General features: G+C 42.7%; 3 protein-coding genes and 1 long non-coding RNA gene across 13 annotated transcripts; 2 read left to right on the plus strand and 2 right to left on the minus strand.

Moving 5' to 3' along the window:
- Positions 1-2,592: 2,592 nt before the first annotated feature.
- Tada1 (transcriptional adaptor 1) lies at positions 2,593-17,143 on the plus strand. 2 transcript variants are annotated; one of them, NM_001037980.2, is made up of 8 exons: positions 2,593-2,768; positions 5,517-5,608; positions 5,785-5,850; positions 10,599-10,696; positions 12,171-12,380; positions 13,542-13,693; positions 15,328-15,490; positions 16,080-16,548. In NM_001037980.2, exons 1-8 carry the CDS (start codon positions 2,695-2,697, stop codon positions 16,230-16,232), a joined length of 1,008 nt encoding a protein of 335 aa, NP_001033069.2. In that variant the 5' UTR covers positions 2,593-2,694; the 3' UTR covers positions 16,233-16,548. The 2 variants fall into 2 exon arrangements, with proteins under 2 accessions (NP_001033069.2, XP_038946842.1); XM_039090914.2 differs by lacking the exons at positions 2,593-2,768; positions 10,599-10,696 and having other exon boundaries at positions 16,080-17,143.
- Pogk (pogo transposable element derived with KRAB domain) lies at positions 17,132-33,048 on the minus strand. Of its 4 annotated transcripts, none has more exons than NM_001107194.2 (5): positions 32,949-33,048; positions 31,687-31,820; positions 26,827-26,953; positions 25,379-25,477; positions 17,132-23,598 (listed from the first exon to the last, which is right to left on the minus strand). In NM_001107194.2, the coding sequence occupies exons 1-5, from the start codon at positions 33,001-33,003 to the stop codon at positions 22,145-22,147; spliced, it is 1,869 nt and encodes a 622-aa protein (NP_001100664.2). In that variant the 5' UTR covers positions 33,004-33,048; the 3' UTR covers positions 17,132-22,144. The 4 variants fall into 4 exon arrangements, with proteins under 4 accessions (NP_001100664.2, XP_017454316.1, XP_017454317.1 ...); XM_017598827.3 differs by lacking the exon at positions 32,949-33,048 and adding an exon at positions 32,274-32,749 and having other exon boundaries at positions 18,406-23,598; XM_017598828.3 differs by lacking the exon at positions 32,949-33,048 and adding an exon at positions 32,409-32,652 and having other exon boundaries at positions 18,406-23,598.
- Positions 32,499-63,699, plus strand: LOC120096308 (uncharacterized). 6 transcript variants are annotated; one of them, XR_005492618.2, is made up of 6 exons: positions 33,136-33,293; positions 47,457-47,498; positions 48,627-48,694; positions 48,898-48,964; positions 62,722-62,897; positions 63,094-63,699. It is a non-coding gene; the product is annotated as an uncharacterized LOC120096308 (long non-coding RNA). The 6 variants fall into 6 exon arrangements; XR_005492617.2 differs by lacking the exons at positions 33,136-33,293; positions 47,457-47,498 and adding an exon at positions 32,499-32,631; XR_010057092.1 differs by lacking the exon at positions 47,457-47,498 and having other exon boundaries at positions 33,132-33,293.
- Positions 63,700-96,083: 32,384 nt separating this feature from the next.
- Positions 96,084-107,863, minus strand: Fmo13 (flavin-containing monooxygenase 13). The gene is made up of 8 exons (XM_008769727.3): positions 107,729-107,863; positions 107,190-107,372; positions 106,565-106,727; positions 104,001-104,143; positions 102,175-102,374; positions 99,670-100,019; positions 98,505-98,577; positions 96,084-96,447 (listed from the first exon to the last, which is right to left on the minus strand). The coding sequence occupies exons 1-8, from the start codon at positions 107,861-107,863 to the stop codon at positions 96,084-96,086; spliced, it is 1,611 nt and encodes a 536-aa protein (XP_008767949.1).
- Between the last annotated feature and the right edge of the window lie 36,316 nt (positions 107,864-144,179).

A 144,179-nucleotide genomic window follows, 5' to 3' on the forward strand; every position in this document is an offset into this window, starting at 1 on the left:
GCGAGCTCATTCAGCAGTAAATCTCAGAGGCTGAAAACATTCTAGGCCTAGATTAGAAGCTTCCGGGTTAGGCCTAGGTTAGCAGATGGAGGCAGTAAGCCTCAGAGACATTTTCATCAGGTGAATAAAAGTTACTTTTACAGTGTGGCCTAGCCTAAAATTAACTACTTACAAGAGTTACAGAAGTTAGGATGTGGCCTAGCCTAAGAGTCTGGTGTGTGTGTGTGTGTGTGTGTGTGTGTGTGTGTGTGTGTAATGTATTGTATATATTATATATATAGAATATATATATATATGTATATTCTACAAAGTGTGACACACAGTTACATCTTCAGGACACAAAGACACAGCATAAAAAAAGACATATATGCCACAGCTTCACTCATAGGAGGAATTTAAAATAATCAAATTCATAGTCAAAGGTTTACAGGGACTGGGAGAGGAGAAATGGGGAACTGATAAACATAGTTTCAGTCCAGCAAGATGGATACGTAGACTCTAGAGATCTTCTGTACACTGTTGTACACACAGTGGTGCACACTTAAAAATCTTGTTATGAACAGATCTCTTGTTGTATTCTTCCAAAAACAAAAGTGCCAAAGCAACCCCAAAACAAAACGATGCTGAGAAATCAGAAGAGATAAAACTTTTATAAATGCGTAAGTAAAATAGGTATAGAAATCAGGTGGTGAAATGGCTCGGTGGGTAGCGTCACCAAGCCAGATCACATGAGTTCAGTGGCTGGAGCTTACATGGCAGAAGGGCAGAACTGAGTCCTGCAAGTTGTTCTTTGACCTCACACATGGGCTCTGGCCCTCGAATCCCTACACACATACGCATGTGAACAAGTAAATAAATAATAGTAAATTAAAAGCTGCCATGAAAAACACACTTCGGTGTGAATATTCCTTTGTATTGTGCTGGCCTATGGAAATACATTGCAGAAGGCAGCCAGTAGTAAGAGTAATATTATCCGCCCCCAATCACGCACCCTAATAGAAGGAATGGGTACCTGCCATGCACGGTGGGGGGGGGGGGAAGTGGGCAGCCCAACCATTTCTGCAAGCTCATGGAAGGCTGCTGGGTTTAAATTGGGGCTGACTTTTGACTATTTGGAGGATTATTTTAAAAATTGGGAGGCACTTGACCGTAAGGAAAAGCCATTCATAAAGATTCCTGCCATCTGATCCCGTGATTCTCTTACAGGATTCTGTCCTAATTACAAACGAGGAGAATCTGCATAAAGATACTTCTTATACTATTTCTTTTAATACAGAAAAAACAGTTTAATAGTCAGGAAACAAGTCATTGCATACATCTTATCTGTGCAGCATTTAACATGCTCCACAGATGCTCATAGCCACCTGTAAACTCTAGAGCCCTCCTCTGGCATACACTCGCAAAGACATCTACCTAAACTTAAAATCTTTTTTTTTTTTTTTTTTTTTTCGGAGCTGGGGATCGAACCCAGGGCCTTGCGCTTCCTAGGCAAGCGCTCTACCACTGAGCTAAATCCCCAACCCCTAAACTTAAAATCTTAAAAAATATGCTGTCATTAAAAGTATGAATTTTAAGGCAAAATAAAACTCTAGTCTTTATAGAGTCCCAGGGCAACCGGGGCTACAAAGAGAACATGTTTCAAGAACAGAACATAAGCTGGGCATGGTGACACATGTCTTTAGTACCAGCACTCGGGAGGCAAAGCCAGGTGGGTCACTGAGTTCGAGGCCAGCCTGGTCTACACAGGGAGTTTCAAGACAGTCCGAGCTGTTACACAGAAAAACCCTGTCTCGAAGTGAAAGGGGGAGGGGAGACACAAGTAGGAAATTTTAAATTAGGCTTTAAAACGTTTTAAACTGAACATATCTATGGCTTCTAAGTGTAGCATTTATACATATGTGCATATTCGCGTGTGAATTTGAGCATGCATAGGTCAGAGGACAAGCTAGCCTGTGGGTCCTTCCATTTGAACTTGGTTTGAAATGGTTATCTTTGCGGTTTTTCCTCTGTGGGTCAGGCTAATTAGCCTCCGAGACTTCTCCTGTCACCTCCCCTAGGAGCTTTGCGTGTCCTGCTTGGGAATTATTTTATTTGCTCAGTAAATAGTGAATGTTCAGAACTTGAGTAACACAAGTCCTGCCTTCTGGGAACTTTCGTTTTCGTTGCAGGAGGCAGACAACGAGATAGACGGACAACTAAAAGTCACAATAGGTGGTGAGCGCTCCGCCAAAAATAAGGACAAGAGGATACATTGGCTATTGCTTGAACTCCGGGGCCTGAGCTCTTCCTTCTGGAAGAGCCGACCTGTCAATCAGGGTGGGGCGGGCTGGGCGGGGCCGGGAGGGTGGGGAGGGGCGGTCAAGGCTGCGCTCGGGACGCGGCCGCGGGCAGGCAAGCGGGCGTAGGTTGGGCACGCGCCCACTAGGTGAGGCGAGTCACGTGACCCGAGAGGCGGGAGTTGGCGAACGGAGTTTGGCTGGGTGCTTTCCCGACTGTGAGACGGGCGGGGCCGAGAACCAAACACACGCAACGTCTGCCGAGCGCCAGGGGGCGGGGCCGCCGAGTGGAGTCGAGTGGAGTCGAGTGGAGTCGAGCCTTCAGAGTCTGGGGCGCAGGCCTTCCGCCGAGTTGATCTTTCGGTTGCTGGTGACCGTGGGCCGCGCGGTCTACGGTCGGGCTGAGACGCGCGCTGCAATGGCGACCTTTGTGAGCGAGCTGGAGGCTGCCAAGAAGAACTTGAGCGAGGCGCTGGGGGACAACGTGAAACAGTAAGAGCCGCGGGGACCAGCCTCCGGGCCTGTCCGTGGGTGTGCCCCAACACCAGGGCTGCCTTAGTCCCTGTACTCTCTCACCTCCCTGAGGCCCCAGGCGTCTCGCGGCCGCCGCGGCTCCCGTGCGGCTCGGCTCCGCCGGGACTCGAGGCGCTGGGGGATTTCCGCCTGGGCGCCCCCGACACCGGTGATGCCCGCGTGGGGCGGGAGCAGCACTCCAGATGCCCGGGAAAGGGCGGAGCGGGGGCGCGCTGGGGCGCGCTGGGGCGGGGGCCCCGGAGGGCTTCCTGGAGGCGGAAGACTGGCGCTCAGGGGCCAGCTGGGTTGCATTTAAGAAGCGCTTTGAAAGCGGGTTCGGAAGGCACACAGACCCCAGGTGAGGTCGGTCGGTCACCCGCCCAACAACCACAGCATCCAAGGGGGCGGCAGCCTAGCTGCTCGTAGGACGCCTTTCCCAGCGTTCTGTACGGGTTATCCAGTCCTCAAAACTCTGAGATCGGTCCAGTCATTACTCCCATTTGATAGACTCCGACACCCAGAGATTACCTATTCCTCCAAAGCCAAGAATGGCTTCTGGTTCCCACCCGGTGATGCTTTACAGGGGTTACTTGTAAAATATCCTCGTTTCCCTGCCGGCCTGTCAGCAATGACTGGAACAGAGTGACAGCGGGTTAAGCTGTAGCCTACCGCAGTCATTGGTGCCTCGAACTTCAACTTTGGCAAACCCATAGTTCCTGGCACTGATGCAGAAAAGACTTTCAAGAGCAGTCAGTGAAAGCAGAGATGGGGTGTGTTAATAGAAAGGCTGTCAAAAAAGCATAGATGCGAGCTTCTCACCAGAGCTCCACTTTCAAAGGCTTTAAAAGATATTAATTATTATTATTTGTAGATTTTAAGCACCAAAGTTAAAAAGAGATGCCCAGGGAAAGGAAAAGACATACCCAGGTGTGGGTGTGGACTTCTCCAGGGAGGGTCACAAAATTATGTATTTTGGTGGCAGTCTTGTTACACCTAAGAATTTGGTACGTTTCTTTTTCTTTTCTTTCTCTTTTCGCTGATGAGGTGGACAGGCTTATAAAATATGATAAAGTAAAACCAGGAGCCATTAAAATTGCACAAGGGGTTTCTGTCCTGATGACCAGACAGTTGCCATCTTAGAGCCTGGAAGGGCGAAGGAGGCCTAAGGCAGATACTGTTAGTTGTGTTGGAATTTTCAGTTTTAACTGCTGAGAGACTGCAAGCCGAGTGGGGTGAGGGCCTCTTTTGCCTTTTTATGTTTGTCAGTTTTGATCGTCGGGCCTCAAGACCTTCACTCCAAGCTTCATGGGTGCCGAATAGTATCACAGAAGGACCATCTGAGATGCAAGGAGGAAAATACATTTAAAAATTATTTCAGTAGGTAAAAATGGCAGCCTCTGGCTTCATTAGAACAGTTGTATGCTTTTGTAATATTGTGTGGTAAGACTTACTTTAAAAGACATATCGGGAGACTTGTCTCTTTTTGCATGCACAGTGCTCACAGGGTTTTGGAAGTGAATTGTTACACATGGTGCTAAGTCTGCAGGCCGTGGCTTGTGAGGGCCGAGGCTGTGACTCTGGCTAGACACTGCCTTCCAGACTCAAGTGGCAAGCTTAGGGCTGACAGAAGTCTTTGCATTCCCTCTTCCACTTGCAAAGGCCAAAGGTCACTGTGGTGTTTGTTTAAAGATGGGCACTGGCTGATTCTAAATTTTATGGATGTGTCATGTGAACCCCACAAGTCTTTGTGTCAGGGATGCAGTTAGTGATGGAATTGTTCTACATTTCTCTTTCTGGTCTTTGTTCATTTTAAAACCTGCCATCTTGGTTAAGCTCTCCTGTCTCTGGGCATTTCCTCCTCCTAAGCAGTTTGCTTTGCATGGTACATCACGACCACTTCAGTGTGGTCCTTGGAGGTGGGTGAAACAGGCATCTACAGAGTGCATGATACGCATTGTTTACCGTTTATCCAGCCATCCAAATGCTAGAACCGCAGGCGTTCAGTCACTCATACCCAGGAATATTGTCTTTTTGATGGGGTGCTTAAAACTCAGTTTTTTCTGCTGATTAGTGTACAATTTGAGCTCATCTGAACGGAAGCATGGCACACAGAGTAAGTATTAGTAACCACTTTCCTCCCCATAAAATGTTCACAGTTCAGAGTGAGGCCCCCATGCTCTTTTAAGAAGGTGACCAAGAGAAGGAGAGGCACAGCCCTGCCAGCACTAGTCTGCCCTGAGTCCATCTTTTAGGGAGAAAGGATGTTTCTTGTTGGTCTTCTGCCTCTGTGGTATGTTCCTTTGCTAGGCCTGCCATGACAAAGTACACAGGCTTGTTGCTTAAACCACAGAAATTAATATTTTCACAGCTCTGGGGGTTATAAATCCGCCAGTGTGTTGGAGGGGTGGGTTTCTTCTGAGGCTCTCCTGGGACCTCTGCAGGGGTCTGAAATATCCGCCCCTTCTATGCTGCTGACTAGACAGACTGGCTTAGGAGTCACACCACGGTCTCATCCCAACCCAGGTCTATCTTTATGTAGGCCTGGCCCAGAGCCACGTGCCCAGAGACTGGGTCTAACACAGGGGAATTCAAGGAGGCTTTGCACCTCAGTCACAGACACCGGGGATTATAAAATTGTCTTCCCTGGGGGTTGGAGCAGCTAGAGTGAGCCCAAAATCTGTGGAGAGGCAAAAATCTGTGGTTTTTATGTCATTTCTCCTACTGCAGATACTGGGCCAACTTGAAGTTGTGGTTCAAGCAGAAGATCAGCAAAGAGGAGTTCGACCTTGAAGCTCACAGACTCCTCACCCAGGACAATGGTAGATCTTCTCCAAGTTTCCTCAGATTTGCAATTAGTACTTTTGTTTTTGATGCCGTGTAAGAAAATCTTAACAATATTATGGTTACAAAGTTAACTGGGAAGAGTGGTAGGGAGAGAGGGAACATTAAGTATTTTCGAGCTACTCTGACTTGTGACAACCTTCTTTCTTTTCAGTCCATTCTCACAATGATTTCCTCCTGGCCATCCTCACACGCTGTCAGATTTTGGTTTCTACACCAGGTAAGGGAGTGGGAACGTTTCCAGTTTTGGGGAGGCGGTAGCGGGGTGGATATTTAACTTCCTTTATCAGACACCTCTCAGGTTTACAAAGGAAATGTTTTACCACCACCACCACAAAATGTTTTTTAGGTGATAATTGTACACACATGTGCAAGCATGCACTTGCATGGGCACTGATGGACGGACACACACACACACACACACACACACACACAATCGCCTCCTTGTACTTAGTACTCTTGCTCCCCACGCAGCTTGCTACAGGCTGGGAGTCAGGATTCAGAAAGTGAAGGCTGGGGAGAGGGAGGACAATTGGTACTAGGAGAGGACACAGGAGACACAGCTGAGCACTAGGTGCTGGGAAGGCACAGTGTAGAAGCCTGGGTTTCGGCTGTGCTCTGATCAGAGTAGCACCCAGTAGGAGGCTCAGTGTCTGTTTGTAGATTGATGGGAGGAAGTAAGTGCTTTGAAAATGTCCCTCCTGATAAAGCTATCTTGGACCTTGCTAAAACTGTGGGTCTCAGGTTCTTCCTGCCTCTGCAAATTAAGTCAATGTTTTCTTTTTCAAGCCAGGGGTGATTCTGGGTATCTTAAAAGGTATTTGGGAAATAGCTGGTGTTTTGAGTTATCCTTTAATAATTTTGGTTTTTATTATTTTTATTTATACATCTACGGATGGGTCTGTGTGTGGGTGAGGACAGTTACAAGTATCACCTCTCTTGGGGCTGAAATTCCGGGTAGTTGATGAGCTAGTAACTGAACCCAGGTCCTCTCGCTCTCCAGCCCCTCCCTGTAATATACCTCGTAAGGATTATAACTAACTTCTCTTATTTGATAAAGAATTCAAATACGATCTTAACGTCTCCTCTGAGTGTAGTGGACAGTGGTTGTTCTTCTGACACTGGAGAGGAAGTGGCTCCCTTACTGTTTACCACATTGTCAACACGCAGTTCTACACTGTTGTCAGGGTTCCCGTGTTTTGTTTAACTTAAGTAGCAGTGGACTTTTACTAGATTTGTTTCATGTTTAAAGTTGGGTCATAATGCTAGTCTGTGTTTGAGCAGAAGAGCCAGCAGCCTGTGAGGTTGGCTCCCTGTTGGCAGGCATAGAGTGCAGCCACCTACCAGGCTAACACAGGCTAACACCGCAGGGCTAACACGGGCTGCAGGAGTCGTGAGACAGCCGCAAGATTCAACTGTGTCCCTGATATAATTAATATTTGATGTTGTTTAACCTTTACACTTGTGACCAGGCACAGTAACACCATGAAAGCCAGACAAGAGATTATGGGCAGTATATTCCAAGTGAAAAATGGTGTTAGTGAGAATGCACTTGGCGATTAATTAAATAAAAACTCAGTCTTCTTGAATGTATGTTATTGGTTATTTTAAAATAACTAAAAATCTCCAATTTGGAAATAAAGTATTATTTCTTCATTGGATACGATTTCCTCATAATGAAATTAATATTTGCTAGTAACAAAAGAATGGTTTTTGTTAAAAAGTAAAATGTTCTTCTTTGTATGTAACAATCATAGATGGACCTGTTTCATTTTTCTTTTCTTTTATACTTCTTATTTCTTTTGTTTTGTGTGTATGTATATAGGTGCCCATGCCACATGTGTGTGTGGTGGTCAGAGGGCACCTTGCAGGAGTCAGTTCTCCCTGTCCACTCTGTGAGCAGAATCCCAGGGACTGAACTCAGGTCGTTAGGCTGGGTGGATGCTACCTTTCTTTGAGCTCTCTATCCAGCACTGTTTCCTATTTTTCTAAGGCCAGAAATACACTTTAAATTATATTATTTATTGAGTACAGCATGTTAGATAATCTTTGATGTAACTCCTCAGGGTATTGTCAGTCTCTTTAGAGTGAAAACAAACCAGAACAAGACAGAATGGCCCCGCCTTCTTAAGCAGAAGCCTTGGCCGCAACCAGTCCTCAGTGCTGTGGGCACCTCTTCCTTTGGCTTCCTCTGTGTTCACAGAGTGTGCTCCTCTCCTTCATGGGCCGCACTGTCAGCTTTTCTGCCAGCATCTAGCATCCAGGTTTAGGTGACTGTAGGTTAATGTTTTCCACAAAGCTTCGCTAACACCTACCCCAGACAGACAGGCAGACAGACAAACCTGGAGGCCATTAAAATGGTAACCAGTGGATCTGGGGAGATGGCTCAGTTAAGAGCATTTGCTCTTGCAGAGGACCAGATTGAGTTCCTAGACCCCATATGACAGCTCACAAGCATCTGTCACTCCAGCTCCAGAGGATTTCCCAACTCTCTTGGGATCTGAGGGCACTGGACATTATTTGTGATGCACAGATGAGCACACAGGCAAACACTCATAAAATAAAAATAAATTAATCTTAAAATGGTTAATAACAATTACGTTATTACAATTACGGGGGTTTTTTATTTTAAAATTATTTTTGTGGGGAATGGGGCTGGAGAAATGGCTCAGCAGTTAAAACCATACTGCTGCTCTTGGAGGGGACCCAGTGTTGGTTCCCAGCACTCCCCTTAGGTGGCTCTCAGCTCCCGGAACTCCAGTTCTAGGAAATCCAAGGAAATCCAAAGCCCTAGCCTCCTGGCATACAATCATGTACATGCATACATCACCCCCCCCACACACACACTTTCCACATATATACTAAAAAGAAACTTTTAAAAATTACTTTGGAGGAGTATATCTTCGAAATTACTATTTTGGAGATATTTTTCCAAGAAAAAAAATATATATAAATATATATAATTAAAATACCATATTTGTAGTTCTAAAAGTCCCCCCAAATCAGCAGGAAACATTTTTTTGGGGAAAGGCTGCTCCTTCCTAGTACACTGCACCCCAGTCAGTCAGTCCAGTGTCTGTTGTTAAGGACAGTGGTCCATTGTCCCTCATCCTGGCTTCAGCCTGTCTCTGGCTGTGTGAGCTGCACTGCTTGTCTCTGCCTTGTTACCCTGTGCCTTTTAGCGCTCCCCAGCGTTCTGAGGTGCTTTCTTTTCGTTTGAAGGGTATGTGTTGTCTTTTCCCTTTTCCTGTCTGAACATCTGTGCTTGTCCTGTGCTGCTGTTCAGTGTGGTGTGCTCCCCATGGTTACATCCTGGACTCTTAGACCTCAGTGTATGGTGGAGGAGATGGGGGAGGTTTGTAGGCCCTGCAGTAGCTACGTCAGAAGCAAGATTAGATCAGTGAATCTCGGTACTCCTGGTTGTTTAGATTTTTTTCTCTTTTGGATGCACAGTTTTGCTGCATGGGATTCCTGGGTTTCTTTTTGAGTAGTGGGGTAGTATGCCAAAGTTTGGCTATGTAGCCCAGGTTGGCTTTGAATTTGGAATCATCCTGCCTTCCATGGTGCTGGGATCATGTGCCACCATCCCTGGTTACTGGCAAACTTGAGAGAGTAAGCAGGCCGATCATCTCTGGTTTCCTGTTTGGACATGTGGCCCCCCCTCCCCCCCCAATCTTGAGTGTGCTCCATTGCGGATATTCCGTGTTACCAAATGTGATGAAGTGTCTTCCTTTCATTTCCAGAATGTAGCAAAAACCCCTGGAGACTTTGCTTTCCGGTGAGCTCGACAGCCCCGGGTTCAGTCCTGAAAGCTTTGTCCTAGGAAGCCAGCATCCTCACTGCTTACCCCGGCAGGCACCAGCATGCTGAGTGTTGTGAGAAGAGTCCTCCTCCCTCCTCCCGCTCAGCTGTCTGTTGTAGTTCCCTGTTGTGTGCCATTGTGCTTGGAAGTGAGCAGAGCTGCTTTGTGGGCATGGGGGCTGCATTTGCACAGAGGCCTGCCCATGGCTCGCTACTTCGCCATTGCTGTCTTAATGTTCTTAATTCTTAAACCAGGAGTGCTACATTTTAAAAACTATATTTTCATTGTGTTAGGATTTCATAATGTGTATAATGTGTTTGATTAATTCTACCTCTGCCACATTTGTATTTCATATTAGACCTAGCCCATGGGAGCTTTGAACATTCACCTTGTATTAATAATGATTTTTTGGCTTACCAAGCCCTCCTCACTCCTCGTCTGTTAGGCCTCCTTTGCCTGTCCTTTGCCCGTCCTTGCTGGGTTATGGCTTCCATGGGTAAACTTTGTAAGTTATTACCTTGTCAGTCCATCCTGGAACCTATTGAGACTTCATTTCGTTATTTCTTGTAGGCATATGCTATTTGCCTTCCTTTATTTTTAGTCAGGTTTTGAAAAAGAGGTAAATACATGTGTCCAGTTAACCAACTTAGGGTCTGCCCCTCCCCAATTAATTAAAAATAGAGAGCTGGGAAGACGGAAGCGTGAAGACTGGAGTTTGATCCGTTAGAAGCCATGTCAGAGTCAGGCGTGGCGGCCTCTGTCTATAACAGTCTGCCTCTGCTGGGAATCTGGGAATCTCTGCTGGGAAGGCAAGGAGGGGAGGAGCTTGCTGGCTACATAGGTTCAGTGAGAGACCCGTTGTAAGAAATCACCTCCACATGTGTCTGCATTTGAGTGTGAACACACACACACACACACACACACACACACACACACACACCACACACATACTAAAGGTGAAAAGTTTGCTTTCCTTAAAAAAATTAGTTATAGTCAGAAAATGTTGTTTGAGAGAATTATAATTTTGTACAGCAGTAGAGAGAGAAGGTCGGATCTGAGCTTCAGTAATGTTTCCATTACCACCATGCTGTTTTAAAAGTCGCTGTTGTCATTTCTACTCTGGTAATTGTGGTTTTCACCATGGCTATTGTTTTTCTGTCTCATAGAGGGTGCTGGATCTTTGCCCTGGACAGGGGGCTCTGCAGCCAAGCCCGGAAAACCTAAGGGCAAGAAAAAGCTTTCTTCTGTTCGTCAAAAATTTGATGTAGGTCATCTCCGATAGATCCCAGGGACTGTGGGGTTACAAGCTAGTGCAATAAAACAGCTCTCAATTTCTGAGCTTGGGAAGGGGGGTTGAGAAAGGTCTTCTTCGCATAGTTCTGGCTGTCCTAGAACTTGCTTTGTAGACTAGGCTGGCCTTGAACTCAAGAGATCTGCCTGCCTCTGCCTTCTGAGTGCTGAGACTAAAGGCACCACCTCACATGGCTGAGTAGCTGTGATTTTTGGGGGGAGGGGGATTTTTTTATTATGTATACAGTATGCTGTCTGTGTGTATGCCTACACACCAAAAGAGGGCACCAGATCTCATTATAGATGGTTATGAGCCACCATGTGGGAATTGAACTTAGGACTTCTGGAAGAACATCCAGTACCCTTAACCACTGAGCCATCTCTCCAGCCCAGTAGCTGTGATTTTAAATATTACCAGAATAAATGTATCCTTGTCAGCGTTTTCATATGCCATTAGTAGTTCAGAATTTCTAGTTGTTGGAAGCTGGACTCATGCTACCTCCTCAGTTGTCTCAGATCAGTGCGTCACCCGGGAGCCTCTGGTAGGTTCCTGTTGATACTCGGAGGTCAGCACAGAGACTATGAAGTGTGTGACTTCGTCACTTGTAAACCTTTTGGGATGTGTGGGTTGTGGGAGGGAAAGGTTTTCATCCCAGGCTCTCGTGCTCTGTGCTTCTTCATGGGAGTAGCACACACTCAGTGGTGCTCGCCTCACCACCTCTAGAGTCAGACCTGGGCTAAAAATGTGCTTTGTACTTAGGAAGTGGAAAAATACCAATGTTGTTTTATAATATATATATTGATCACTGTCTCCACTGCAAAATCAAAGGTACCAGGAACAAATCTCCCAGTGGTGGCGGAGTATAGGAATTCCATAGGAATGCTACAATTTTACAAATAAAGGTTAAGTACTTTAGATCACGCCGTAGGCTTGTGTTAGGAGTGTGAACCGACAGTCACACTAATGAGCTGCTGCTGTCCTGTCACGTTAGCTTGGCGTATTCGTCAGAGCTGTTTGGTTCATCAGGCTTTCTAAACCCTAACTGGAGCATTGATGATATATCTGTACTGTCAGAATCTACTTAAACGTCTGCATTTTCTGAGCAGTTCTACGTTGTCTCTTCCGATTGTTTCCATTGTTAGTTTTCATTTTGTGACCACCAAGATGTAAACAGTGAGCCATGAGTGTAGTAAGTGGCTGGGCTGAGCACGGAGGTGCACACCTGTAATCCCAGCTCGTGGGAGGCTGAGGCAGTATTATGAATGTGAGCCTAGCCTTTCACGGCTGAGCCATCTCTAGCCCATGATTACTTTTTACTTTTAATACTCCTGTGGTATAGTTTTGGCTGTCTTAATGTGTAGATCCCCAAGTATGGTAGATGGGTTTCTTCTGTTTGTGTTTTGTTATTTGCTATTGAAGTGAATAATTTTGACGTTTGCTTACTCAGCATAGATTTCAGCCCCAGAACCCCCTCTCTGGAGCTCAACAGTTTGTGGCAAAGGATCCCCAGGATGATGATGATTTGAAACTTTGTTCACACACCATGATGCTTCCTACACGAGGTCAACTTGAAGGGAGAATGATCGTGACTGCCTATGAGCACGGGCTGGACAACGTCACCGAGGAGGCCGTGTCTGCTGTTGTCTATGCGGTGGAGGTTGGTTGCCTATTGGTAGAAGTAACTACAGATGATTGTGAGGAGCTTGTGTGTGTAAAGCTGATCCTGACAGGAACTGCATGCCACTCCTTGTCGTCACTGAAGGAGAGACACCTCACACTTAAAACCGAAGAATCACCTTTAATTGACACGTTTTCCAGACAGGTTCCTTCAAGTACTCATTCGCCTGCTAATCTCTTGTTTTAACTTGTCAATATAGGGAGAGTTTTTAAGAAGAAGAAAACAGAGATCAGAGACTGGGGTGGCTTAGGTCACTTGTGTAAGGTAGTGAGTGCTGCATTTAAAGAGCCTCCGTGTGGCATTTAAACAGTGGGGCTGTTGAACCCATGCCTCAGTCACCTGTCCACTTTGACAGAAGTGCATTGCACCAGTGCCAGACAGTACACAGCTGAGGGTAGATTATCCTCCTAGACATTTCTAAGATGATTGATGCCTTAAACGACTTCTGTGTGAAAACCCATATTAAACTGCGCGCGGGTGTACTGATAGAAGATAGTTACACCGGTATAAGTACAGGGCCTAGCCTGATCCTGGCTCTCCTGTGCTAACATGCATTGGGAGTGTTTTAGTTTCACATTCCCCAGCCAGCTCTGAGGTACTTGGCTCTTCTATAGGTGAGGAGAAATTGAATAGACATGTGTGGTGTTCTGCATCTGTTTGAAGAGCTTTTGAGAACAAAAAGCCTCTGCAGTGAACTTGGTAACCAGCGAATACTAGGTCTTATGTCAAATTTTAAAGTCATTTGTCTTTAAAAAAAAAAACAAAAAAAACCCAAAAAAACCAAACTACTTCCTTTCCCAAAACCCATTTCTGAGAAGCTTCAGCTAAGGAAAACAAAACAGAATGCCAGTGGAGTGGTGGACATCTGCTCTGTGTGATGTCCAGTCTCAGCCCTGCAAACTGAAATAAAATCCACTTCAGAGCAAAGCTTTCCCTGCAGAAAGCCTCCTCCTCCTAGAGAGCGGAGTGAAGACTCTGGCTCATGCGTCACCCGTACCCTGCCCCTGTCGGCGTGTACTCTGTTGAAGGGCAGCACTCTGTCGTTCTGCATCTCCACCTAAATGGGATGAGCGTGTGACAGGGGAACTTCTACACTTTGCCTTTGAGGGGCTCTTGCTATTTTTCTTTGTTTTTTTACAGAATCACCTCAAAGATATTCTGACTTCAGTTGTGTCGAGAAGGAAAGCTTACAGGGTTCGGGATGGTCATTTTAAATATGCCTTTGGTAGTAACGTGACCCCACAGCCATACCTGAAGAACAGTGTGGTGGCTTACAACAACTTGGTTGAAGGGTGAGTGCGTGGCTTCCTGTGCTCTGCTGCTTGGTCACTGACTTTATGCGATAGGCCACTGTTTAAAGGATCAGTTACTGTGTCTCTGCAAGTTTGACTTCAACACAGTTATTTCTTAAGCTGCATGCTCTATGGTTTTTTTTGTTTGTTTGTTTGTTTGCTTTTTGTTTTATTCTTTTTAAATCAGTGATCGTTTGATCTGATTGCTTTCTCACTTTCTGAAGTGGGATTGGGTAGTTCCTCAGATCCTCAGGTTGTTTCCTGATGGTAGCCTCTGCCTGTTGAGGATGTGGTTGGTCTCTTCTCAGCCAGAAGTGTGGTCTAAGGCTGGGTCTTTACAGTGGGAAGAGGAGGAAGAATGGTAGATGTTTGTTCATGGCCTCATATGACCCTTTTAGCCGGAGCTCAAGGCGGTGGCCTGTGTCCATGTCGTCTGATTGTTCTCAACATCCTGTTGTACAGATATGATCTAGATCCTCAACCCACTCTGGCTCCCAGGGCCATCTTCAGTTCCAAGCCACTCTTCTGTGAGTTGGCTTGGGTTACCTTTACCCATTCTGCTTTCTCACAAAATGTAGTGTTACTTTTAACCTGTAGGAAAGAAATAGCAGTACAGTTTTCTTGTGGTCACCGTAGTGACTGTTCTTACTCTAAAGGCTGGAGTTTGTCTGGTTGTCTGTCTAGTGGAGGACAGGAGGAAGGATGTGACCATACAAGGTCAGAGCAAATATTTAAGACTGGAAGGACAGGTAGGAGCTGCAATAGGGAGCTTACAGAGAGAAGGCAGGGTGAGCGCTGACAGTGGCTTTTCCAAGGCCCTGGAGACACTGATGAGTATCATCTCTTTAGGTTTCCACCGGTGGTAAGTTATTTCCCAAACATCATTCAGACATACTTGTTTGGCATTGCTTCATGTTTAAGTCACTCTCTAGGGAAAGACGAAAAAGACAAACCCCAGTGTTTGGGTAATCAGAGATGTTGGATTGTCTGTGCCATGGCTTTGTCCTGGAGCCCTCCATCCTCGCTCCCCGTCCCCAAAGCTGTTTCCCTAGCAGAGCTTCTCTCGTCTGGCGCTTTACATCCAGTTGCTGCCCGTCTTCGCTCCACATTCCAGGCAGCTGTGTACTTGCTGTGCTAATGTAGAGGCCGTGCCTGACTTCCCAGCTTGTCAGTTATTTTGCTTGCTTTGGGAAGTTAGCAAGATCTGGGTAACTTTTATTTTACTCCCATTTTGTCTGCTACTTTTCTTGACGTGTATTTTCTAAGTCTGCGGTCATTAATATTTGCCTTCTCCATTTGTTTTCAATTTTATATTTCTAAAGTTACACTGTTTTTGTTGTTGTTGTTTTCTTTCCAAAATGGAAAGGTTTAAGGGGCAGGAAACACTTTGGTTCAGTGCCCTGAGCTAAGCCAATGTTAGTATTGTGGAGGAGGGAGCGGTGTGCCTGCGTTATCTTGTCTCCAGCCTGATAACCTGGGACTTTTTGAAAACCAAAAATCTTTATACATGCAGTGAGGTTTCCATTTCATCTAAAGACATGGAGACGGAGATTTCCCAGCTAAGCCTCTATTCTAGGTGTTCACTTATCTCCACTATAGGTGCTGAGAATAGTTCTCTAAAACTTCTTTTCCAGCCCTCCGGCCTTTCCTGCTCCTTGTGCCAGTCAGAACCCAGCTTCTCACCCACACACCGATGACGCTGAACAGCAGGCTGCATTCCTGTTGGCTTGCTCTGGGGACACTCTACCTGCATCGTTGCCTCCAGTGAACATGTATGATCTGTTTGAAGCTTTGCAGGTATTTCTTGGCTCCTTAAGGTTTACCTATGGTTACTGATGACTCGGAATCTGCAGAGGCACTAGCTTTTCTCCTTTCGACTTGCTTTTATGGTCCACTGTAATAGCCTTATTTTTATATCTCAAACCCTGTAGCTCCTCTTACTTTATCTCTCGTCCTCTACCTCATTAAAACAAAAATTCCACCCTTAGTAATCCCCAAGTTCCTTATCTTCGGCTTTTGTTTTTAATTTTTAAAATGTAAGTAGTTATTGTGTGTTCGCAGTGGGTGCAGTGTGCCATGGCTTGCATGTGGTCAGAGAAGGACTTTGTGGGCTCATTCTTTCTTCCCTTCCACCTTTACTTCACCTGAGTTCCAGGGATTGAACTCATGGAATAAGGCTTACATGGCAGTTATCTTAGCTGCTGACTGGCCCACAGAACCATTTAGTTTTCTTATTATCTGACTTGGGATTCACTAGGTTCTGATTTGAAATTCATAGGGTATCTAAGTCATGAGGATTTAAAAAAAAAATACAGGTTTTATTTTTGAATGCTGGAAAATAAGTCTACTGAAGCATAACAGAAAACATGTAACTTTAAAATCACAGGTGCACAGGGAAGTCATTCCTACACATACTGTGTATGCCCTTAACATTGAAAGGATCATCATGAAACTCTGGCACCCCAATCATGAAGAGCTACAGCAAGACAAAGTCCACCGCCAGCGCTTGGCAGCCAAAGAAGGACTTTTGCTCTGCTAAATTAGGATTTGAAGATTTGGGACCATCATAAATTAATTGGTTGCTGAACATTGAATGCTTTTGAGTCCACATTTCAAAATTGAAGTGTATAGTGTATGTATAACCTTTCCTATGGAAATGTGACATTTGAGTGCATTTTGTGTTGCTACTGTGAAGCCATTACTATGTCTGATGACCAGTGTATCTGTCCCCAGCATATGGAGCAGTCATTGTTCTGTGTCTGATAGGGATATTAAGACACCTGGGGTGTCTCTGGTCTGTCAGTCAGATCAGTGATGTTGTAGAATAAAGATGCTGTTGTAGTTCAGTCCCATGATTAGCAGGACTACTGTGTGTTCAGTGATGTATGTTCTGTATCTGGCAGCATAAAATCTGCTGTTCTTGAAGAGCTGTACTCTGCATATTGGTGGAATAGCCTGGTGTTCATCAGGATCTTAGTGACTGGTGAGCAGATGGAAACGCTCCCGTGTTCACTCCAGGGAGCAGGATTAGATGCGTGGTTCTTCTTTGCATTTACTACTCGAGTCCAATTCTTAGAATGTAGTTATCCTTACAGGGTTTTCTATAATTCCATTGTTTTGGCATTAGTATGTCCAAAGGCTGACAAGCTTGTTAATCCTATAGAATGTTTTCATGAAATCTTACTAATTTTCCTATTTCTACAAAATGTCTGTTTTACCCTTTGAGGTGGTACTATGACTTACCTTTGACAGTGTTACTGGTAACCAACCTGCTTTACAGCTACGTTGCTTTTCGCTCATGTAGTACTGATGAGTAAGTTAGATGTATTAGATGGGTTTTCATAGGCCTAAGCATCGGGTACATGTAAATGTTTTTCGTGTGTTCCTATATCTGGATCTGTGGATTTGGTTTTGTATTTTAAACATAATAAATAAACATTTTGGGAGAAACCCCTTTTCTGTTTATTCAAATAAGCAGATAAGGAATATTCTCTTCCACAGAAGCAAAAGTGCAGCCGTATGAGATCTTAGCTCAAACTTCAAAGGAATGCAGCTTAAGACTTAAAAAAAATAATAAAAAAACCCAAACAGCAAACCTTTTAGGGTGTCAGGTGGGGGACACTCAAGAACCTTTTGAGGTCGAAAGGATTTGGAATGATGGGCACAGACCACTGCTGCACAAAGGGCCCCAGTGCTGCCCAGGATGTGGTGTTGTGTATTCTCCTGAATTCACAGAGGCGGCTATGAGTGGTAGCTGGTCTTGGCTGTCCCCAGCAATGGAGAATTCCAAAAGGGTGTAGCAGAGGATGTTCTAAGCTCGAAGTTGTTCACTGTGCTAGGCCCTGGCCTATGCTTAGTGACTTCTCCAGTGAGACCACAGGGTTCCAGATCCATCCAGTTTTGAGGTTTACACTTGGGTCTGTCTTCCATGCCAGGTGTCAAGTGATTTTCTGAAGTGGGCAGATGGGGTTGGGAGTATGGCAAGGACATAATAGAAATTAAGATATTTAAGAGTTCCTGAAAAAGATTTCAATTTTTGTGTTCTACCAAAGGCTGGCTCTATATCTGTTATCTCTGTTGGTCATGCGTCTATATGCAATGTCCTACAATTAGGAAATAATAAACACATTGTCAAAAATAACTTAGGAAAAGCACTTGAAGAAAGCTGTTAAGAGACTGTAATTACAGTGACTCACTCCCAAGTTGTTTCGACTGTTTTTAGGTTTTAGTAGCGTGTTTAGCCACAGGTGACTATGTACCAACTGTCTGCCTTACTTTACCAGGCACATACCTTAGCCATTCATTGTAACACCCTAGCACTTTGTTTCCCCCACTGTTACCAAGTCCATCTAACACTTCTGTGCTTAACGGCACACAATAGAAGCCTGTGAATATACTTATACTTGAGAAATTTATGAAAATGACATCTATCAACTTTGCACATTGACTCCTCTGTAACTTTAATCATGGCTGTAACACTGCTAAGACAATCTACAGAAGAAACCTATCTGAACCTCTCTAACTTTTATGAACTAGTTTAACCCTATAGTCCCCTTCCTTTAAAACAAAGCTTGCACCACTTGCAGTACATGCCAGGAGACTGCTTCAGTGGTGTCACGCAGTGCTGCCAGATTGATGAGTCACATGTAGGCAATAGCTTAAAACTTAACTTTTGACACTACCAGTAGGTAAATAAAACCACCAGAGCCTACTGTCTTTATTATCAAAGTTTATTACTGGGATCAGTTTCTGTCTAGTAGGGAGTACCAGTCTCAGTGTGCTATGGTAATTCTCAGGAAATAGCTGTTCTGCTCAGTAGTTGTCCTGGGGCTATGCTAGGTATAGAGCACCTTAAGTCAGTGGAAGAATGTGCCCAGAAGACCCAGACAGCAGAACCATCACTCTAGGAAAGTTCCAGTGCTATGCAGCCTAAAAGGCATCTCAGCTGATGAGTGAGGGTATGGAATGAAAAAGGAGTTAAACCCATTTTCTACTCTTAAGATACCTGGCTTTTGTGGGGAAACTCAAACATGACATTCTTTATCAAGCAAGAAAAATAGTCTAGAAACAGGACAGTCAAAGGAAGATAATAAAACACAAACCTGATGAGTGCGTGGAGAGGAACAGGGTTTAATTAGATGGCACTGGGCGTGACAAGACGGTACAGACAAAGCTGATAGGAAACAAAATGTCAGCAGTTCCTTGAGTTCTTAAAAGTCTTGATCATGTGTTTGGAACTCTGACAAACTGGGCAGGTTAATGACTGGTTAAACATGAGAAGAGTTAAGGACAGACAGGAGCATGAATACCTGAGTAGAAACTGGGGAAGATGCCGAGAACAATGTACAGTATCCACAGGAGCAGAGCGGAGGAAGGAAATGTGATCTCAGCAACCTGCTGGCTAGACTGAGAACTTGGAATGAAGGATCTAGCAATGGCTTTGCCTATGAGGTTCTGGTGGGAGTTTTGTAGCATAGTGTTGAAGGAATGTTTTTCTTAGCAGTTGACTTAAATGAGAATGCAAATTACCATTGCAGAAGTCGTCAGTGACTCCTATTCTTGTATGGTTGGAGTCTAAAAGCAGCTGTGACTTAAGGCCCAGTTCCTCCCATTGCCTTTTTCCAAGTCAGTGGGCCTTGTTCTGGGTAGACAGGAATGTCGACTCCTGCAGGCAGCCTGAAAAGCAAAGGCTTGTGCACCATGGGCTGCCTCATTAAAGGTGACAGGTCATCATGTAAGACACTAGAAAGGTCTAGCTGCCAACCAGATTGGAAAGGTGACTGTAAGAGCATCGTTTATTTTAAAGTCTTTATCTTGCACCCTAACCTAGTTTACCTACAGAAAAGCCATCTTCTGCACCAAGCCAGTGTCCTACTGGTTTTTTTGTTTGTTGCTTTTTAAAGATTTTATTTAAATGAGTACACTGTCACTGTCTTCAGACACACCAGAAGAGGGCATCGGATCCCATTACAGATGGTTGTGAGCCACCATGTGGTTGCTGAGAATTGAACTCAGGCCCTCTGGAAGAACAGTCAGTGCTCTTAACCGCTGAGCCATCTCTCCAGACCCCCACCCCTGCTCATTAACATCTCATTCCCTCAGTGAGTAGACATGTAACAGGAGTACATGTGTGACATGTTTCTACAAAAGCTTTCCTTTAGTCTTGACCTGTGTGGAAACAGCTTCTACTGAAGCACCTATGGAGGTGTACACACATACACACACACGCACACTTGAGGTTTTTTTCCCACAGTAAGGACATGAGAGCTGTGGTGACATTACATCTTGGTGCTGTAGAGGTGTTCTCCAGAAAACACCTTTGCTCATTTGGGTTTATAGGCTTCTAGACTGAGCAGATCGAGACAGCTCTGAGAGAAGAAATGGGGCACCAAGTTTCTTTTCTAATCTTGTTGCTGAACATAAGGGTCCTAGACTTGGCTGACATCTGACAGGGTATAGTAGATAGGACTGTCTTGATGGGATGTTCATGCTCTCCAGACTAAGGATGCTCAGAGAGCCTCACTGCCCATTTTGGTCTCTCTGCAGCCATCTTACAAGTTTTCCTTTTTCTCCCAACTGTTTCAATCACAGTTCCATTTGCTGGAAAACGGAGAGAACCTAAGTAGACATCAGTTCAGACTTTTGGATGTCTTTTAACAAAATAGTGTTCTATTCCACAGCAGGAGGTGGTTTAATGCTTGTGTCTTCTGAATCTCTTCATGTCTGTTTCCGTTACCTCCCCCAGCAGCTGTACAGAGATGGTAGCATCTGGAGGAGCAGAAGCTCAAGCTGATGTGGAATGTCCCTGGGTGCACAGCTGTGGCTTGGCATGGTCTTCTGCCCTTTCCTTTTCTGGCAGTCTTTGACTAGGTTCCTGGAGTGGTAAATTGCTTAGAAAATTGAAAGTGTTTTCTAACAGGGTGAAAGCAAGAATGTGAAAGGCTAAAACAACTGCAACTCAAAGTCTGCTGTCCAATGGGGCAGCAGAGTGGTCAGCAGCAAAGGAGGGAGCCTGAATCCATGGGCTTTATAAAGAGTGTGTAGGGTATGAGGACAGGAAGGGGGTGTGTGCCACTAAGGAGCCTGTGCGTATACAGCTCACGGGGCAAAGACTTCTATTAGCTTTCACTTGCGTGGTGGGGTTGAGGGAGACAAGTAAAATGTAAACTAATAGTCGTTTTTAAAGGAAAGGTATGCTAATTTTAGGTTTTCTATTAAAGAGCTGGCCATTTTCCTTTTCAAAGTATGTAGGTAGATTGAAAAGGAAAATGGGAAAGGGGCGAGTTGTCTGCTTTCTATGTGTCCCTTACTCTGGCTCTGGTCCTTCTCCTGTTTGCTCAAAGTGTGTGTATAGGGGCTGTGGGCCTTTGCTAGGTTAATTTTATGTGTCTATGTGTGAGTCTGCACCATATATATGCAGGAGCACAGAGGCTAGAAGAGGGCATTGGATGCCCTGGAACTGGAGTTACAGCTGGTTGTGAGCTGTTATACAGGTGCTGGAAACTAAATGCAGTCCTCTGCAAGGATGAATGGTAAGCATCCCTAACTGCTGAGCCATCTCTCTAGCCCAAGGCTGTTTTTAGTCACACAAATACAGCGTTTCTGTGTGTGAAAGTGTGCATGTGACTGCAGGTGTCAAAGGGAGGCTAAAAGAGGTCACTGGACTCAAACTCAAGTTGCAGGTGTTATGAGCTGTAGGATGTGGGTGCTGGGAACCGAACTGTGCAGGAACAGTTATGCTCTTAACTGCTAGGCCAGCTCTGCAGCTCTTCAAAGATTCAGTTTAAAAACATCATCTTTCAGATTCCTGCTGACAACAGGAATTGCCTCTAACGGCTCACCCCATAACTGAAGTTCTATGAAAGCAAGATGATATTTTTAAACTCTCAATATTCCCTAGACAAAAGCAAACAATACATATTGTCATCTCCCTAGTGGACATGGAGATGATAATAACCTCCCTAGGACACAGAGCTGAGGACCAGAGGTTACCAAACTGAAGGCAGACTTTGTTCTCTCCCTGGGCGGTGGTCCTGCAGATCAGTGAAAGGCAGTGCAACTTTGTTAAGTAATTCAAGCAGACAGCCCAGCCCTAAATGTTCAGCATTTTAAAAGAAAGTTGTCTCTTTAGACAACCTTTTTGTGAAGTAAACAATGTCAGACTGTGTCTAGAGGCCCAAGTAACTTTGCAGTGGGACTGCTCTCATGTGAAGTGTTGTGACAGTTCCTTGTTCATGTTACCCATTATAAAAGCACTCCTGGATCCAGGCCACAGAACCCAATCTAAATCAGTTTCTGACAATGAAAGTGCTAGGACCTGCTGCATGGCAGGCTATTTCAAGAGAACTCGAAAAGAGAAAACTAAGGGCCAGACAAAAGGTAAGTGCTAGCTACGACCAGGGGCAGCAGTGATGGCGGAGGATCTATTCCAGACCAGTTACCTGAATCCTCTCAGTCATCCTCAGCCACACCTTCATGACCACGTTCTTTGGGCAACTCGCCCTCGATTTCCCAGAGGACATCACCTTCTTCCTCTAAGTTGCTAGAGATGTGGCACTTTCTGAACCCCTGGACAATTGATTCACTTGAGATACTATTCCACGCAACCATGATCCACTCCAGGAAGAGGCCCAGCGGTGGCTTCTTAGCATTTCCAGTGGGGCTCAGTGCCAGGTTCCCAGCCAGAAGCCAGTTGGAATACTGGGCCCGAACACTGTCATTCAGTGGCTTGTAGACAACCACATCCAGCACCTGCAGCTGGGAGGTCAGGCCCCCCGGGATAATCACCATGTCTGTGTTCATACTCTCCATGGAAGTCTTCACAGAGTCGGTGGCATGGCACCGGAAGCCATTCAGGATCAGCATCCCTCGTTGTTTGGGTACAGCTCCAGTTCTCCGTCTCCACACAACTTCCAACCAGTCTTGCATCAAGTCCTCAGTCATCCATCCATAGCGGTGGCAGCGGATTTCCATGCCACTGGGAAACTTCCCAGGGGGGATATATGTCCCCCTCAAGATGATGTATGGTGGTAACTTCCTCCCATCAGCCAAGACCCCCAGCATGGCTGTGATCCTCAGTTTCTCCCTGCCTGGTGTCTTGACCAGGATGGGCTTTTCACCCTGGTTGTCAACAGTCACTCTAGAGGGCACTTCTAAGCAGATGGGTGTTTCATCTGCATTGCCCATCTGTGCCACCTCATAGTCGTGTGTCCGGCGCAGAGCAAGCACACTCTGCTGGTAAGTGACGAGCTTCTCAGTCAGGTCCTCGGCCAGGTGCTGAGGAACTGGCACTTTATGCCTCAGGGATAGGTCATACCTTCTCATCATCCTCCGACACCAGCCCAGACTTGCCTTGAACCCTTTCTCTGGAATGTTCATTTCCTGGGCGATTTCAAGAGCTTTCAACTGCATTGCCTCCCTGGTGATGGGGTCCCCTTTGGCCTGCATGTATCTGACATACTCAGCCACCCGCTGGTCTACCAGAGCAAATCTTCCATTCTTGGGGCCTCGGAATGCCCGCCGCATGGCATGGGCGTTTTGGAGCTGTGGCTTCACTTTGCGCCAGTCTCGGACATTCTTTTCCAACACCCCGAACTGCTTGGCAGCCTGACAGTTGTTGGTACTCTCAGCGTGCTCCACCACCATCAGCTTGAACCCCGCATCGTAACTGCGGCGCATGCCGCGACTGAACTGAAACTTGCTCGCCAAGTCGTCAGCTGAGAGGTCATACCCAGGGAAGCCCATGGCCATATAGAAGGGGTACCCCTCACTCCACTCAGGCAGTTCAGTGATGTCCTGCGGCAGACGCAGCCCAAAGCTGTTGAAGTGCTGAGGTTGAGGAAAATGGGAGGTGGCATTCATCGGGTTGGCCCAATCTGGAGTCCTAAAATCAGATTCTTCATTTTCTAGAAGACAAGGAGGGGCAAAAATAATGCCAGTATGTAAAATGGTCTATTCATAGACTGGGGGAAGGTCATAGTTTTAATTTTTGATCTGGAGCTCATCAAAAGTAAACCACAAGTTTAACAAATAACCAGCCTAAGTCCTTATCTAAGTCCCATTCATACCGAGTACCAAGTCTCATTTCCACAGCCCTGTGTAACAGAAGTCCTTTGAGATATAAGCAAAGAGGCCATAGGTGTTATGGAATATATGCAAGGTCGCCAAGTTAATAAGTGACAGAGAACTTTCAGTGTGCTCTGAACACAGGTACTAAGCCTGAAGCACTTATTCCTGGGGCCATGTTTGGATGAAAGCAGTGCTTGTGGGTGAGCCTGGTGATGTAGACCTGTGATCCCAGCTACTTGGGAGGCAGAGGCAGGAGGATGACAAATTCAATGTTGCTATACTAGGCAATTCAGTGAGACTCTGTCTCAAAATAGAACATAGAAAGGGCAGCTGGGCTAGAGCTTGCTTGGCATGTACATGGCCCAAGGTTCGATCTCCACTGTCACACCACCATTCAGTGTTTATGTGGACAGGAAGCCACTACCTAATACTACAGAAATCTGGGTGTGCCACGGGCTGGCTGAGCCACAGCCCTTAAAACAACAACAACAAAAATCCCACAACCCAAACAAACAAACAAAACAAACAAAAAAAAAAACCAAAAAAGCCCAAACCTACAACAAAACCTGTAAGCAGAATGGAGCCTTTGAAGCCTTTTACACAGCAGACACCTGGTTCCTGAACAGCGAACGTGAACTGCTTCCCCTGTATTTCTGTTTGGAATGTGGTCACAGGAAGCATGGTTTACTGTATCTCGAAAACTTAAAGGCCATTGGCTATAAAACCCACTGTTAAAAGAACAGCTATCGGGGTTGGGGATTTAGCTCAGTGGTAGAGCACTTGCCTAGCAAGCGCAAGGCCCTGGGTTCGGTCCCCAGGTCTGAAAAAAAAAAAAAAAAGAAAAAAAAAAGAAAAAAAAAAAAAGAAAAAAGAACAGCTATCACATGTCCTTTGTTTAAGAGGCATTCTCACTTCCAAGGTAAAATGCAAAGGAAAGCATGTAGTAGACTCAGTGAAATACAGCATTTTAAACTCAACTAGGAGAATAGCAAATATGCTGGTAGTTTCAAGGCTGTGTTACACATACCTCTGTATACGTGTGTGTGTGATGGGTACATGTACACACATACTTTTCTCTTTTTCTGAGATGGTCTCACGTAGCTCAGGCTGGCCAAGAACAACCTTGAACTTCAAATCTGCATGCCTCTACCTCTCAAGTGTTGGGACTCAATGTCTTTTTCTAAATTCTTTTGATAAATTTGGTACTACTTAGAAATAACTGCTCAGATGTACTATGGCTGTTACTGCCTTCCCTACCCATTAAGGAACAGGAAGCCTAGAGTGGAGAAACCTACCAATGTGCTGTCCTTCCTCTCACTAGGTCTGCGCAGAGGCATACGGCATGCTGCCCAAGTGCTGTGCTCATACAGGTGCTGTATCAACCCCAGACTGCTTTACCCACACACCAGGCTACACATGAACCAGTAAGGAAGAAATGGAGGCCCAGGAGAAAGAGGTAGCCTAAATGCACACAATACTAAAAGGGGAAGCTTTACATTCCAAAGCCTACACATATCTTTGTGCCTCACCCCTAAATACCCTACACACTACACATGGAAACTGCAAACCCAGCTTCTTGTTCCCCTTGGGTAGATGCTCAACTGGTTCACTCAGTACCTGCAAAGGTTACTCCCTGGAGCCGCCACTCATCAGATTCAGGACACTCCTCTTCCCTTTCCAACCGATTGATCATATCTGGCTTGGGGAATGGGAATTCTGTTCATAAGAAATAAAGTAGGGAAACAGCTGTGTATTTATTACCAGCCTGGCACAATGCCAAAGGAAGTACTATGCACCCTCCTACCACCCCCAGCTCCCACTGTAGAAGATGAGGACAGAGCTTGGTGAGATGACACATAAAGGATGGAAAGCAAAATCCTTGGCTTTCTGGTCCTCTGAATGGGAGCTGTACTAGCAACAGCAAAATATGCCATTGAAGCAATCACTCTGGAACCCAACTGAGCAAAACTGGGAAAGTCTTCCAAGTAGAAGAGGGGTGGTGCATGTGTGTGTGTGTGTGTGCGCGCGTGTGTGTGTACTGTCAGGGTTACATCCCTAAGGGTCTGAAGCTGATAAGTGTAGGGGAGGTCTTACCCTAATTGGATCTTGATTGTGTCAATAAAAAAGGCAGAAGCCAATTGTAATTGCTGGGCGAAGACAAAAAGGTGGGACATCTGGGTTGCAGGAGGAAAAGATGGGGACACAGAGAGAGAGGATTTGGGCCAGAGTGGCGATGGTAGGAAGCTGCAGAATGCAGGGCACCTAGAATGTGAAGCCTCTGCTCTGGGCGGAGGCCAAGGAGGATGGAGGGGGCTGGTTGCTAAGATTAGGGCAGGAAATTCTTCGCCCAGCCACTGGGTTATCTGGCTAGTTTTAAAATAATAAAACTGTCTAGTGTTTTCCATCTGCAGCGCTAAGGCGGGCAGGAGGAGAAAGTGGGAAGCCAGGGTGGTATTGAAAGCTGGGTGAAGCTAGCCGTGAGGGGCTGCAGGAGTGTGGACAGCAGCTCCTGGATTCTTCGGGATTGGAGTTGGGGGATGGTCATAATCGAGTTGGAACTAGGGGAACCTGGAGAGGTCATAGCGAGGGCGAAGGCACCGGGCAAGGAGATAGCATGATTTTAAAATTACATGCAACAGATAAGACAGCAAAGTCTTCCTTTCAAGAATCAACAGAAGAGGGGCTGGGGATTTAGCTCAGTGGTAGAGCGCTTGCCTAGCAAACGCAAGGCCCTGGGTTCGGTCCCCAGCTCCGGAAAAAAAAAAAAAAGAATCAACCGAAGACAGGCTTTAGATCGATCCGTGGTGACATTTCTTCCTTTCTAGGAGTAGGAATACTTGGGCCAAATGAGGACTGCTCTAAGATAAGAGGTAACATGAGTTTCTAAACAGAGGTATGTAATCTGTATGTCATATCCAAATCAAAACCAGGAAATTAAGTTGGCATAGACACAAGAGGGGAGTTCCACTCAGAGGAGGAGGTTGGATACAGCATAGAAGACAGAGACACTAATAAAGTTCTCTGGGTCCAGAGAGTCCAAGAGACAAAGGAGAACAAAGCATTACCCAGGGACAGGACAGTCTCATAATTCATCCTCATGACTTCCCGGTAGAGGGCTTTTTGTTGCTCTGTCAGAACTTCCCACTCCTCATCCGAAAAATATATGGCCACCTCATCAAATAGGGCTGGTACCTGGAACATGAACAGTGCTTTCTGAATGACCGGTATGTACATGCACACGGCCTTCATCCTCACAGGTCACCTCAGGGCTCTCACCCAGGGGGAGCCATCTCTCTATAGTCTCATTGCTTTTGGAGACAAGAGCCCTCTTGTGCCCCACCACTATAACAGCTGCCACCATCACATTGAGGGACCTGGCATCATCTCCTCAGGTAGTGCATGAAATCTGTTCAAAGTTCTCCTGGGATTCCAAAGCCATCCACATCCCCACAAAGATGTCTACCTTATCTTCTACACCTCCCTATCTCCCAGCCAGAGGTCCTCAGCCCAGAGGGTGGGGCTGCATTTCAAGCTGAATAGGATTATTGCTTTCCAAGGCATCTTTGTGGGTCACGAAGACCTCCTCTCAGTGAGTCAACCTTTCCTACTGTTGACTCAAGGCCAAGGCTGTTCTGAGGTGAGCTGCAAGAGAAGGCACCTAGCTTCTCTTCCAGTCTACAGGAGCCTGAGAAGTAGAGAAGCCCAATTCAAGCTTCACTCCTGGATTGAGATCCCGGCAATATGGTAGGCTTTCATGCCAAGAGGAGACTCCCTCTCCTCTCCCATTTGCCCATCTTTCCTCTTCCTTTTCTGGGTAACAAAGGAGGGCGTACCTTCCTAGCTAAGGATGGACAGCCACCAAAATCTTTTGTTCTTCCAAGTGATTTGCTTTTCTTTCTACTGCATGTTCCTTTGTGGTCATTAAAAATTCTATTTCAAAGCTCACACTTAGTGGGAAGAAACCACTGATAAATAAACCTGTGTCAGGCTTTCCACTTTGCATTTTCCCTTTATCCTCAAAGCTGTTGTCTCTCCGTAGCTTAGAAAGTCTATGTATGTATGGCCTACAGCCTCTCCAACAGTCAAGCTGTCACTCACTCACACCCTGGCCTTCCTTATCAACTTACTATAGTAAGTAGTAAGTACTCTCTTCTATATAGGGAGCATGAGCTGGGAAAGGCCCTATAACTGCTGCTAGTTTCCCTCAGTAATCTCACAGAAGAGCAAAGACATTCCAGTTTAGCAAGTGTTGGGAGCATGGACTCCAAGGAGTCTTATTTTTAGGCAAAGGACACACAAAGCCAGTAAGTGACAAGGTTGAGACAGCACGCACATGAGCCCAAGGCTCTCACTAGAGGGAGAACGTCTACCCTGAGTGACTCGCCATCTTTCTGCTGCAGCTGTATTAGCTTCTCACCTGATGCTTGCACACCTTTGCTCACTTGGCCCCTTGGCCCACGAGGTCCTCTTCTTTTGCACCCACCTATCTTCAAGCCCTAACCCAGACTATCCTACTCTGCGGGCCATGAGCACACCAGCACAGCACCATGGCGTCCTGAGCTCAGCACTTTGTCACACCGGACATTTTGTTTGACTTCTCTGCTCTTCATTTAAATCTGACTTTGCTGAAAACAGCTTGTACTCAGTTTGTTTCTGTAAACCTAGAATGCTTCCTATAACTCAGTGGTTCTCAACCTTCTAACACTGCGACCTTTTAATATGGTCCTCATGTTGTGGTGACCCCCAACCATAACATCTTTCATTGCTACGTCATAACTATAGTTTTGCTTCTGTTAATGAACTGTATTATAAATATCTGATATGCAGGATCTGATCTGTGACCCCCGTGAAAGGGTCATTCAACTCACAAAGGGGTTATGACTCCCAGGGTGAGAACTAATGTAATAGCTAGTAGGTGCAAATCATTTATTACAGAATGAGTGACATATTATTACCTCTGGATTTCTCTTTTCCTGTTATACTTGGAACAGTTTCAAAGAATTAAAAGTTTTATTTGTCAAGAAACCAAGTCAACTCTCCTGAGTAAGAATGGACAAAAAAAGTCTTTACATGTGGAACAGTAATTTGGAGGTAAAAATGGCGTGGCCCCTAGGCTTTCCTGACTTATTCTGCAATCTAGAAGCCAGGCAGCTCAGAGAATTCCCCGCCTACTCTATTCCTATTACCTAAGATTTTAAACAACTCTCTCCTGACCTTTTTACTCCCTTACAAGTTCCAGATCTAGGCCATAACTATTTATAGGCCCCTTCTGTTTGCTGATAAGAATGCTGGCCTGGTTATACCAACCCCTACAGAGCAGGTAACACATTTTAGACCTGGCAGATCGGTGACTGTCAAGAGCTGATGTGGGGACTCCTCTCCTAATTATCATATGGCTAGTGGATCAACAAGTTCATGACAAGTACCTAAGGCACTGTCCAGAGAAGTAGGAAGCTTCCCCAGAGCCCTGTGAAGATGGGGCAAGACTCTGGGTCCTACTAGGCAAGCCTTTTATGCTGCAAAGAAGCCTTTTACTTGGTCAAACTCGGCAGAAGTAAACAAGGCTGGCTCTAGGAAAAAATTGAGAGGCCAGGCAGTCTGCAGTTCAAGCTTCAGGTAAGAACCTGCCCTTCCTGTCCTTCCTCCCTCACAGGATTAGGGACTTATCAGAGAGGTGTTCACTCTCCCTCCCAGGAGGCTGGCACTCCAATACTTGCTCGCATGGTGTCTGTGAAGAAGAACCGCACAGGTTTACTAACAGGAGGCCTCTGAGGGCAGTTGGAACCACCGCACCACTGGAGTCTCTGCTAGGCCAGGTAGTGTAGGCTATTTCCATTCACATAAACATTTTATCTCTTTGAAATATTTAAATAAGCTCTGGATATGGGCTTGCTATTGAACTTTTACAGTTAAGGAAAGAGAGGCCAAGGAGCTAGTCTGAGTCTAAAGCCACTGCTGTCTCAACAGGCCACATGGGCCTTATCAAGGCTACTGTAGCAAGTAGCCTTTCCAAGCTCTGCCCTACAGAGGCCTTTCATACAGACTGAAGGGTTTAAGGCTTATTCCTTAAGGTTACTCAGGCCAGCTCTAACTGCCGGGTGTAGCACACCATGTGCCCTGGTCTAGCTTTCTCCATTGCCTGTTCCATGATGAGGGTTCTAGCTTCAGGAGCAGTTCTTAACTCCACCCACAGCCTCCCTTTGCCACGCCTCTGACCATGCTGTTCTCCTGTCTGGCGGGCAAACTCTCCTTCCCCTTTGCTCCTCCCACTCATTATAAGGCCAGATCCAAAGTATATTGTTTCTTTCTATTTGAAACTATTTCTACTCCACCTCTAGTATAGACCACAGTGTATGTGTGAGATGTCTTATTAACCATCTACTTATCATCAAAACATGCATTTAAAACACGTATTTTCCTTCCCTTAATTCAATGTGCTAGAAGATCTAGGTCTGAAGCACGTGCTATTGACATTTCAGACAACTCGATTCCTTGTTATACATGCAGGGCACCTTCATCTGCACTGTAGCCGAACAGGGAGATCCTTGGCTGAAACTGCAGATGCCAGGAGGCCCTCACACCTCCACTTCCACCTCGGGTCACAAGAACTAAAACGGTTGTCTCTCTACACTTCTAAACATCACGGAGTGGGGAGAGGCACAACTCCAGTGCTCAAGACTTCTCCAAGAAGTACACTGTCAGGCCTGAATGAGCCATCCCCACTTCTGCCTGTGAGAATATCCTGAGCTGACCTCCGCTGTCCTTTAGGCTTCTTTTGCTGTCTTGAAGTCATGAGTCCCCTCATGAGACAGGATGCCATGAAGGCAGGGATCTTGCCTTAATCCTGTGTGCACTGTAGATGCATGGTAGACTTCCCGGAGGTTACCAATGCCCAAATCTCACGCCTTCCCCTCAGGCTGCCAGACTCCCTCATCCAGCCACTCTGCTTGTTTCTTCCCTTGGCTTTTCTCATTTGCTCACCACAATCGAGATGTCTACTTCTCCAGCCCATTTAGATATACTGGGTGGCTCAATTTAGCCTCAGAATCCAGGGCTGCTTCTGCTTTGAGGTCTTCCTTCAAGCTAGGCAGGACTGACTCCTGCCTGAGTCAGAACAGAGGAGGACATAGTGGATAGAGAACATGAATGGATAAATACAACAGCCCCAGGCCAGTGAGCCCAGAGTCTGGCAATTATTATAAAGCCACTAGTTTATAATGAGACAGAACACAGAAAGGCGCTCCACTGGCTGGGCTGTAGCTCAGGAAGTCAAGGATTTCCACAGTAAAGCAGGTAACCTTTAGATACTCGAAATTCCCGTCTGTAGGAGGGGTGGACTAGACAATGTGGAAGAAGGGTCTTTCTAGTTCTTTGCCCGCTGCTCTGAGTTCTATGATGAAGGGCTTCCCTCTCACAGGCACCAAGGATATGATGTACTGAAAATGTTTATATACAACGGTAAAGTAAGCAATGCCAATTTATTGTTCATATTCAATTTCCATGACTCTAGTAACCACTGTAAACAAATGCATGTATTAAATACTGTTGCACTTGTACCTGTCTCTTCCTTGGAGCCTGGCGTTTCCACACACACCTAGGAGACATAGCTATGGGTGACAACTCCCATGTCAGCTCTGTGACCCAAGCCTAACATGTATTTAGTGCCTACAACATGTATGGTGCTGTTGTCAGGCACGGGGGAAATGGGTGGCTGAGTGCAAGAAGACAAGGTCTCAGTTTCTGAGACTTCCTTGCAGCCTTGTCCCCTCACCACCTCCTCCACTATTTGCCTTCTGAAACCACAAGGCTGTTTTCTCAGGAATGCAAACACAGGAGACTGGGCTATTTTTACTTCCCATGTCTGCTCTAGGAGGAAGACCCAAAGCAAGTCCAGCTCTCAGGCTGGATCCCCACACCTTACTTACCCACGTGCCTTCCGAGCAGATTTGCACTTTCTGCATCTCTACGGGACCATCCTCCAATTCCTGGATCTCAACCTCATCTTCTTTTTGCTCTTCTTTCAGGGTCAAATTTAGAGGGTAGGCTCGGGACTCCATTTCTGCATTCAAGAGTTAGCAGACAAACCAGATGTCAGTGTGAACTCACGGTCTGTGAGAGGGTGTCTCACACACACACACAAACCTGTTTAGGTCAAAGCACTGTCTGCTTCCCGCTGGAAGGAAGGGATTCGGAAAGGTAGCTTATTTAATTATTGGAGAGGCTGTGGGCAGATAATGTATCTGGCTAACTTCAAATATTTAAAAAGCCTCCTGTGGTAGAGACCAGAGTAGTTTTCATAGAGCCTCTGTGCAGAAGGGCAGAACTTGGAACAGTGGGGGTGCATTCCAGGAAGAGATTTCAAAACAGTGCACTGACAGGCAGAAGCTTCCAGTGCTAGTACCACCAGAACACGGAATCAGGACTAGAGGAGAGTGGTGCTGATTTGTTACCGTGTCAAAAGTATCTGAGCCTAGATAGGAAATTTGAATAGTTTGCCCAAAATACTTATCACCTGGATTTTCCAGATTCATAGGCGCTGTCCACAAGCCACTTCAGAAACTTAAGTCTTTCTGCCTCAAAGGACCTCCCAAAGCCAAGTCCGTGATACAGAGAGGGGCGTGCCCGGGTGGCGAAGGCCAACCCAAACCTGGCAGGACTTCTCCTCGCCTCTGGGTTGCAAATTCTCTCTATTCGAAGCCTCCTCAGGCTGGTACAAAGAGGTTCCCCGTAAAAGGCTGAGGGCAGCTGCTGGGTGTGTAGTGAGAGTGCATCCTGTGAGCTCCATTTTCCGGGACTTCCCGAGCAAAGATCTTCCCAGAGTTCGGAGTCAGCTTCTTCAATGTTTCTGGAGTGGGTGGCGGCATGGGGAGGTAGGAATACTCGTGAGGTCCCGGGAGCCGCGGCCTGCGCCCGGCAACGGGGCGGGAGGTGGGAGGGGTCGGGCGAAAGTGCCCGCTGCCCCTGCTCGCTCCAGCCATCTTGCCCTGCCCTTTCCCGTCACCCCCGCCCACCGCTAAGGTCCTCCCTCCACCTGCAGGGCGGCGACAGTCCACGCCGCCCACCTCCCGGGCCGGCCCGCAACAAAGGCGGTGGCGGCGACACTGCCACGGGCGATCCCCGCCCCGCCGCCGCCCAGCCTACCCCGCCGGCCTCGAGGACGAGCCGCCCAGGCCCCGCGCGCACTCACCCCGGCCGAGCGGGTGGCGTCGCCGCAAGCGGCGACGAGGGTTGTGACCCGGCATTCACCGCGCCATCGGCTCCGCCGCTCCCGCCGCCCCAGCGCGGCCCCTCGGGAGGGAGCGAGGACACGTGGTGGGAGGGGGGTGGGCGGAGCCCAGGGTGTTAGGGGCGGGCTATCAGCGGCTGACGTCAGCAGGCCTCGGCGGCGCTTCCGGCGACGTCGGTGCTTCGAGCCGAGTTAGCCCAGTGGCTGGCTGCCCTGTGGCCGACGAGGTGGGCTTTAACTCGGAGGAACACCGGTGGCCTCTCCACCCAGGCGTTCAAGGCGTCCAGAAATGCTCTGTGCGCGAAGGTGACTGGGCTCCTCATTCCAGTTCTGTCCAGAACTCTGTTCCTAGCGTACCCGAGGAGCGAACTTGAAGAGTTTTGTAATATTGCCCATTAACTCCCAAGCATGTCGTTCCCAGGACGAAGTAGCTGTGAAGTTCTTTCGAGTTGTTTGCCCATAGCTTCGTGGAGAATACAGCAACCATGTTCCAAGAGCTCGAAACTCTTTATTTCAGAAAAAGATTACAGAGTCGGAGATCTGTTGGGAGCTTGTTTAAACAAACACCACACACACACACACACACACACACACACTTACTTCATACTTACTGAAAATACTAAGAAATTGAAGTCAAACTGGGGGCTGGGTGGTTTTATAGCCAATGAGAGTACGGGGTGTGGATGGCAAGGTGTGGATAATTACTGGGAGGAAAGATCAAAGATTGAGGGATTCTTGCTAAACCCACTGAACTGGATTCTTGTTGAATGCAGACCAGGGTGATCAGATAAATCAAGGGTGCTAACGTGACTTAGGGGGATTCTTGCTTAAACTAGGCTGGGCAAGCAGAAAGAAGATGGGGCGGGCACTACGGCAGAGGCTGCTCAGGAGAGGGTTCAAGAACCTAACTGTGGTTAAGAAAAGAATCTTTTTTTAAAAAAGATTTATTTTTATTATTTTAAGTAATATGTGCATGGGTATGTGCTTACGCCTGAAGGCCAGAATCATGGGATACCACTGTGTTGGAGTTCCAGATAGTTGTGAGCTGCCCAATGTGGGTGCTGGAAACTGAACTCTGATCCTCTTCAAGAGCAGTGCTCTTAACCCCTGAGCTGTCTCTACAGCCCCAGGAGAAGCTGTCTTTAAATATTTTACTCTAAACTTATTGCTTCTGTCCACATACGCATGTGCATGTGTGTGTAAGCACAAATGCCAATGCATAGATGAGCTATGCTTTTAATGCATACAGTACAGCACAGCAGACACACTTTTGGAATGTCGTTATGGTTGAGAAGAGCAAAGGGGGCTTGATCACTGGTTAGAGGTTATCGACATGCTGAGAGAGAAGGTTAGGATTTCTCTGTTGTTTTAATGGATAACTCTTCTGATGTGTAAATTTAATTTTTTAAAATCAGGAGTGGTGGGTTAAATCGATAGTCGCATTTTAACTTTGCTGAAGGAAATGGCAGTTTCCATCAGAAAAGTGAGGAGAAGGTTGTCAGGAAGAGAGCCAAGGGTGCTGGGTCATGGCACCTTCTCTCAAAGATGATCGTGTGTTCTGATGTAAGAAAAAAAAGCAATGCTAAGTTTTAGTCTTAGAATATATCCATAGAGATGATGAGTGCTTTGGGGTAGAGAGCCTTTCCCCAAGTGTTGCAGCTTAGCAAAGACAGCCGTCCTAGTTGATCCTTGGTGAAACAACTTGTATACTTTATTCCATGTGGTCAAAGACTGTATGAATCTTGGGGAGTAGGATGGGATTTGGAGAGTATAGACTTCCTATTGTCTGAGGTTAAGATACTGGTGATGCTCATGACCAACTGCCAGGGGTCACCTTAGTAGGGTGTTGTGGTCACATGCTCCAGAGCAGGCAGAGACAGAGAAGAGGCAGCTCTGCTCCTGTGGTCTCAGATCTCTGAGATGTCCAGGGTTTGAGCACTTCCCACCTCACCAGTTTTTATACCTATCAGGTAGTGCAGACCATATGACTGACGTAGATGCTCCAATGTTTTAGAGAAATTTTGAGGGAGTTTTTAGGCAGGCAACTTTCTCTGTCATCCCTATAGTTTTGGAAGTTGCCTCACAGCACTCCCTGTGTACTCAGGCAATATTTATTCCTTCTCAAGTCTCTGATGGTGTTGAAGACTAGATAGTTGTGGTCTTACAATTAAGCTTAAGTTGTTTAGGATGTTTTTTAGATCTAAGGAAATGTTTTAGGTTAGTAATACAAGTTATGATAGAAAATGATTTAGGTACAAACCTCTGAACTCACCAAGAGAGGATAGATAATATACAAAGTTGCCAACTACAAACTGACTGGACTTTGTGAATGTAAATCTTACCAAACAGTTTTTATAATTATTTCATATTTGTTCTTACTGTATGCCATTTATTATTGTCAGAGAAAGAGCCTTTTTATTTAGATAAAAGGGGCAAATGTTGGGGGTTAGTCTTTTGCTATGCCTACAAATGCTAAATTCTGAACCTCAAGATCTGGTTGCCCCAGACGAGAGAATTCTCAGATACACCAGCCTTTGTTGTATAAACCTTGCCCCCCAATTTGGTTAATAATAGGCTAGAGCCTATGATTGGGCAGTAGAGAGAGAAAGACGGGACTTGAGGATCCAATGAAGGGAGGTCTCAGGAGAGACCAGGGCGAGGAGAAAGGAGACACAGAGAGGAGAAGGCTGCCATGAAAGGAAATGGAACATGAGCACATGGCCAGGAGAAATTGACCCTGAGGATAGGCTCATGGGACAGAAATAACCTAGGTGAGACTCAAACAGCAAGTAACGAGGGACATATTCCTGGGATGTAAGTTAGAATAGTTCACAACCTGCCCAATCTAGGCTTACATCTTGTAAATAAAATACCAAGACTTTTGTGTCCAGCTATAATAAATAATTTACAGGGTAAAAAGGGCTAGGATACACACACACACACACACACACACACACACACACACACACACACACGCTGTCCATAGGCTTGGGGAGAAGGTAGAAAGGGGTAGGGGACACACCAGGAAGCATCCATAACACATCTCATTCTATACCCAGTGAATGAGAATGGCTCCTACAAGCTTAGACATTTTGTTTCTTGGTTCCCAGTTGGTGGAACTGTTTGGGAAGGATTAGCAGGTGTGGCTTTCCACCGTGACTTTTGAAAAATGTCCTGATCTGTGACTTATGTTCTGTTACTATAAAACCTTCACAAAATTGTTACCATGTTGGAACATGGGATCTGGAGTGACCTAAATCTGTTTTTCCATGGCATAGTTACTCATATTAAACTTAAGGAAAAAAAACTTTCTTATCCCCTTTGAGGTGAGAGTTGAATTTTTGTTTTGACACTACTGATATCCCACTGGCCTAACACTTCTGGGGGCAGGCTGAGGTCAACATACATAGAAATTCATTCTGTCCCCCATCAGACCATGACAAAGGTGTCAACAAATAATACTGCCACTAGGAAATGAAAAATTAAGACCAATAATTCAATTTGCAACATTATCTCTGAGTTCTTTCATTCAAATATGTACCCATACCCAATCTATTACATCCCAAAGCCTCACCAAATCATAGCACCAATAAAAAGTACAAACGTTAATAGCATTTATTAAGTTTACTTGATAAAATTATGAATTAAGAAAATGGCTTAGGGACAGGATAACAGAAATAATTATTTCATTTGACAAAATAGGGGATGGTGGACATTTAAATCATATTCATAACAATTCTGAATTTCCAGTGGACAAATGTTGATAAATTTCCTTGCTTTGGAAGTTTGTGCCCTAGGCCTTGGTTCAGATCTTTTCTGAGAGTGATACCAAAATCCATTATTCGTCAGTAACTTGGCTTTGTATTCTGGAGGACCCCTTATCTTGCCTTAGCTCTTCTGCAGAGGGCACTGGGGAACAGATTGATCTTATTGACAGAATGACCTCCTAGCCTGCTTTCTTCCTTCAGGAGTTGGAAGCCTGTGGACTCTTAAATATGGCTAAAAGTCAATTTTAAATGTGTCCTTTTGGCGAGTATAGGTATGTGAGGACTACCTGCAGATGCTGGAAGAGGGCATCAGTTCTCTGGGGTTGGAATTTCAGATAGTTGTACGTCACTCTGTGGGTGCTGGGAATTGAACCCGGGTCCTCTAAAAGAACATCGAGTGCTCTTAGCTCTTCTTCATTTCCTCAGTTTGTTTTTAAGCCATGTTTGTAGAGCCCTTTCTTTCCTGCCATAAGTCTCTTAAAAATGTTTGAGTTTTCTAAAAATTTGGTTCCAACTGTTATCATTAGCCCAAAGAACCTGCACTGTTCTTTTGAAGACGCAATTCTCTCTCTTAACCCCAGTAAGAATACTTTAGTCACTTCAAGCTTCTGAGACAAGACAGTTAGTGTTCCCATCAATTCTTGCATGCAGCTGAAAGGATACTCCATGTATTTCATGCCCCCTTTAACTCTCATCAAAGTGCGTGCTTTTGCTCTCCCGAAAGAGCCTACAGTGGCTGATGCCTTACGTTAGTCGTTTTTTGGGGGGATAATGTAGGAGGTCCTGGAGTCCAGGTCCTTGAATACTCTAGGCGAATGCTTTGGCATTGAACTATATACCTTATCCATATTGTTACTAAAACAGGATCTCACTGCACAGCTCAAGTCTTGGCTTTCCGCATGCTGAATTACAGGTGCATATTACCCTGTCCGGTTGGAGCCAGATCTTACTGACCATTCTTGCAGTCTGATGTGAAAGAGTCTGATGTGAAAGGGTTTTTTCCATCTCTCATGCATGTGTACTTCCAAACCATTTTCCTCTCATTTGGCTCTTTGCTCTGGTACTTTATCAGATGCATCTGGTAGCAGCTCATTCGCCACCAACAGTTTCACTTAAAGTCATTTCGTTACGTCTGATGCCTGTCACTTAGGTAACCATAGTGACAGTCTTACCACTGCCTAACGAACACATCACTTTCCAGTTTCCATAATGGATTCTGGGACACCTGCTACCCAGTCAGAAATACACTTTAAGGGTTTTCTCTCAGCACTTCTAATTGTGCATTAGCCAAGCAGATCTCTGGTGTGGCATAGAAAAGCCATTGCAAAGGGAAGTCCACTATTGTCTAGCTGGCGTGGCCTTGGCTTACCCATGTAGCTACGTTACTTGCAGATGTCTGTCTGTCTGTGATTCCAGCTTTAGGGCTCAGGTTTGTTTTGGGCTTCAGGGTCCCAGAAACTTTTCTCATGGAAGATAATAGAACACAAGGGGACAATCCCCACCGTCCAAGCATATCCCAAGTCTCCCATTATTTACTTATATCCCACTGCCTAGTCTTTGATATGAAACTTTTCAGTTTTGTTATTTGTTATTGCCTGTATTAGTTTCCTATCTTTTTAAATGATAAAGTACTTTGGCAAAAGCGACTTAAGAAGGAAAGGCGTTATTTTGGCTCACAGTTCTTTGGGGACACAGTCAGTTACCGTGGCAGGAATATGAGGCTTACCTCTCATTTGGCAGTTCAGAAGCAGTAGGCTATGACCCCTAAGGCTGATCATCAGGGACATACTTCCTTTACCAAGGTTCTGCCTCCTAAAGGTTACAGGCCTCTCCCCAGTCCAGATAGCACCTCCAACGGGGTCACACATCCTCCGTGGGACATTTCACATTCAAACAATAACACCAAGCTATGAAATTTTCTTCATGATTGGGTCTTGATGAGGTGTTTGTGTCTGTTAATTTTAGATTATTAGAAGAATAATCTAATGTGGAGATGCTCCTAGCAGTCTCTAGTGATCGATAATACTTCTGTGAGGCTGGTGGCAATATCTACATTTTCATTTCTGACTTTTGTTTAATTTATATGAGTCTTCTATCTTTTTTGCTTGGTCTTGCTAAGGGCTTGTCAGTTTTTTTTATTTTGGAATAAATTCTTTGGTTCATTGGGTTTTTGTACTTTGCTCTCACCTCACTGGTTTCTGTTCCGATCTTTATTCTTTCTTCTACTAGATTTGGGTTTCATTTGTTCTTGGTTTTTAGTTTTTTTGTGTTGCACTGATAAGTTGTTCATTTGTGAACTTTCTGCCCTAAATCTTTTGGTATGTGATATTTTCATTATCATTTATCCCAAGAAATCAAAAACATCTTTATTAGTTCTTAACTGAGTCATTTAGTTAAGAAGTTTACTCTCTCTCTCTATATATATATATATTACCTATAATATATATATTACCTATATATATGTATGTGTGTGTATGTATATGTGTATATGTATATGCATATATATAGTTCATAAAACTTTTCTTGTCATTTGTTTTTAGAAAAAGTAATATGGTTTCAATCTTAAAAAGGTTAGAAGCTGTTTTTTTTTTTTAAAGATTTATTTATTTTATGCATATGAGTACACTGTAGCTGTCTTCAGACACACCAGAAGAGGGCATCAGATCTCGTTACAGATGGTTGTGAGCCACCATGTGGTTGCTGGGATTTGAACTCAGGACCTCTGGAAGAGCAGTCAGTGCTCTTAACCACTGAGCCATCTCTCCAGCCCGAAGCTGTTGTTTTATGGTCTGTCACATGACACATCCTGGATAACATTAAATATGATATTTAGAAGAGTGTGTGTTTGTAGCTGGTGGGCAGAATCCTTGTAGATGTCTGGTAGGTTCACTTTGCCTAGATGTAATTATCTCTGGGGTATTGGTTTTCTTCCCGAATGATCCATCCACAGTGACGGTGATGTGTTTAAGGCCGTATTGGTATTGGACTGGAGTTTATCTTTCCCTTCAGACTTATTGGAAATTTCTTAGATATTTTCATACAATCACTAATGCCTGTGGCTGAAGCCACACCTCCATCATTAGATAAAGAGCCTCCTGTGTCCTCTTCATACAGACTACATAGTTGTTTGTAGTTTTTAAAAACCCATTTAATCACTCTACATCTTTTAATTGGAGATTTTTATTCACTTACATTTAAGCTAACTATAGATAGCTTATGTATTATTATTGCCAGTTTATTATTGCTCTCTGGTGTATTTATAGTTATTTTCCCTCCCCCTTTGTAGAGTTTCCGTTTGAGGCTAAGTGATTTCTCTCTAGTTGTGTTTTTATTTTTATTTTTAAAAATTTGTGTGTGTGTGTGTGTGTGTGTGTGTGTGTTCTCTTGCAAGTATGTTAGTGCAACATTTTGTGCCAAAAGATGTCTACAGAGTCCGGAAAAGGCAGTCAGATCTCCGAAACTGGAGTTAAAGATGGTTGTGAGCTGTCATGTGGTTATTGGGAATGGGATTTTGGACCTCTGGGAGAGCAGTCAGTGCTCTTAACCCCTGAGCCATCTCCCCAGCTCCTAGTAGCATGTTTTGATTACAGGTTTTTTACCTTGTAGATTTTTAAAAATTTATTTATTTCATGTTTGTGAGTACACTGTCACTGTCTTCAGACACACCAGAAGAGAACATTGGATCCTAATGCAGATGGTTATGAGCCACCATGTGGTTGCTGGGAATTGGGTCCTCTGGGAGAGCAGTCAGTGCTCTTAACTGCTGAGCCATCTCTTTAGCCCCTACCTTACAGATGTTTAATATTAATTCTACATATATTTTTATGTCTTAAACATATTATTTATATTCCTTTTTGATCTTCATTCTAAAGATATAATATATAGGAAGGTAGAGATGTTAACGTTAGCGGATTTCAGGGGCAAGAACTTAGTTTTGTGAGGGCTAAAATTGTTTACTTATAATAATATTTACCTTTTTAACTCTGCTTTTCTGAGACCAAAAGCTGTTGGTTTCTGGTAATAAACTCTTGCTGGCAGCAGCAGGGAATTAAGAAAAAAGGAACCTCCTGCTGGCCAGGCAAGAGGCTTGTAGCTTGGTAACCCTTCATGAACCAGAGAGAAAAGAAAATGGAGAAAGGGAGACTTCAAGCACACACATATACACACACCCTGGTGGGCCCCACCACCCGTCTCATCAACCTCACAAGTGTCTTTGCATACTTACATATGTACACACATACCTACACATGCATGTAGCAGCAAACAGACATATACATGTATACACTTAGTGACTGGGGCAAAGCCCCCCAAGCCACACTTTGATCCTTCTCTCTGGCCTTCTTAAACCTTCTTAGACTAAAGTTTTTTTTAATCTATCTTATAGGTAAGTTTTTAAAAAAATTACCTCACAGATAAAATGTTACACAAGGGAGAGTTACAGAAGGATGTAAGTAGTAAGTTCAAAGCAGTGCTTCATTCTGTAAGCTCATTGTAAGTTCAAAACAACAGTTTCCCATGGCCTTGCTTAGCTCACACATGTGGCTTCATCCTTGGACCTGACCGAGAATTAATGGTTTTCCGTTGTTGTTGTAAATCTGCCCGATCTTATCTGCTTTCTTATCCTAGTGCAATTAGTTTGTGACACATGGACACATGTAGGTTTACTGAGCCCTATTTTCAGCTTTTCACAGAGCTGGAAGTTACTTGTATACATTTAGGAATTCTATAAAATCATTATCAGGAATTATGAAATCATCAATTTGTCTGCACAGCATTACTACATGATAGGATATCTTTATCGATCTGCAGAAAATCTAATAGGGTAGGCTAATGCCCAGGAATCATTAGGCTATGTGATAGTCACGGGAAGGGCATATCAGCAGCAAGAATCAATCCTAGGATAAAAATCTCTGAAGCCCTGCAATTCAGAGCTTACCCCTTGCAATATAGATTCCTAAAGCTGTGGTTGGTATAGTATCAATATATTAACACTAGAGGGCACCCCAAAACTATATTTTGCAGCAATCATCAGTTGACGTTTTTCAGGACGGACTGACTGGGTTTTAGAATGATTTCTACTTATTGATTTAGACATTTTTAAAGAGGATGTATCTGGGTTGCCAAGATGGCTCCGTGGGTAGAGGGTTTTACTGCCAAACCTGAGCACCTGAGTTCCACCCTGGGACCACATGATGGAAGGAGAGAACCTACTCCCTGAGATTGTCCCCAGGTCTTCACACACACACACACACACACACACACACACACACACACACACACACGCACGCATGCACACACACAGACACACACAGAGTAAGTGAATGCAAAAAAATAAAATTGAGATTTTCAAATATGAAATATTAATAATTAATATTTCAAATATTAAAAAGTGATGACTTTATTTTCAACCCAAATATCAGACGCTTCAACGTGAGTAGCTGTGCAATGAGAGTAGCTGATCACTAAGGCAGCTTATTTGAAACAAGATCTTCAGATGATTGTGAACGGCTCTCAGTCTGAGAATACAGACACCTCTCAACCACTCACTTTTGCATTAAAACTTTTTCTTAGCTGTGCGGTGTTGCTTTGAGACACCCACAACACACTGTTATCCTTCAGAATTCCTATAAACAGCAAAAAGAGCGTGCTACTAGGCCAGTGCTGCTGGACTTACACATGGCTGCGGCTCCTGCAGAGGCCGAGGCTCCAGTCTCAAAGACCTGGAGCTGTTCTCTGCCCAGTAACAGCTGCCAGAGAAGGTGGGAGACCCGAGGAAGGGCTGGCATCATCTCACAGCCGCACTTCACAGAGGCTATTATTATCAATTACTGACAGGAAAGGGGAACAGAAATGGGAAGTAAGGGATCCGGGCCAGAGATGGTACGATTAGACTTTTTTTATTCCCAAAGACAAGTTTTCTCCCTTCCTATTTGTACTTGGAATCGGCACATCACTGCTCGCAGTGTTTCTTAAGTCCTTTTGCCTCTGGTCGTTGTTCTATCATCTTAAGTTTGTTGGAACATTTTCAGCTTTTGGAAATGGCCCAGAAATGTAAAGTGCTGAGTAGAGGCCGGATGTGACGTTCCCATTTCCCCTGCGGAGGGTTTTCCCCACACTGATACTGGCGAGTCAGATGTGCTAGCACTTTGATGATTCGGGACACTTGGATATCTTTTTTGACTCCTACAATTTGTGCTGTTTTATAGATAAGAAAGCTGACATGAAGGTAGATTAGGTGACCTCCCTGTGGTGACACCAAATAGTAAGAGACAGATGTGGTCCTGACATCCAGCCACCTGGCTCTAGCGCCGCTTTAGCGGGCTCCACTTTCACCTGAGGGTGAGGGGTTCTACCCCTGGTGTCTAGTCAATCTCCTCAGACCTGTCTCTCCCCTTTCCTAAGTTTATACATCTGAGAAAGTGCCTTGGAAAAGAAATAAGACACAGGGCCACGACCTGAGCCACATGCCGTGCAGAGCAAGGAGGGCTGAGGGCCGAGAGCTTCCTCTGCTCTTCAAACAAAGGCTGGGTGTGGGAGACAGATGAAAAATTCACAGTAAAAAGGAAGGAAGCAATAGAGAAACTCTATTTCTTATTTGTTATTTGGAAACCACTCCCCCAGCTCTAAACAAATTAAAAGTGGGATTGTTAAGAATAACAAGGGCGTTACTTACAAAATGTATATTTTTTAGATTACAAAGACTCCGGGCTTCAGAATCAAGTACATCAAACCTCCAATGCCCTCTCCTCTATCTTGATCATGGAGAGATTACCCCTCGCCTTTCTAACCTCACTTCCCTGCTTTGTGTAAAGTGAATAAGCCAGGGGGTCCGCTGTGTGCTGAATTTCTCCCACAGTGTCTATTACACACAAATACTCCCTGGAAAAACACAGAAGAAAATCAAGAGGGAGTAAGACAGGGGGACACGAAAAATGTCCAATGAGAGGTTGCTTTAATAGAAAACTATGTCTGCGCCATAGTGTATTATTTAGCAGCAATTTTATATGTTTTCTTGAATTTTGCTATTTTGTATTTTTGATAAATATACATATTCTTTTTTTTTTTTGATTCTTTTTTTTCGGAGCTAGGGACCGAACTCAGGGCCTTGCGCTTCCTAGGCAAGCGCTCTACCACTGAGCTAAATCCCCAACCCCATACATATTCTTGATTATATAAATTAATGAGTTATCCTTTAAAAAAATAGCCTGCAAAATCCCATGATCATCAAGAGGAATACCTCTCTCCCACAGTAGAGGAAGCACACCATGCCTAGTGTGTGAACCCCACACCGAAGAGCACTGTCTGTCCTTACTAACCTTGGTCTGTGGAAGGCTCAGTAGAGCCAGGAGAGGAGGAGCGGCTTTTTGGAACAGGTGACATTTGGTATGAATTTGAGCACAGAGTGTAAATAAGTAGAAATAAAATGAGCAGTTGGTGAATTAATCTCTGATTATCCTTTGGTCAGATCTAAGAGAAGGGTCTGTGGTTAGAGTGCCTAAGACAGAAAATAGTATTTGTGAGCCCTGAGGGGTAATTCAGGAGCAGTTCAGGAAAAGAGTCATTCAGTGTGAATAGTTACAGTTACGACTTATAGAAACTTCAGAATATTTGAGAGCTTAACCAGTACACACAGTCTGGTATTGTAGAACTCTGTCCTGACATGGTCATTACTCCTGAAGTCAGGGCAACTTTGATTACCATGCCAGACCCTCACAACATTAGGTTTGTTAACATTTCATTGTGGAAGGGCCACATGAGGCCCCACAACTTTCGAGATATAAACATGATTAACAACTGTGGGAGGGGGAGGAGCTGTTCTTTGATGAGATCAACCTACGAGTTGCTCATGATCCCTAAGAAACCCTGAGAAACTCACTGGTTCATCAAGCTAGACTTGCATGAAATCATTTTCTTTTTTTAAAAATTTATTTACGTATATATATTTGTGTGTGTGTGTGTGTGTGTATGAGTGAGTGAGTCTGTATGTGCATGTTTCTGTGTGTGTGTGTGTGTCTGTGTATGTTTGTATATTTGTGTGTGTGTTTGTGTGTGTCTGTGTCATGCATATGCATGTGTGCCACAATGTGCATGCAGAGGCCAGAGGACAATCTACATAGTTCATTTTCTCTTTCTCCCATGTGGCTCCCTAGAATTGAGCTTGGGTCTTTACGCTTGGCAGTAAGCACATTTCCTTGCTGGTCCATCTCACTGGCCCTGGGGTGGAATCAGTTCTTTGGTTGGTTGTGTTCCTCCCTGTAGTGAAAAAAAAAGCATTTGTCTGCATGGAGTGATACCGTAAGCCTGTGATCCATTGTGAACTGTTGGGCTAGGAAAATAAAGTGTACGTTGGGTAGATTCCATTGTAGCTCAGTGGTCCAGTGTAGACGACAGGCTGTTGGCATCTGTTTTCCATTAATAATGGATTCGTTCGGTGGATTCTCAGAAGCTGCACAGTGTCCCTGTTATCTTTAAAAGGAAGAATAGAAGATAAGGTTAAGTCCCAGAGAGAACTATGCCTTCTGGGAATTCCGAGCCTCTTGGTGACTGAGCTTTTTCTAATTGGTGATGTGGTGAGTGCTAAGAAAGCTGCTAATGGGCACCACTCAGCACCTGAGGGGTGAACTCATGAGGCCGCAAGTGCTACAGCAGCAACGGCATGGCAGACAACCCCATCCCAGCGTCTCATCTCTCCTGCCCCTCCTGCCTCACAAGATGGCTTTGCTATAACTAGGAGATAAACCAAACTTACAGGCACAGATAATCAGACCGGTATTATGATTACTATACTTAAAAAACCCTCTTATTGATTCCTTGTGAATTTCCCAGTCATCTCTGTAGAGAGAATATCTCGTGTATTTTGTGGTTGCATCACTTGTCAATGAAAAGGTATGGCCCATGGCTTAGGCAGGAAATAGAAGGTGGGACACCCAGGAGGAGAAAGAATTCTGGGATAGAGCCAGGCTCGGTAAGATCTGCCTGCGAAGATGTGAGGAGACAGACGCATGGTTCCTGAGCACAGGTGACCACCCAGGTGGAAGAATGTGGGTGAAAATAAGTGGGTTATCTTAAGTTATGATTCTAGTCAGAGAAGAGCCTTGCTCTATGGCCAAGGTATTTGTAAATATGTTTTGAGTTTGAGCTTTATTTCTGAGAGCATGAGGCTGGGAGGAAGAGCCAGGCCTAACTATAACACATCTCTCCTGTCCCTTTATTTCTGCCTTTCGCCCTTGCAACCTCTCCACAAAACAAAACAAAACATTGCTGTGGAAGCTGCTATATGTCAGGTGTTACACAGTATATCCTGTCTGTCCATACCCCGTCTGTCCAAACAGCTTTGCCTGCAGATGCTCATTGTGTGGTTCAAGGCTTCTGGCTTTTGCTACTCAATGCTGGACCCTCACCGGGGACTCCTTTTGGATATCCTTTTAATGCTCAGTGTCATGGAGAACTTGCAGCTTTGGATATGCAGGGCTGGCCCCTTTACATGCTCCAGCAGTTCATGGATGGCGTAGCTGTTGGTGTGAGCCAACTCAGAGTCCTGGTTCTGGGCCTGGGTGGAGCTGAGCTGGCCAGCCCTCTAGCTCTCCTGCACCTGAGCCACTAGGGCTGGTTCTTCCACTTTGTCCAGGTGAGAGGCAGGGACGCTTCTGATTCTAAGTCCTGGGACCAGCTCACCTGCATGCCACAGGTGTGTGTGTGTGTGTGTGTGTGTGTGTGTGTGTGTGTGTTTTGCAAAGAGTGTTTAATATACTTTATTTAATTTTAATTTTTAAGTAGTTTGACAAGTGTAGTTCATCAGTTGGCTTTCATGAGTTGGCAAAGCATTGGGGCCAGAATTAGGTGTTGGATATTTATGGGAAAAGTCGGTTTGGCATTATCTAATGTGAATAGGCTTTCTAAGAAAGGAAATAAATAACTTTTATGTAGCCACTTAAACAATGAAGAAAACTTAAACAATCTAGTTCCACTACACTTGTTAGGTTAGTGAAAATTTTCTTAAGATCTATCACTGTCTTCATCTCCCTCAGCCTAGGACCAATCCTTATTGAATAGTTGTTTTGGGAAAGATAGTATATATATTTATATGTGTGTGTGTGTGTGTGTGTCAAATATATATATCTATAATATATATTATATCTATATATTATAATTTTCATACATTTACAACTTTCACACACACACATAGGCACACATGCACACACATACCATTTTAAGGGTGCAAATGCTTTAATGTATCTTCTTTAACTTCCTGAAGAAGCACCTGCCCTTTTCTCACCCCTAAGAAAAACTAAACCAAGCACCAGGCTGATTTGGCTTCCAAGTTAACAACTGCTCAGCCACGTTCCATAACTCAGTTTTCTACCCCCAGGACAATCAGGACTCATTTACCATAAAGTGGTTTCCTTTTGTATTAGCTCGAGGCTGGAGGTGGAGAGGCCCTGGCAGAAGGACAGAAGGCTGTAAGGTGACTGGTGAAGCTGTCTGTGTATCCGTGATCTTTGAATTCACTCTGCCAATGGGATAACTGACAGCCGGGTTTGAGGAACTGATCCCCATCACGTTCTGTCCTCCAGCTTGAGGGCAGGGACAGAAAACAAACCATTAATATAGCTGAAATTAACTAGGAATTTATACATTAATCTCCGGAGCATTACATTGATATCATTAGTCACTATTATTCACTCCTGGCCTTGTTTTCCAGACGATGCCATTGTTTGGGGAGGTTGCACAGCCTTCGGAGCAGGTGAATCTCTGAGGTGGCCTGGGATGCAGTGAGGTGGGGTTGGGAGGGAGGTGTATCCTCCTTTCTGTCCTCTCTCTGCTTTGTAGTCTAGCGGCCTCATGCTTCGTCTTCTTGCTTCTGTTTTTAATCATTGGTTTTAGAATTATCTATTTTACTCGGTGCATATGAATGTTCTGACTGCATGAAGTATGGGCAGTACTGTTAGATCCCCTGGAAATGGGGTTCCAGATGGTTGTGAGTCACCTTGTGGGATCTGGGACTCATACCTGGGTCTCTTACAAGTGCTCTTAACCTCTGAGCCATCTTTCCAGTCCCCAGCCTCATGCTTCTGGTGCCACAGTAGAGAGTTCTTCTGGCCACCATGCAGCTCCTGAAATGTGAATGCAAATAAACCCTCTGTCCCTTGCTTGTCAGAGCAACAAGAAAACTAATTTAACAGATCCCGAAATCTCTTGTTTTAAGAATGAGGCAAATGAGGCTTAGAGTCAGTTTCTCAGCCGGTTACTGGTAAATAGGTATCTCGGTCTGCAGTTACGCGGTGTGGTGTCTTCTGCTGATACACCAGATATTCTGCAGGGTCTTGGAGTGATGGTGGGATGAAGAAAGGAAACCACACCTGGAGTAACAATTTAGCAAGGACAGTCTGCTTCCTCTTTCACAGAGCACAAGGTCTGAGAAATCATTGGTGAGATCATCAACTCACCAATGAAGAGTTCACCACTCCCCTCTGAGCCACCTCAAAGCTCGGAGTTGGCCTCTGCTCCTGGCCCATGAGCATCCAGCAGGAGCAGGAGCTAAAGCTGTGTTAATGGGAGGGGCTCCATACCATCGGTTGGGTCTATGTACAGCACCCAAGCCTGGACCCCATATTCATCATAGACCCACTGTATCAGCAAAAGGCTCAATGGGGAAGGAACCTGGCCATTGTATGATTGTGCGTATGTGAGAGAGAGAAAGGGGGGTAGAGGTAGGGGTAGGGGAAGAGGGAGAAGGAGACAGAGAGAGTCCTGTGTTGGGCATCAATGTGAAGCATGGGGCTCTTCATGGCAATTTTAATGAATCCATCTACTTGCCTTTTCATGATTTCTTGGTTTCTAATCTTGTAATTTTGCTTTCTCTGGGATCCAGACCAACCAGCTAATCCACTGTCTACTGCTCAGGAGTGAAGGCGGATTCTATGTCTCCTTCCACACAAGGTAAGCAGTGCACAGGTCTGCCTACCAGGAGTAATTAATTCCCAGACAAACTATCTTGGGGCCAGGGCTGAGTGTTCTCCCTCTATCAACTGGATGTAGCTTTCATCCATGAAGTAAAATGAACGACAGATGTCAGTGCATCAGATCGGGTGACTCTGAGATTGAGGATGTTCAACTGATTTCTATTCTTTTGACATCTCTAGGTTAGATTTAAGTGCTGGATTTTTCTTGTACCAGAAGTTGGCTCTGTGTTGTGAACATCCTCACTCAGTGAGTTTGACCATTTCTTCTTGGCTTGTTTAAGGACAGTTTCTGTGCCGTATCCAGTATATACTGTTTTCACAGCAGAGGGCAGAGAGAGATGCTAGAGGCTCCAAGAACCAGACGTGCACATTTAGAATTGCTAGTTAGTCCAAACGCACGCATCCCACTTGCTTCCATTATCCAAAGCAAGTCACCTGGTCAAGGTGGTAGGTGGGTATGTAATCAGTATTCTTGTTGTTGTTGTCATTTATTATTATTACCACACACAGTTTCTAGGAAAAACATAATTCATGAGATAATCAAATGATTTCAGCTGCCAGCTGCTATTTTTTTATTCGTAAAGTACATTCATTATAGTCCCTAGTGTGCCCACATGGTTATTAGAACTTAGCTTTTTCCCATGCCATGGTATATCACAAGCACTAGAGGGGCTACAAATGATCATGCCAGACTGGATGGAGAAAAGTCCACGAGGCCTTAACACTCCACCGAGAACTAAGCTACTGAAGAAATCTCAGAGCAGGACAGGTCTTCCTCAGGGAAGAGCACACGAATTGGTTGTTCAGTGACAAGTAGTCAGCTCTGAAAACATACACACAGATAACATTATACACACGGAACAGACTATGTTTAGGAATATATACATATGTACATATATATACGCACGCAAGAACAAGTAGTGAAAAAAGAGGGTATGAATTTGAAGAAGAATGGGGAAGGACTATATGACAGGCTTTGGAGGAAGAAAAGGGATTAGAGAAATGTAATCAAATTATAATCTCAAAAAGGAAAAACGGGCTACTAAAAAAAAAAAGTCACCTGGTCAAGTTGGTAATTGGGTATGTAATCAGTTTTTATTGTTACTACTACTACTGCTACTACTGCTGCTGCTACTACTACTGCTGCTGCTGCTGCTGATACTACTGCTACTGCTACTGCTACTACTACTACTACTACTACTACTACTACTACTACTGCTACTACTACTCCTGCTGCTGCTGCTGCTACTACTACTGCTACTGCTACTACTACTACTACTACTACTACTGCTGCTGCTGCTGCTGATACTACTGCTACTACTACTACTACTACTACCACTACTACTACTACTACTGCTACTACTACTACTGCTGCTGCTGCTGCTGCTGCTACTATACCACTACCACTACAACTACTATTGTTGTTAATTACCACAAGCAGTTTCTAGGCAAAAAAGAAAAAAAAACTTTTTACCTGTGTGTGTGTGTGTGTGTGTGTGTGTGTGTGTGTGTGTGTGTGTGTGTGCAGGAATGGGGGGCTAGGAAAGTGGCAGGGACAGATATTCCCCACACATTCCCCAAGCTTTCTTCATTCTCTTCTCTCATCGTTATCTTTTTCTATGATACCCAGTGTCTACAGTGTACAATTTACTGTGTAGTTATAAAGTTTTTATACTATTTGATTTAGGTATATCTCTGTCTTTCCAGTAAACTGAAAATATGACCCATTATAGTTCCCTTAAAAATTTAGCACAGTGCTAAAAATGTTTAAGTTCTTCGATGTAACAGCTAAATGACTGATAACACTTAGATAATATAATCAAACCCACAAATCTCACCTGCAACTGCAGTAGTAGATACCTGCAGCTGTGGGCAGGAAACGTTTGCCTATTGTTATTTTATTTACGTGAGAAACTGACTTCTTTTGTTTGATTTTCTTGAGAGAGTCGAATAGCCCAGGCTCTCCTTGAACTCATGGTCTTCCTCATCCTTGCCTCCAACATTCTGGGTTATGCACGCGCATCACCATGCCCTGAAGAGAGAGTTCAGAGAGCAGTTAGTTCTTAGGAGAAGAAAGAAGATTCACTGATGTGTTCAGCACATGTGTGTGACAGGCCTAAAGACATCCCTTCTTCAGAGTAGATATAAATCTTATGGGGTTTTCCTTTTTTAAATTTTTTTATTGGATTTTTTTATTTACATTTCAAGTGTTATTCCCTTTCCCGGTTTCCCATCCATAAATCCCCTATCCCATCCATCCCCTCTCCCCCTGCTTCTATGAGGGTGTTCCCCCTCCTGAACCACCCACCCCTTCCCACCTCCCCGCCCTGACATTCCCCTACACTGGGGAGTCCAACCTTGGCAGGACCAAGGGCTTCTCCTCCCATTGGTGCCCAACAAGGCCATCCTCTGCTACATATGCAGCTGGAGCCATGGGTCTGTCCATGTGTACTCTTTGGGCAGTGGTTTAGTCCCTGGGAGCTCTGGTAGGTTGGTATTGTTGTTCTTATGGGGTTCAAGCCCCTTCAGCTCCTTCGATCCTTTCTCAAACTCCTCCAATGGGGACCCCATTCTCAGTTCAATTATTTGCTGCTAGCATTCATCTCTGTATTTGTCATGCTCGGGAAGAGCCTCTCAGGAGACAGCTATGTCAGGTTCCTGTCAGCATGCACTTGGCATCAGCAGTATTGTCTGGGTTTGGTGGCTGTATATATATGGGCTGGGTCACCAGGTGGGACAGGTTCTGAGTGGTCGCTCCTTCCATCTCTGCTCCAAACTTTGTCTCCATATCTCCTCCTGTGAATATGTGTGTTCCCCTTTAAGAAGGACTGAAGCATCCGCACTTTGGTCCTCCTTCTTTTGAGCTTCATGTCGTCTGTGGATTGTGTCTTGGGTAATTTGAGATTTTGGGCTAAAATCCACTTATCAGTGAGTGCGTACCATGTGTGTTTTTTTGTGACTGGGTTACCTCACTCAGGATGGTATTTTCTAGTTCCATTCATTTGCCTATGAATTTTATGAGGTCCTTGTTTTTAATAGCTGAGTAGTACTCCATTGTGTAAATGTACCACATGTTCTGCATCCATTTCTCTGTTGAGGGGCGTGTGGGTTCTTTCTGGCTTCTGGCTATTAATAAGGCTGCTATGAACATAGTGGAGCATGTGTCCTTCTTATATGTAAGAGCATCTTTTAGGTATATGCCCAGCTGGGTCCTCAGGTCAATGTCCAATTTTCTGAAGAACCTCCAGACTGATTTCCTGAGTGGTTGTACCAGCTTGTAATCTTGGGGGCTTTTCTAGTCAGGGAAAAGACTTAGATATGATTTCAGTTTGGGGAAACGACATGGTCGGAAGGCCACCACAAGCATTTATCTTCTTATTCTGGCATAACACTGGAATAGAAAGTTAGCTTAGATTTAGCCACCAGGTGTCAACATATATTCAAACTTGGCACTTGTTAAAACCTCCCAGTGAGCAGTCAACACCAGGTGCTGTTGTTTTCTTCTTTTCTCTTGTAAAGTGCATTCATGAGAGACCAGCTTTCCCACAGAGTTATTAGAACATAACTTTCTATTATGCTAACCTGCAAAGCAACATGTATCTAGAGGCCAATCTTGACCTGACCTCTGGTCAAGACAGTCGGGGTCAGGAACACCTTCACTGCTCTGTTGTCTTATGACCACAGCAGGTGTGTAAGCTCCCCAGGGTATGGTGAGACCTCAGAGACCATGAAAGAAGATTCTGGAACTTGCAGACCATTTTGACTTGCCCACTGATCCTCAATGGTGAAAATGAATTTGTTTCCCTTCTCATGGTCCTCTTGTTTCATAACTGACACATTTACATCCACATGTGTAAACATTTTTTTTTTTATGAGCTAGGATCAGATGTGAGGAAGTAATGCACTATTTGCCTTTCTAAGTCTGGGTTAATTTAGTAATTAGCAATATAGCAGTTTCTAGATCTATCATTTTCTGCAAATTTCATAGTTTTTTTTCATGACTGAATGAAATTCCATTGTATAGGTGCCATGCTATAATTTTCTATTTACCTGGAAACTATAATTTCTGAGGTTTGATCTGGCTTTCCCTTCCTCACTTATCTAGGCCATATGGAGCATGGGTAATTTAGCAACAGAGAGACTTGGGATCGAATCTGGGCCTCTCACTACTTACTAACTGCAGGATTTGGGGTGAATTATAGTTTTCTGTCTGCAAAATGGGGCAATACCAATTTAACTACGAAGGCTTACCTGGTCAATGGCCTAAGTGAAAAGCTGTCTGTAACTGCTTCCATATGCTTCCACATCGATGAGGTAAGCTTGCAGTGATGGGCATCTCACAGCCTCTTACTTCTTACCAATTACTTTCCCGGACAGGCCAGTCTTCCCGATGATCTCAGACATGGTTTCCTGGTTTACATTCTTAGATAGTGAAGGACTAGACGCATATCAAGGAGACTGGATGTCCTTTCCTCAGTTTTCCTTTGCGAACATTCCATCTTCTTTTGCTACTCTTTCTAAAGCATGATTTTCTCTTTCATAATTGTCTATCTTAAAATTTTATGGGCTTATTCACATGTATTTTGATTGTAGGAAGGACGGGTTCCACAGGATACCAGCTTTTGCCATGGACTTTAATTGAATACCCCAATGAATCTAGCGTAGTACTAGGCATGTGGAGATTGAGAATATTTAAGGATCTGAATGGAAACTAACTCAAATAATGTATGACATACACACACTCACATACTCACACACTTGTGTGCATTCTTCTAGTTTTAATTATCAACTAGAAAGCCTAGAGTTGTTTGAGAGAAAAGCCTTCACTGAGGAATTGCCTAGATCAGATAGCCCTGTGGCATATCTGTGGGGGATTATCTGGGTGTTTGCCTGCATGTATGTCTGTATGCCCGCATGCATGTCTGATGCCCACAGAGACCAGAAAAGGGAATTGGATCTACAGGGACTGTAATTATAGACAGTTGTGAATTGCCACGTGGGTTCCGGGAATTGAACCTAGAAAGAACAGCCAGTGTTCTTGACTGCTGACTATCCACCCCGGGTGGTTACTCTGAACCCCACCTTGATTATTAATTGGTGCAGAAGGGCCCAGCCCACTATGGGCAGCATCAACCCTAGGCAAGTGTTTCTGGACTATGTAAGGAAGCTAAGTACGCATGAGCTTGTGAACGATTGAACCAGAGAAAAGCCAGCAAACACTGTTCCTCCATGCTTCCTGCCATGGGGCTTGAATCTCCATGTTCCTGCCTTGAGTTTCTGCTCTGACTTCCCCCAAATGATGGATTATGAACTGGAAGTATAAGGCAAATAAACCTTCTCCCCAACAAGCTGCTTTTAGATGGAGTGTTTGACCTCAGCAACAGAAAGGAAACTAGACCATATGTATAATGCATAGATATATAGATACTTAGATACATACATATACACATGCATGCATACATACATACATATACACACATACATGAACGCATGCATACATACATGCATGCATACATACATACACACATGCATGCATACATAGATACTTAGATACATATATACACACATACCTGCATGCATCATACATACATACATGCATGCATACATACACACATACATGCAACATAGATACTTACATACATGCATACATAGATAGACAAATAAGTAGTAAAAACAACACATGGAATAATTTGAGACTGGCAGATTTTTTTCTTTCTTTTCTATGTATTTATCTTTTTACAATTTAATTTAATTTAATTTTTTGTTGTTTTTCTTTTCTTTTTAAAAAATTTTTATTAGATATATTTCTTTACTTACATTTCAAACGTTATTCCACTTCCCAGGAATTGCTCTTGGCAGCTCTAAATCATAAACCCTGTCCATAAGCCCCCATTCCTTCCCCTCCCCCTCCCCCATATGGGTATTCCCCCTATACATCCCCCTTATTGCCCACCCCCATATTCCCCTGCACTGGGGGTCCAATCTTGGCAGGACCAAGGGATTCCCTTCCCCTGGTGCCCCAACAAGGCTATTCTCTGCTACATATGCAGTTGGAGCCCTGGGTCAGTCCATGTACAGTCTTTTGGTTGTGGTCTGGAAGCTCTGGTTGGTTGGCATTGTTGTTTTTATGGGGTTGCAAGCTCCTTCAACTCTTTCAATACTTCCTCTAGTTCCCCCCAAGGGGGTCCTGTTCTCAGTTCAGTCATTTGCTGCTAGCATTGACCTCTGTATTGGACATGCTCTAGACGTGTCTCTCAGGAGAGATCTATACCCGGTCCCTTTCAGCATGCATTTTCTAGCTTCATCAATCTTTTCACTAGTATTTTGAAACAAAGTTTCACTCTACACCCCGTCGTTCTGGAATTCACAGTGTAGCTCAGGCTGGCCTTAGAGTCCTACTGATTCTCCTGCCTTACCCCAACGCATGTAATCACCTGGCTTGTACAATGTTTTCTTCAAGAATTTTGAATTTTTGGCATTAGAAGACACCCAGCTATCTCTTATTAAGCTTTCTGAGATGGCCCACCTTGACTGTACTAATTTCAATCTGTCCCTCTTTCAGTCAGGATCACTGCATGTCTGTGAACATAGACGCAGAACCAGCAGAGGCCACTGCTCTGCTGGCCACAGCTAATGATGCTCACGGACTTAGAGCTGCCAAGAGCAATTCTAAAGTGCAGAAGTACAGGCTGGTCTTGGGTACCTACTGTGCGCACCTGTGCAGCTCACCTGCTCTGCTATTCTTCCTTCTCTCATCAGGCTCCAGTGAATGAGTCTTTTCTCATCATGGTGAGGTGTGTTGAGATATTTATTCAGAATCCTACAATCAGGAAGATTTGAACAATCCCTGGATATTCCAATATCCACAGGGTGTGCCAAAGGATTTCACAGACACCTCGATCTGTGTGCCCCAGCTATGAGAACCAAGCAAGCCGTCTTTAACTCACCCTCAGAGGAAAGAGAAACACAGGCATGACCCTCCTCCAGCCTGCCTAACACAAGATTAAACAACAATGAATGGGTGAACGCATTATGTTACATAAGCCTGTTAGAAATTTCTGAACTTAAAAAGCCACAGTGCTGTAATATATTAGTAACACACATTTTCTCTTAAGTTTTGCAATCTCTCTCTCTCTCTCTCTCTCTCTCTCTCTCTCTCTCTCTCTCTCTCTCCTCTCATTCTGTTTTTCTTCAAAGTTTCATAACTCTTAGAAAATTTAAGTGTGGCTACATACTGATTTAAATTGAACGACTTTTATTACTTTCTGTCACTAGGTTTCAAAACTTTGCCTAATATTAAAAAGAAGGCATTGCCATTCGAGTAAATCAATACCATGAGTATTTATGTAACTGTTTCGAAGTAAAATTTTCTCCAAATATCATGCCTTGGCATAACAGATACATGGGTAGACAGAAACAACAGAAGGAGACCAAACTCTTACGTTGTATATATACATCTATATAAAACATAAAATATTGTTAGTATATTTATTGTAGTTTTTGAAATTATTTTGAAACATATACACATATACATACATACATACACATACACACACATACACATATACACACATACACATACACACATACATACACACATACATACACACATAGACACACATATACACACATAAAAACATACACATACACACATACACACACATACACACAAACAAACATACACATACACACATACACACATACACACATACACACACACATACATACACACATAGACACACATATACACACATAAAAACATACACATACACACATACACACACATACACACAAACAAACATACACATACACACATACACACATACACACATACACACACATACACACATACACACACATACACACATACACACATACACACACATACACACACACCCACACACTGTGATTTATAGATATTCTCCTCTCTAAAGCTCAGGGGTTGCCAATGTCATAATTTTCAGAAGTGATACTTCTATGAGTTGATTAAAGCCATATTGTCTTTTCTCTAATGAGTGGGACTAAAGCCAGTGGAAAAGATGCTTCACGTAGGATTTGTCTGGTTGGACCTTCTGCCTTCCCCCATGTAAAGGATCATCAAAGTACCACCTTGGAAATGGGACTGGTCATCTCCAGGTCACTGAATTGACTGTGTCTTGACCTTGGACTTCCCAGCCTTCAGAACTATAGGAAATAGAGCTCTGTTCTTATACATTTTTATTGGATAATTTATGTATTTAAATTTCAAATGTTATCCCCATTCCTGGTTTCCTCCTTTTCCCATACCCTTCCCCTTTTTTCTATGAGAATGTTCCCCTTCCCACCCACGTACTCCCTCCTCAACACCCTGGCATTCCTCTATACTGGGGAAAAAAGCCTTCACAGGACCAAGGGCTTCTCCTCCTATTGATGCCAGACAACGCCATCCTCTGCTACAAAGGAGCTGGAGCCATGGGTACTCCCATGTGTACTCTTTAGTTGATGGTTTAGTCCCTGGGAACCTGGGGGGGGGTCCTGGTTGGTTGTTATTATTGTTCTTCCTATGGGGTTGCAAACTATTTCAGCTCCTTCAGTCCTTTCTCTAACTCCTTCATAGGGATCCCTGTGCTCAGTCTGATGGTTGGCTGCAAGCATCTTAATCTGTATCAGTAGGGCTCTGGCAGAGCCTCTCAGGAGACATCCATATCAGGTTCCTGTCAATAAGTACTTCTTGGTATCAGCAATAGTGACTGAGTTTGATGACTGCATATGGGATGGATCCCCAGGTGGGGCAGTCTCTAGGTGGCCTTTCCTTTAGTCTCTGCTCTACTCTTTGTCCCTGTATTTTCTTCTGTGTACTTTGTTCCCCCTTCTAAGAAGGAATGAAATACCCACATTTTCGTCTTTCTTCTTCTAGAGCTTCATATGGTCTGTGAATTGTATGGGTATTCCAAGCTTTTGTGCTAATATCCACTTATCAGTGAGTGCATACATGTGTGTGTGTGTTTTTTTTTTTTTTTTGTGATTGGGTTACTTCACTCAGATGATATTTTCTAGTTCCATCCATTTGCCTATGAATTTCATGAAGTCATTGTTTTTGGTTCCTTCTTTTTTTTCTTTTCAGAGCTGGGGACTGAACCCAGGGCCTTGCACTTGCTAGGCAAGCGCTCTACCACTGAGCTAAATCCCCAACCCTGAAGTCATTGTTTTTGATAGCTGAGTAGTACTCCATTGGGTAAATGTACCATTCCTCTGTTGAATGACATCTGGGTTCTTTCCAGCTTCTGGCTATTATAGAAAAGGCTGCTATGAACATAGTGAAGCAGGTGTCCTTGTTATATGTTGGAGCATATTTTAGGTATATGCCCAGGAGTGGTATAGCTAGGTTCTTAGGTAGTGCAATGTCCAATTTTCTGAGGAACTGTCAGACTGAATCCAGAGTGGTTGGTTGTACCAGCTTGCAATCCCACCAACAATGGAGGAGTGTTCCTCTTTCTCCACATCCTTTCCAACATTTACTGTCACCTGAGTTTTTGATCTTAGCTATTCTGACTGGTGTGAAGTGGAATCTCAGGGTTGTTTTGATTGTATTTCCCTGATGCTGAACATTTCTTTAGGTGTTTCTCAGCCATTCAATATACCTCAGCTGAAAATTCTTTGTTTAGCTCTGTACCCCATTTTTTAATAGGGTTATTTGGCTCTCTGGAGTCTAACTTCTTGAGTTCTTTGTATATTTTAGATATTAGCCCTCTATCAGATGTAGGATTGATAAAGATCTTTTCCCAATCTGTTGGTTGCCATTTTGTCCTATTGACAGTGTCCTTTGCCTTACAGAAGCTTTGCAATTTTATGAGATCCCATTTGTCAATTCTTGATCTTAGAATATAAGCCACTGGTGTTCTGTTCAGGAAAATTTCCTCTGTGCCTATGTGTTTGAGCCTCTTCTCCACTTTCTCTTTTCTTAGTTTTAGTGTATCTGGTTTTATGTGGAGGTCCCTGATCCACTTGAACTTGAGCTTTGTACAAAGAGATAAGAATGGATCAATTTTCATTCTTCTACATGCTGACCTCTAGTTGAACCGGCACCATTTGTTGAAAATGCTGTTTATTTTCCCCCACTGGATGGTTTTAGCTCCACTGTCAAAGATCAAGTGACCATAAGTGTATGGGTTCATTTCTGGATCTTCAATTCTATTCCATTGATCTACCTGTGTTTGCGCCAAAACCATGCAGTTTTTACCACGACTGTTCTGTAATACAGCTTGAGGTCAGGGATGGTGATTCCCCCAGATATTCTTTTATTGTTGAGAATAGCTTTTGCTATCCTGGCTTTTATGTTATTCCAAATGAATTTGCAAATTGTTCTTTCTAACTCTATGGAGAATAGGGTTGGAATTTTGATGGGCATTGCATTGAAACTGTAGCTTGCTTTCGGCAAGATGGTCATTTTTACTATATTTACCCTGCCAATCCATGAGCATGGGAGGTCTTTCCATCTTTTGAGATCTCCAATTTCTTTCTTCAGAGACTTGAAGTTCTTGTCATACAGATCTTTCACTTGCTTGGCAAGAGTCACACTGAGGTATTTTATGTTATTTGTGACTATTGTGAAGGGTGTCATTTCCATAATTTCTTTTTCAGCCTGTTCATCCATTGAGTAGAGGAAGGCTACTGATTTGTTTGAGTTAATTTTACACACAGCTACTTGCTGAAGTTGTTTATCAGGTTTAGTAGTTCTCTGGTGGAACTTTTGGGGTGACTTAAGTATACTATCACATCGTCTGCAAATAGTGATATTTTGACTTCTTCTTTTCCAATCTGTATCCCTTTGACCTCCTTTTGTTGTCTGATTGCTCTGGCTAGAACTTCAAGAACTATATTGAATAAGTAGGGAGAGAGTGGGCAGCCTTGTCTAGTCCCTGATTTTAGTGTGATTGCTTCAAGTTTCTCTCCATTTAGTTTGATGTTGGCTACTGGTTCGCTGTATATTGCTTTTACTCTGTTTAGGTATGGGACTTGAATTCCTGGTCTTTCCAAGACTTTTAACACGAAGGGGTGTTGAATGTTGTATTAGATGGTGAGAAATGCTTTGGAGAGAAATCTAATGAGATTATCATGCATTTTTTTTCCTTTGAGTTTATTTATATAGTGGATAATGTTGATGGATTTCCATATATTGCACCATTTCTGCATCCCTGGGATGAAGTCTATTTGATCATGATGGATGATCGTTTTGATGTGTTCTTGGATTTGGTTTGTGAGGATTTCATTTAGTATTTTGGCATTGATATTCATAAGGGAAACTGGTCTAAAGTTCTCTTTCTTTGTAGGGTCTTTGTGTGGTTTAGGTATAAGCATAATTGTGACTTCAAAGAAGGAATTGGGTAGTGTTCCTTCTGTTTCTATTTTGTGGAAGAGTTTGAAGGGTATAGGTATGAGGTCTTCTTTGAAGGTCTGATAACTTCTGCGCTAAAACCATCTGGCCCTGGGCTTTTTTTGGTTGGGAGACTTTTAATGACTGCTTCTATTTCTTTAGGGGTTATGGGACTGTTTACATGGTTTATCTGATCCTGATTTAACTTTGGTACCTGGTATCTGTCTAGAAAATTGTCCACTTCATTCAGATTTTCCAGTGTTGTTGAGTATAGTCTTTTGTAGTAGGATTTGATGGCTTTTTGAATTTACTCAGTTTCTGTTGTTATGTCTTCCTTTTCATTTCTGATTTTGTTAATTTGGATACACTCTCTGTGCCCTCTGGTTAGTCTGGCTAACGGTTTACCTACCTTGTTGATTTTCTTAAAGAACCAGCTCCTGGTTTTGTTGATTCTTTGTATAGTTCTTTTTGTTGCTACTTGCTTGATTTCAGCCCTGAGTTTGATTATCCTGCTGTCAACTCCTCTTGGTGTATTTGCTTTCTTTTTGTTCTAGAGCTTTCAGATGTGCTGTCAAGCTGCTCTCTCCAGTTTCTTTTTGGAGGCACTCAGAGCTCTGAGTTTTCCTCTTAGCACTGCTTTCATTGTGTCCCATAAGTTTGGGTATGTTTTGCCTTCATTTTCATTAAATTCTAAAAAGTCTTTAATTTCTTTCTTTATTTCTTCCTTGACCAAGTTATCATTAAGTAAAGCATTGTTCAGCTTCTACGAGTATGTGGGCTCTCTGTCCTTTATCTGTTATTGAAGACCAGCCTTAGTCTATGGTGATCTTACAGGATGGGATTATTTCAATCTTCCTGTATCTGTTGAGGCCTGTTTTGTGTTTGATTATATGATCAATTTTGGAGGAAGTACCATGAGGTGGTAAGAAGAAGGCATATTCTTTTCTTTTAAAACTCTCAATTACTATAAATGGAGAAACCAAGATATTCCACAACAAAACAAAATTTACACCATATCTTTCCACAAATCCAGTCCTACGAAGGATAATAGATGGAAAACTCCAACACAAGGAGAGAAACCACACTCTAGAAAAAGCAAGAAAGTAATCTTCTTTCAACACACCCAAAATAAGATAGCCACATTAGCATAATTTCACCTCTTACAACAAAAATAACAGGAATCAACAATCACTATTCCTTATTATCTCCTAATATCAATGAACTCAGTTCTCCAATAAAAAGACAGAGACTAACAGACTGGAAAAGTAAACAGGCCTAAGCATCTTTTTTTTTTTTTTTTAGATTTATTTATTTTATGTATATGAGTACACTGTACTATCTTCAGACACACCAGAAGAGGGCGTCAGATCCCATTACAGATGGTTGTGAGCCACCATGTGGTTGCTGGGAATTGAACTCACAACCTCTAGAAGAGCAGACAGTGCTCTTAACCACTGAGCCATCTCTCCAGCCCAGGCCTAAGCATCTCGCTGCATTCAGGAAACACACCTTAGTAACAAAGACAGACACTACGTCAGAGTAAAACGATGGAAAAAAAATTTACAAGCTAATGATACCAAGAAACAAGCTTGAGTAGCCATTCTTATATAGAGTAAAATTGCTTTTCAACCAAAAGTTATCAAAAAAAAAAGATAGGGAAGGACACTTCATACTTATCAAAAGAAAAATCTACCAAGATGAACTCTCAATTCTGAACATCTATGCTCCAAATGCAAGGGCACTCACATTCATAAAAGAAGCTTGACTAAAGCTCAAATCTCACATTGCACCTCACACAATAATAGTGGGAGATTTCAACACCCCACTCTCATCAATGGACAGATCATGGAAACAGAAACTAAACAGAGACACAGTGAAACTAACAGACATAATGAACAAAATGGATTTTACAGATATCTATAGAACATTTCATCCTAAAACTGTTTATATATATTTTAAAGCCTGTCGTAATTCTGTTACGGAAGTGTGGGCTAAAGCAATTTGAGTATGATACTCTTTAGTCATTGCGTTCTGTAGCCAGTGAGCTGAGTGTGTCACTGACATTTTCCCACAGTGCACAGAGCTCCTCATGTATAGACTTCATTGTCAGCGGTCTTAGTTTTGCTTATATGTGGAGGGATTAATAGAATTGCTAGACTTTGTGGTCATGTAGCTCTATTCAGGGTGCCGACTCTGCCTCTTGCTAAAAGCCTTGGCTTTCCTTTTAATAATAAAATGAAATTAGCAGTTCCTATCTATTGCACTGTTGTGAGGAGAAAATGAAATATCCATGCAAAATGTTCAGCACAGGGCCTGCCACCTCTGCTAGTAATTATTAGTGGCATTACATCAATATGCCTTTGTCTCTCCTTTCAGATATATTCATCTTTTCTATAATTATCCTGCCCTTTTCTGCCTTCAGTCCATTAAGCAATTTTTTTTGATATTCCATTTTCTCTTTGCTGTCATGTTTTGGTCAAATAGTTCTACATTATTATTTTAGTAATTACAGTTGAGATCACAACTCATACCCTTGGATTTTTACAGTTTATCATTTGCGTGTACATGTGCTGTGCATGTGTATGTATCCATGCTTTAATGTGTGTGTGCATGCACCCTGAACCCGAGCTCATCACTTCTATGCTTTCTAGGGAGCCAGCTTGCTCCAGGCACCCTGTCTCCACCTTCTGCGTGCTGGGAGTGCCGGCTACTCTGCCTGCCTATGAGTCCTGGGGATGTGGCCGCTGGTGCACATCCATGCACAGTGTCGTGAGCCTTCTCTAGCTCCATTTACCTTAAACTAGACATTTGACACATCCCAAACAAGGTAATAATTCCATAGTAGTTTAATCTATTTATTTCCACATTTTGCGTTGTTTCCCTGAATCTCACTTCTGCCCGTTTTATTAATGCCACAAGAAACAGTTATTCTAACTGCTTTCTACAGTATGTTAATTATTTCTTGAGGCTGTGATGAAGTTCCATGACTTATGAAAGAAAATGCCTTTCATTTTGGCTTCCAGTCTCAGAGGACAAGAGTCTGTCGTGGTGAGGAGGTATGGTGCATCAGGCGTGGTGACGGGAGCCGAGAGCTGAGGGATCATCTCTCCAGTTACAAACAACAGAGCCCAGAGAGAACTGGAAGTGGGACAAGGCTGTAAATTCTCAGAGGCCACCAGTAGTGACACACTCTTTCTCCGCAACAGCAAGATTCTGCAACAGCACTGCAGGGAGCCATATTGGATTTGGGCCTAGCCGCTTTTTGAACTGCATGGTTCAAAGTGACTAGGTGACTCTGGGCTGTTTGGCCACAGAGACTCACCCCTAAGATGACTGCCTTAAGTCTTAAGATTGTTGGATGAAAGCCTCTCCCATGAATTTATGGCACAGGAAGATAACATTCAAGGGATGCCTCAGCTCCCTTAGCAGATACCTGTTACCTCCTGAATCAACACCCGGTGTCTCCACCGCCTGACCTCATCGTCTACCGCCTGACCTCTTTGCCTCCAGCTATCACTACCTATATCCGCACCTCCCCCTCCTCTGTGTTTCACAAAGGACACTCCCCCTACCTGAAAGCCTTAAAAGCTGTAACGTTCACCCCAATAAATGAGACCTTGACAACAGAACTTTTGCTTGGTCTCCTTCTCTTCACCCCCATTTTGGCCCACAGGTAGAAAGCCTCTTCGGGACCCTGAATAACTGGGTCCCCGCTGGTGGGGACACAGCACTACCAAGTGGGCACTGTGTGTTTAAATATACCCTCCTCTCATGGACGCTTCTCATTCCAACCATCACAGCCTTCGATCAGAATAGCATAACTAAACTCATCAAATGCCGAGAAAATACTGGAATCCAGCTGTTCTCTCATCAAGCCAGACATTAATGGTTTTTGCCAAAATGTAAATCAGTGCTGATCTTTTCATTAAAATTTCTTTGTTCTGAACAGAGAACCATTTTTCTAAAGAAATGTTATTTATGCCATCATACATTGCATAATTATTTTAAATGAGCAAGTACTTTAAAAATCTTTAACATCTCCATTTATTTTCCAATTACAGAAAATATCCATAGGCATAAAACACAGGAAAAATGGTTCTTTTATGGTCTTTGACAGCTTCAGAAGCATGAAGTTATGTTTTGATGGTATTTAAAATAAGGGGGAGAGATATTGTTTACCAGGTGGCTAAACGTTAAGATTAGTTTTTTTTTTTATGTCATTTCGATACTTTGTAAAATAGGTAGATTTTCTTTGTGCAATAAATTGCTATATAATTTGTTTTGTAAGAAATATTAGTCATTAGAGATAGTATCTGAAGAGTATGTTTAAATATTAATAGCAAATCACTGAACAACAAACAAATCAAGGCAGGAAAGGAAATAAACCAATCTTCCACATTTAAAACAGAAGAGTCGAATAGACAGACAACATCCATTAGCAAATTCCCAAAGGCAGAAACTCGGGCTTAGATGACTGCAGAGCAGGAAATGCTAAGACGGGATGTGTTTTATATAAAATGAGTTTATTGAGTGGAAATCTGGGTCGTTAAAAAACATTTTACCGATTGTAATTGTTGCAATGGCAGGAGCAGAGGCAGAAATGAGAATTCTCATTGTAAATATTCATGTTATAGAGTGTTGTAGGCAGTGCAAATATGCCAACTGCTCTCATCTGAACTGTCAAACTGGATTCCAGCCAGAGAATGCTGGCATGAGCAGCCCCTTAAACTGCAGCTCGAAGGGTCCTCTTATATTCCAGGAGAGAGTGCAACCACTGGTATTACTGCCTTTGAGAGCCATTGATTAAAAATAACTAAGTGATAGGGGAGGTTTTAGCCTTCCTTTATTGCGATGCCATAAAGTACCAACACATTTATGATGCAAAATTGAAGTTCCACATTTAAAGAGATAAGATACACTACCCTTAAGATTAAATTATTTTAATTATCTGTTTGAATCTGTATGACTTGTGAGTGCAGGTGGCTGCTGAAACCAGAAGCCAGAAGAGGGCATCAGAACCACTGGAGCTGGAGTGACAGACAGGCTGTTGTGAGTAACCTGATGTGGATGCTGGGAACAGAACTAAGTCCTCTGCAAGGACAGAATGCTCTCCTAACTGCTGAACCATCTCCCAGCCTGTAGTTTTAGATTTTAAAACTCTCTCTCTCTCTCTCTCTCTCTCTCTCTCACACACACACACACACACACACACACACACACACACACACACACACACACACACACAGAGCGCACATGTAGAGGAGGAGAACTTTTAGGAGTCTTGTTCTCTCTATCATGTAGGTCCTAGAATAAAACTCGGGTTGTCAGGCTTGGCAGTGGTTGTTTGACCCATGGAATCATCTTGCTGGTCCCACTTTTACTTTTCTGAACATGCCAGAAAACGGATTATGGGTGGCTTTGTGAATGTAATTCACCTAAAATTTCCAAAACCTTTGAAAACGTGTCTGTGTAAAACTCGATTTCCACCGGAGCATAATGCAACTAAGCTAAACTAGGGACAAGTGTGTCCCACTGCTATTGAATTATTAAGAGTCAGAAACAAAGGCTTGAGAAAACCAACCACATCATTGGATGGTAGCATGCATTAAGACCTTAAAACTGGCATTGACAAAATGACTATTCATAGAGGACAGTGTGGCTAGAGATAATAAAATTTAGCCAATTAAGAGATTTTCCTCACCCTTACCATCTGCAAACTATTTATCACTGACTAGGTAGGAAGGATATTATACAACTTGAAATAAATTATATCAAATACACAAGGCATTGCCCTTCTGCTCTTTTAACTGAAGGAACTGAAGCTCAGTATGTTTGCATAGCTTATCCGAGGGATCCGCTCTGATGGGTTGAGTAAACAAGTCCATAACTCCTTTCTAGTAACATTGTTATTAATAGAAATTGCTCACACAGCTCTGTGAAGGCAAGCTTCTAAAGTATTAACTACAAGCCAAGGAAGATGTATGGGTGTCTGGTCCTCAGCTGGTGGGACCAGAAGTGGGCAGATGAAGTTTATGTATTCAGTGTAGCATTCTCTCTGTAACCGGTAATGAAGCCCACAAAAGTGAGGACTGTTTTTAAATAAATATGTAGATGGTGCTCTGGCTATATAACTGAAATTTATTCAAATAATCTTCAGATTTGTAGGGGTTTGGGCTATATTTTCTCATTTGTTGCTGGAAGTAGAATTAGCCTCATCTAGAAGAATTGGGATTTTTATTTAAAGTGACATTTATAATTTTGGATGATTAGTGACATCTATTTTGAATTATTTCCTGGTCTTTGGGCATATTCTAGGATTTGGTTGTGCATTCTGCGTTGTTTCAGCATCCCTTGTATACCTTCATTTCACTGAGTGACCCTTAGCTAAATGTGCATATGGGCACTGGGCTAGGCTCTGGGGACACAAAGATGACAATTCACTCTCTCCTGTTTGTAATTACGTAGACGTTTAGCTGTATTACAGTTGCCAGAGGGGGAAGAGAAGGATGTCCCGGAGAAAGGTGTCGGGGACTGGGACCGGATCGCCAGACTGGGCAAAGCTAGAGCCCTGCCCTGAGTAGATTTCTGAGAAGGGCTTGACTTTTTCAAAGAAGAAGAACATCTTGCGGTCTAATGATTCACCTTATGTCCTTGGGCACTTTCCAGTACTCCCCCACCCCCACCCCGCTCCCAAGCTTCAGTCCCTGCTTCAGAGCTTTAAATGCTGTACACTCCTCTCAACAAACAGACCTTGACAAGGACACTGCTTGGTCTTGCTCCTCTTTCTCGCCCGTTCTCCTGAAGGTATGGGTTCCCCCTCGACCCCCATGAATAACTGGGTCCCCGCTGGCGGGGGCAGAAAGGATTTATTTTATCTCAATTCCATCAATGTAAGAAGTCAAGCGGGGAAGGAACTTAAAACAGCTAGCTTCATCATATTCATGGTTAAGAGCAGAGGGAACGATGTTATCCCCTTTCCCTGTTTCCCATCCATAAGCCCCCACCTCTTCTCCCTCCCCCTGCTTCTATGAGTGTGTTCCCCTATCCACCCACCCCCTCCTGCCTCCCTACCTTGACATTCCCCTACACTGGGGCATCGAGCCTTGGCAGGGCCAAGGGCTTCTCCTCTCACTGATGCCCAACAAGGCCATCCTCTGCTATACATGCAGCTGGAGTCATGGGTCTGACCATGTGTCCTCTTTGGATGGTGGTTTAGTCCTAGGGAGCTCTGGTTGGTTGGTATTGTTATCCTTATGGGGTTGCAAGCCCCTTCAGCTCCTTTAATTCTTTCTCTAACTCCTCCAATGGGGACCCTGTTACATTTGAAATGTAAATAAAAAATCCAATTAAAAAAAAGATAAATATGCACAGACCACGTGAAGCTCAAGGAGAGGGATGACCAAAGTGCGGATTCGTCAGTCCTTCTTAAAAGGGGCAACAAAAATATTCATAGGAGGGATATGGAGACAAAATATGGAGCAGAGACTGAAGGAGCAGCCATTCAGAGCCTGCCCCACCTGGGTATACAACCCATTTATATACAGCCACCAAACCTAGATAATATTGATGAAACCATGAAATGCATGCTGACAGGAGCCTGATATAGCTATTGTTTGAGAGGTTCAGCCAGAGCATGTCAAATACAGAGGCAAATGCTAGCAGCAAACCATTGAACTGAGAACAGGATCCCCATTGGAGGAATTAGAGAAAGGATTGAAGGAGCCAAAGGTGCTTGAACCCCATAAGAACAACAATAACAACCAACCAGGGTTCCCAGGGACTAAACCACTACCCAAAGACTACACATGGACAGACCCATGGCTCCAGCTGTATATGTAGCACCAATGGGAGAAGAAGCCCTTGGTCCTGCCAAGGCTGGACCTCCCAGTGCAGGGGAATGTCAGGGGGGATGGGAAGGGGGTGTTTGGGGAGGGGAACACCCTCATAGAAGAAGGGGAGGAGGAGGGGATAGGGGGCTTATGGCTGGGCAACTGGGAAAGGGAATAACATTTGAAATGTAAATAAAAAATCCAATAATAAAAAAAAAGACAAATAGGAAAGCAAACTCAAAAAACATGCCCTGCAAACAGCTCGGAAGTTACAAAAACAGGGACTAAGCGCAGATGTATTTCCCTGTGCCATCCTTACTCAGCACCTTCCTTTAAGAGGAAAGCCACAGTTTTATGGTTTTTTGCATAAGAAAATAAAAACAAAATTTCAAAGTAAAAATGATTTGAGAATTATTTGTGATGTAACATGAAATTATTTAATGTATCTTTCTATTTGTGTTCTTACAGAAGTAGTTAAAAGACAGTGAGAGAAAAAGAGCAGAGAGAATGCGCACATACATGCTTACTAGTCAGCTCACTTTTTTCTTTCTTATACAGCCTAGGGGATAGTACCACCCAGAGTGGCCTGGGGTTTCCACATTAACTAACATAATCAAGAAACCCCCCACAGACGCGCCAACAGGACAGGCTGTTCTAGGCAATCCTACATTGAGACTTTCTTCTCTAGCGATGTTTACATTTTGTCTCGTTGATAATTAAAAGGAACCATTGTAGGGGAATAGGTCTAAAGAGGAAATATCTGGCTTGAAAGAAGCCCTGATACTGGAATCCTGAGCTGCCTGGCAGGTAGCCCGCCTGCTGAGAGGATCTGATGTCACAGACACTCAGACCATATGGGAGAACTGCAGGCTGCATGGAGAGACAAAACAAAGAACATTGTTATTGCTCTAGCTCCAGCCACCATCTGACTGCAATCTAATGAGAAACGTTAGCCAGAACCTTCTTTGGAATAAGGAGAAGTAATACAATTTTTTTTATCAGGTTGATTTATTATATAATAGTAGCTAATCCGCATAAACCTTACTCATTTTTCAAGTCTTGAATTATCAGTTTTTGTTTTATCCACTGGACCAAAAAGCATTTAGAAGAATAATTTTTGGTTTTGTGTTTTTTTTCTTCTGTCTTTATTTTTTTTTTTTGCACCTGAAGAGAGAGTATCACAGAGAGGGGAGACCTGTTGGGTTCTGCACATAAATGCACTTTCTGACTTACCATCCACATGTTTTGAGTGACTAATCGGCTTCTCTTCCTGATTTAAGGCTGACAAGATGATTCTCTGTTATTGTCAGAACGTGATGCAAAGTTGGAAGATTTCGGCTTAATCCCTATACAGTTGGGAGTCATGGTGGCTCCTGAGGCCAAGCTACTCAATCCATTAGTTTTATTGCTCTTGAGGTGATAGACAGGTATTAGAGCTTGTCAGCATGTGAGGGCTGAGGTGTGGGATAGTCCCTGGTACACATATTAACTATCTCATGCTTCTAAAATGCGACCAGGCTCTGTGGCAGAGAAAAGACACAAACTCAAGTTAGATCCAATTAAAGGGTTGTTCCCTTTAGGCACACAGGAGTCCAGCTAGGACTCATTTGGGGTTTTCAATGTTGTGGTGACAGAGTATGGTGTCATTATTGTGTACATGACAAAGGACCAGTAGTTCTGAGTGGTCAGCTTGGAGAAGGCTTTTCAGGAAGTAGAAAGAGAGCTCTAGAAGGAGCTCTAGAAGTTCACAGTCTCTGATTGGGTGAGACCTGCTCTACAGCATGGAAATAAAAAGGAGAGGACATAGAGTAGGAAGGGGACACATGGGAGAGGACACAGAGTAAGTAGGAAGAGGACACACGGGAGAGGACACAGAGTAGGAAGGGGACACATGGGAGAGGACACAGAGTAAGTAAGAAGAGGACACACGGGAGAGGACACAGAGTAGGAAGGGGACACATGGGAGAGGACATAGAGTAGGAAGGGGACACACAGAAAATCATCACACTTTTTTCTCGCTTTTGTTTCCTGTCAGCATGAGTGTAGAGCTTCTGCCTTTGACACTGGTGCCGTGATGTTCCTCTGTCTCACCATGGGATCACAGTCTGTGGAGCTGAGTGCCATGGGCTGAGACATCTGAGACAAGGAGCTAATATGTGTCATTTATGCTGGGTCTTTTGTCATAGAGACACAAAGTCTCTGCCTTTGGCAACAGTGTTGTTTTTCTGGAGCTGTGCTATGGTCTTTGAGGATATTGAATGCTATAAGTCTACATGCACGTGATGAGAAGTTTGCTCATTGTACACCTGTCAGTTTTGTCTAAGTGAGCTCATGCGGATTTTTTTCCACACTAGATTTTTTACTTCAATGTTGTATTCTTGAGATTCTTCTTGTAGTTTGCTAAAATTGTGTTTTCTAATTGCCATGCCTTTTTGTAGTTGATTTTTCTTACCTTAGGATGGTTCGTCTTTAAAAAACATTTAAACAAATATAATAACACTGTTTTATTTATTCTTTGAGAATTTCATACATGGATACAATAGATACATTTTTATCATCCCTTCTGACACCCTCTGTCTTTTCTCAGTTTGGGCTTTACTCCAACTCCCAGAGATCCAGCTGCCTCTGCTTCCTGAGTGCTGGGATTAAAAGCATATGCAGCGTGCCTGTCACATTCATCCTTTATTTATTTGTTTATTTATTTATTTGTTTATTTATTTATTTATTTATTTATTTATTTTGACAGCTAGTATTTTATTCAGATAGCAGTCTCCTTACACATGGTCCAAGAACATTGCTTGGGGAGATGTATCTTCCACCTTAGACCATCTTTTATTCTTGAGACAGGGTTTTTCACTGGCCTGGAGCTTGAGAAGAAGTCCAGGCTGGCTAGACAGCTATTCCTAAGGATCAACTTGTGTATATTTTCTCCTGGGATTGCAAGCATATACTACCATTTCTGATCCACAGAGAAAATTCCAGGCTAGCCTAGACTACACAGTGAGGTCCTGTCTCAAAAAATATTTCTAACAAAATGATTAGTGCCCGAAAAAGGACACCCAAAGAAGTCCTCTGGACTCCATATACATATATGTATATTAATATCAATAGTGCATTTGCACATAACACACAAACATGCATGCACTTAGCTTCAAGTCCTAATGCTTTTAAGGCAAGCACTTTCCCAAGGAGCCATGCCCCTAGCCCTATACTGTCCCCGCCAGCGGGGACCCAGTTATTCAGGGTCCCGAAGAGGCTTTCTACCTGTGGGCCAAATGGGGGTGAAGAGAAGGAGACCAAGCAAGATTCTATTGTCAAGGTCTCGTTTATTGGGATGAACGTTACAGCTTTTAAGGCTTTCAGGTAGGGGGAATGACCTTTGTGAAACATGAAGGAGGGGGAGATGAGGTTATAGGCAGTGATAGCTGGAGGCTAAGAGGTCAGGCGATGAGGTCAGGTGGTGGAGACACCGGGTGTTGACTCAGGAGATAACTGATTTTTGCTTAGGCTGAAGCATCCTGTGAATGTTATCTTCCTGTGCCATAAATTCATGGAAGAGGCTCTTAGAGGAGTATGTGTGGCCAAGAGTCACGTAGCCACTTTGAGCTATACAGTCACAAAATGGCCAGGCCCAAATCCAATATGACTCACTACACTATACTAACAATTGGTGATGTTATGACCCCTTTACACAGACTTTTGAGACAGGAGTTATCTTGGGAGAGGACATAGAAGACTTGGGGCATGGCTACTTAGGTTAATGAAGGAACCATTCACTCTGGGGACTGTGGGTAGGCTCTAGTGTACATAGGTCCTCACAAGGCTCATCATTTCCCCTCAACCCAAAGTCACAGAACTTTGTGGGTGATTGACCCACAGTAGGAGATAGAATTCATGTGTCCTTCTGTAACCCTGCAGGGAGTAAACCACATTTCAAGATAGGGACAATTTTCTCTCCCTGAGTTATAACGCCTTATTTCTTTTAAGTTTAATGTGTGTTTGCAACATATTTATTCCCAGTAATAAGATGGGTTTTGTTCTATTTTTCCTCTGGGAACACTGAAAAATGAAACACTTACCCTCTGCTTCACCAGCCTGGCTTCCCCCCCAGGCTGTGGATAGAAGTTCCTGACAGTGTGGTCCTCCAAAGAGGAGGAAATAAATAGAAAAAATGCCCGAGCAGCTGCCTCAGGAGCTCAGGGTCTGGCCATGGATGAAACCCTGTACAGGACCCTCCCATCCTGGTCCCAGTGTCTGTTCTGGGACTTAGTTGGCCAGATTGGCTTATACCCCTGGGAAACATCCTAATGCTTGTGGCAGGCACAAGGGAATCATTTTCATGGAATCTCAATGTGGTTTGTTTCTTTAAACTAAAGCTCACTTGTACTGCCAATGTTGAAGATGAACGGTTTTAATCTTTTAAACTAGTGTGTGCATAATTTCTATAAAAACTTCTTAGGTTTGAAATGATCAATGGTGTCTTGGGATGTAAGAGTAATTAATGGTGCCCAGCAGGGAATACCATCAACACAGAAACATTTTAATTGTTACATGTAAAGGCTCTTGAATATATAATTGAACTAAAGCCCAGGGGGATTACTACCACAAATGAGAGGACAATTCTGAAGGCATGGATTTCAGAGATAAATCCACTTTTATAAAACCTGGATCCTTGATGGTGAGAACAGAAATATAGAAAATACAAAAAGTGCAAACAAATTATGACCAAGACAGGATAGACCTGATTTTGTAGTTTGGGAGTGGATCCATTATCATAAGATTATTCAGTCATTCAAAAACTTATAAATATGATACGTATAATTTAAATAAACTCATTCTTAGAGCTGTTTGAGGTTCATGACAGGTACAGGGTCTCCCCATATTTCTTGCCTCCATACACTGTAAATCTTCACGGTTATCAAAATCTCCTTCCGGACATATCGGATTTACATGTTAAATGGATGGACCCCTCTGGAAGTTAAAATCCATGTGGCCACTGCCATGCTTGGGGTGGTGCGGTGCCACAGCTGCTGTGCAGATCGCACATGACCTGCTTTCCAGGCAGCAGTAGTTCTTGACAGTTCACCTGTGACAAGAAAGTCAAAAATACACTGAGGTGCCGACACTTTCCTGGCTCATTTACCTTGCACATGTAACTGTCAAGAAAAATGAACAATCAGCCTCTTGTGGCCCCATATTTAGAATAAGCCTTGGATTGCGTGCACATGCTCGCACGTGCACACACACACACACAGAGCAGGTTCTCAATTTGTAATATTTTTATTACTGTATTCTTTCTGTTGTTTGAATCATTCTGTGAGACCCCATGAAACTGAAAAGCTTTTGAAAGGCTAAGTACAAAACAGCAGCCTACAGACAAGAAAAAGATCTTCAGCGACCCTACATCCAACGGAGGACAAATATTCAAAATATTAGAAAACTCAAGAAATTAGACATCAACAAACCAAGTAACCCAATTAAAACATGGGGTCCAGAGCTGAACAGAGAATTCTCAGCAGTGGAATCTTGACTGTCTGAGAAGCACTTAAAGAAATGTTCACCACCCTTAGTCATCAGGGAAATGCAGATCAAAATGACTCTGAGATTCCATATACATTGTCAGGATGGCTAAGATCAAAAACTCAGGTGACAGCAGATGTTGGCAGGGATGCATAGCAAGGGGAATACTCCCCCATTGCTGGTGGGAGTGCAAACGTGTACAGCCACTAAGGAAATCGATTTGACAGTTTCTCAAAATAAATGGGAATAGTTCTACCTCAAGACTCAGCTATACCACGCCCGGGCACACACCAAAACGATGCCCCACTCTACCACAGGGACACTTGCTCAACTATGTTCATAACAGCTATTCATAATGCCAGAAACTTCCCTCAACTGAAGAATGGATAAAGAAAATGTGGTACATCTACACAATGGAATATTACTCAGCGATTAAAAACAAAGACATGATTTTTGCAGGCAAATGTTTTGAACTTGGTAATATCATCCTGAATGAGGAGACCCAGAAAGACATCTATGACAGGAACCTAGCATAACTGTCTCCTGGGAGGCTTCATCCTGCAGTAGATGGAAACAGATGCAGAAACTCACAGCCAGACCTCAGACGGAGCTCGGTGAGTCTGTGGAATAGTTAAGGATAGAATCCAGTGAGCTGGAGGAGTGAAGACCTACAGAGTCAACCTTGGCCTATGGAGGCTCACAGAGACTGAACCGTCAACCAAAGAGCATGCAGGGGCTGGACCTAGCTTCCCCCACCCTGCCGTTTGTAGCAGATGCACAACTTGGTCTTCATGTGGAGCCCCTAACAATTGGAGCAGGGGCTGTCTCTGACTCTGTTGCCCCGCATTGGATCCCCTTCCCCCACCTAAACTGCCTGGTTGGGCCTCAGTGAGAAAGGAGGTGCTTAGTCCTGCTGGGATCAGATGTCCCAGGGTGGGGTGGTACACAAGAGGGCCTTCCCCTTCTCTGAGGAGAAGGGAAGGGAGTAATTGGGGGGGGGAGGGAGATTTATAAGGCCAGGACTGGGAGGAGAGACAGGAGGGAAGTTGTGATTGGGATGTAATATATATATTTTATACATATATATAATATTATATATTATATTATATTATATATAATAAAATATATTATATATAATATATATTATATTATATATAAATAATAAAAATTTTCTGTTTCTATTCTTACATCGTTTTCTTTCAATTCTATGTATTATAAGGGTATCTTATTCTTAGAACATTCAGTACTCTGTTGACTGGTCAACATGAAACCATCAGGAGACTCTGGAGCGCTAATCCTTAAATGGAACATTTATCTCACACCCCTTTTCCAGAAGGTTCAGAGATTATCGCAGGATGGGTGGAAGGAATATTTTAAGAACCAAGGGCCTCCCATCCCACTGATGCAAGATAAGGCCATCCTCTGCTACATATGTAGCTGGAGCCATGGGACCCTCCATGTGTACTCTTTGGTTGATGACTTCCTGGGAGCTCTGGGGGCTCTGGTTGATTGATATTGTTGTTCGTCCTGTGGGGTTGCAAATCCCTCCAGCTCCTTCAGGCCTTCCCCTAACTCCTCCATTGGGATCCCCATGCTCAGTCCGATGGTTGTCTGTGAGCATCTGCATCCTTATTGGTCATGTCCCTCTCAGCGGACAGCTACAGCAAGCTCCTGTCAGCAAGGGCTTCTTGGCATTCGCAATAGTGTCAGGGTTCGGAGGCTGGATGCCTCAGCGTAGGGGAATGTTAGAGTGGCAAGGCAGGAGGGGATGGGTGGGAGGGGGAGCCCTTATAGAAGCATGGGGGAGGGGGTTGGGAGAGAGGGTTTGAGGAGGGGAAACTGGGAAGGGGGAATAACATTTGAAATGTAAATAAATTAAATAACCAATAAAAATACTGTTGTCTATTAAATTGAAAATAAAAAATAATAAAATGTCATATCAGATGAAAAGAAAAGATTTTAAGAACCAGAGTTCAGGCAGGGCTGCTGATAAACATTATCTTCTGGATTTGGCAGGGCTATTGCACAGATGAGTGCAGTAACCGGGAATGTGTGTACAAGACCTGCAGAAGATTAAACCAGCCAAAATCCTCACCATGGATGGCTTGGGACTTATGAAGGCCCACCCCTAGCTGAAGAACCTTTTGGACAATTGGTTGCAGCTGGTGAAGGAGGGTTTCAGCTTGTTTCAGGGGTACACCCACTCCTATGGACGGCACCGTGCACATACTGTGCATACTGACGGGCCTCAGTGGGCTAAAAAGTGCAATAAATCAGGATGGAAAGTGGTAGAAGGTATGGGAGGATTTATTCAAACTGTTATGCGCATGTATGAAATTCTCAAGCGATAAAGGGGAAAACATTCCCAGGATCTACATTTCAATTCTCGGTGTGTGGGGACCTTTGTTTTTGGAAATTGTAAACACTACTTACACTTGTTTCTTGTACTCACCCCACCCTGTCGGTAGCACTGTGACACAGCTTCCCCGTATGAAGGGTGCAGAGTGCTGACTTGTCTCTTACGTTCTTTTTCCGTTCTGCCCGCACCCAAGCCCCTTAGATCAGGCACTGAAAGAACCTAGCTCGAGTCTCAGGATGGTGCGTCTCAGGAAACACCGATCCCGGATGAGCCCCCAGATGAAAGATCCCACGCAGAGAGAGACCCTTACTCAAGTCTCGGGAAATCGCGGACCCCAGACACAGAGAGACCATTTTGGATGTAATAAGCAAAGGCGAGGTTTATTATGGAGATCTATTATGGGGATCTCTGGGCCGACATGTACCCCACGCAGGAGACAGAGGTGTCAACCCCGAAACTTAAAAGTCAGGGGTTTATATAGGGAAAGCTAGGGGGTTTGGCGCGGTTATACACAATTGGCTAATTTCTGGCGCGGCTATAAGTGATTGGCTCATTCAAACATGGCAGTGAGATTACAGTACAGCAGGAGAGTACGTATTGACTGGAGCGTTCAGGATTTTAGAAGCTAGGGGCGTATCAGGGTTTGAAGGACATCTGGTTAAGGTGTGACTCTAAGTAAGCTGGGGGAGGTGTCCTTCTGTATCTTTATGGCCTGTCAGTCCTGGCTGCAGGGCGGGCCCCGCCCTGCCTGGACTGTGTTTAGCCCTGAGTCTGGATTTTGAAACTTACTCTTTTAATTTTATATTTTTAAACCTTAAATCTGTATAATTTTTCTTTCATTACGAGGTGCTCAGGGCTATGTTGGGAGGCACCTGGGACTGGAAGAAGATGGTGCAATACTCTGAGGTGGGAAGGGTGTTTCTCGAGGTTTCGTTAAGTTTAGGTGAACGGGTGAGCCCAGTGTGAGATGCTATCTTGCCGAATGAACTCAGCAGACTCTGCAGGATGCTACTTCAAGATAAAACACGCCTCCCGTTCTTAAAAAGTCACAGCTCGGGTCTACTTCTCAGTCACCCCACGAGCCAAACGAGAGCATTCCAAGTGCTCTTTTAACCATAACGTGGTAGCACAGATATTTCTCGGACCCTCTTATTTTTAGTGGTGGGGCATTTGGCTAAATCCCCAGGAGTGGGCTTCCTTACACTGAGATCCTTAACAAATGAATGGTCCTGCGTTTAACTTAGTTCTTTTTTGAAATATGTGTCTATCTGTCTTCTATTTTGACAAAGCTATTTGAGTGACGTTTGCTATCTTTTGGTTGAGAAGAAGCCAGCAGCTTTGGTCTAACCTATGGCAACAGCGTGGGTCTCACCTATAGCTTATTTCCTAATGTCCTCAAAACTCCAATAGGTGCGGCGTGAAGGAGGGCATCTTTCAGGGACTAATTTCTTTCATTGACTACATGCACACGTGTGGTAGTGTCTGATTATGTTTTAATTCTGCGCTCACCCAGATCTTCTCATCATTACTCGTTTGCTGAGACACAGCCCCACTCGATTTGCTTTAGACGGGAAGGGGGATGCAAAATGAAATCTTATTGACATTTAGCTGAAGCCATGTCAAGCTTCTAAATTCAACGGCTGTGTTCTTGAAGCTGTGTTCTGGTTTCCATTGTGGTTTGTCTGCACAACACAGATAGGCTTGGTAAAAGGTGAGAGGCTTCTCGTCCTGAGGTTTCTGGTCCCAGGAAAGTAGCCTTCTCTGCCTTTGAGGACTCGTGTTCCCAAAACAGAACTGTTTTCCTTGAAGGAGCTTGAGGACGCTGTGAGTCATCCTTGCTGACAGTGGTTTTATGCAACGACCATCAGAAGCAGTAGAGCCGTACGATGTTTGTGCAACGCTTTACTCCGTACATATGCCCTTGGCTTCGTTTTAAATGTCTCAGTCGAAGCTGAAGAGAAACCTAGAGCCAAAGCAGGTTCCGGCTTCAACATGGACTTACATGCACTTCCTAACTATAAACCATAGCTCACTGAAAGGTTAGGATGGGGCAAAGGGGCTGGATGCTGAGAAGGGAAGTGGCTACAGGCACCCATTGCTAACCTAACCCAGTGCTATCTCTAGTTGATAACTGCTCACAAAGGAAAAATATTAGTTCTGGCCCATAGAGTCTCATCATGTATGCAATCCACACTGAAGTGCAGGCCCCATGCTCAGCAGTAGGTGGCTAACACGCCAATGATATTTTGGAGTTTTTTCCTCTTTTGGTCTCTCTTTTGCTTCTATATTAGGATTTCTTATTTAGTGTTTCCATAGGAGTGTGTGTGTGTGTGTGTGTGTGTGTGTGTGTGTGTGTGTGTGTATGTGCATGTGCACGTTCGTCTTTATGTTTTTCTTGAAAATTTTTTGACTCTTTTTTTTCTGTTTGTTTGTTTTGTACTCTTTTGGTTTATTTGCTTTTATTTTATCTTCTTTGTACTATTTTAGACACCCATTTGATTTCTAATGAGAGAAAGGATGTGGGTTTGGGAGGGTGGGGAGGTGGGGATGATTTGGGAGGGGTTGGGAGAAGAAAAACTGTAATCAGAATCTATTGTATGAAAAACTCTATTTTAAATAATGCAAGTGAAGTTAAGAGCATCGACTACTTGTTCTGGGGACTCAGGTTCCCAGCACCCACATGGTGGCTCACAACCATTTCTAACTCAGTTCCAGGGGTTCCAACTCCCTCTTCTGGCTTCCATGGTCACTGCACAAATGGGGAACATAGATATAACTGTAGGCAAAATGCTAACACATAAAATATAAGATTTCTTAAGTCTCAAGAAAAAAATTAAAGACTATAGAAATTTAAAAAATATAAACACCAAGTCCAATTCATCATTATAATCAACTTGTTATGATTTATTAATGTGCGATTGTAAGGTTATTACTTAATTTTCCTAGATCTCTTTTATCCTATTGCTGTTGTTATTAAGTGCACACATATATGTAATTAACATTTTAGAAAGCATACTAGTTACAACTTCAAAGGTAAGTCACTTATATTGCTTGTATTTCAGTCAACTAAACACACAGGCACACGCACACGCACATGCATACATGTGTGCACACACACAGACGTACAGACACATTCAGACACACATACACACAGACTCTCAGACACAATACACACACACACACTCTCAGACACACACACACACACACACACACACACACACACACACACACATACACACCCCTTAGTGGATCAAAATACCAATTTGTCACCCTAATAGCTCCGAGTACAATGTCCAGACACTGTCTTGAGAGAATATTCTTAAAAACTGAACTATCACAACAGGGGCCTGAGAAATGGGAACAACGTTAGTCCAGGGATCTTAATTTGGCCTGCCACAGCTTCTGGGTGAGAAAGGGCCAGGGAGGCAGTTGAAGGAAGCAGGGTTTTGGATGCTGACAAGCTGAAGGGTTCATGCGGTCGGAAGCATGGCTGAGAGAGTGAAGTACACAGGGAGAGTTGTGAGCTGGAGCAGATCTCATGAGCTGAGACCCACCCTGGAGTTGGAGAGCTGTAAGCCTGGTCAGTGGATAGACAAACGTCTGAAGGCACTTATCTGTTCGCTCTCCGCTGTGCTAGAGGCTGTGAATTCTGTCATTTCAGCTGTTTACTCAGGGTCCATGGCTACGTCCCTTTGGAAAGGTATTGAAACCCAGGATTATGTTGAAAGCATGAACACAGGCCCCCCACTGCCCCCATCCCCGACAAGTATTAATGCCACAGTTGCTCCCTACCCTCCTAGTGTGTGTGGGATGCTCTACAGCCCTGTAAAGCCTTAGCCATACCTCTAGCCTAGAAGGATGCAGTCATCACTCATCTCTGAAGTGCATACACAGGGATGCCCGAGCTCTCTGCGATGGCAGTGGGGATGCCCTATGTGCCCTGGACTCACCGAATTTCTAAGTTAAAGCCCTCTCTCCTCTCTCACTGTCAGGTTTACAAGTGTAAACCTGGTCTTTTCTTCTTATCGAAGTTCTGCCCACAGGGTCTTTAAAGTATTCATCCTCAAACCTCCTCTCTAGTGTGTTTGCCCATCTAAGTTTATCTGTGTCTGTGAATCCAAGTTCAAGTGAGAACCAGGTTTCTGAGACCACACTGATGTCCATGGTGGCCGTTCCCCTGTCCAGCATGAGGCCTTTGGGGTTTAAAGATGTAAACATGTGGAGTCTTCTTTGCTTGGCCAAAGTTTGGAGTATAAGATCTCTCCTCAAAGGATTCCCCTGTAAGGTACCAGTGGGCAAGCTGGGCAGCACATGGCTCAGCCTTCTCCAGGTTCTGCCTGTTGCTAGGTTCTCATGTCTCCCAGGCTGACTTCAAACTAGATATGCAGTAAGGAGGACCTTGAATACCTGATCTTGCTTGTCTATCCCAAGTGTTAGGACCACAGGTATGAGCTACCACGACTGGCCATGTTATGTCTCCTGTTTTAAACTTTAATTTTTTCAACGTGTCAGTGTGGGCTCTTGTATCTTGGGGCTTTCTTTGTCTCTTGCTCGGAGCCCTACTGGGAGTCAGTCTCCTCTTCCCTTACTATTTTGCTCAGCACTCTGCTCCTGTCTCGTTTCTCAGCAAAAGTTCACATGGTTTCTATTTATGGTTGACTGAGACCAAGACAATGGCAGGTGTATAGATGCTTTGCTCCATGCTCGTGGAGGTGAAGGGATGTCTCCGACCCACTTAATACCCCATCTTTCCCACAACTTCTAGCCATTTTAAGTATATTTTAACCTTCCCATTTCTCCACCTCCATACTCCTTCTATTTTGTCCATTTTCTGTGTAACCACTGAGTCACAGTGTAGCCTGTTCTTGTTTAAACCTCTTCAGAAAGTTTCCATCACATCCCAATGTATTCCTACGTGTCCCGTCTGCCCGTCTTACTTGTCGTTAGCTCCTGTATTGACAAAGTCCACTCCCGCTTTGGAGGACTCATTCAAGTATCACCTACTCCGGAGGCCTTTTGTATTAGATGACTCTGCCTCTCTGAGTCGTAGCTCATTTCTTTCTTAGTCCAACCACTTTGGTGATGCTATTGCGGAGACTCACCTGGTCTCGGGTTGGCAATCTCTGCCCTAAACCACCCACCGAGTCTCACCATCTTCAGGGCCTCCTCAGGACTCACACAAGCACATTCAGCCTGTGCACACACATGCTTTGGAAGTGCACAGGAGTTGACATCCCCATGGATGACTCCCATCTAGTAACACATGAGAGTCAGTAACCAACCTAGTTTCTAATGCTTTGTGCAGGAGATTATAATTATACAAAATAGGAAACCGGAAGCCCTGGTACGCTGGCAGCAATAATGCACTCACAGTGCCATCTTCTGCCTTTGTTTGCCACTTCTGTTCATTACTTCTGTTCTTTCTATTTGTATGAGTGTGTGTGTGTGTGAGTGTGTGTCTGTGTATGAGTGTGCATGTGAGCTGTTGTGATTGTATGAGTGTGCATGTGAGTGTGAGAGTCTGTGTGTATATGAGTGTGTGTGTGCATGTGTGAGTGTGTGATGTGAGTGTATGAGAGAGATGTGAGTGTATGTGTGAGAGTGTGTGTGATGTGAGTGTGAGTGTGTGATGTGTGTGTGTATGTGAATGTGTTTATGTGATGTCAGTGGGAATGTGTGTGTAATATAAGTGTGTGTGTATGTATAAGTGTGTGAGTGTATGTATGTGGTATCAGTGTGAGTGTGTGTGTGTGTGTGTGTGTATATGTGTGTGATTGTACATGCACATATGTGCTTATGGGTGTATGTGGAGCCTGAAGTTGATGCTGGGTGTCTTCCTCTACTGCTCTTTGAATTTTTGAGCCTGGCTCTGTCACTGAGCCCAGAGATCACTGCCTGGTGACTGGACAGGCTGGAGAGAGAGCTCCAGGGATCTGACTGTTGTGCTTGCCCAGCATTAGGTTTGCAGTCACGCCGCTGTGCTCAGCTCTTATGTGTGGGAGATCTTGGTAAAAGTCCTCCCGCGTGCATGACAGGCACATTTTACCAAGTGAGCCATCTCTCCAGCCCTCCTGCTCCTCCTTAATTAACCACCTGCACACAAAACCATGTGTTAGCCTCTGTTTTTGAGTGAATTTGAGGTAAGATAGCCCCGAAACCACCTCATCTAAAATTATATTCAATTCCGTTTGTCCCTACTTTGCTTTTTGTTTTTGTGGGGTTGGGGGCTCTTAATAGATTTTTTGTGAATTTTACATCATACACCCTAATCCCATTCACCTTCTCATTGTCTCGTCTCTGAATCCACTCTCCATCTTGACAACCTCCCTTTCAACATTCCCAACATTTCCATCACCACCACCACCACCACCACCACCACCACCACCACCACCACCACCACCACCACCACCACCACCCACCTCATCATAGAAGCTGCCACCCATTATACCCCTTTGTTCAAATGTCTTTCCTTGCAAATATTCATTGCAACCAGTTATTGAGAGTTTTAAGGCCTCTGGCTTCTACTACTCTACCAATACTGGATCCTCACCAGGGTTTCTCTCAGATATCCTGTTGTTGACCTGTGTCATGGAGATCTTGCAGCTTTGATTCTGCAAGACTGGTCCCTTCACGAGCTCCAGCAGTTCACAGATGGGTTAGATTATGGGGTGGCCCAATCCAAAGCTCTGGATCTAGGCCTGGGTGGTAGCTGAGTTGGTCAGTCAGCTCTCCTGTGCCCACACTGCCAGGGCAAGTTTTCCAGCACTGTCCTGGGAGCTAGCTCTCCCAAGTGCGCCAGTGGACAAGGGGTAGACCAGCTGTCCAGCTCACATGCCCTGGGGCTGCTCTACTGTGATGACCAGGTGCAGTGCAGTGCCTGCTCTCCCAAGCGCTACAGCTGGTGAGAGGCCAGCTCTCCAACTTCTATCTCATGACCTGAGAATGTGGGGATTTGTATGTGTGTGTGTGTGTGTGTGTGTGTGTGTGTGTGTGTGTATTGGGGTGGCTTTCCTGCCTGCCACAGGTGGTGAGGGGCAAGGGGGAAAGGGCTCTTGGATGTCAGTCAACATGGTCCCAGGGGACAGCCCAGACATCTACATGGTCTTTGGTGGTAACATGGTTCACAGACACAGACTCCTGCTGTTGCCCTCAGTGACAGCATGGCCCAGGACTTCACCATGGCCTCAGGTGACACTGAAGGCCATTCGCATCAGGCTCACTGTAGAATGCCCAAACTGTTCTGTGTCTCTTTTTCTCCCACTTCTCCACCACATCCTGGCACATCATAGTGGCTCCTGGGCTGGGTGGGCGACAAGGAGGGTGGGCCTCTGGGTGTCTTCTGATCTCTTCCCAGTGCCAGGGACCCTCTCCCCTTCTTTTTAAAATCTAAACTTACGGCACACTGCTGCTTGGCAATTTTTATTTATTTTTACTTCACACTTCAGTGGTATTTATACTGAATGCTCTTCATTTTGTCCGGCAAAGGCAATTTCTGAATTAACTCTAATTTAGTTACTGATGTATGACAGCATAAAGTCGTTGTGTGGACAAGGGCAATGGTTGATTAGTTTGACAGAGTAGTTAGTGGAGACCTTGAATTAAAAAAAATGGCTTCCTGTTCAGAGTTCTCGAACTGGACAGCCCATTAGATCAACTGTGGCTGTATATCCTTCCATGTCTGGATGTCCATAAAAGCTAAGCTCATCACTGGAGGGCTTAATCAGAAGTATTTTGCTATGTGAATGAAAGCTCAGGTTTAACAGAAGATGGGCTGTAGAGATGGTTCATTGGGGTGAGTGCCCATCACACAAGTACGAGGACCCAAGTTCCAAAGCTCAGCATCCACAGCAGGAAAAATAAACCCAGTTGTGGTTCTGTCCATCTATAATTTTACTAGAAGGTAAAGACAGACAGATCCCTGGAGCTGTCTGTGTAGCCAGCCTAGCCATTGGTGGGCCAATGAGAGCTTCAGTGAGAGATCTTGTATCAAGAGATAAGATAAAGAACTATTGGGGAAGACACCCGACTCCGACCTCTGACCTCTACATCCAGTGTGAACTTGCATCAACACTAGCATCTATGCGAACCACACATGCACACACACTAGATAACTTGTCAGAAGCATATTCAATAAGAAAGGATCCACCTGACACATTTGCTGGCTTTTCTTCTGCCTCTGGGTGTGTGAATGGTCTCATCTTTGTTTTTCAAGTTTATCGAACTCTACGAGGCTCACGACAGCTGCGAGATCCACTACTAACAGTGAGTCATGCACTCTTGAAAACCCAGGAGCAGAGCTGGGATAAAAATGCCAGCAACAGTACGTCCTCTTAGTCACGTGAGCATTAGCATAGGAGAACCTGCTGAAGTTCCTCTGGGTTTGATTACTTGGCATTGGAAGTAGTTATGTTGGGTGGAGGGACTTGCTAGTGGAATCTATGTCTCTGGTAGTGTCAATCAACAAGGCGTTCACGGACTGATCCACAAAGATCATGGAGGACAACAAACAGGTCTTGATCTTCCTGATATTAATGTTTGCCACTTGAGGAAGACATGTTTAGGCCTCCAAAACCCTGAAGACCCTTCATTTTAGCTGCCAATTCGTTCCAAAGGGTGCAGTCACTTCTTCTACAGGCCACGTAAGCTGATTTTATTCCCAAAGCACAAAGCCAAAGACTACAGCTACAAACCCACCCAGGTGCAGACACAGTAGAAGAATCTGAATTCTGGAGGTACTGCCTTACTTTTGGGCCTAGGTCTTGGGCTTCAGGTCTCGAAAATTTCTTATGCACTAAGTTGTGTATGTGAACTAGGGTCTCGATGTTCATCTCCCTGTAGACTCAGGTCCAGTCTCCAAATTTGAGGCTAACAATGGTGGTTGAGCAGTGTGGTGTAACAGATACCCTTCAGGGCTGCTCGAGTTTGAAAACTGTGATGGTGGAGGAGAAGGCAATGGAGGAGAAGGTATCCTGTTGGTCCATAGACTCCAGGTCACCCTGGAATTTGCTTCTGCCCTTTCAAGGTGCCCAGTGGCTTTCTCCCACCCCCCCTTTTCCTCCTCACTGTTGACAGCCCGCTGCATCTTTACCATGAAAACCTTCTAGTCACCAGAGGCCTCATTATCTCGAAGGTGGAGGTTTTCTTTTCCTTTGCTTTTATTCAATTTAAATGATTTTGGAAGGTTTTCAGACCAATTTTCTTCATTATGACTCATTACTTAATTGTAGGGGATTCTTTCTGGAATATTATCCACCCAAATTTTACAGAGCTGTGATTGGGGCGTCTGCGGGATTTCATTTAAGCTTTGGAATTATGTCCCCATGGCTCCCCATCTCTGACTCCTCTTCCAGGGTGCCCGCCATGCTTGTCTGACATAATTTCAAGCTCGTTACATGTCTGCTCATTCATAGATTCTCCCAACTGAAATTAATTTCTTTGTGAAAATCCCATCTTCTATCTTTTCTCTTTATTCATTCATTTATTCATTTTACACCCCAATCTCAGCTCCCTCCCTCCTCTTCTCCCAGTCCCACCCTTACACATCCCTCCCCCTTACCCCTTCTCCTCAGAGAAGGAAAGGCAGAGGAAAGTATGTGGACACGCAGCTCCCCTGATGCCTGCTTTGCCCCCCCTTTTTTTTCCCCGGAGCTGGGGACCAAACCCAGGGCCTTGCACTTGCTAGGCAAGCGCTCTACCACTGAGCTAAATCCTCAACCCCTGCTTGCTTTGCTCTTATGAAACTTCCTCTGTTTGGATAATGTTTGACGGTCACTTCTTATGTGAGGCCCTTGCTATCACTCACTGTCTGGAGAGAGAGCTCTGTGTATCCTGGACTATTTTAGTTTCCAGTTTGATTTTATTTTGTCAGACTCTAGGGATGTTATTAATCGTAGATGGTTATGTTGTAGGAAACAGCCATTGTGGCTAGGTTTCTGATGAGTTTCTTAATTTCTAGCTTACTTTACTTCATAGATGGATTGGACTGTAGAGTTCTGAGCGTGAAGATCCATGGCTCTCCTTACTCTATCTGGATTGTAGCATTTGATTATCTATTTTATATTTGTTTAAATGGTGACGGACTCATTTTTAGCTCACCCTCCATGTCATTTGTCCGCGATGTGTTTCCTATAAACCGCCTGGAGTTGGCTTTTATTTCAAGTTAACATGGGCTTTTGTTCTAATGTGGAAGTTTAGTTGATAGCAGTTTACACACTTTCCCGTGTTATTGTGGCATGTTTGCAATTTTATTAAAATGCAGTTTCTTTTCTAAAGATTTATTTTACTTTTTAATTGTGTGTCTTTATGTGTCTATGAGCACATGAGTGTAGGTGCCCATAGAGGCCAGAGGTGTTGGATCTGCTGCAGACGGAGTCCTGGGTGAGCATCCCAGCATGGGTCCTGGTATCCCGGGTTCTCTACAAGAGCAGCACTGCACACTCTTACCCACCAGGCTGCTCCCTGGCTCCATGCGTGCTTTTATTTCTTGTTCTTTTGTAGTTTTCCTTATTTTGCTTCCTATGTCCTGTGTTTGGAGAAGTGATGGGCATTTTAATGATGGTCACTTTGGGATATTTCTGAAACATTTCTTAACACATACTTTCTTATTGTCCTTGAAGTGTGTTAAGCAGACATTGGCACTTTCTGGTAACTTTTTAAGAGTTCTAAACTTTTTAACATTATGAAAATCTAGAAATATAGCCATTGTGTCTAGCTGATATTAATTACATTTAAGTGTAGAATTGTTTTAACCTGGTTTGGAAAGGTCTAGGGGCTGCTTTCCTCTGTTTATCTGGCTTGAGTCCTTCCCAACTTTAGAGTTAGCGAGCTGTGCTGTGGAAGAGTTTCCATCAGTTTCTAGAAGTTTCCTTTCCTTAAATACTTCTTGTTGGCATCCTCTTGAGCTACTCCGGTGTATGTGGCCCAGTCAAAACTGCCAAATCACCCTTGCATAGACTATAGTTATAGACATTTACCTCTGTAGGAGAGAAAAAATAACAAGGTGCAAGACGAGGTTAGCTTCACAGTGGGAAAATGTGGATTTCTATCAACAGCGGAAAGAAGTGTTCTTGTTACATTATGGAAGGCATCTAGGCTGCTCTGGTGATTTGAAGCAGTTGTGTGACCCTCCTTATGCCTTAGTATTCACACCACTTCTGAGTTACACGTGGGCTGAGTGAAACGTGTCTAAAACGCAAGCTTACAAAGCGCCCGACAGTCAGCTCACTTCCATCTGCTTAACAATCACCGCTCTTCTTATAAAATTCCTTCATGGCCCAGGTTCTTATTCTTCTGCTTCACATCTACCGGTGATACAGGCTGCTCACTCCTGCTCCAGTGCCTTAGTCTGCTATGTGATCCGTATGAAAAGAGGGATGCTGGTGGGGGGAAGGCACTGCAAGATACCATATAGACTCGTAAAGATGGTGTGTACAGGAGTACAGGTAGGAGGGCGCGCCTGTTCTCTGTTTATGGAGGCATTGCTTATCCCGTTGTCATGAGGCCAATCATCACTCCTTAATTACACTATTATAGAAACTCAGATTTCTATAGGAATTTAGTGCAACGTTCAAAACTGCTGTCTGTATGAAAGATCACATTGTCCCTTTGTTCATTTTTCAAGTTCCTTTTATTCATGGGACATATATCTGGATTAAAACACCTCTAAGCCAACAGCACGTTCTCGGTTGTGTTTATCCCTGACCTCATAGGAAGCAACCTGAGAATAGTTTGAGGTGAGCTGTTCTTACACATATCTGAAGCAGTGTAGCAGACACAGATTCTCTAGGTAAGGGTGGTGTTATTACTCAGAGCTCAATAAGGGAACAGAACTCATAGAATGAATGTATATTAAAAAGGGAGCAAAAAGAAGCCTCTGCCATGGCAGGGATATAGCAGAAAATGTCAGAGGAAAAGCTGGGATGGGCTTAGCATATCCTCTGAGCAAGCGAATAGACCAAGAGTTCTCTATACTCTCTCTATATTATATAAGAGTATCTTAGCTGTGGTTTCTAGTGCTGTGAAGAGACACCATGACCTGGATAACTCTTATAAAGGAAAACATTTAAGTGGAGCTGGCTTACCGTTTCAAAGGTTTAATCCATTATCAACATGGCAGTGTTGGAAAACAAGGGTGCTGGAAAAGGAGCCAAGAGTTATGTATTTTGATATGCAGGCAGCAGAAGTGACTGTGCATAACACTGGGTGTAGCTTGAGCTTCTGAGACCTCAAAGCCCACCCGGAGAGTGCCACACTTCCCCTAACAAAGCCACACCTACTCCAACAAGGCCACACCCACTCTAACAAGGCCACACCCACTCCAACAAGGCCACACCTCCTACTAATGCCATTCCTTATGGTCAAAACATTCAAACACAGGAGTGTAACGGGGCCATTTCTATTCAAATAATCCCTATGAGTTTATAAGACTATTTTATAGAATCTATAAGAAAATAATCCCAATATTTTTTTCAAAGAGGAAACGGGTCTTTCTGTGTACTTTATTGACTGTAAACATCTTGAAAGATCTACTAATTCTCAGCAACTTCATTAACTGCTCCTTATTTACACGAATGGGTCTTCTAACAGATGTGTGTGTATGGAAAGCCTCTACCAGTTCAGGCACCCAGAATTGTTTTGTTTTCCTTTCTAATTAAACTGGCTAGGGCTACTTTTGTTTTTAATATTCAGGACACAATTACTGTGAAAAGAGTGACACCAACTAGAAGCTACTCACATTCAGCTGATGCCATGTATGATGTCCCCAACAAAATAGTACAGGAAAGGTTAAAGCATTTAACAGCACTGTCAATAGGAATTCCTGAGTGCCTTAGCTAAGCAAGCAGGCAGCTTACATGGGTTTTACTGTTTTGGAGGGATGATTCTGCCAATCAAGCTATTTCTTAGCTGTCTGTTCATACTGCTTTGTCAAAGACCATGACCTAATTTGTGCTTCTGACTTCCTCAGGAGGCTGGGATGCAGCCAAGAATTATGGTCCTCATGTCACTCAGCACTTACAAAGCACAGGGCTAAGAGGCTCCACTCCTGCTGTATTTATTTATTCATTACAAGTGTTCTGTGGGCTAAGGATGGATATCGATTCACTCATCACAGATGAGAACTGCAAAAGACGATTCTGGTTGTCCTCCTTACTAGAGTAGGGAATAGGGTGACTAGAGAATTGGCAAAGCCTACATACTCTTGTGTATCTGTAACTTGCTTCCAGGGAACCGTGGTAGTGTGTCAGCAAACTGAGATCAGGATAGCTGTTCTGAGTCACAACCCAATAGGCTGGGAGCCTAGATTGAAAGGGACAGAAGAAGAAGGAAGGCATCTCCTACTGGCTCTTAACCCTCTGAGGCAGCTGCTGCTGTTACCCATAGATGTCAGATTCCAGATTCTTCAGCCTTCTTCCGGTGTCTCTCCAGGCTTGTCATGACTTCAGCCTCAGCATCGGCATTCTTTAATCTCCCGAGGCTCTCATCCTCTTTAACTGAACACCTGCAGATTTCCTTGGCTATCCCGCCTTGTAAGACCACTCAATCCTAACTGCATGAGCCTATCTAATGGATTCCTTTCAGAATCATGTACATTCAGTTACTTTTGTTCCTTTGGTGACGTCTACCTTATGCAGGACCACAGAGATGTAGTCAGGTGAGTCAACTTGTCCAGTGTTACTTAGCACTATGGGGTAAGACTAGAGTTTGAATTGTAGTCATTCTGACATTGGAGCCCATGGCCTTTAGCAGTGTATTTCTGGGCTCCTCCTATGGTTTATACTTTTGGATGATTGAGTGTAAAGAAAGAGTTAAGGATGGTGTCATTAAAACTTCCTTCAACGATGCGTGAAATAGAGCGGCTGAAAACATTTCAAGATATGCCACGCACTGCATTCATTTATTTTTTTTGAAATAACATTTAAATATTAAACATTAAGTTTTTGGATGAATAAAGACATCAAAATGAATAATATGAATTTAATTTAAATGAATTACATTAGGAGGGATGGGAACCTAATAACTTGCCCAATGTCACTTGGAATTTGATTCCAGAATTGAATTCCGCTCTTTCACAGCCCATGACCCCTATTTGCTGCACTGGCCCAGAGGCCTAGAAGCTCCACCAACCCTGACCTTGTGTCTTTGAGGCTGCCTGTCCTTTTTGCAAACACTGAGGCATCAACAGTGGTCATTGAAACACACTGGTCTCCCTGGGGTGTGCAAAGGTGGGACATTGACTGGAATGGGGATGGTGTGGAGGCCACAGATAAAACTCTGCTGCAAGGGAAAACAGAAAGGCATGTTGACATCGAGGCTCAGCTCCTCAAGGAGTTAGTGTTAGAGGTAGAAACAATGTGTTACTATAACCTGAAGGGAGGATAGCCAGAAGCTGGGCCATTAACAGGAAACTGTAAACCATCCTCCCTTTCAGAGTCTGTCCACAAGTCACTGCTACTACCAGTGGAGAGAGAGGCAGAGGAGAAACTGAGTCAATAAAAGAGGAGTTTTCTGAGACACAGACAGTTTCAGTCTTGGTGACTTTATTAGTCACAAGCATGTCACAACAGCAGGCAGCAATCCTTTAGATGCTGAGCTGCACTTCTCTTGTTTGGGGAGCACCACAGGTCATCTGGAGTACACACTGAAGACAGATGTGGAAGAGGGACACAGCAAGCTCTATAATGAGTCTTAGGAGTCTCTGGGAACCTACGGAGGCAAAGAGTTCAAACAAACTCAGATTCTGACTCTGCTCATGACTCATGAGAAAGCTGGAGGTCCAAATCTCATGGTGGTCCACACCGCCTCACATTGACTCTCACTGCAGCGTATATCACGACGTATTATTCATTTCTTCCCCTCTAACAAAGCTACAGCAATGCCACACACAGTCTGAAGCTTAAGTGTATGAATTTTGATAAGCAATTATTTTTAAAACTATGAGACTCGTTAATTTTATTATAGAAAAAAAAAGTATTCTGGCTGGGCCAGTTGTAATTTCGGAGTTTAGAATATTGCCCACATTTTTTTTCTCCATCTTTATTAAATTGGGTATTTCTTATTTACATTTCAATTGTTATTACCTTTCCCGGATTCCAGGCAAACATTCCCCTAACCTTTCCCCCTCCCCTTCTCTATAGGTGTTCCCCTCCCCATCCTCCTCCCATTACTGCCCTCCTTACAACAATCCCGTTCACTAGGGGTTCAGTCTTGGCAGGACCAAGGGCTTCCCCTTCCACTGGTGCTCTTACTAGGCTATTCATTGCTACCTATGAGGTCAGAGTCCAGGGTCAGTCCATATGTAGTCTTTGGGTAGTGGCTTAGTCCCTGGAAGCTCTGGTTGGTTGGCATTGTTATTCATATGGGGTCTCAAGCCCCTTCAAGCTCTTTCAGTCCTTTCTCTGATTCCTTCAATGAGGGTCCCGTTCTCAGTTCAGTGGTTTGCTGCTGGCATTCGCCTATGTATTTGCTGTATTCTGGCTGTGTCTCTCAGGAGAGATCTACATCCGGTTCCTGTCAGCCTGCACTTCTTTGCTTCATCCATCTTATCTAGTTTGGTGGCTGTATATGTATGATTGCCCACATTCTTGAAGAGCGTGGATAAAAGATTATTATTATTATGTGAATTTCTGGCAAAGTATGTAGAGGTGCTATTTCTGATAAATATCAATAAATGTATACTTGCTAAGCTTACATTAATATAATTAATATAAGTATACATAGGAATGTGCAGTTAATATGAAAATGATCTTAGGACAAAGCTGGTAAGTTTTCTGAATTTTCTTTCATGAGGTTAACCACACCAAGGCCATCAGCATCATCATTTTGCTATTCGGAAGCAATTTCAGACCTGCTTGATAAACCATAGCTTAGTGAATTTCATACCTATGAAGGTTGGTTAGAGTAGCCATTTGAAAACTGCTTGGACATTTGTATAAATTGAGATGAATTCGAGCGAAGAAAGGGGCAGGAGCTTTTACTGGAAAAGTGGAATAAAAGCAAGGAGGGGCTTTAGCCAGGACAGGAGCATGTAAACAACAGACTCAGGGGAGGAAACAAGGGAGGAGCTGAAGCCAGGACCACAGCCTTCCCGAGAGCAATGGCTGACTGAAAAAGGAACCAGGCCAAGGATCCCATTGACAACAGCCACAACCAAACTGCCAGAAATAAACTTACAGATTCCTTAGAAAAACCTCCAAGCACAGAAAGAATCAAGAGTTTCATGGACTGCTGGTTTTAGTATTTGAAGTATTTGGGAAGAATGAATTAATCTTTTCTCACTTCTAAGTCATTAGGGGAGTGGAGTATTACACATTAATAGTATTACTAGACAGAGCGGTACACTATCTAATAAACTCGACCATCTATACTCGAGTGTGATGCCGTGGAGTACCCAGAGAAGTGAGTCAGATGTCTCTCTTATGATCTGCTAACTTTCTATCCGTCAGCCAACACTTTACATTTCTCCTCTTTGGTGTCTGAGGTATAAAGGGTCACGTGAGGTATCAGGATCTCACTCAGTGACTCCATACCTTCTCACCTCGGACCCTCTACTCTGTGTTCACCTCCAACCTCCCTTGCTCCGTATTGCAGAAGGTACCCAGATCTCACCATTGCCACCTCTCATTCTATATCTGTCCTTTCATTCTTGCTTCTCCAAATTGAGTCCTTCTTCTCTTTTTGTTTGAGTTTGGGTCACACTTGCACAAATCATTATATCTCTCCTGAGTTCAGGGACAGATTGGGATGAAGACACAGGAGATAAGTACATGGAAACGAAAACAGGACTTTGATTGCTGATGAATCCAAGGTGAGACTGTAGCTTTGACCTGACTTCCTCATAGTCACCCTGAGTTACCTCAGGGAGTTTAGGTTTGAAAATTATCCACAATGGCTGTTTAACACCTGTGGCATCTTATAGGCAAAGACAGGAAGCGAGAGATCTCAGACGTCTGATTGGACTTCTGCCTTATGAAAAGGGAATAGATCCACTCTTCCCAGTCTCTGAAAGGAGGTGGCACTAGGGACAGTGAGAGCCTCCACATAGGAGAGGAGACTATGGAAAAAGTTCATCTACTGTACATATATTCAGTTAACTCTGAAATAGTTTTTTTAAAAAAGATTTATTCATTTATTATATATAAGTCCACTGTAACTGTCTTCAGATACACCAGACGAGGGCATCAGATCTCTTTACAGATGGTTGTGAGCCACCATGTGGTTGATGGGAATTGAACTCAGGACCTCTGGAAGAACAGTCGGTGCTCTGAACCACTGAGCCATCTCTCTAGCCCGAAATAGTTTTAATTACTTGGTGCTGCTGTTTTTGGTAATGGATTTTACATTATAAGAAAAAAAAAAAAAGAAGGGCTGGAGAGATGGCTCAGTGATCTTCTAGAGGTCCTGAGTTCAAATATCGGCAACCACAGGGTGGCTCACAAACATCTGTAATGAGATCTGATGCCCTCTTCTGGTGTGTCTGAAGATAGTGACAGTGTGCGTATACATAATAAATAAATAAATAAATAGATCTTTAAAAAAAAGAAAAAAACAGAAGCCTTGTTCAGTTTCAAATTATTGGTCCTTTGGATGTCTAAGTCAAAACTCTGAATGAGAGAAATACAGTGATCCATGGTGTGGTCTTTCCATAATGACCTCCTGGAATTTTAATATAGAATAATAGATATTTTTATTCCCCCTTATAACCACAATTTTTAAAAAGCAGCATCTTTTTTAGAGTTTTGAGCTCTGAGGGCACTATCTAGACAAATGATTCTGTTAGTTGACTGTTGCTAGGGAAAAAAATGGGGATGTTTTCTAGTCTAAACCACACATAAATTTAAAGTGTTTTTGATGGACATTTATTTCTTAACTTTTCAATTTGGTAAATTGCCTTTTCACAATAGGTTTGATCATGTTGGGCGTATAGCTCACAATTTAAATATTGGACAGGAAGTTCAGAGGTGAATGAGGATGGGGAAACCCTTCACAGAACTGCTTTTCACAGTAAGACTCTTCTGGCTTTGCTGACGTCTGCACAGCTCTGGGCTTCAATCAAACATTTGCCCATGTGGAGCGGATTTAACACGGCTCACTAAAAACTGTCCTGGTCCCCAAAGTGAGTCTTCTTGGGACTCAGATCTTTGGTATAAGGTGACCTCCCTTATAGAAGCTGCCTGGTTTCTCTCACAATTCCCTCAAAGGGCTGGAGTCCTTTATATGGAGGTAGAGACCTACAACTAAAATAGCAACTCTAGGCTCATAAATTATTCCAAATATTTTCTAAAACTATGCTTCTCATGTCCATTAAACTTTATGTTGATTGAAAAGTATTTTGAAGAGTGTGCTCATATTGGCCTACTATTTTAAACACTGATCATAATTAGGTCCACTATGAGATGGGAAAGCAGCTCACAATGAATGTGTGTTACCATTAGGTTTCCCGTCTCCAAGACATTTTTGTTAGACATAATGTCTCATGTTGTCTAGGTCTCCTTTTTTATGGCTTGGTTAATAAAAACATGACCATCGAATTTGTCATCTACCTATGGCATGCATATAAACTGTCACATGAGTATGGCTTTTATTTTGAAAGTTCTTTAATTTGAAATTCTCAAATTTACAAAAGAGTCAAAGGAATAATACAAGGGACATTTTATAACCCTTGCCCTAGAATCACCACACATTTCCTTCTTTTCTTCCCTTCCACACCCCACAAAGACTTTTTACAGATTGACGGTATCATTATAATCGACTTCTTCTACACATAAATCTTCTGCAGATGAAGATCTTTATCAATAATCTTGGCATTCATTAATACAAACATGAATCTGGTAAGATCATATAAAACAGTGCATAAGAGATTTCCCCAGTTATCCTAAAGCAGACCACCCACATTTAAAATTTGTATCCGGTCTATGCCTCCTTGGTTTCCATTATTATAGAAAGATTTATGATATTTTTTACTATCTGGTGACACAGACTTTCCTCTAGACTATCAGGGAGATGTCCAGAGAATATCTTGTCCTCTTCACTTCTCTGATTACTCCTCATGATCACATTCAAGTTAAACATTTTTTATCAGGTCACATGGTGTTGGATTTCTTATCATATAATAAGTAGAGACTGAGAGAATGGCCCACCAATAACCAACTTGAGACTCCTATCATGGGCAGCACCATTTTCCTATCACTATTAATGATATTCTGTTATGCTTGCAGACAAGAGTATGCTGTCCTCCCAGAGGCTACACCCAGCAGCTGACTTAGACACAGACACCAATAGCCAAACAGTGGATGGAGCTTGGGGACTCTTATGGAAGAATAGGAGGAAGGCTTGTGGGACCCAAAGGGTATAGGAACTCCACAAGAAGACCAACAGAGTCAACTAACCTGGACCCTTGGGGCTCTCAGAGTCTGAACCACCAACCGAAGAACATACATGGGTTGGACCTAGGCCTCCCTGTTCATATGTAATAGATGTGCAGCTTGGCCTTCATGAGGGTCCCAAATAACTGGAACAGGGGCTATTCTAAAAGCTGTTGCTGTGTGTGGGATGTGCTCTGTTAGCTGGGATGTCTTGTCTGGACTCAGTGGGAGAGGATGTGCCTAGCATCACAGAGAATTGAAGTGCCAGGGTCAGGATGGGGGGTATATCCAGGGGAACCCCACTCAAGGGGGAAAGAGATGGGGGATAGGGGAAAGATTGTGGGAGGAGAGCAGTTTGTATTGGTTTACAACATAACTCTGTGAGAAATCTGGGAGAATCTGGCAATTATTGGAATGATTTTACCAAACTCTGCAGATAAAATTTATGAAATAAAATCTTCCCACTCCCCCAATAAAAACTCCAAAATAATGATGTGAACAGTGAAGACTGAGTTTTCAGCACTGTTTGATGAGTTCAAATGGGAACTGTCAGGTTTTCTATTGAAAAGATGTGTTTTCCTCACCTTGGGAAGATAGACTGAAGCCTATGCTATACTTCTAAGCGGTGTGCCTGGCTCCTGTATTATTGCTTATTGGATTCCACTTGCTACTCTCCCTATACAGTCTCATTTTGGGAAACTTAGAAGATATGTTCTCTCATCTATGGAATAAAGTAGAAATGAGCTACGCATTTTAAAACCCCTTACACATAAAACCCTTGGGCAATCCGTAATAGAGTGACTTTGTTTTCATTTAAGGGTTCCTATGTGTCTTAGTCAATCTAATGAACATCTTTCCCCATATCCTCACTTGGCTCTGAGGCACACATGTCAAATAGCAATGACTGGTTCTCTCTAGTGCTTTACCTCTCTGTCAGTACACTATCACTGATATATGACAAGCAGGATAAGTAACACAGGAACAAAGAGAACAATGACAGCACAGATATATCTGACCCAAAATAGACTAGAGGACGATGTCTCACAGTTTTTGAGCACCCGGGTTTTCAGGGGTTTGAGGATCCGGTCTCTCTGAGTGAGGATGGCTACCCGAGCCCCTGCCCATTTCCCTGGCCCTTGTAGACGGTACTGGTATGGGGTACAGGGTCCCCAGAAAATCTCCTTGGCTAGCTTTGTATCCCAGAGGAAGAGAGAGAGCAGGTTGGGTTTGACACCTAACTCAGAAGCAATTTCATCCATGTAGTCGATATACTGCACTCGATGGATGCCTCTGGGACTTTTCACGAACCTGGAACGAGAAGGGAATTCTTAAATGCCCAGGTTAGACTTCACCACTGAGTTTCCAGGGCGGTTAGTTTCTGCATTGTAACAATGTTTATTATCTTCTATTCACAAATCATCTTCCCTTCATACACATGCCTTACTACAGGTTTTGAGTGTAATTCTTATGTTATTGACATCTTCGAGCTCCCCACAGGGCCCCATAGAGTGATGTAAGTATAGGAACTATTGACTGAGTGATTAGATTAATTCTCGGAGATATATGTATCCTTTCTGCAGGCATAGAGTCCAGTTCCATTAGATAAAAGTCACAGACAAGAACCATGAGTTGGGTAGAATACTGTGATAAACTGCAGTCTATTGCAGGCTCTCAAGCTACACAAAATATCTTGTCATGTACTCATGGCTGGATACAAACGTGCCCCTGGGTACTGTTAGGCTATAGTAACTTGCTCCACCAGCTTAGAAACTTGGAAGCCCCTGGCTAAATTTTTCTTGAGTAAAAGAGGAGCAAAATTAAAATTACAGACAATTTATATACCGTCAAGAGCTTTTCAAAGTGTATAGAAGACATGAATGAGTGTTTCAAAAGTATAAAATGTGAATGAGTCATCTGGGTAAATGAAAAAGATAGGGCTGCAAAACAAGGGATAGGGGAGCAGCAGTAACTCATAAAGGCAAAAAGTTATATTCATGGTATCAGAAAAAAAGAGAATTGATATATTATAGAGGTTGTTTCTTGGCAAGGAAAACCAAATAGTAAAATAAACATATTGCTTAAAGTTATGAAGTTGTGACAAGAATGTCTTATTAATTCTTTCAAATTTCCCTAGGGGTGCTCTTGAGGGAAGATCTACCCAGAGTAACTGATAAATAAGTCAAAATAACTGTGCATCCAGCTACCCCATTACCACGCTTGTCTTCCCCCTAGGCTCTGAATTTAACTATTTTAAAACATCCTTTTCTGGGGCTGAAGAGATGGATCAGTGGTTAAGAGCACTGACTGCTCTTCCAGAGGTCCTGAGTTCAAATCCTAGCAACCACATGGTGTCTCACAACCATTTGTAATGGGACCAATGGCCTCTTCTGGTGTGGCTGAGGACAGTGATGGTGTATTTACATACAAAAATAAATAAGATCTTAAAATAAAATAAAGATAATCAAAAATAATTGTTTTCTGACCGCCGTTCTTACAAGGAGTGAGTGACTGCTTCCTGTTATTTTTTAAGGTAGTTTGGCAACTGCTGGATGCAAGGACTAGGCATTCTGGGATGATTCAGTTAGTGAGGGGACTCATGATCCATCTGCTGGGCTTTTTTTTTTCTTTTCTTTTTTACACCTGGACCCTTTGTGTCATTGAACAAAAACAAATGTATTAGGTCACTTCAGGGCATAAAGCATGTGAAAAGAAAATCAAGCAAGTCTCTCTGGACAGATTTCATTTACTTTAACAATAGCAACAACATCAGCAGCAGCAACAACATCAGCAGCAGCAACAACATCAGCAGCAGCAGCAGCATCAGCAACAGCAGCAGCAACAACATCAGCAGCAGCAACAACATCAGCAGCAGCAACAACATCAGCATCAGCAACAACATCAGCATCAGCAACAACATCAGCAGCAGCAACAACATCAGCAACAGCAACAGCAACAACATCAGCATCAGCAACAACATCAGCAACAGCAACAACATCAGCAGCAGCAACAACATCAGCAGCAGCAACAACATCAGCAGCAGCAACAACATCAGCATCAGCATCAGCATCAGCAACAGCAGCAGCAACAACATCAGCAGCAGCAACAACATCAGCAGCAGCAACAACATCAGCAGCAGCAACAACATCAGCAGCAGCAACAACATCAGCAGCAGCAACAACATCAGCAACAGCAACAGCAACAACATCAGCATCAGCAACAGCAACAGCAACAGCATCAGCATCAGCAACAGCAGCAGCAACAACATCAGCATCAGCATCAGCATCAGCAACAGCAACAACATCAGCAGCAGCAGCAGCATCAGCAGCAGCATCAGTAACTACACTCCCTCAGTCCAGGGTCCTTACTCTTTTTCCATCTTCCGTTTCCTTTTGTTGATGTCCGCCATCATGTTGCTCTGTGAGGGTAACTTTTGCAGTCCTGAGAAAACAAGATAGGTTTTGGGTAAAGAGAAAAAGAAAAGGATGGCTTTGGAGTGGAATAGTCATAACCATGAATCTCCATGGAATGAATAGTCAAAGCTGTGTATAGAAAACTCCCCAGAAGACCATTTTCTTCCTGTTAGATTTAGGCTGTCAGCAAGGGGAGTCAGTGTTCTCTCAGGAAAAAAAGTTTTTTGAGTTTTTTTTTTCCCAGTTTAAATCTCTATTTAAAACTCATGACTATGAAACGCTCGTGTTAATATGGCTTTTTGATCATTACATAATATTTGCATATATTTGCGAAATACAGTATGAGGCTTTGATTCATGTATATATGGAGTAATAATGAGCTGAGAATAATTAACATATCCATTACCTTAAACCTTTTCATTCCTTTAAAAAAGTTTTTAATTAACTTACAAAGTAGCAGTTTTCTCTATGGCAGGGCAGCAGAGAGAAAACAGAGTTGGGCTCATGGTACCATAGGGATGGTAGGGCAGGCTATAAACCGATAGCGCACAAGTTAGAGGCACAAGGGAAATTGGAGAGATGGCGCCACACTGAAGAACACTTCTCTTTCAGAAGACCCAAGTTCAGTTCCCAGCATCCACATTAGGTCACTTGCAGTTATTTACAATCTAGTTCCAGAGGTTTTATAACCACACTCCTTTGGGCTCTGTGGGTACCTGTGTGTACCTGGTACACACGCATACACTCAGGAACACACACACATATATAATAAAAGAAAACAAAATTAAAACAAAAAAGCCGCAAAGTTGTCTGCCTCTGTGAATAAGTTTCCCCTTCGAGAGATGTACTGCTCACAAGGATGGACAGTCAAGGTTTTCTTTAGGCTAAAGGAGCGCTCCAATGAAACACAGATTGCAAACCTCGCCTCGCGCTTCCCTTTTCTGATAAAACAGGGCTATTAGCCACTTCAACCAGAAGTAGAGTCACGAGCATTCCAGGCAAATTCTCTACCAGTGAGCTGTACCTCCGCCTTAGCAGATGGCTAACATTAGTAAACTGGGTGCCTTCATCATCTGCATGTCTGGTCAGAGCACAGATGCTCCTATAAAGACCGTCATACCTGTGAACACACGTGTAACCCATCGGCTTTGGAGCTCGGATGTGGGGATTGTGGCTCCGACTGGCTGGAGGATCCCAATGAAGGCTAGCGTTGGCATCTCCAACTGAGGAGGGAAGACAAACTTAAACATTGTGTGTTCGCTGTCCAGGATTTTGGAGCTGTCATCCAAGAAAGGGAAAGAGAAGGTGTAGCCTGTGGCAAAGACAACATTGTCTACTATCTCCTCTGAGCCATCCTCAAAGATGGCGGACGTCGGGGTGAACTCCTTCACGTTCGGTTTTACCAGCACTCTTCCGGTAATGATGTGATTTGGCAGGTTGTCGCTGAAGATAGACTGATGGCTGAGAAATCTGCACGTTAGGGAGCATAATTATATGGGATGAGAATGAACATTTTCATAAAGAAGCTGTGGTCATTAGCGTTTAGAAAACCACAGCAGTATTTCACTAATTTTTAATACTGTTGACTACCTCCCTGGGCACATAATGGCATTTATTAGTGAAGAATTTGATTTTGGATCAGAGTGGGCTTTATACTTATTCTACTTTTTCTCACTGCGAATTTCTGGAAAGCTCATAAAAACAGTTTATCAGTTTCAAAACTTGTAAGATGATAGTATGACATAAGAATCGAAGAAGACCTCACTAATTGAGTCATGATAACACTATATTTTAATGATGGGATTTTTTTACCAGGAATAAAGGTCTTCAGTGTCGACTTAGGCATTTGTGCTTGGGGTCATGTAAAGATTGACATAAATTGGTTATTAGTCTCTTACAAGGCTCTACATTATGCAACTGCACGACTTTAATACTGAATCTTTCCTGGTAAGTATTTGTGCTTAGTGACAATTAATGTTTGGTAATCAATTATAAGGTCTGAGTTTCTTAGAGAAAGTCGCATTCTCAGGTGTGCCTCACAGTTGGTCCATTCACATATCATGTTATGTATTCTATGTTCTTCCCCAGGATTATAAACCCAGTATCATAAAACTAGTCATGGAAATCTCTACTTTTCCATTACAGGCAGCTCTGTGCTAATTTTCTGCTTCTACCAACCATAGTAGTTTATGCCTTTGTTATCTTTTACATTGTTTAGCTAATTAGGAAGTCATTTCAATATATATATATATATATATATATATATATATATATATATATACACATACACACTCACACACACACATAATATATATGGTATATGCTTATTTTGCCTGAATATATATCTGATCATCACGTGTGTACCTGGTACCAGATCCCCTGGAAATGGAGGTACAGGTGGGTTGTAAGTCTTCATGTAGGTACTGGGTATTGAACTCAGATCCTCTTGAAATGGAGCCAAGGATTTGAACCTCTGTGCCACCTCTCCAGCCTTGTACACTTAGTTTTTGTTCCTCTTTTTTTTTTTTTTTTGACACAGACTCTTACTCTGTAGCTCAGGCTGACCTAGAATGAACTATGTAGTGTAGCACAGGCTAGATTTGTACTTATATAAGGCAATGTTTTTTTGAGATTATAGGTAAGATCCCATATGCCTTGCTTAGTTAGACTTTTGAAACACAGAAACCTATGTAGTTTGAGAAAAGAAGAGGGCCAAGAAAAACTATGTGGATGGCACCAAGTTTTAAGTGCCGGTTGAAGGACAAAACTGAGACACGAAGTAGGAGAATGTCTGTGGGATTGGAAGAACCAGCGAAGGGTGAGAGAGATAGAAAGATTGGACAAGACCAGAATAGCAGGTCAGGTGGAGTGCATGTGAGGAGGGAGAAGGCTGTGGTGGTAAGAGAATGGGTGCACAGATGTCATCTGAAAACCAATACAGTTCTGGGAGGTAAGACTTCATGTGGTGATGGGTGTGGGTGGTGTAAGTGCATGATAGAAGAGTAGAGACCAGACAGCGGAATTCAGATATGACTGCACTGCATGAACATGGCGTGGTCAGAAACACGAATGGTGAAATTGTCCTAGCTGGCAGCAGGCTTGAGGGTTACTGTGGAGAGCAGGTGACAGGTGGTGGCAGATGGGTGAGTGGTGGTGTGAGGCAGGGGGAGTAAGACTGGTGCTGGAACTTAAGAGGACTTCACTTGTGCGTACTCCACAGGCTGTCTTTTATACCCCGGTCGAATGGCCAGGGTGCCTAGTCGGCAGCATTTCCAATTAGAATAAATTCTACTGAGAATTAGAATGTCACACACCTGCCTTATACATTCACTGACTGGTATAGCATTGCTGTTTTTGTTTTTTAATTTTTTTTGAGTAATTTGTTTTAAAGTGTGTGTGTGTGTGTGTGTGTGTGTGTGTGTCTGCATGCACAGTGTCCTTGAAGGCCACAAGAGGGCATCAGATTCCCTGAGCCCAGAGTCACAGGCCATTCTGAGCCTGTAAATGTGGGTGCTTGGAATTGAATTTGGATCCTCTACAAAAGAATTAAACGTTACTAACTACTTCAGCGCTGGCATAATTATTTTGAAACATTTGCTTGCCTTAAATGTTGTCTAGGTCTTACCTGTGTTTAGCCTGCAGCCCATAATTGGCATGGTTAAACCTTGCATTTAATTTATTCTCTGCCCATCTGTTGATCAAGAACGTGGGATAGAACTTTTGGATGGTTCTATTATAACGGGTGAAGAGTGTGGTGTCCAAGGGATTCCCATTATCCCAAACTCGGTTCCATATCCACGCCCCTCGTCTTGTGCTGAGGAAAACCTGCCGTAGAGGAGTGGACACCCAGTAAGCCTTTTTTTCTCTAATTATACAGAGCTAACATTCTTATAGTATTGCTTTTTGATTGCCAAGGAAGTAGTAGTAACTGCTCACCCCCCCCCCCCACCCGCTTGCTTCTCTTCCCTTACACTGTGAACAGGCCTTTTCAAGTCACTTAATCACCTTTTCCATTCACTACTGCTTGTCCCGGCCTTTGTTTCTCAGCTGGGTCAGATGTCAGAAATGTGTTAGGTCCCACAATGTGAATACTTTCAGCCCAAATAGGTTTTTGCACTGCGGGTTCCGAGCTCAACCCCATGCTCCCTGAATGTTGTGTGATTCTCTAAATCACAGTGATGGAGAAACAGCTGAATAAAAAGTGAGTCGTAATGACAGGAGTGAAATAGGGAAGTGTAAACTGTAAATATGCTCGTAGTGACAAATGGACAATTCCACGGAAATAATACCTGGTCACACAACCCAAAGGACAAACCTACGGGGATTAGCTCTGCTGCCTACTTTGAGTCATTTAACCGAGACTTTGAAGGAAGACACAGGTTTGTAATGAAGACACGTGCACAGTTCTCTCGCAAGGTCATAATTATAGTGATTTCTCATTCACACATATACACAAAGCCTGGTGTGAGTCGGCAGCCCGCAGAATGGCTGCTTATAGATGTGGACAGAAAGCGCCTGGCGTTTGACCTCTCACGTGTTCTTGGTGGATATCCTGAATTAATGTCAAAGACTAATTCTGAATGACAGAAATCGACCTTCCATGCTTAGCAGCCAGCAGTAATTTCAGTAGAGAAGACTGCTTTTTTTTTTCTTATTCTTTAGATCCCTAATTAATGAGATCCCGTGGACTCGCTGCTTAGCTACTCATTCATAAGTCAGTGGAATACCTTTACACACGCATATCGTTCTCTGAGAAATCATGTCCACTTGAGGTTCTCTGTCGATTTAAATGTTTTTCACCCCAGTGTAGTGACATGTAGATAATTCCGAAGTAGTTTACTCTAGTTTGCTATCTTTCACAACTCACTCATTATGAAGAAGGATGTCATTATTTTGGTATTTTTCTATTACTCTCTTCATATATACCCAGGAGAAGAATGCATAATTGCTGTATTGGCTGGTTCTGGGTGTCAAGTTGACACAGCTGGAGTTATCATAGTTCTAGGAGCCTCCCTTGAGGAAATGCCTCCATGAGATCCAGCTGTAAGACATTTTCTCAATTAGTGATCAAGGAGGGAGGACCCACTGTGGTGGCCCTGGGTTCTATAAGAAAGCAAGCTGAGAAAGCCAGGAGAAGCAATCCAGTAAGCAGCATGCCTCCATGGCCTCTGCAACAGCTCCTGCTTCCTGATCTGCTTGAGTTCCAGTCCTGACTTCCTTTGGTGATGAGCAATGTGGAAGTGTAAGCTGAATCAACCCTCTCCTCCCCAACTTGCTCCTTGGTCATGGCGTGTTGTGCAGGACTACAAACGCTGACTAAGACTACTGCCTTTCTCAGCTTACAGACAAAATAGGACCATGATTATTAAAGGCAGAGAGAAAGTCTAGACTCACAGTCTATGCAGGTAGCCAGGTTATATGCAGGAACAAAATCAGAGTATGACACCAAACCTGTTCAGCAACATGGCTGATCTCGCCTGCCACGTCCGCTCCAGAATTCCCAATGCCAATCACGACCACTCTCTTCCCCACAAAACTGTCTGGGTGCCTGTACTCCCAGCTGTGCAGATACTTGCCTTGGAACTTGGAGATTCCTGGAAGAGTCAAATCCCTCAAGTCATAGCGGAACTGGAAGGTACACTTGGCAAATTCCACTTCTAAGCTTTACGTTCGTATATTGTAAACTCCCGTCTCTGTTCTCTGCCTTTTATTGCCAATATTACAGACTAAGATTATCCAAGAAGGAAATATTCATTAGCACAAACTCTGTGGCTAAGATCAGAGTCAAAGTACGTGAACATTTTTTAAATGTCCAACTTTAAATTTGTCCAATATAATTACTCATAAAGTCATGTGGCAAGAGGACATTGACGTTTCATTCTCTGCGAATCTATGCACCTCACAAATGATTGATGTCATCCTATATACAGCAAGAACAGTGTTGTTCAAAAGAAGCTGGACACTAAACACATTAAAAACTTCGTAACAGTCATGTAAAAATAGGTAAAAATGATACTTTCTATGATTTTTTTTTAGATCTTACTTTTTAGCTGTGTGTGTGTGTGTGTGTGTGTGTGTTTGTATACACATCAGTGCAGCTGAGCTGCCGGGGAGTTCAGAAAATTGTATTGGATCCTTAGAAGCTGGAGTTACAGACATTTATGGAACCACCCGACAAACAAACTTGAGTCCTCTAGAAGTGGGGTGAGCCGTCTTAACTGCTGAGCCAGCTCTCAATTTCAATGTCATTTGTTATTCAAACATAATCTAAAATGTTAATATTCAACCAGCATACAAAGGTATCGATGAGATATTTTGTACATTTTACTGTGCCTCTGGTGTTGATTTTACATTGAACATACGCCTCGTTTTGTGTCAGATATCTCTTTAAGGGTTTAAGAAATGCCGTCTTTGCATCTGTACCGTGACTTCCAGGTTAGTATTTTTCTAGGATTCCTGAGTGTGCTAATGGTCAAATCTCTGTTTTTTGTGTCTTCTCTTAGACTCTTTTCCTTCTGTTTTCTTCTTCTTCTTCTTCTTCTTCTTCTTCTTCTTCTTCTTCTTCTTCTTCTTCTTCTTCTTCTTCTAATTCTGATGTGATATGTTCATTTTTATTCTATCTGTTATATTTTAATTTATTATACTTTATTTTATATTTTTATTGTCCCCTATAATACTGTTGGTTTTCTAATGAGAGATAGAAAGGCGATAGATTTGGTTAAGCAAGTAATTAGGGAGGAACAGGGAGGAGTAGAGGGAGGGGAAAGTATAATTGGGATATATTATGTGAGAAAAATACCTATTTTCAATAAAAGAAAAAATAGAAGATGATCTATTTTTAGTTTATGTATATAGGTACATACATAGCCTTACATGTATGTCTGTGCACCACATGCATGTATTGCTGTGGAGGCCAGAAAAGAGGGCCATATTCCCAGGAGCTAGAATTACAGACAATGTGAGCTGCAGGGTGGGTGATAAAATTGAGTCCAGGTCCTCTGAAAGAGCAGCCTGTTCTCTTAACTACTGAGTTATTTCTCCAGATCCTGTGAGAGCTGTCTCTCTAGTGCTCAATGACAATACAGGACTATTAGCTACTCTATTTGGTTTGCAAATTTTGAATATTAGGATTTCTTTCTTCATTCATTCATTCATTCATTCATTCATTCACAGAACATTTTCCCCTCACCCAGCTCCTCTCAGAGCCTGCCTCCCTGTTTCTTACCCATTTTTGTGTTCATTCTCTTTCATTTTTTTAAATTGAAAATATACCTTTAAAATGAAACTCATTATATCTCAATAATATTGAGTAATATTGGTATAAAGTCTAATTGGGGGGAGTATTTTCAATACCTCAGAGGTGCTGTTTCCTCTGAAATGTCTTGAGTTTTATTTTCCTGTTTCAGTATCATCAGCCTCTCTCCCTAATGATGGTCCGACCCCGACTTTCCTGAAAATTACTCTTCCATTCAACTGACACATTAATGATATGAAGATATGACTTTGGATCTTCTCCACAGACAGACAGAAAGATGCACACACACACACACGTGCACACGTGCACACACACACGCACACACACACACAGAGCTTTCTCTGTCCCTCCTCAGTGTTTTTTCTTTTTTTTTTCTTTTTTTGGAGCTGGGGACCGAACCCAGGGCCTTGCGCTTCCTAGGTAAGCGCTCTACCACTGAGCTAAATCCCCAGCCCCCTCAGTGTTTTTTCCGTAGACTCTTCTACTCCTCTCTGCCAGCCACATCAAGTGTGTGTCTTTCTCTATGCTCACAATCCCACACACCCACTATCTCTTACACAGTTTCTTCTCCAGAAAGGCCTTTCTCCAGGGCCTTTAGTTTCCAGTTTATTGTTAACAGTCTTTCCTGACTGTTAAGAAAGCAGTCTTCTTCTGTAACCATTCTGTGCCAAATAAACACACCCCTCAATGTCTGTGATAGTTCAGTCAGCCCACCTCTTGCAATATCAGGATTTTTCCTGTACCCCATGCAGTTAAGTACCTGCAAAGTCCTGCAAGGGCAGACACTTCTCAGTGGAGTGACCACTACAGACCATGACCCCATCGAAGACATACGTTTTCTGCTTTCCGTCAACCTCCACCACAACGTCCCACTGGCCAGAGGATGAAAAATCAGGGCGCTTCCTCACCCTGCACACTCTTGTCTAGGAAATCAACAAGAAATCAACAGGAGCGATTGGTCTTAGAACACTGTTCCGTATCTTTACTTTAAAACCTGCAAATTCTGAGTTTCAATAAATAAACCAAGTTGCTACTTCCACTCAGAGATCCTGGTTCTTTAAGATTTTAATACAGAATCAGTAAAAGTGTTACTTTTCAAGGATTGGAGTAGATTGGGAAAATAATACGATATAATTCTCCCCTGTCACCCCCCCACCCCCCAACATTTTACTTTTAGTAAAATTAATGGAAAGCCAGACATGAAGAAAAACCTCCAACATGACGCTTTGATGCTGAGGAAAAAGTTATTACAGAGATATATCTTCATGAGTGATGAGCGTGGGGAGACGCAGGTGGGAAATGCAGGCTGAAACTGTGCCCAGCTGGCTGTGTGCAGACTTCACCTTGACCAATGGGAAGGCAGTGGGCGGGGTTTTGCTCTTTACCTGGAACTGGATGTGTTTCATGAGCCCGAAGTGCCTGGCATACATCCTGAGATACTCCATCATTTTGGAGTTGTGCATGTAGTTGGGGTAATGGTCAGGGATGGGATAGTCGCTGAAGGCTGTCATCTCCTTGGATGTATTGCAGGTTAAAGATTTGTATATCCCGGGCCTTTCTGTTGTCTCCTAAAGGAAACAAATCAACCCTTGGCTTCCAGAAATTTAGGAAACAAAGCACACCGAGTTTAGGGATGATGAGACCTGCAAACGCATGGGTTCTATAAGACTGCCCAACTGGATAAAAACACTAGACTTGTAGAAGGATTCTCTTAGAATTTTTATGGTGACAGACCCAAAACACCAGTAATTCAGACATTCTAAAAATAAGATAAGTACCCAAACATACTAGAAGAAATAAAACAAAAACTAAGAGAAAGGGATTTGGGATGAGAAACTAATGTTCTAATTCCTGTTAGAAAGCGTCTCTCTCTTTCAGGCACAGACATCATCATACTTTATGAGAATGTAATCTGTAATATTACCTCATATCTCCACAGCCCTCCAATGTCATTGCTCTTTTCAAAGCACGTAGGTTCAAGCCCTTCCTCCAAGCAGCACTTAATGGCTCCCAGTCCACTGACACCAGCACCGATGATTGCGATCTGTTTTACTTCCATGGTCTCTGAATAAGAAAGAGTTCCTTCATATAGAAAACCAAAGGAAGAGACAAGGAGCTGTAGATACAAGCATCACCAACAGAATACAAGAGATAGAAGAGAGAATCTCAGGAGCAGAAGATTCCACAGAAATCATCGACTCAACTGTCAAAGATAATGTAAAGCGGAAAAAGCTACTGGTTCAAAACATACAGAAAATCCAGGACTCAATGAGAAGATCAAACCTAAGGATAATAGGTATAGAAGAGAGTGAAGATTCCCAGCTCAAAGGATCAGTAAATATCTTCAACAAAATCATAGAAGAAAACTTCCCTAACCTAAAAAAAGAGATGCCCATAAACATACAAGAAGCCTACAGAACTCCAAATAGACTGGACCAGAAAAGAATATCCTCCCATCACATAATAGTCAAAACACAAATGCACAAAATAAAGAAAGAATATTAAAAGCAGTAAGGGAAAAAGGTCAAGTAACATATAAAGGCAGACCTATCAGAATCACAGCAGACTTCTCACCAGAGACTATGAAGATCCTGGACTGATGTCATACAGACCCTAAGAGAACACAAATGCCAGCCCAGGTTACTGTATCCTGCAAAACTCTCAATTATCATAGATGGAGAAACCAAGATATTCCATGACAAAACCAAATTTACACAATATCTTTCTACAAATCCAGCACTACAAAGGATAATAAATGGTAAAGCCCAACATAAGGAAGCAAGCTATACCCTAGAAAAAGCAAGTAACTAATCATCTTGGCAAGAAAACAAAGAGAAGAAAAGCACACAAACATACCCTCACATCGAAATACGAATATAACAGGAATCAATAATCACTATTCCTTAATATCTCTCAACATCAATGGTCTCAACTCTCCAATAAAAAGACAAAGATTAACAAACTCGATATGCAATGAGGACCCTGCATTCTGCTGCCTACAGGAAACACACCTCAGAGACAAAGACAGACACTACCTCAGAGTGAAAGGCTGGAAAACTACTTTCCAAGCATGGTCTGAAGAAGCAAGCTGGAATAGCCATTCTAATATCGAATAAAATCTATTTCCAACTAAAAGTCACCAAAAAATATAAGGAAGGTCACTTCATATTCATCAAAGGAAAAATCTACCAAGAGGAACTCTCAATCCTAAATATCTATGCTCCACATACAAGGGCACCTACATACATAAAAGAAACCTTACTAAAGCTCAAAGCACACATTGCACCTCACACAATAATAGTAGGAGATTTCAACACCCCACTCTCATCAATGGACAGATCATGGAAACAGAAATTAAACAGAGACATAGACAGACTAAGAGAAATCATGAACCAAATGAACTTAACAAATAATCCCATGCGTCCTATCAGACCACCAAGGGCTAAAGCTGGTCTTCAATAACAATAAGGGAAGAACGCCCACATATACATGGAAGTTGAACAATGATCTACTCAGTGATAACCTGGTCAAGGAAGAAATAAAGAAAGAAATTAAAGACTTCTTAGAATTTAATGAAAATGAGGTACAACATTCCCAAACTTATGGGACACAATGAAAGCTGTGCTAAGAGGAAAACTCATAGCTCTGAGTGCCTGCAGAAAGAAACAGGAGAGGGCATATATCAGCAGCTTGACAGCACACCTAAAAGCTTTAGAACAAAAAGAAGCAAGTACACCCAGGAGGAGTAGAAGGCAGGAAATAATCAAACTCAGAGCCGAAATCAACCAAGTTGAAACAAAAAGGACCATAGAAAGAATCAATAGAACCAAAAGTTGGTTCTTTGAGAAAATCAACAAGATAGATAAACCCTTAGCCAGACTAACAAGAGGACACAGAGAGTGTGTCCAAATTAACAAAATCAGAAATGAAAAGGGAGACATAACTACAGAAGCAGAGGAAATTCAAAAAATCATCAGATCCTACTACAAAAGCCTATATTCAACAAAACTTGAAAATCTGCAGAAAATGGACAACTTCCTAGACAGATACCAGGTACCGAAGTTAAATCAGGAACAGATAAAGCAGTTAAACAACCCCATAACTCTTAACGAAATAGAAGCAGTCATTAAAGGTCTCCCAAACAAAAAGAGCCCAGGTCCAGACGGGTTTAGTGCAGAATTCTATCAAACCTTCATAGAAGACCTCATACCAATACTATCCAAACTATTCCACAAAATTGAAACAGATGGATCACTACCGAATACCTTCTACGAAGCCACAATTACTCTTATACCTAAACCACACAAAGACCCAACAAAGAAAGAGAACTTCAGACCAATTTCCCTTATGAATATCGACGCAAAAATACTCAATAAAATTCTGGCAAACCGAATCCAAGAGCACATCAAAACAATCATTCACCATGATCAAGTAGGCTTCATCCCAGGCATGCAGGGATGGTTTAATATATGGAAAACCATCAACGTGATCCATTATATAAACAAACTGAAAGAACAAAACCACATGATAATTTCATTAGATGCTGAGAAAGCATTTGACAAAATTCAACACCCCTTCATGATAAAAGTCCTGGAAAGAATAGGAATTCAAGGCCCATACCTAAACATAGTAAAAGCCATATACAGCAAATCAGTAGCTAACATTAAACTAAATGGAGAGAAACTTGAAGCAATCCCACTAAAATCAGGGACTAGACAAGGCTGCCCTCTTTCTCCCTACATATTCAATATAGTTCTTGAAGTTCTAGCCAGAGCAATCAGACAACAAAAGGAGATCAAGGGGATACAGATTGGAAAAGAAGAAGTCAAAATGTCACTATTTGCAGATGATATGATAGTATATTTAAGCAATCCCAAAAGTCCCACCTGAGAACTACTAAAGCTGATAAACAACTTCAGCAAAGTGTCTGGGTATAAAATGAACTCAAATAAATTGGTAGCCTTTCTCTACACAAAAGAGAAACAAGCTGAGAAAGAAATTAGGGAAACGACACCCTTCATAATAGTCCCAAATAATATAAACTACCTCGGTGTGACTTTAACCAAGTAAGTCAAAGATCTGTACAATAAGAACTTCAAGCCTCTGAAGAAAGAAATTGAAGAAGACCTCAGAAGATGGAAAGATCTCCCATGCTCATGGATTGGCAGGATTAATATAGTAAAAATGGTCATTTTACCAAAAGCGATCTACAGATTCAATGCAATCCCCATCAAAATACCAATCGAATTCTTCGAAGGGTTAGACAGAACAATTTGCAAATTCACCTGGAATAACAAAAAACCCAGGATAGCTAAAACAATCCTCAACAATAAAAGGACTTCAGGGGGAATCACTATCCCTGAACTCAAGCAGTATTACAGAGCAATAGTGATAAAAACTGCATGGTATTGGTACAGAGACAGACAGACAGACCGGTGGAATAGAATTGAAGACCCAGAAATGAACCCACACACCTATGGTCACTTGATTTTTGACAAAGGAGCCAAAAGCATCCAATGGAAAAAAGATAGCATTTTTCAGCAAATGGTGCTGGTTCAACTGGAGGTCAACATGTAGAAGAATGCCGATCTATCCATGCTTATCACACTCTACAAAGCTTAAGTCCAAGTGGATCAAGGACCTCCACATCAAACCAAATACACTCAAACTAATAGAAGAAAAAGTGGGGAAGTATCTCGAACACATGGGCATTGGAGAACATTTCCTGAACAAAACACCAATGGCTTATGCTCTAAGATCAAGAATCGACAAATAGGATCTCATAAAACTGCAAAGCTTCTGTAAGGCAAAGGACACTGTGGTTAGGAGAAAATGAGAACTAACCAATTGAGATAAGATCTTTACCAATCCTACAACAGATAGAGGCCTTATATCCAAAATATACAAAGAACTCAAGAAGTTAGACCGCAGGGAGACAAATAACCCTATTAAAAAATGGAGTTCAGAGCTAAACAAAGAATTCACAGCTGAGGAATACCGAATGGCTGAGAAACACCTAAAGAAATGTCCAACATCTTTAGTCATAAGGGAAAATGCAAATCAAAACAACCCTGAGATTTCACCTCACACCAGTGAGAATGGCTAAGATCAAAAACTCAGGTGACAGTAAATGCTGGTGAGGATGTGGAGAAAGAGGAACACTCCTCCATTGTTGGTGGGATTGCAGACTGGTACAATCATTCTGGAAATCAGTCTGGAGGTTCCTCAGAAAATTAGACATTGAACTACCTGAGGACCCAGCTATACCTCTTTTGGGCATATACCCAAAAGATGCCCCAATAGATAACAAAGACACATGCTCCACTATGTTTATAGCAGCCTTATTAGCCAGAAGCTGGAAAGAACCCAGATGCCCTTCAACAGAGGAATGGATACAGAAAATGTGGTACATCTACACAATGGAATATTACTCAGCTATCAAAAACAATGACTTTATGAAATTCATAGGCAAATGGAGGGAACTGGAAAATATCATCCTGAGTGAGGTAACCTAATCACAGAAAAACACACATGGTATGCATTCATTGATAAGTGGCTATTAGCCCAAATGCTTGAATTACCCTAGATGCCTAGAACAATGAAACTCAAGTGGGATGACCAAAATGCCAATGCTTCACTCCTTCTTTAAAAGGGGAACAAGAATACACTTGGCAGGGAATAGGGAGGCAAAGATTAAAACAGAGGCAGAAGGAACACCCATTCAGAGCCTGCCCCACATGTGGCCCATACATATACAGCCACCCAATTAGACAAGATGGATGAAGCAAAGAAGTGCAGGCTGACAGGAGCCGGATGTAGATCTCTCCTGAGAGACACAGCCAGAATACAGCAAATACATAGGCAAATGGCAGCAGCAAACCACTGAACTGAGAATAGGACCCCCGTTGAAGGAATCAGAGAAAGAACTGGAAGAGCTTGAAGGGGCTCAAGACCCCATATGTACAACAATGCCAAGCAACCAGAGCTTCCAGGGACTAAGCCACTACCTAAAGACTATACATGGACTGACCCTGGACTCTGACCTCATAGGTAGCAATGAATATCCTAGTAAGAGCACCAGTGGAACGGAAAGCCCTGGGTCCTGCTAAGACTGAACCCCCAGTGAACGTGATTGTTGGGGGGAGGGTGGTAATTGGGGGAGGATGGGGAGGGGCAGCCCATATAGAAGGGGAGGGAGGGGTTAGGGGGATGTTGGCCCAGAAACCGGGAAGGGGAATAATAATCGAAATGTAAATAAGAAATACTCAAGTTAATAAAGATAAAAAAACAACAAAAAAGAAAACTATTTCATTCCACAGTATGTGTTCACATGTACATATGTATATAGTTCTATCTACATATAAACACATCTTTTTTGAGCAATATTATCAGTAATCTTTTATTTCTGCATATATTATTATTGTTCCCAGTTGTGTATGAAGTTCTAAGGATGCAAAATTAAATAAGAGAATTTCTTTTCTTACAAAAAAAAAATAAAAAGAAAGAGTTCCTTCAGTTTTCCTTGAGGAGCAAAGCTAAGTTTATTGCCAAGCCTGTTCTCCCATTAATTTTAGCAATATTATCAATTGTTTGCTAGAAGTTTGATTTTTTATAGCATAACTTCTTTTGTCTTGATTAGAAACACACACACACACACACACACACACACACACACACACACACACACACCCCTACTCACAGACAAATACTCCTACAATACCAGATCATTTAGTCATTTAATTCCAATCATAAAAGTTTTCTAACTTAAATGAAACAGAATTCCTTGTAATTACAGATCACTAAAAAACTTCTTCAAAATAGGTATGTCCAAGGTCTTTCATATTGCATTACATTTTTATCCTAAAGGATTTTATGTATGTAATGAAAGTGAGGGGCTTGTTTAGTCAGGGCTGGCATGAAGGTGCATGGGGATTCTGTAGACAGTCTCGAGCCAACAGAAAACAGTATACTCTATTGGTTCAGATGAGTTATATCTCTTGACTCAACATTTGATAAGTCGAAATTTTTTCCGGGTGGTCTTCGTGTTGATGGTATGGGGAGCAATGGTAGAAAAGGCATCGTAGTTGTGTCTTATCTCATTAGAGCTCTGGGCTGGCAAGATGGCTCCAAGAGTAAGGGAACTTGCCACACAAGCCTGAATTCTCTTCTTGGAACTCATGTAGAGGGGGAATGAGACACTGGTTCTACAATGTTGGCAGTCTTCTGACCTCCACATGCTGTTATGACACGTACACAATGATAAGTTAAAAAAATAAAGCAGAACCCGTGTGTCTATCTCACTTTCAGAGCCTGCCGGGAGCCAGGCTCCACCATGTTTCTCTCTGCTCATCTCTTCGTCTTGCACACCATCACAGACCTGCACAGCCTTTGGTGACCTCCCTAGTTTGGTATTTCCTTGCTCCTTATGCCCTTTGTTAGAATGCCTTCTCTTTCCCTCTGAATCCAAGATTATCACCACAACTTAGTTCTGAGAGAAATATTATCACTGGCCACCTTTTACCTCCTCTTTGACACTCTTTAGTTAGTATATAGTAATTGTAAAACTGATGGGATTGTGGTATTTATACACACACAAAGTATACTTTGTTAGTATTTCTCCCCCACTATTCTCTTTTATTTCCTCTCCTCTTTCCTAACATTTGTTCCCATGTCTTCTTATCTTCTAGATTCCATACATGAGAGAAAGCATACAATATTTGTCTGCGTCTGGCTTCTTAGCTTAAGCTGAGGGTCTTTTTTCCCCCTCTTCCTTGTACTGAACAATGCTCTATACACCTTTATGTATCCATCCATCTATTGACCAGGAAGAGAGTTGACCTCATAACTTGGCTACAACGAATTTGGCCATTTTGGTCTTTGTGCATCTCTGTTTTACCCCAGCTTGTCACTTCAACATTCAGGAATTCATTCGAGTGATTTTGGGTTCTTTTGCACCACACTCTTCTGCAATTAGATGGTGAAGTATGAAGATGGAGGCATCGCGTTCTCTGTGAATCTGCTTAATAGTTCCAAGGGACCCCATGACAGTTCTTTTAAGACTAGGTCCTCCTTATCTCAGTCTTGGTTTGGTGGGATGGGGTCCAGTTTCACTCCCACCTGGTATACACCAGGGGACTTTGTATCTTGTTTTTCTGCCCACTTCATCTGATCAGGATTTGCGGAAGAGGAAATGGCATTTCAGGTGGGAGACATGTAGACTCAGGTGCCTATAAAAGGAGCTGAAGCAAGTCTAGGACTAACCCCGTGTGCTGAAGCCCTTTCTTAAGTCCCGGAATGGTGTAAAGTGAACTGTGGCCACCCATGCATCCACCGGAATGTGGGCTCTGAGAAATCCATTCTCTGAGGCATCTCGCACTCTAGACTTGAGGGAAAAGAAATGGGGTTCCTGTACAGATTGCCGGATAAGCCATCTTCTCCAACAACTTAAATGGGGAGTCCTGGACTTCAGACAACAAGCCAACACTGTTTTATGTCCATTTTCCTCCAATATTCTTTCCTCACTTGACAAGAATCAGTGAGGTATATGTTTATATTTTAAGTGCCTGCAAGTTCAAAAAAAAACTGCACATAATCCATTATTTCATTTTGTAAAATACAGATTCTATGTTCAAAGTGGTGTTTATAATTCACTCAATGTCAAAATAAGTAAACCTCATACTACTTAAACCCTCAAACCCATGTAGTATTTAGAATGTAACCTGTCTATAGGCAGGTATTATAGCTATTAGCTCTTACATGAACTCAGAGATTTTGTTTATTCCTTTTTATTACCCTACAATTAACTCTTGCTTGTTAATTTTGAAAAAAAAATCATGAAACACATAACTAAAAGAAGAGATCAAAATTACATGTCCCACCAAGAAATTATCCATAGGTTACTACATAGGTTTAGACTGTTATTTTGTGAACACACTTATGTGTATATCTATGCATAGATACCCACAAAACTAATATGCACATAGCATGCTACCTAATTTTCAGTGAAAAATGTTATAAATATATTTCTATTCCTATGTTTGGCTAGTGAGTCAGTGAATTTTAATGGCTATAGGATTTTCAATAGTGTTATCTTCTGTTGCAGTTTAAAATCTTCTTGCCCACCACTACTGCTTTCAAAAGTTCTTTTCTGGTTACAAAAGTTCTGTCACTTCATTTGCTTTCTGTGAAAATAGAACTGCTTAATCTATATCCAGGTTACGAGACATGATTGCCTCTGTTGGGTTGTGCCTGGAAGACAGTACATATTCAGTATACTGGAGCTAGCATTTTATTAACTATTTAGGAATTTTCATTGTATAAGAAATACAAGGGAAATCTAATAGTTGGGAGGAAAGGATGTATCTATTAAATTCTTGTCCAATTATCAGTGGCTCCCTACCTAGTTTTATGCAGTGTTATTTCATTTTCTCTAGCTCCTAGCTTTTCTCGTAATTTAATGCCATGTCCCTAAGGAATTTTGGCTTCACAGGAGCAATGTATTTTGAGAAATAAGATTTGAATCTTTCCAGGAATTTTGTGTACATCGAGAGGACAAAACCAGAACAATGAGGATATGACTCTCAACAACACACGAGTATTATAACTATCATTAGCATTTTCCTGAATAGAAAATTCTCATTCATTCTATTTGTGTCTCAATCTATGACAATATATTTAAAGTGAAAAATCCAGGCACAAGTTCAGACAAGCCATTTGTCCACAGTGCTATGATATTTTAAGGAAGGCTAAGGATTAGGAAGGTAGCCCTTACTTTTAGCTTCTTTAGTGGTTCATAGCTAACTGGCCTTAGACAAGTTGCTTGACATGCTAATTAGTCCTGACCAACCCTTATGAAAAAGAAAAAAACCAATTAGAAACAAATATTCTTTTTTTTAACATCTGAACAAAATGCATCCATAAACAGAAGTCAACCTATTTCATTTTTTTGTCCCTTGATTCTTTTAATTGTACTCTGCATCCCCATTTACCATTTATAATCATTATTTTCAAATCTGCCTATAGCAGCAATTTCAAGACTATGAAATAATGTAAGATATATAATTCTTTAATGGATTATGCTAAGAAATGTCTTACCTTAGGCAACCCATTGCAAGTTAACTCAATGGTGACTGTATCATTCGTTTTACATTGCTTTGCTTCTTCTATTAAAGCTTGATCTTTTGGAAATTTTAATAAAAGGAAGGAAGGAAGGGAGGAAAGAAGGAAGGAAGGAAAGAAGGAAGGAAGAAAGGAAGGAAGAAATCCTGGCACTTAGGAGCTGTATTTCTACTTGCAGAAAAGAATGGTTGAAACCAATGAAACAGAAGTTTAGAACAGAAGACAGAAGAGGACAGAAGGAATAATTGCTTCTGCTAGCCACAATCTTTTGATGTCTCTGGGGACATCAGAAGTCAGAGGAATGGCAGTCCAACTCACAGTCTTTACAGAGGAAGTGTTGTCCTAACCCTGGATTGAGTCTTGTCTGCTTTGCGGTTGGTCGTTCTGCCTTTTTTTCCTCAGGCTAAGTTGCTTATTACCAAAAGAGTTGGAGACTCATCCACTGCCTCATGTGCCAGTTCTTGATGATCTTCCCCTTAGATATCCTCTCCACCTCCGGAGGAACCGCATTGCTGCTCCTCCTTGATCCTCTTTTATAAGCATCTGGTCTCCCCACACCCCCACCGGAGGATCTTCACACCTACTACTCAAAGGACCCACCCATATTTCTTGAAATGTATGCTCACTGAAGATAGAGGTGTTTCCACATAATTGCTACAAATCGCTTCTGAGGATGGAAGTCTTCAGTTTCACACCTTGGGCCTTCGAGCACAGAAAATCCCCTTTTACAGATCATATCAGGATTTTTCAATGACAAACCATTACATACATTTCCAAAGCAATGTATTTCATACCTCATGTATTATCTAGGGTTCTCCAGAGAGTCATAATCAGTAGCTATCAGCACATATAAATACAGCAGAAGAGATGTATTAGAGAATTGGATGATATAATCATGAAAGGCAAGCAATCCTCGGGGTGTTGCTAAGCCCGGGAAGCTGTAGGGTAGCCAAGGTCTGATGGTTTTAGAACCAGGGAAGTTTGATGGGAAGCATCTTCTTGAGACTAAAGGTACAAGAACTGAGAGAGTTGCTGGCTTAAAACCTGAAGTCTAGACATCAGAGAGCCTGGTATTCTCATAGGCAAGAGCAGAAGCATCTTTCAGCTCTGTAAGAGAGAGAGAAGGTTACATTTCCTATGCCTTTACTCTCTGCTCATTCACTGGCCCGTTGGATGGTGTCTACTCACGCTTACTAAGATCCTTCCTTGCTCACTCTACTGAACTGTAGTCTGATCTTTAGAAACATACGTGGGTCAGGGCAATTATTCTAACCAAATACCAAAGCACCTGGGTTTTCATCCAGGCAAAAAGGAATGGGCTTGGAGCATACTAGATTAAGTATAATCAGCGCTTCCCTAGTATCTGGAGTCCCTTCATCAGTGAAATTGACTTTTACAAATGAGCATCACGAGTCTACCCTTTGTTAACACGTTGTCCTGCACATCTTGAACCACACTTTATCTCCAAATGAAGCAATGAGACCCACTCATGTGAGAGTTATCCTGCACTCAGCTGAAAGGCCTGGTCCGTCTCTGCAGAGGAAGTATAATTCCCAGATGATGTGTTTCCACCTCACGATAGGCTAAAACTCGACGTTACAACGGAAAGTCATCAATACCTAAATGCTGCTATAAGTTAGGTCTTATTTCATATTTGATAAAAGAATAAATGCGAAACAAATGTATCATACACGCTCAGACACACCAAGGAAAAGTACAGAGAAAAATACTGCACCTACCATAACATATTCTCAGTGAAATAAGTAGGAAATGTTTTTGACAATTAAGGTATTCATCTCTATAACTATCTACATGCTTAAAACTGTTATTCATTGATGGATGGATGGATGGATGGATGGATGGATGGATGGATGGATGGAGAGACATTGTATCTGTCTCCAAGTGCTGGTCTGACAGGTGTGCTCTTTCATACCTGGGTAAACTTGGAATTTAAACTACATTTTTTTTGTTATCAGGATTCTTTTTGGCCAGATAAAACATTCTAAGTATTTAAAAATAAATTTCACACCCAAGACCTAGCCCCATAATTCCATATTAAGTTGGTATGGATGTGTTCAGACATTGAAAACCATCTCATATTCCTACATGTGTCCCTCTAAAAAGGAAAGAGAGAAAGAAAGGAAGGAAGGAAGGAAGGAAAGAAGAAAGAGAGAGAGAAAGAAAGAAAGAAAGAAAGTGTCAAAGGACTAAGTGTATCCATTATTCAAAGAAATAAAGAAGACTGGGTTGTTTTATTGAATAAAACTGTTCCTACTTTAAAACTTTGAAAGAACCAAGGCAGATGATGTTAGTTCAAAGTGAAGTGTCAGATTGACCTTGTGTTTCACAGAGTTTAGTTGTGAGAGGTACTGATAACAGCAAAGTCTCAGGCAGGAGCAAGCCCAAGTATTATCCCTATGATGTTGGCTAGAAGATGCCATTTATAGGGCAGTCAGGGCAAAAGTTACCAAGCACGAATGTATCCTTTTTATATCATACTGAAGTCAAAGAGTTGGGTGTATTCCCAGCTCAAACGACTCATAAAACTCTACAGACCACTACAGTGGTCTTGTCTGTGTATAGTCTGCTGAGGAGCTTTGCGGGGGCAACAGACTAGGTTACTCAAAGGTGATGGGACAAGCACAGAGGTTATATATCAAGATGGCTGCTAAGGGGAGTCAATACATCTAACTAGCTCTTAAAATCTTAGAGTGTCATCTCCCACCACACACACCTTTTGTAATATGTGCTGGGCCTGGAAGGGGTTTTACCTTTGCCCAGCAGTGTTCTGTGAAACCATTCATTTGGCTCGTCAGCAGAGTCTGTGTCAACAGTAGAGGTTCGCACACCAAAACAAAGGACACGAATGCAAGGGAACATAACAGCCTCTGTTTTCCCACCTGTAACCAGATCAATGATCAACATCTTTCCTTTAGAAGGAACAAGATCAGACAAGGAATTAACTCGAGTTTAACAGGTTCCAGACAAAGGCAGCAAGAGAATTCAAACATGTATGTAAAAGTGTTTAGTAGGGATTTATAAAGGTAGATTTAGATCATCTCACAGGGTGCTGTTGATGTCATTGTCAATACACTAGCCATTAAGCAAGGCTGGTGCTTTTAGGGGAACCTTTAGTTTAATACACCTTAAAGTATCCTTTCTTCTTGTTTCAGCTAAAACTTTCAGGGGGGTTGGTGGTGGTGACTGAGTCTATGCAGTGGCATTTCCATCTATCATCCTTATGAAACAAGATGAACATTTTCTAGAGTGTCCCTGTCTGTACTTTTACCCTCTTGAGCACATTTTCCATCATTCTGAATAGAGTATACCCCCAAAAGACGCCTGACATCTTTCTTCTTTAGCTATTCCCTGCAACTGAGCAGACTCACAGATGTGCTCACTCCTAACACGCTTTCCTACAAGAATACATAAGCTCTGTAAATAAACTCCACACTTCCTTTGTTTGGGGAGGTTGATGCCCCAGAGAGATTGCCTATGCTCTCCTTCCTTGCTTCAGTGGATAAACCCCTTTCCATTTTTTTTTTATTTCTAGTTTTGGCTCCCTATGTGCTGAGATGTGAATTCATCGTGTATGATTACAAACACAGCAGTAGCTCTCAGGGAGGAGTAACCAACCATCTAATAACAGGACAGGGTCCCTGAATACTTCCCCCAAGGGATCATGAAAGAAAGATTTTATACCAACTATGGGTCTACCAGATATTTTCTTTATCCTCTCCAGGACATAAACTATGGCCACCCAGATTGACTTCAAGAGGACAGATGGAATCTGGGTTAGAAAGGTGTCCTTGCATTGACTGTAGCTGTGTAGGCTCTGGATCCACATTTTGGGTATGGACGGTATCAGTGGCAAGTGGCCCCAGGACATTCATAAGTGACAATTATGTCAGCCACAGGATTATGCTATGACTTATTCGGGCTTATTCTTGGGTGGTGTGTCCTGGTCGTTGTCAATCTGTTCTGGATACACCCGCATCACACGGGGCTCCTTAAGATCTCTGACAGCGGTGCTTTTTATGGGCTTTCTTGGTAGGACTGATGAGATCAGCAGACTACATTCATGCTGGCCACAGTGACAGTCACAGTATATGTGCTTAATGTGCTGCTCAATCACAAGTCCCCCTGGCTTGCGGCATGGATCACACGATACTCACAGCTATGTTCACTGACTCTTCTGGTTGCTTCTGCTTCAGGGCAGTTAAGTGACAAATTATACTGCAGCAGTAATCAAGGCATGTACCCCATCATCAACGGACCCATGAGTTTACCATACTTATTGGTGTATAGAAACCATCTTCTCTTGAGGATGTAGGATCTCAGATACCCCAGAGCATCCATACTTGTAGGGAAGTTTCGTAGGTAACCAGGAAGCATCGCAGCCCACAACTCAGGATCCAGTATGTTACATGGTGGAAGAGCTCATACCACTGGTTAGAGCAGGAAGATGCATCAAAGTAGATTGTATTGACAAAATTTAAGCCATCCACACACACCCTTTGCAGACTGGCCAGTTCCGACGGTCACTCTGTAAGCACTAGTCAATGATTCCAATTGTGGTAGGGTGTTGTACACCATTTCTGCTGGTGTTCTAAGGAAGGGTTGTCTAGCTTGAGTCACTTATAAAGCTGTACCAAAAATGTAGTTGTTATATTTTCATCCTTATTCTTGCCAGGGAGCCTATCTCATACCTTGCTGGTGACATTTAACTGCATGGAATTCCTGGTACGCCAGCTATCTCAATTCTTGACTTTCAGGTGTACCTTTTCTGAGGAAAAATCCTGTGTCCCTCCATCTTTAGTTGGCCAATGTTCTGGGCACTGACATTGGGCTGGCTAAAGAATAAATGTCCACCAGTAAAATAGGGCCCTACAGATGCCTGTACGTCATTTACCATGTAAGTGTGGGGAGGTTTTGCTGTTGGAGTTCTTGTTTTGATCTGTGTATAGAATCAAGTAAGTCGTATCCATATGGACCACTTCTAGGTACCTTTTGTATAGTCCACAGCCTAGAATCTCACAGGAATTGACAGCCCAATTCTTTCTCGAGTGCTTCGAGTGAACTAATGCTCTGCTCAATCAAGTCAGGCAGTCTAATCTCCACAAATTAGCATATCATCTGGATAATTGGACCAGAAAATCAATAGAGAATGAGAACAGAGGAGGACCCAGGCAACCACGACAAGACATGTTGTAGTGTCGAGTGGATACCTGGAATGCTAAATGGCCTCAAACGAATGCTTTAAAAGGCATTTGCTGAATCGAAAACAGAGTAAACCTGGCCAATGCAGGCCTTTTAAATATCCAAGTGATGTTAGGCACTGGGGAATGGATAGGACCTTCCATCTGGCCAAGCAAAGCTAGCTGAGGAGTTACAGACAGGCAGAATTTTTTTTTTTATTAACTTGAGTATTTCTTATATACATTTTGAGTGTTATTCCCTTTTCTGGTTTCCAGGCAAACATCCCCCTCCCCCAGACAGGCAGAATTAATAGCTGTCCTCACGCCTATTTATTACATTGCATCCATATGACCAGTTGGCAGCTTGTCTTGCCTGAGATGAGTTAGGGTCAGGATGGCTAGCAGGGTGCCACACATCCCTTTAACTTTACCTTTGCTATTCAAACTTCTGATCTATATTTCCCCTCGAGACTCTGCAGTGTCCTTCTTTCTGAGTAGAATAATCTTCCCCAGGCTTTGGAAAGATGTAGAAGTCAGTACCCAAAGCTAAGTGGTTGCACTTTGTTTCGTTTTCCCCTCACTTTTCATAAGCCCTTTGGAAATAGCACACAATGTGTTTTGATCTTAATCACTTTCTCCCCAAACTCTTCCTAGATTCCATTTTTCTCTCCTACCCAACCAACTTTGTGTCCTCTTTTTCTATCTTATTAAAATGTTTTTAGATTTATCTTAAGTTTATTAATGTTTTTGCCTGGATGAGTTTGGAGGTCAGAAGAGAGTGTCAAATCTCCCTGCAATTGAAGTCACCGATGGTTGTAAGCCACCACGTGGGTGCCGTGTCCTTGACAGGAACAGCCTCCACTCTTAACTGCTGAGCCATCTCTCCAGTCTCTTCTTTTTAGTTTTACTTTAAACTCACCAAGTACAGTTGATGGTGTCCGTATGTTCTTGGAAGTCTGGTCTTCCATTGGAGCATGGTAAACCTACCAGGGGTCACCCCTGTAAAGTACAGTGACTACTATTCTCCTTGTAGCTGTCATTTGTCAATAGCCCCCTAGCTAGGGGTGGGACTTCCTGCTCGTCTTCCTTCTCAGTACTGGGATTTTGCCTGCCTGCTGCTTGCTCAGGTCTTCTGTACACTCTCTCAATGGCTATGAGTTCCTCTGTGGAACTGCCCCAACATATCCAGAAAACACTCTTTTCTTCCAGTCCTCCATCACCTCTGGCTCTGACAAGCTTTCCGCTCCCTCTTCCAAAATGATCCCTGAGCTTTGAAAGGAGTGGGTGGGCTATAGTTCTTTCCCAGTGCCAGAGGGGACAATTCTCCCTTGGCCCTGTGGGTCTCACTGTTCTTGGAAAACTAGTACAGATTTTGCTCTGATGCTCTTGTTGTTGAAGGACCAAGGAGACCTGTTAAATCCCTCATTCTGATCGGACTCTGGCACACCTCGATTAGGAGGAGTGGGGAGAAGCTACTCCTTGCAACTGTGGAGGCCAGCCTCTAGCTCTTCCTAGATACGGATGAATGGGAAGGGTTGGACCTGTTGCTTAAGCGAAAGCTCTTTCCCCAAGTCTACCAAGCTTGCATAAGGCTTTTAAAACTGTCTTTTCTTCAGAAGGCCAGCACAAAGCAGGCCGCGTCACACCTGCTTCGTGTCTTAACCAGCTTCTAATTTCTGTCGTTTCCCACTTTAAATTTGTTTCTTTTTCTTGTCAGATTTCGTGACGAGACACTCCCTGTTCCCAAATGTGCAACGGCCTCTCCCACATGATAAACATCATCTCCAGCATTTTAACTAGGAAGGGAGGGAACAGGACATATTTTTCAGGGATATTTCAAAACAGCTTTTTAAAATGTTGTCTACTTTGTGCCAGCCATGGAACAAGCCTTTCCAGATCCTGGGAATACCTAGGAATAGATGGCTTCTCCCAGGCCTAATAGTTACAGAATGTTCTGAGTAACTGTTCTGTTCCATAGGGTAGCTGTTTTGGGGGACTGCTCATGTAGATATTGAGTTCAAGACATGGAGAGTTTAGCGTTAGATTATCTAAGGGCACAGTTTGACAGAGGGAGAAGAAGGAAAAAAGGAGAAAGTGGAGGGGAAGAGGACAAAGGGGTGGGGAGGAAGGGAGGGGAGAGAGGAGATCATCTTCTATCTGTTTGAAGTGCCAAGATGACTGGAGGGTGCCTGTCCTTTCTGAGTATGTGTCTTCCTCGCACAGCCCTCCAACCGATTGCGCCAACCTCCTCCTGAAACCCTTCACAGACTCACTCAGAAATGCACTTTACTGTTGCTCTCAGCTGCCATTCTGTGTTACAGTCGAGTTTATAATTTCAATTAACCACTGTATTCATTAGGAGAAATGAGTGAAGTTGAAAATTCTCCTAATTACCATGGGTTATACCATTTTACTGATCCTGGGAGTAGAAATATGTCCTGAGACAGTGACTCTCAACCTTCCTTATGCCATGACCCCCCTTTTTTTTTCTTAAACAGTTCCTAGTTCCTTATGCTGTGGTGACTTCAAACCATAAAATCATTTTTACTGCTATTTTGTAACTGTAATTTTGCTACTGTTATGAATCAGAATGTAAGTATATGTGTTTTCCAATGGTTCTAGGAGACCCTTATGAAAGGGTCATTCAACTCCCAAAAGGGTTGGGACCCAGGGGCTGAGAACCACTGCTTTAAGAGGAAGCAGGCTAGGTATTCCTTTGTCATGCACGGCAGGGTGACGTGGTGAAAAATGTTGTCGGAGACACACCAGAATTTTCACTCACCTGAAAACACTATTTTTCTTTTCTCCTTTTTTATTTTATTTAAATCATTATATTACTATTATTACTATTGATTGGCACATAATTCTTCACATGTGTAACTTTTAAGACAGATATGCACATGCTTATATTAGTGTTTGTCTACAGACAGCTGACCTTTTAATTTTATTTTGACTATAGAACTTTCATCATGCTACCCCAGCCCCCATCATGTTACCCACATATCCCAGACTAGCTCACACCCCTTAAGTATCCAAGGGTGACCTTGAACATTTGATCCTTCTTCCACCATTAAGTGTTTGGGATTTCAGGCACCCACCATCATGGCAGGGTTACACAGTACTGGTCATCACACCCAGGGCCTTGCGCATGCTCCACAAGTACTTTAGGAACTGAAATACACCCCTTGCCCTCATGTCGACTTCTTATTAAAGTAACATAACATTGCTTGTCTTGTTAAGTTCTGTGTTTACACGGAAATTTGGAGAATTTTATAGCTTCTTGGCATAATGAGCCTTTCCCATGATTCCTCCCATGCAGACTTAACATCCCCACGGGTATTTTATTAAAGAGTCAGTGCTGGTTAATTTCATGAACTTGAAACAATCCAGAAGAGGAGGAGGAAACCGCAATCGAGGCAATGCCTCCCTCAAATTGTATGCTTGTCTGTGGCCGTTTTCTCGATTGCTGATTGCTGTGGGAGTGATACCCAAGGGCAGGTGGTCGGGGAGGCAGGCTCAACAAGCCACGGAGGCAGTAAGTAGCTTTCCTCTGTGGTTCCTGCTTTGGTACCTGGTACCGGCCTGGAGCTCCTAGTCTGGTTTATTTCAATGACTGACCTCTAAACTTTCCTCCCCTAAGTTGGCTTTGGTGCCTTTTTTTTTTAATCATGGAGACAGAAGGCAGGATTATTTCTAATTTAGTGCTACTTTATAATTCACCCACTCTCATTAATATGCAAAGAACAATTCTCTTAGTGAGAATGGCCCTGTGTGCATGACCTGTGCTTTCAACCCCTGAGGCTTATCTATGGTTTCAAGCCTTTGGAACTAAGGTTCTGAAAATGCAAATGGTTGTTTTAGGAGTGAGAAGGAAAGGGGACACAGTCACATGCGTTTACAAGGTAAAGAGAAAGTGGATTTTATGACACTTTGATTCTGCTGATAGTTAGAGGGAACTCATAATGGAGTAATACAGGTTGACAATATTAGAGAAGAGAATCAATGTGGATCTTCAAGCAGCAGGAGGAGATGCTGCCCTTGCTTCCACAGAGATGTCACTTTTGACCCTGAGGGAAGATTGGAGGGAATGGTGTTGTGAGGGTAGGTGAGCCAAGAGTTTGAGTCAGCTTCTATTTGATGGCTTTGATTATCTGAATGATGTATGAGACAAAGCTATGTTTTGTGGGGGTTAAGGTTGGGATCAGCAGGGGATATGAGAAAACTATGAATCATTGAGAACCTTATCATAAGAGAAAGGTTGGTAGCTTGGAGTGTGGCTGGTCTGGATATGACTAAGCATCATGCATTCATTGTTCTATGTGTCTATGTTCAGATTTCTCTTTTCTGACTTATATATACATAAACATATGTGTGTGGCATATGTATATATGCATACATATGTAATATATATTCATAGTTTTTATGACATTGTGTTTAATATTTTCCTCATTTCCTTCTGGTCAGTGTAGATCTTCCACTGTTAGAATGTAAGCTACATATTCATTGTCTATTCTGTTTTCTGATGCAGTTTTCATGCAGACTGACACAGAATATGCACAGGCACCTGCTTGTTGGTGAATCCCTGAACTGCTAAGCAGCAGTGAGAGCAGAAAATGGAGCTTTTCAGAGTCCAGAGCTGGTTTTACTCAGCGGAAAGAAGTGAACATTGATCTGAGCCTTGGGTAAAGAATTTGCTAAGTAGATGCTGCAGAAAAGCAGGGTCTGGGATGCTATTGAAGTTGTAAGGGTCAAAACCTGGGTCCTGGTGGCTTTAACAGACCTAGCTACTTATCCTCAGTGGGCCAATGAAAGAGACCAGAAAGGGAAGAATTATCCAATGCATACACTTTAGAAATAGGGAGGCAAAAAAGCCCATTGGTCTTCCAGGTCCATCTTCAGGATTCTGGAATGAATATGTTTGAATACTGGGCAAGCAGAAGTCAGCAGTGAGGGACAAAGTTTGTCTTACTCCTCATTGTCTGCTCTTGAGTCTCTCCTACAAGGGGTCTGACAAACTGGCAGAACTGTGAAAAATGTCTTTCTGGCACTTCACTGACTGATCCATCTCCCGACCCCAGATCTAAAACCAAGACAATGAAACTCTAAAACTGCTAGAGGAAAACTGAGAAAATTCTCCAAGATACACAGAGAGGCAAGGAGAACTTTCTGAGAACTTCAGCGTCTCAGGAGACAATTGCAAGCACTCCCCAGTGGGATTGCATGGCATTAGAAAGCTCCTGTAAAGGAACCAAGTGACAGAGCCCAGAGTCAGCCTGCAGAATGGAGGAGCACCTCCTTACGCCAGAGGGGGCTAGAAGCAGCCTACAGAATGGGGGAGCATCTTCATACACCTCAGGGTGGCTAGTATCTAAATATGTAACACAGTAAGAAAAGATACTACCAATAAAAATAAGTAAATCCAATTAACGTGTGGAGAAATGAAATTACAGACCCTATTTAAAAAAATGAAGAACAGAGAGCTGGCAGACAAAGTGAAACCCCTCAGCATCAGGCACTAGTACAATGCAAGTAAAAGCTAGATCTCTGTCAGAACTGCTGTCACCAAAACAAACAACAGCTGGTGAGGCTCCGTGAGACACATCACCGATTAGAATGTAAAGTGACACAGACACTATGGAGATCAGTGTGGAGACTCCTCAGAAAATTAAAAATACAACTCTCTGATTCAGCTACACTACTCCTGGTACTCAGAACAGCCTAAGTCAGCACAGTGCAGACACAACTGGTTATTCATGTTTATTGAAGCACTATTCATGAGCACCAAGTCACAAAATCAGCACTAGGTGTGCACCGAACCATGAATGATGAGAAGAATGTGTCGTGTGTACACAGTGGAGTTTTATTTAGTCACGAAGAGCAAAATTATGTCATTTGCAGAAAAGTGGACAGAAGTTGGTATCTATTAATGAGTTTAATTAAACAAATCAAATCAGGTCTAGAAAGACACATAACATATCTCCCTTCATACATGATACCCAGATTTTATGTGTGCGTGAACACACACACACACACACACACACACACACACACACACACACACCATGAAAATATATGGAGGGAACTGTTTAAGAAGAGGAAGAGTTTCCAGTGTTGGGTAGGTCAACAGGCATCAGCAAGCTTGGGGGCCACTGAAGATGAACCCTGTTTTCCATAAGCAGCCTTGGACCCCACCTCCTATTTTTCCTGATAATATTGTAGTTTTAAGAAAGGAGGGAAGGAGGAACACATGTGCCCTTCCCTGAGACTTAACATACGGTATAAAAGGGACCAAGATGGTGCTTTATTAAGTCCTCCTAGGGAAAGCCATTGTTCCTAGTAACGATTATTTTACAGATATTTTTATTTTCCTTGAATTCTCTCTAGTATTTTCTATTATGTGAGTTTTTTTTAAAGATTACATAATTTTATTGTTTGTCAGAAATAAAAAATATTAAGGCTTGTATAATTTCCACAAAATAGAATTATGTAGCTAAATTTGTGTAATTATATTTCTAATAAGCCTATATCTGTGACTAATATATCACCAGTGTATCTTTTTTAAAAAGTTATATAAATACAGTTAGAGTCGTATTTTTAGGCCATAAAGCATGTCAATTATCCATTTTTTTTTATTAACTTGAGTATTTCTTATATACATTTCGAGTGTTATTCCCTTTCCCGGTTTCCGGGCAAACATCCCCCTCCCCCCTCCCCTTCCTTATGGGTGTTCCCCTCCCAACCCTCCCCCCATTGCCGCCCTCCCCCCATAGACTAGTTCACTGGGGGTTCAGTCTTAGCAGGACCCAGGGCTTCCCCTTCCACTGGTGCTCTTACTAGGATATTCATTGCTACCTATGGGGTCAGAGTACAGGGTCAGTCCATGTATAGTCTTTAGGTAGTGGCTTAGTCCCTGGAAGCTCTGGTTGCTTGGCATTGTTGTACTTTTGGGGTCTCGAGCCCCTTCAAGCTCTTCCAGTTCTTTCTCTGATTCCTTCAATGGGGTCCTATTCTCAGTTCAGTGGTTTGCTGCTGGCATTCGCCTCTATATTTGCTGTATTCTGGCTGTGTCTCTCAGGAGCGATCTACATCCGGCTCCTGTCGGTCTGCACTTCTTTGCTTCATCCATCTTGTCTAATTGGGTGGCTGTATATGTATGGGCCACATGTGGGGCAGGCTCTGAATGGGTGTTCCTTCAGTCTCTGTTTTAATCTTTGCCTCTCCCTTCCCTGCCAAGGGTATTCTTTTTCCTCATTTAAAGAAGGAGTGAAGCATTCACATTTTGATCATCCGTCTTGAGTTTCGTTTGTTCTAGGGATCTAGGGTAATTCAAGCATTTGGGCTAATAGCCACTTATCAATGAGTGCATACCATGTATGTCTTTCTGTGATTGGGTTAGCTCACTCAGGATGATATTTTCCAGTTCCAACCATTTGCCTACGAATTTCATAAACTCGTTGTTTTTGATAGCTGAGTAATATTCCATTGTGTAGATGTACCACATTTTCTGTATCCATTCCTCTGTTGAAGGGCATCTGGGTTCTTTCCATTTTCTGGCTATTATAAATAAGGCTGCGATGAACATAGTGGAGCACGTGTCTCTTTTATATGTTGAGGCATCTTTTGGGTATATGCCCAAGAGAGGTATAGCTGGATCCTCAGGCAGTTCAATGTCCAATTTTCTGAGGAACCTCCAGACTGATTTCCAGAATGGTTTTACCAGTCTGCAATCCCACCAACAATGGAGGAGTGTTCCTCTTTCTCCACATCCTCGCCAGCATCTGCTGTCACCTGAGTTTTTGATCTTAGCCAATCGCACTGGTGTGAGGTGAAATCTCAGGGTTGTTTTGATTTGCATTTCCCTTATGACTAAAGATGTTGAACATTTCTTTAGGTGTTTCTCAGCCATTCGGCATTCCTCAGCTGTGAATTCTTTGTTTAGCTCTGAACCCCATTTTTTAATAGGGTTATTTGTTTCCCTGCGGTCTAACTTCTTGAGTTCTTTGTATATTTTGGATATAAGGCCTCTATCTGTTGTAGGATTGGTAAAGATCTTTTCCCAATCTGTTGGTTGCCGTTTTGTCCTAACCACAGTGTCCTTTGCCTTACAGAAGCTTTGCAGTTTTATGAGATCCCATTTGTCAATTCTTGATCTTAGAGCATAAGCCATTGGTGTTTTGTTCAGGAAATTTTTTCCAGTGCCCATGTGTTCCAGATGCTTCCCTAGTTTTTCTTCTATTAGTTTGAGTGTGTCTGGTTTGATGTGGAGGTCCTTGATCCACTTGGACTTAAGCTTTGTACAGGGTGATAAGCATGGATCGATCTGCATTCTTCTACATGTTGCCCTCCAGTTGAACCAGCACCATTTGCTGAAAATGCTATCTTTTTTCCATTGGATGGTTTTGGCTCCTTTGTCAAAAATCAAGTGACCATAGGTGTGTGGGTTCATTTCTGGGTCTTCAATTCTATTCCATTGGTCTATCTGTCTGTCTCTGTACCAATACCATGCAGTTTTTATCACTATTGCTCTGTAATACTGCTTGAGTTCAGGGATAGTGATTCCCCCTGAAGTCCTTTTATTGTTGAGGATAGCTTTAGCTATCCTGGGTTTTTTGTTATTCCAGATGAATTTGCAAATTGTTCTGTCTAACTCTTTGAAGAATTGGATTGGTATTTTGATGGGGATTGCATTGAATCTGTAGATTGCTTTTGGTAAAATGGCCATTTTTACTATATTAATCCTGCCAATCCATGAGCATGGGAGATCTTTCCATCTTCTGAGGTCTTCTTCAATTTCTTTCCTCAGTGTCTTGAAGTTCTTATTGTACAGATCTTTTACTTGCTTGGTTAAAGTCACACCGAGGTACTTTATATTATGTGGGTCTATTATGAAGGGTGTCGTTTCCCTAATTTCTTTCTCGGCTTGTTTCTCTTTTGTATAGAGGAAGGCAACTGATTTATTTGAGTTAATTTTATACCCAGCCACTTTGCTGAAGTTGTTTATCAGCTTTAGTAGTTCTCTGGTGGAACTTTTGGGATCACTTAAATATACTATCATGTCATCTGCAAATAGTGATATTTTGACCTCTTCTTTTCCGATCTGTATCCCTTTGATCTCCTTTTGTTGTCTGATTGCTCTGGCTAGAACTTCAAGAACTATATTGAATAAGTAGGGAGAGAGTGGGCAGCCTTGTCTAGTCCCTGATTTTAGTGGGATTGCTTCAAGTTTCTCTCCATTTAGTTTAATGTTAGCAACTGGTTTGCTGTATATGGCTTTTACTATGTTTAGGTATGGGCCTTGAATTCCTATTCTTTCCAGGACTTTTATCATGAAGGAGTGTTGAATTTTGTCAAATGCTTTCTCAGCATCTAATGAAATAACCATGTGGTTCTTATCTTTGAGTTTGTTTATATAGTGGATTACACTGATGGATTTTCGTATATTAAACCATCCCTGCATGCCTGGGATGAAGCCTACTTGATCATGGTGGATGATTGTTTTGATGTGCTCTTGAATTCGGTTTGCCAGAATTTTATTGAGTATTTTTGCGTCGATATTCATAAGGGAAATTGGTCTGAAGTTCTCTTTCTTTGTTGTGTCTTTGTGTGGTTTAGGTATAAGAGTAATTGTGGCTTCGTAGAAGGAATTCGGTAGGGCTCCATCTGTTTCAATTTTGTGGAATAGTTTGGATAATATTGGTATGAGGTCTTCTATGAAGGTTTGATAGAATTCTGCACTAAACCCGTCTGGACCTGGGCTCTTTTTGGTTGGGAGACCTTTAATGACTGCTTTTATGTGAGTTTTGAATAAAAGAATGCAATCCCAGTTGTTCCTTTGACATGGGGTAGAGACATCATATTCTAAACTGCCTGAGTTCAAATACATTTGGTTCCTCCCCTTAAGAGTTAATCCATCTGGACCTGTTCTTCACGTGGCCAGAAGACCGCTGCTCAGGAGAGCTGACACCTGCTCAGGAGAGCTGACACCTGCTCAGGAGAGCTGACACCTGCTCAGGAGAGCTGACACCTGCTCAGGAGAGCTGACACCTGCTCAGGAGAGCTGACACCTGCTCAGGAGAGCTGACACCTGCTCAGGAGAGCTGAGGCAGCTGACGACAGGCCAAGGTGGGAGGGATACTATCCCTCAGTGAGACAGTGCACTCAGCATCTCAGGGCCCCTCTCTTGAAGCACTGACCTACCAGTCTTCACTGCTAAATATTTATCTTTCCTAAGGCCTAACTCAGAAAATGTAGGTTTTCCTTTACCCCCACAATATCTCTTTTCTGAATTCCTGAGAAAATCCTAAACGTGCTTGCCGTGACACTCTGGGCCTTCTCACTGTAGAGACACCTCCCACCGTGTTATCAGATTTATCTCCAGCTGAGTGTGGCTTTCTTTATTCTTCTTTTTCCTTCCTCTTTCTGGGAGTTGCTGAGATTTATTAATTTTCTGCTTTGTTGTTTTTCTCTTAAACTTCAAGGGAATTGACCATGAATTTTCTTCTGAATTCATTTTTAAGTTATTTTCTCTATGAAACTAAACCCAACAAAGGAGGTTCATGTTCTCTAGTAACGTGGGGAAAGGAGGCAGGCAGGCGAGGGCAATGGATATGGTTGGTGTGATTTATATACTTTGAGAGAGATCTCATGAAAGAATCATTCAGAAATGAAGATTTCAAAACACGAAATTTAATATTCTCTCCTTGTTGGGATGGGTGACGTCTCTCTTACCCCGAGTTATCATCTGTAGCTAATTCTGCTGATGGGGGAGCAGTCACGTATATCCTTTAAGTTCAAACAGGTTAGACCAGACAGAACATGCCAAGATGCCTTCCCTCTTTCTTATCGAATTCCTGAGCTGAGCAGGAACAAGCTGCCTCATATTCTTCCCCGTGGGACAGACGCTTCTCTCCCTTTCAGCATCAGGTTTCCACACTAGAGGATGTCTACTGTCTGAGACGCTGTCTTCCGCATGAGCTGTGTGAAGGTGTTTTCCCGCTTGTGGATTTTGATATTTGACCTTATATTTGCACCCACCTTTTAAACATGATTTCATGTGTTCGTGTTTACTTTGCAGCTGGATATTATTGTCTTACTAAAGCTCAGTGGCTTTTCTGCCAGGGGCAGCACTCCTTGCCTAGGTGTATTTACTTTTACTTGCTTGAGGGCAGTTCTGTGGTTCTCTGGGTTGCTGTGTGCTTAGAGAGAGGGTTGAGGGCTCTGAAATTGGAGGTGTACCAGTGCTGAACAGTATGCGGTCTCTGGTAAAGCAACTTTGGAATTATTTCTTCTTCTTTCTTTTCCTTCTCCTCCTCCCCTTCCCCCTCCTCCTCCTCCTCCCCTCCCCCTCCTCCCCCTCCTCCCCCTCCCCTTCCTCCTCCTCCTCCCCCTCCCCCTCCTCCCTTCTCCTCCCCGCCCCTGGCTCTTACAATCTTTCTGCCCCCTGTTCTGCAATGTTCCCCAAGCTTTAAGTGTGAAAGGACGATAAACCTTTGAATGAACAGAGGTTCGTTGAAGAAATCAGAGAACAAATGTGAAAATTCCCAGAGTCAAATGAGAATGCAACCCACTAGAACATTGTGGACGCTGCCAAAGTTGTCCTTCGAGTAAAGCTTATAGGTCAAAAGGGTTCATGTTTTAAAAAAAAATCAGAGAGATCTACAATTAAGGAACCCAATGAGGCACCTCCAGATCCTAGGCAAACGTGAGAACGTGAACAGTGTCGTATACTGAGATGTCTTTTTGTTGGCTGACACTCATGATACATAACAGCAGGAAAAAATGTTACATAGGAACATATTCCTAGCATACAACTCACTGATAAAAAAGAAATAGAAAAGAGTCGAGCACACAGCTCTTTAAACAATCATATTTTAGTTTTACCAAGCAATGTAAAATTCAATATTCCAGTGTTGTCCAATGTTGTAATGATCGGACTCTGTGTTTTCCTTTAGTCTCTTCCTGTTCAGTACTCCAGAAGTTATAGGAGGTAGAAGACGCCACACAGACTTACTCAAGTCACCGAAGCCTGCCAACCACATCTCTTATCCCAGTCTGAACTGATCTTATTTTCTTTGTTATTTTTTCCCATGTACCAGGCTCTCCTTTCCTCTTTGGTGGGCCATATTTGTTGGAACAGAAACTCTCACCCTGTGTCTTCTCTCATTCTCTTAAAGCAAACACCTTTTTCTATCTTTTTGTGTACTTCCTTGGATGTAGATAATTCTGGAGTTATAGCTGAGGACGATTTCCACCCTAAACCATTTATAAAACTCTTTTCTGAAATAGAAAACACAAGGAACTAACCCAGATAGAAGAGAAATCAAATATAACTTGGGTCCTTGGTTTGGCAGAGAATTGAACTTCTGAATGTTTGAAGTATGGTGAATATACATGCTGTCTCCTTTGCCTTCTCTTGGATTAACTTTGTTAAGTCTCACCGCAAAGCAGAGACTTGTTGCTATTTCTCTTCAGCTTCATTTTCACAAACTTAACATGGCTGTAGCACAGTATATGATGTCAATGCTTTCGAAATCCAGCAGCATGGGCAACTTGTCAGAGCAGAAATGATTAAATAGTTTGCGTTAAAGAAAATGATCTTGGAATTAGAAGCTTAATTGCTTGAATGAATTGAAACAAACAGTGATTTGTCAGTGTAGATTTGAGGACTGTCACCAGGCCTTCTGTGCTGTTCTCAATAGGAGGATTGTATTCCAGTTTTATTTCCTGTATTTTGTAATGCTTTGTGTGTCTTTGTCTCTTTGTCTCCCTTTTTCCCACTCTCTTTCTATCTCTGTGTATGTCCTACATATATTTCCATGCATGGATATTATCATATTCCATTTTATTTCTTGGAAGATGGGATTCTGGGGTATAGAAATGTAGCATTCATCTATGCTGTAACGATGAAGTGAAAATCAAGAAAAAGAACCATAAGCAAAAGTATTATCATATGGCAGTTGATACATTCTAATTAAAGTTCCCCATAACATGTGCACAATGCACTGGTGTTTGTTTCTTTGTGGAAAATAAAAAGTGAGTTAAACATGTATTAAAATAGCATAGTTCCAAGTCTTCGCATCTCAGGCTTTTAAGAATAGTCCATACGTTGGAATACAACCCCGTGTCCATTTGTGCTATCACAGCAAGGTGGTTCTCCACTGTCAGTTCAGACAAAACTATGGCCCTTCTGTTGTAAGTACAAAGGGCACTTCTAGCTTTGTCCGCTTAGAAAGAAATCTTATTACCACCCTGTTTCAATGTACCCTACTGAGAACTGTGAAGGGTATGGATTCTCTTCTGATTAGCTTTCCAACAATCCAAAGGGACACAACATTATACAAAACAACACAGGGCAGTGCTTCTCGGCTGTCTGCAGAGAAGGCTGTCCTAGGTTATTATGAATGTGTCCCCGCCCCCGTGTCCTGGGAGACAGAGTTCTTCTGGGCCTATCCCCTCACTGGTTGCACTAATTGACAAGTGTCCTCAATGGTTACTACTGAACCAAAGATACTTTGCTTTACTTGTCAATGTGTCTTTAAGTAAAACTAGCTTGGAAGCCCTGGTCTGAGAAGCTCTAGTGTGAGATGCTGGTAGATACACTAGCAAGGTTAAGCACCAGCCAGAGCTCTGTGCTGTGATCGCCTCCAGCCATTTTCTGCTTCCCCAGCACCACTGTCCTGGAGGTGGCCTCCATTCTCCTTGGGCATGTGCAGTGATGTGATTACATAGGTATGATGTGTTTGTTTATACTTTGAAGCAATTTTTCAAAAGCTAGCTTCTGATTAGGTAGAATTTTTATAACTGAAGTTTGATTCATTTGTTTACACAGCCAGACATTATGGAGAGAGAGAGAGAGAGAGAGAGAGAGAGAGAGAGAGAGAGAGAGAGAGCGAGCGCTTGGAACACACAACTCTAAATGGGATGTCTCTATCAAATCCCTCCCCCATTCCAGAAGGAACCGGTGGAAGAATAGGCAGAAAGCCTATAACAGCCAGAGGGAGTGGAGGACACCAAGAGAACAAGGCCCTTTAAATCAACTGAGCAAACTCATATGAACTCACAGAGACAGAAGCAGCACGCCCAGGGCCTACATGGATCTGTACCAGGTTCTCTGTGTATATGTTATTATTTTCAGCTTTTAGTATTTTTATGTGACATACTCAATTTTGTTGCGGAATGGAAAGTCAAGAAAGCAGCCCTGACAAGATCCACCCTCAAGGGTGCTAGGTTTCTTGAGCCTGCCTGAGCAGACTGCTCCCATGTGGTTTCCTCAAGAGATTTGCTTCCAGAACAGCTTCGGAAAGCTGCTGACCCCAGATGATCTCAATTCATCCAGCTTTACAGACTGATCCAGTCAGGACTTCACTTAAATCTAAACTTTCTCAGGACAAAGAGACTGGACAACAAATGATGCCAGCCAGCTTTCTTTTGACTTAATTCATTTCCCCAATTTCCTTATGGGCCCCTCAGAAGAAATTATTTGCCCTAATCCAGCAGAAAGCAATTATTAAAAGACCATTGTCCCAGCCCCTTGAGTTGTGGTGGATGGTTTTGGTCATTTATGAATTATGTTGTCATTATAGGGAATGATTACAAATAATTATAGTCTTGGACAGGGAGGAAACAAAATAGGGAGCTTAGACTTGGGGATTTCTGTCTTTCCTTTTCTCTTCTCTATCATTCTTTCTTTGTTAGATAAAAGGAAGGGGGTTGATGAAAAAGGAGGATATAGAATTGTCATATAGAAATAATAAAATAAAAGATAGATTATTGAATCTACCCTTCAACTTAGAGGTATTGCTATTCTCAAATAATGCTATTTTTGTTTACATTGACATGGATTATTGTTTAAGGTGTTCACTGGTATGAATCTTTGTATATTGATACAAAATGTAAGGTTAATTTTGTTACAACATAATTTATGTATGTTTCAACTCTTGTGTAGATATTATGCCTATGCAACTCATTTAAAAATACAAGGTTTGGTCCTTTTAATAGCCGCTATTGCAAACTGTTAGGAATGATTGAGAAATGAAAGTTAATAACTGTCAAACGCATGGTCATGTCAGATACCCGTCTGGATTATCACAGAAATATGCATCCTGGGTTGAACAGATAGTAGGTAGCTGGAGACAGGCAATGTTTGCTTGTTCAGATATGCTAGGAATAGGTAGATGGTCTTCAAAATTTCAGAGTCTCACAATATACATCATTTAAAGATGTAAAAAGAATTAATTTAAGTCTTTTTGACATTGAGACATGTCAGCTCCTGGCAGCACCCCATTTGACTTGAAAGAAGATGATGGGCATTGAAGGAGCTCCATTTAGAGATGGCTTCATTTGCAGCAAGCTAGCTACTAGGCAAAGAAAATGCCCCAACTTCATCTGAAGACAAAATGCTGACTAGAAAGGACACATAGATGCAGGGAAGTCACTACCAAGCTCTACTAGGACAGGGTAAGCAAGTGCTTCATAATTCCTGCTTCTCAAAAGGTCTGTTAGATATTCTGGGACAGAAGGTTGAACACAGATGCTCCAACATTATAGAGAATATTGGGGACTGTCCAAGTGGTCATCGTCTCTGTCATTTCTATAATTTTAAGAAGCTGCATCCCTGCACTTCCTGCATGCTCTGGTAATATTTATTTCCTTCTCAGGCTTCTGATGGTGTTGAAGACCAGATAGTCACAGTCTTATGATAAGCTCAGTTTGTTTAGGATTTAAGATGCTCTAGGTCAAAAAGGACATTTTAGGATGGTAATACAGGTTAAGGATAGAAATTGGAATAGATACAGAACTCTAAACTCACCAGGATAGGATAGATAATAGAAGACTTTCTCCTGAGTTGCCAAATGCAAAGAGACTGATTTTTGAATGTAACCCTTATCTAATAATTTTCATCATTGTTTCTACTCTATGTTGTTTATTATTTTAAGAGAAAGAGCCTATTTATTCAGACAAAAGGGAGAATTGTTGATGTTTGGTCTGTTGCTATATAGTCTAGTTGCCTATGAGTTAATACTCAAGTTTACATGCTACTGTTGGGCAAACCTTGTTCCTTAATTTAAAACCATTGGGTAAATAAAATGGCTTCAGCCAATTACTAGAGGGATTAGAGATAGGAAGGTTTTTGAGTTACCTGGTTGAGCAGGGCAGAAGGAGAAGAAAAGGTGAGTGAGGAGGACAGAGAAAAAAGTGCCATAAGAAGAGATGGACCACTTCTGGTTTCCATCTGTGCCCAGAGCTAATGCCGTGCCACAGCTCTCTGTACCCAGATCCTGCTGGGAGAGAGCTGGTCTCCCAGGAGTGCTGACACACAGGCTTAGAGGAGGGTCAAGCCACTGTCAGAGACAGCAAAACCAGCTAACACCAGAAATAACCAGATGGTTAGAGGAAAGTGCAAGAACCTAAGCAACAGAAACCAAGGCCACTTGGCATCATCAGAACCCAGTTTTCCCACCACAGGAAGTCCTGGATAGCCCAACAAACTGAAAAAAGCAAGATTCAGATTTAAAATCACATCTCATAATGATGTTAGGGGACTTTAAGAAGGGCATAAATAACTCCCTTAAAGAAATACAGGAGAACACAGGGAAGCAGGTAAAAGCCCTTAAAGAGGAAACATAAAAATCCCTTAAAGAATTACAGGAAAACACAACCAAACAGGTGAAAGAATTGAACAAAACCATCCAGAATTTAAAGTGGAAATAGAAACAATAAAGACATAACAAATGGAGACAACCCTGGAGATAGAAAACCTAGGAAAGAGATCAGGAGTCATGGACATAAGCATCACCAACAGAATACAAGAGATAGAAGAGAAAATCTCAGGGGCAGAAGATACCTTAGAAAACATTGACACAACTGTCAAAGAAAATGTAAAACACAAAAAGCTCCTAACCCAAAATATCCAGGAAATCCAGAACACAATAAGAAGATAAAACCTAAGGATAATAGGTATAGAAGAGAGCAAAGATTCCCAACTTAAAGGGCCAGTAAATATCTTCAACAAAATCATAGAAGAAAACTTCCCTAACCCAAAGAAAGAGATGCCCATACACATACAAGAAGCCTATAGAACTCCAAATAGGTTGGACCAGAAAAGAATTTTCTCCTGTCACATAATAGTCAAAACACCAAATGCACAAAATAAATAATATTAAAAGTAGTAAGGGGAAAAGGTCAAGCCACATATAAAAGCAGACCTATAAGAATTACCCCAGACTTCTCATCAGAGAATATGAAAGCTAGAAGATCCTGGGCAGATGCCATGCGGACCCCAAGAGAACACAAATGCCAGCCCAGGCTACTATATCCAGCAAAATTCTCAATTACCATAGATGGAGAAACCAAGATATTCCATGATAAAACCAAATTTACCCAATATCTTTCCCCAAATCCAGTCCTACAGAGGACAATAAATGGAAAACTCCAATACAAGGCGGGAAACTACACCCTGGAAAAAGCAATAAAACAATCTAATTTCAACAAGCCCAAAAGAAGCGAGCCACACAAACATAATTCCTCCTCTAACAACACAAGTAATAGTAAACAACAATCATTGGTCCCTAATATCTCTCAACATCAATGAACTCAACTCCCCAGCAAAAAGACATAGACTAATAGACTGGATATGTAAACACAGGAAACACACTTCGGTGACAAAGATAGACACTTCTTTAGAGTAAAAGGCTGGGAAAAATTTTCCAAGCAAATGGTCCCAAGAAACAAGCTGGGGAAGCCATTCTAATATCAAATAAAATCGATATTCAAACAAAAGTTATCAAAAAAGACAAGGAAGGACACTTCATACTCACGAAAGGAAAAATCCACCAAGATGAACTCTCAATTCTGAATACCTATGCTCCAAATGCGAGGGCACCCATATTCATAAAAGAAACTTTGTTAAAGCTCAAAGCATACATTGTACCTCACAAAATAATAGTGGAAGACTTCAATACTCCACTCTCATGAATGGACATATCATGGAATCAGAAACTAAACAGATACAGATACACAGAGAAACTAAAAGAAGTTAAGAACCAAAGGATTTAACAGATATCTATAGAACATTTCATCCTAAAACAAAAGAATATATCTTCTTCTGAAAGTACCTCATGGTACTTTCTCCAAAATTGAGCAAATAGTTGGTCACAAAACAAGCCTCGACAGATACAAGAAGATAGAAATAATCCCTTGCATCCTGTCAGATCACCATGGACTAAGGCTGGTCTTCAATAGCAACAAAAATGACAGAAAGAAAACCTATGCACACATGGAAGCAGAACAATGCTCCACCTAATGATAACTTGGTCAAGGAAGAAATAAAGTAAGAAATTAAAGACTTTTTAGAATTTAATGAAAATGAAGGCGCAACATACTTGTACTGCTTGTTTTATGTGTCAACTTGACACAAGCTGGAGTTATCACAGAAAAGGAGCCTTAGTTGAGGAAATGCCTCCATGAGACCCAGCTGTAAGGCATTTTTCTCAACTAGTGATCAAGGTGGGAGGACCCAGCCCATTGTTGGTGGTGCCATCCCTGGGCTGGTAATCTTAGGTCCTATAAGAGAACAAGCTGAGCAAGGCAGGAAAAGCAAGCCAGTAAGTAACATCTCTCCATGCCCTCCACATCAGCACCTGCTTCCTTCCCTGTGTGAGTTCCAGTCCTGACTTCCTTTGGTGATGAACAGCAATGTGAATCTGTAAGGTGAATTAACCCTTTCCTCCCCAACTTTCTTCTTGGTCAAGATGTTTGTACAGGAATAGAAACCCTGACTAAGACAATACCCAAGCTTCTGGACACAATGAAAGTAGGAAAACTCTTTGAGTGCCTCCAAAAAGAAACTGGACTGATCATACATTAGCAGCTTGACAGCACACCTGAAAGTTCTAGAACAAAAAGAAGCAAATACACCGAGGAAGAGAAGACTACAGGAAGTAATCAAACTCAGGGCTGAAATCAACCAAGTAAAGACAAAAAGAACTATACGAAGAATCAACAATACTAGGTTCTGGTTCTTTGAGAAAATAAACAAGATACATAAACCCTTAGCCAGTCTAACCAGAGGGCACAGAGACAGTACCCAAATTAACAAAATCAGAAATGAAAAGGGAGACTTAACAACAGAAATTGAGGAAATTAAAAAAAAATCAGATCCTACTACAAAAGCCAATACTCAACAAAATTGGAAAATCTGGAGGAAATGGAAAAATTTCAAGACAGATACCGGGTACCAAATTTAAATCAGGATTAGAAAAAAACACCTAAACAGTCCCATAACTCCTAAAGAAATAGAAGCAGTCATTAAAATCTCCTAATCAAAAAGAGCCCAGGAACAGACGGGTTTAGTGCTGAATTCTATCAGACCTTCACAGAGGACCCAATACCAATACTCTCCAAACTATTCCAGAAAATAGAAACAGAAGAAACACTACCCAATTCTTTCTATGTAGCCACAATTACACTTATACCTAAACCACACAAAGACTCAACAAAGAAAGAGAACCTCAGACCAATTTCCCTTATGAATATCAATGCAAAAATAATCAATAAAATTCTCACAAACCAAAACCAAGAACACATCAAAACAATCATCCATCATGATCAGGTAGGCTTTATCCCAGGGATGCATGGATGGTTCAGTATTCAGAAATCCATCAATGTAATCCACTATGTGAACAAACTTGAAGGAAAAAACCCCACATGATCATCTCATTAGATGCTGAGAAAGCATTTGACAAAATTCAACACCCCTTCATGGTAAAAGTTTTGCAAAGATCAGGAATTCAAGGTCCATACCTAAACATAGTAAAAGCAATATTCAGTAAACCAGTAGCCAACATCAAACTAAATAGAGAGAAACTTGAAGCAATCCCATTAAAATCAGGGACTAGACAAGGCTGCCCACTCTCTTCCTACCTTTTCAATATAGTACTCAAAGTCCTAGCCCAAGCAATTAGATAACAAAAGGAGGGCAAAGGGATACAAATTGGAAAGGAAGAAGTAAAAAATATCACTATTTGCAGAGGATATGATAGTATACTTAAGTGGCCCCAAAAAGTCTACCAGAGAACTCCTAAACCTGATAAATAATTTCAGCAAAATGGCTGGATATAAAACTAACTAAAAAAAATCAGGAGCCTTCTTCTACTCAAAGGATAAACAGGCCGAGAAAGAAATTAGGGAAACGACAACCTTCTCAATAGTCACAAATAATATAAAGTACCTTGGTGTGACTCTAACCAAGCAAGTGAAAGATCTGTATGACAAGAACTTCAAGTCTCAGAAGATGGAAAGATCTCCCATGTTCATGGATTAGTAGGATTAACATAGTAAAAACAGGCATTTGCCAAAAACAGTCTACAGATTCAATGCAATCCCCATCAAAATTCCAACTCAATTCTTCACAGAGTTGAAAAGAGAAATTTGTGAATTCATTTGGAATAACAAAAACCCAGGATAGCAAAAACTATTCTCAACAATAAAAGAACTTCTGGTGGAAACACCATCCCTGACATGAAGTTATATTACAGAGCAATAGTGATAAAAGCAGTATGCTATTGGTACAGAGTTAGGCAGGTAGATCAATGGAATAGAATTGAAGACCCAGAAATGAACCCACACACCTATAGTCTTGGTCTTTGACAAAGGAGCTAAAACCATCCCATGGGAAAAAAGTCAGCATTTTCAACAAATGGTGCTGGTTCAACTGTTGGTCAGCATGTAGAAGAATGCAAATCAATCCATTCTTATCTCTCTGTACAAAGCTCAAGTCCAAGTAGGTCAAAGACCTCCACATCAAACCAGATACACTCAAACTAATAGAAGAGAAAGTGGGTAAGAGCCTCGAACACATGGGCACAGGAGAAATTTTCCTGAACAGAACACTAATGGCTTATGCTGTATGATCAAGAATAAACAAATGGGATCTCATAAAACTGCAAAGCTTCTGTAAGGCAAAGGACACTGTCATGAGGACAAAACAGAAACTAACAGATTGGGAAAAGATCTTTACCAATCCTACATCTGATAGAGGACTAATATCCAATATGTACAAGGAACTCAAGAAGTTAGACTCCAGAGAATCAAACAACATTATTAAAAAATTCTCAACTGAGGAATATCAAATGGCCGAGAAGCACCTAATGAAATGTTCAACATCCTTAGTCATCAGAGAAATGCAAATTTAAACAACCCTGAGATTCCACCTCACACCAGTCAGAATGGCTAAGATAAAAACTCAGGTGACAGCAGATGCTGGCAAGGATGTGGAGAAAGAGGAACATTCCTCCATTGTTGGTGGGATTGCAAGCTGGTACAACCACTCTGGAAATCAGTCTGGAGGTTCCTCAGAAAATTGGACATAGTACTACCTGAGGACCCAGCTATATTACTCCTGGGCATGTACCCAAAAGATGCTCCAAGGTATAACAAGGCACATCCTCCACTATGTTCATAGCAGCCTTATTTATAATAATCAGAAGCTGGAAAGAACCCAGATTTCCTTCAGCAGAGGAATGGATACAGAAAATGTGGTGCATTTACATAATGGAGTACTATTCAGCTATTAAAATCAATGACTTCATGAAATTCTTAGACAAATGGATGAAACTAGAAAATACCATCTTGAGTGAGGTAACCCAATCACAAAAGAACATGTATGGTATGCACTCACTGATAAGTCCATGTTAGCCCAAAAACTCATAATACTGAAGATACAATTCACAGACCACATGAAGTTCAAGAAGAAGGAAGACCTAAGTGTGGATGCTTCAGACCTTCTTGGAAGGGGGAACAAAAATACTCACAGGAGGAAATATGGAGACAGAGTGTGAAGCAGAGACTGAAGGAGAATGCTCTACCTGGGGATACAGCCCATATACATTCACCCACCAAACCCAGTCACTATTGCAGATGCCAAGAATTGCATGCTGATAGGAGCCTGATATAGCTGTCTCCTGAGAGGCTCTGCCAGAATCTGACAAATACAGAGGTGAATGTTGCAGCCAACCATTGAACTGAGAATGGGGTTCCCAATGGAGCAATTAGAGAGAGGAC

The sequence above is a fragment of the Rattus norvegicus genome, chromosome 13, assembly GCF_036323735.1.
Source record: "Rattus norvegicus strain BN/NHsdMcwi chromosome 13, GRCr8, whole genome shotgun sequence".
Lineage (NCBI taxonomy): Eukaryota > Metazoa > Chordata > Mammalia > Rodentia > Muridae > Rattus > Rattus norvegicus.

Excerpts from the sequence above, each read along its gene's own strand:
- Tada1 (NM_001037980.2), top strand. The coding sequence starts at position 2,695 with ATGGCGACCTTTGTGAGCGAGCTGGAGGCTGCCAAGAAGAACTTGAGC. Across the intron at positions 10,697-12,170 it reads CTGTTCGTCAAAAATTTGAT|CATAGATTTCAGCCCCAGAA; the intron begins GTAGGTCATCTC and ends TTGCTTACTCAG. Across the intron at positions 12,381-13,541 it reads CTGTTGTCTATGCGGTGGAG|AATCACCTCAAAGATATTCT; the intron begins GTTGGTTGCCTA and ends GTTTTTTTACAG.
- Pogk (NM_001107194.2), bottom strand. The coding sequence starts at position 33,003 with ATGCCGGGTCACAACCCTCGTCGCCGCTTGCGGCGACGCCACCCGCTC. Across the intron at positions 25,478-26,826 it reads TGAGACTGTCCTGTCCCTGG|AATTCCCATTCCCCAAGCCA; the intron begins GTAATGCTTTGT and ends TCTTATGAACAG. Across the intron at positions 23,599-25,378 it reads CCAGGGAGTAACCTTTGCAG|AAAATGAAGAATCTGATTTT; the intron begins GTACTGAGTGAA and ends CTTGTCTTCTAG.
- Fmo13 (XM_008769727.3), bottom strand. The coding sequence starts at position 107,863 with ATGGAAGTAAAACAGATCGCAATCATCGGTGCTGGTGTCAGTGGACTG. Across the intron at positions 106,728-107,189 it reads TGAAACACATCCAGTTCCAG|ACAAGAGTGTGCAGGGTGAG; the intron begins GTAAAGAGCAAA and ends TTGATTTCCTAG. Across the intron at positions 102,375-104,000 it reads TCAGCCATGTTGCTGAACAG|GTTTTCCTCAGCACAAGACG; the intron begins GTTTGGTGTCAT and ends CCTCTACGGCAG.